At 46.7% G+C, this 144,179-nt stretch overlaps 1 protein-coding gene across 1 annotated transcript; it reads left to right on the plus strand.

The window, feature by feature from the left end:
- The first annotated feature begins 5,080 nt into the window (after positions 1-5,080).
- On the plus strand, positions 5,081-111,583 carry PIERCE1 (piercer of microtubule wall 1). The gene is made up of 3 exons (XM_069609600.1): positions 5,081-5,368; positions 17,575-17,653; positions 111,058-111,583. The coding sequence occupies exons 1-3, from the start codon at positions 5,226-5,228 to the stop codon at positions 111,244-111,246; spliced, it is 411 nt and encodes a 136-aa protein (XP_069465701.1). The 5' UTR covers positions 5,081-5,225; the 3' UTR covers positions 111,247-111,583.
- The last annotated feature ends 32,596 nt before the right edge of the window (positions 111,584-144,179 follow it).

Below are 144,179 nucleotides of genomic sequence, written 5' to 3' on the forward strand. Positions count from 1 at the left end.
GGTGCTGCGGCAACAGGGATGTTCTCCAAGGGTGGGGGCCGCGCTACAGTGCGCTGAGCTCACACCATCTTTACCGGGCAAAGAATGGTTTTTGGGCCTAGCTAAATTTGAGTTGTAATCAATACATGTGGGCATTCGATACGTGTGGGCAATGTCTCCAGTGGGTGAGCCCTCCACCACCTGGGCCCGGGTGGCATGAGGGAACGCCCAATGGGCCATAGCCCTCACCTGGGGAAGAAACGCAGGCGAGAGGGGTCTCCTGGACCAGTCCTCCCCTACAGTCCGGATACAGCGGTCTCCGGTTCAGCTGGTCTCTCTCTGGATACAACACTGCTCTCTGGCAAATGGCAAGAGTTCTTGCAAAGAATTCAAACAGCTCGCCTGGCTGTGATAATGGCAATGATTTGAGGCCTGCTAAAGAGGGATTTAGCTTGTAGTTGACCTCTCTGCTACAAATTCTGAAGTAAAGTCTTGGTCTCTGAAGGTGGATAGATTGAAGTCTCTATGTTGGCTCTCTGGAGGTTGATGGAGGTAAAGTATGGATTTTCCCGGCAGAGCGTCCCGCAGCAGATGGAATAGAATGTCACTATCTGTCCTGACTGTCTGCTTTTATGTGTTTTGAAAGTGGGTGTGTGTGCAGCATCACTGGCCAGCCCCTCTCTCAACTGCCCATTGGCCCAATTCTCCCCTCTCCCATGATTGGGGAAGGAACTGTGAGTCAGAGTGATGCTGTAGGTTTTATGGGTCAGAGGATCCTCCCCTGGTCAGTTTGCCCACAAAATCTATATTTGATCAAAATGCACACTTCATAGATGCACAGTGGTTTGAAATTACATGCATCCATCATGCATTTACTGACGGTAGCCCCTGTTCAAACTCTGCTCTTCCTGGGGGCTTGCATTCAGAAATGGCAATATTTTGTGCTTTTTAGTGGTTTTGCAACATCATACTTTTCTCCAGATTTGTACACATGTACACGGCCTGTCCATACATACTCCAGTAAATTAACATGTCTCTAGCTTAAACACAGAGTCTGTAGTATACATAAATAGCAGGGTTTTGCCCCAGAACATCACACAAATTGGAGTTTGGGCTTGAATTGAAGGTACATTTTTTAAATTAAGGCTCTCAAAGTTATACATTTCTGTCATTTGATTACAAAGAGTTATCAGTGTTTCTGTAAAAAATATATTTTGCCTTCAATTCAGTTCTCAGAGTGTTGGAGTCCGCCTCCAAGACTTGGGTGGGTCAGTCACATGTGTCTTCTGGCAGGCAGACCTTTGTTGACAGGAAACAGTCAAAATCAACATATCCTATTCAATTGCAAGAGCCTGTGGTGTGGTCTCCAGGAGGCTCCCAGCCAGTCTGCCTTCTATCAATCAAGAGGTCATGTGAGATTCTAACTCCTGGTGTGAATCTCTGGAGGTGAGAGGGTTTCCCAGGCTTCAGGCCTCTGGGAACAGCAGGTGGCTAATTTTTAATTAAAATGCAGCCTTTGAAGTCAGCTGAGTCAAATCCCTTTGTCAGCAACTGCACTCAGTTCTCCTGTCAGAGTTTAGACTGCTAGCGCATCATTGAGGATTTTGTTGGTACTGCATGCAATTTTGGGATCTTTCTTGGATTAATGCATTCTAACCAGGAATGGTTCTTACATGGTAGTAAATAATCCTTGCTTAACATTGTTTTACAGTAAGATGGTTATGTGGAACCCCACAAAAGGGTTGAATCTTTAAAGTGGTTCAATGAGCCACGATTTCAGCAACTTTTTGACATCAGTAACAGTGGATTTTGTTAACAAAGATCTTTCTTTACACTGGTGGGTGGCAAGTTAGGTAACCATTTTGGTGTGCGCACAAACTGCGTGGTTCTCTTGGATTCTGGCCCACTTGTGGGCTTTTTGGCCATCTTGGATTTTCTAAGCCCACAGCACCAAATGTTGCAGCATGATAGCTCAAACGTGGGTCAGGACACCCAACATTGTTTAGTTAATTTTCAAATGTTCATGAAAGGCCAACAGATTTTCCCTGATGCCAAGCAGACTCGCTCTGGCCTTAAAAGACTTGCTCAGTCCACCTCACATAGGCTTTTGCCCTTGTGATTGTTCAGTACTTGGCACTTGCAAGTGCCCTTGTCTCTCCTAATCTTAGCAGAAATAGGTCTTATGCACATGGTCCATTCCTTCGACTTCCTTTGTGCCTTGCACCCATCTCTCGAAATAGCCTTCTTGATCCTAGGCCAAGGTACTCCCTTATTCTGCTTGCAAACACATCTTCTCCATCAGTTCTTCAATTTGCAATCCTAGGCTCGTCTTTTGAGGTAACAGGGTTGATTCTTAACAGAGGTCGTCGTCGATTTTCTTCCAATGGCCATCCTAAACATTATATGTATAACTCTTTTTAGCCAGCTACTATGGGCTCTATCAGAGCCTTGGTGGTATCCGAGTGGTAATACCGCTGGGACACCGCCAATGCAAATAGCGTTACTGCTACTTGGTCTGATGCTATTGGCGCTGCATCACGAGTTGCAGTGCAGCAGTAAATTCCCATTCCCCATTGGGTCCATCATTGCTAGATCTCAGGGTTCTATTTGGTCTATAGATGGAGATTATTTCTTGCAGGAATTGCTCTGTGGACGATGCTGAGTGTTTTGAAATAAATCCTTTTCTTGACTGGTAGCCATTGTAGGGATCTTAGTGCTTGTGTGATATGGTCTCTCTTACCGAGTCTGAGGAGTAGTCTTGCTGCTTCATTCTGTATACGTTGCAGTTTTTTTGTGAGGTAGTCTGGCATTACAAGGTATATGCTGTTGGCGTAGTCTATTCTTGAGATGACAAGATAGATGATTGCAAGTATTCCATGTGGGAAGGTGAGAAAGGGTAGTGTCCATTTGATTTTGCGTAGATGGAAGAAGCATTTATTCACTACTGAATTGACTTGGGATCTAGTGTTAGGTCGTTGTCCATTAGGATTCTGCGTTTCTTAAGTACTTTATGATGCTTCCGGTCTATTTCCATTTCGTAGGCCACAGTATGTGTTGTTGAACGAGTGGTTATTGGGCGTGATCATAATCAAAAGGCAGTTGTTAAGGGTTTGGTCTATGTGTCCAGAATGCAACTCTCTAAATGACAATGATAGTCCTACACGCCACTGTAACAGTGACCTTATAGCAGAATAAAATAAGTGATCTCAGAAGGCCCAAAGAAATGTATGTGTATATGTGTGTATTTGTGAAAGCAGCACGTGAATTCTTTTCAACCCCCCAACATGCAGGGCTGAATTGAGCCGGGGGTTACCCTAAGACTTGTCCACAGCCACCCTCAGCAGAGCTTGTATGTTTAACAGGAAAAATAATAGAGAATACAATGGGAAATGTAACTCTTGCTTTGATGCCACCCGCTATATAGCGGTTAGCTCTCAAAACTAGATGAATGCACCAGAACAGCGTTCCTTAATGTTTCTGAGAAAATGGCATTATCGTTCTTTGGTATTAATATACATGGGACCACATTTTATTCTTTTGTGGCAGACTGCAGCTGCCATTAAGCGGTATTCCAGAGAATTCTGCGAAGGTGATGTCATGTTTATTAATTCCTTGCACACTTGCATAGATCTTCTAGAACCAGATAAGATGTTGCCTAATGAGGTTGTGGCAGTGCATTGGTGTGGACGGTTCATGTTGTGGGCAATCAGTTTCATGTGAACTCTATTTGGAGCTTACAACCCTGGGCAGGTGACTCAGCATTAATGTTCTATTTTACTGAAAAGAATGTTCGCAATCCATACAGAAAGTGCTTAGATTCAACTGGTTCCCTCGCTGGCGCTCCTTGGTGGGCCATGGTCTCATTGTTCAGTTTTGTTGTTTGAGACTTATGATTCTTGGAGTCCGGTACCTTTAAATAACCTTAAATAGGGGTTTTGGAGAACAATTAAACTACTGGTTCTCTGTGTTGGTTTATATCTGTGTTCAAAATACGAAATTCTCCTCACCGGGGACACAAAGAAAATGATCATATTTTGCGTTTATTTTTGTTGGTTCAAAAAACAATGATGCTTTTCTTAAATGCAGCCGTGAATTAATCTCTATTATATTTATAGGTCAAGACTGTTACTTATACACCAGTTTCCTGTGGTTGCAGGCACTTTCTAGGATGCTGGGAATGTCTGCAGAGGATAATCCATTCACTCTACGCTTTCCACCACCGAGGACCGAGGTTCGCTGCTACCTGATCTTTGGGGTCATTACATCCTTCTGCTTTTTGTCCAGTGTATATTGGCAAGTCTGGCATGACGATGTAGCCATATCCTGTTTATTAGCCAACAGGTTGCTCACAAATGTTTTCATGTTAATCACATGCCCCCATTCATAGCGTTTTATTCCAACAAGGAGCCTAACGTTCTATAGTGTCCACTTCACCTCCTCTTACATATCCGCTACATTATGTGTGTAATATATATAAATATATACTATATATATATATATATATATATATATGAAGCATTCAATAAATGAAACTAAACTGGACTATCCTACAGACGTGATTAATCAAAACGAACCCCAAATCCGAATACAAATTCTTAAAATAAGACCTACATCCCTTACTCATGCAATACATGAAGCAATAGTAAGAGCTACAACAAACAGTGCTTGTTACAGCTCCATAAGTTTGTTGTTCACTGGGGTAGATAGTTACACATTATAGTAGGAACATACAAAACTTAATATCATGCATGCGTGGTTATTTAAATGCTGTATAGTAACATGCTTGATTCCGTTTATTTAAGGTAATGGGAAATATGATAAAATCCCAAACACGTTTTAAAGAAAAGTTAAAAAAAGTCACACTCTGTGCTCAATATAAAGGGGACAAAATCGCTTCTATTGTCTCTGAAATTCATTTTGCAAACGGCTTTCTCTCTGCCAGTGCAACAGCTAAAGTTTTAATGACTGTTGAACATGATAAAGGATGGTTCTGCACGGAGATGACGTAAACAATGCTTATCCCTTCCTCACTGGCGAACTATACCTCGAAGAAGCTACATTGTTGCATAGTGTGGTTGCCGAGCAACCGTTGCCAGGATTGTTTAGTTCCAACAAACAGACAAACAGGACTCAGGCTGCTGCTGCGGCCGCAGTGCTTGTCGAACATGGGCAGTCTCTGACCCCGCCAACTGGATCTGTGGGCCCTCCAGTCTTCCTTTAGCCACCTTTCCTCCACGGCGCCCGCCATGTGTGATGCGGAGGAGCAGGAGCAGCTCCCAGCCCCGAGCCCCACGGCGCAGCCAGAGCTTCAGAAAACAGCCGATTACTATCGAGTCAGAGAGGATCTGCCGGAAAGGTTCAACTACCCCAGCTGCTTTAAGGGCTACAGGTGAGGCTGATGGAGGGGGAGGGACGGATGCATGGGCTTTTTCTTTAGGAAAGCTCCCACTTGAGCCGACTTTATAGAGTTAAAAGGACATTGCCTGGACTTATAAGGCATCGTGAGATGTATGACACACTGTGTTATATTTGTTTCCATAAGTGCCCCAGTTACCGAAAACTGTTGTTATATTTTTAATGTGCCACAACTCTCGGGTGCATTACAGATTATGGGTCAGCGACCTCAAAGATGAGTATTGCATACTTTTCATACCACGCCTACAACTGCACTAAACCGAATACAAACACAAGCATACTTAAACCGCTTGGACCTTAGTACGGTACACGACAGAGTGCCCGATTCCGAGCTGCGGCAAAAACTGGAGTGGAAAGCCGCATTCTCCCTCCAGGTTCCAGCACCACCGTTCTGAGGTGGCACGAATGGTCGGAGGGGAGCTGCCTTGCTTTCCCATCTGCAAATGGTAATCAAATCTTTAATTAATGGAGCAGAATATAGATTACCCCTGCTATCTGCGCAGGGAGTATTAATTCTATTAAAGACTAGGAGGCGAGCATTATGCTTCATCTTCATTTATTACTACTCTTCAGCAGTTCAACAAAACACTATAAAAAATCGTGAAAAGCGTAAACTTTGCTTTCCTCTTTTCCTTTCCTTCTTTCTTTTTTTTTTTTTTTTTTAACTACAATGTCCATGAGTCTCTGTAGTCCATGCCCTTTCCACCAGTCATAACCCACTTCCTGTGCTCGGGCTCCTCCTCTGCTTTTACTCGCTCTGAAACTGCACAAGTCCATTAACTGATCCTCGCCAACAGAGCGAAGGTTCTTCTGAACTTTAAAACTCCACCGCCGGTGTCCTCCCGGTCTGCTACTTTCAGCTACGGCACGGCCATCAGTTATTCTTCTGATCTTCCCCTATGAAACAGAAATAGAAAGTCTTAGGGTGGTGCGTCTGTAGTGTACTTCACTCATATAATGCAACGACATTTAGTACAGTACATTACTTCGGGAGGGAATTTAATGCTCGCCTCCTAGTCTTTAATAGAATTAATACTCCCTGCGCAGATAGCAGGGGTAATCTATATTCTATGACAAGACTGGAGGCGAGCATTATGCTTGTTCAAAGCTGCCCAACACTGTACTAGCCAGACCCTCTGTTGGCTTAAAGTAAAATTCTTTAAAGGTACGGTCGTTTGACCAGTCCGCTGTTAGCATTATTACATTCAAGGGCACTCCCGCTCTCGCTGCTGACGATGCCATCGCACCCCTCACTGAATGCGCTCCATACATGTCCACATTCACACCCGCTGCATGCATGATCTCCTTTACCCATCTAGCTATAGTAGCTGATGTTACGGCGTGATAGGGTTTCCTGCGCGCTATTAGCAACTGGGTAACCTGCGCTGCTCTGTTCTCTGCTGTTCTACTCTCGTATTCTTTAATACACCGTGCAACGCACCACTTCGAATTGCCCGGAAAATACGGATAATGCACTGTGGAGGTACCTGTCTTGGTTCTCCTAGCAATAGAGAACGTGACTCCTTCCGGTCCGAAAGCTCGTCTGTTAATCTCCAGAGCTTTAACGTCTGACACTCGTTTGCATGAGATTAGACATAATAACATAGCTAGCTTACCGGATAGTTGTTTACGGGTAAGACATTTATCCGTCGGCCAATCCGATAATAGTCTTAATACTGTCGCCACATCCCATGTCGAATTATATCTGGGCACTGGTGGCACTCTGAACTTTGCTCCTCTAACGAGCCTGACTACCGCGGGGTGTTCTCCTGCTGGCCCTCCTTCTATTGGAATGTGTCCCGCTGATATAGCTGATCTGTACACCCCTATCGTACGAAAAGCTTTCCCGTCCTGCAGTAAGTTCGCTAAGAAATTTAGAATTACCACTACAGGTGCTGAAACGGGATGAACACCTCTGTCCTTGCACCAGCTTGTCCATTTTGCCCAAGCTGCGTCATAGCTCCTCCTAGTGGAGGGAGCCCAGGATTCTGCGATAAGCTGAGCTGCTTGCTCCGAAATTCCTGGCAGGGCCCAACGTCTCCTGATATCCTGCACGCGACTAAGGGGAGTGTCCCTCTCACTCTCAGAGGATGACACAACCCAGCTGGGTCCGTGATCAATCGCTCTCCTTCGGGAAGCACTCTGGGTAAGTCTGCTAGTAGCTCCATTAGCGTTGGAAACCACACTTGTGACTTCCACAACGGTGCGACCAACACCAGTTCCGCTCTCTCCCTCCGACACTTCGCTAGAACTCTGTTCAACATTGCGAAGGGGGGAAAAGCGTAATGCGGTCCTCCTGTCCACTCTTGCAGGAACGCATCCGTTCCCTGCGCTTCCGGATCTAGCCTCCAGCTGTAATATAGGCTCGTCTGTGCATTGAGCCGGGATGCGAACAGATCTACCTTCAGTGGACCCCATCTCCTGTCCAGTCTCTGAAACACGACTGGGTCCAGCTTCCAATCGCTGGAGTCTATCAGGTAACGCGAGTTCCAGTCCGCTACTATGTTCTGCTCGCCTGGCAGGTATTCCGCTATCACTGACGTCTCTGACTGTAGACAGAAATGCCAGAAGTCCTTTGCTAGTTCCGCTAGCATCTTGGACCTCGTACCGCCTAGGTGATTTATGTAACGTACTGCGGAGATGTTGTCCATCTTCAGCAGCACACAAGATTTCACTCTTCCTCTTGTGAATGCCTTGATCGCGAACGATCCTGCCAGTAGCTCCAGGCAGTTTATATGTAGCCGGAGCTCCTCTTCGCTCCATTTGCCCCCGGTCTGTAGGGTCCCACATCTGGCCCCCCAGCCCTTCCGGCTGGCGTCCGATTCTATTACCAGATCTGGTTTGTCCCCGAATATGGCTCGCCCATTCCAGGCGTCCATATTCTTCAACCACCACTCTAGTTCGGTAATGGAGTCCTGATCTAGGGGTACTTTCTGGTGATACTTCAGACCCTGTTGTAGGTGTCTTATCTTTAATCTCTGTAGCGCTCGGTAGTGCAGAGGCCCTGGAAATATGGCCTGAATGGATGCTGCTAGTAGCCCCACTACTCTCGCTAGCGTCCTGATAGATATCTGCTTCTTCTCCAGACATAATCTGATCTCCCTCTTTATGTCCTTCATTTTCCGAGCTGGCAGCTCCAGGGTCGCTTTCTTCGTGTCTAGTACGAACCCTAAGAAATCTAGCCTCTGAGCTGGTACGGTATCTGACTTCTCTGTATTCACTAGGAATCCTAGAGATAGTAGGAGGTCTTGTACCCATCCTGTTTGATATACTAGCACTTCTCGGTCTTCTGCTAGGAGCAAAAGGTCGTCCAGATAAATTATCAGTCTGACGCCTTTCTCCCTGATCGCTGCCGCTACTGGTTTCATCAGCTTCGTAAACGCCCAGGGCGCCGAGGCCAGCCCGAACGGCATCGTCTTGAAGTGCCAAAACTGTCCGTGCCATCGGAACGCTAGAAATGGTCTGTACTCTTCGAGCACGGGTACTGTGAGGTACGCGTCCTTTAGATCTAGGCGCGTCAGCCAGTCTGCCTCCCTTAGGGAGTCCCTGAGCTGATGTATGCCCTCCATCTTGAAGTGGCGATATATGATCCAACCGTTCAGCTCTTTGAGATTGATAACTGGGCGTACCTTCTCCTTCCTGTGTACTAGGAACATATTGCTGACAAACTTGGGTGGCGTTTCGCATCTCTCTATCGCTCGCTTGCGCAGTAGCTGCTCTATCTCGCTGTCTAAAAGCGCCTGTTCCGCTAGCGCTAGCCTCTGGCTCCGCGGCCTGTCCTTTTGCACTGGCCTCTCTATGAAATCTAACCTCATACCTCTGACGGTTTGCAGTATCCAGGAATCGCTGGAAAGCTTGCGCCAATTCTCTAAAAACATGCGCGTCCTCCCCCCTACCGGAGGATACTGAATCGCTCTCACCTGGTGTAAACCCTTGACCTCGTCCTGATCCTCTGGACCTGCGGCCTCTTGGGAATCTCCCTCTGGATGGGAAGAAAGTATCCTGACTCTTGTTCTCCCAGTATTGAGCTCTGGGGTTTTGAGGCCTTCTTCCGCCTTGGGTCCGACCGGCCGCCCGGCCTCTGTAGCGTCCGGTCCCTCCAAAAACTCTATTCGGGAATATCTTGCGAATCGATGCTTGGGCTTTCTCGAGCGAAGCGTATGTCCCTACGAATCGGCCCATCTCCTTACCGAAGGTCTCACCGAACAGGAGGCCCTGGGCCCCTTCTCCTGCCTCATACGATGAGAGGTCGCTGAGCTTAGAATCAATCTTGAGCAGGAGGCCTTTCCTTCTCTCCGAAGCGATGGCGCAGTTCGCGTTCCCCAGAAGGCAGACTGCTCTCTGCGCCCATCCTGCGAGAGCTTCGGGGTCAACTTCCTCTCCCGTGTCCCTTGCTCTCTCCGCCAGGTCCATGATTTTAGCGAGAGGGCCTGCTAAGTCCAGAACTTTCTCCTGGCAGCTTTTCCAGGACCTATCGATACCCTTGCGCGGGTCTTTATTTGTTTTTGATACGAATGTCAGCATCTTCGGGTCGAGCTCAGGGGCCTCCGCTACTTTTCCAGGGAGATCTGGGCGCGGGCATTCCGCTCGCAGGCGCTGCCTCACCTCCTTGTCGAGAGGCTTGCGCAACCTAGCTGCCATGTATTGTGCTACCCGGGGGGATGGTTGCCACTCCGAGGATTTCGGGTTCCGTATGCTATCGGGGTCAAACATATCCTCTTGTGGCTCGAGGAGGTGCTTCTCTTTACGAAGTCTTTTGCCCCCGCTGGGTTTGGCCCAGTCCTCCTGCTCTATCTCCTCGTCCTCTAGTGAGGCTTGGAATCCATCCTTCTCGTCTTCCGAGTCAGGGTCTTCCCCTGTATTGTCCTCCCCTGGAGTGGGGGTCATGAGGTGTGGCACTGTCTGGCGTTGCAGATAAGCTTCTTTCAGCTTCGCGAACGCGTCAGGCACCTCTGGGGCCTTATCATCTGCCCCTTCCAAAGAGCCCCGGGGGTCGTCAGAGGCTTTCCTCTTGAGGGCTAGCTTACTCCCCTTACGTCCCTCTATCGCGGGATCCGTGGGCGTGCGTCTCCAGTCTTCGGTGCTGCTGCTAGGCTGTGAAAGCATGGCCTCCAACGTCTCCAGCCTCTCCTGTAGGGGTCTGACGCCCTCTGCCACTGCATCAATGAGGGAGCTTCCTAGCACTTTTTTGAAGCTGGCCGCGAGGTCCTGGGACTGCTCCTCCTCGCTCCACTCAAATTCTGACATTCTCGTGCTTGTGCCTAAAATACCTGAGTCAGGTGTCTTAGCACGCCCACAGCTCCTCTTGATGATTTGGGGTTCGTAAAGTCGTCTTTACTCTTGCGCTCCCCCTTTTCTTTTTTTTTTTTTTTTTTTTTTTTTTTTTTTTTTTCAGTGGCTGCACCTAGACGCGATCACTCGTGGCTCCGAGAAGCCTTCACTTCTGCTGCGCCAATCCTCTGCTACTTGGCAGTGTAAGAGCTCCGTCGGTTTCTACCTTCTGCAGCTCCCAATCCGTGACTTTATCGTCACTCAATGTGCTTCATAGGAAACACGGCGCTTGCGGTCGCTATAACCGCTAAATCAGAGAAACAAGTCGCACGACTGAAAATCATCAGAAATGATTGTACACGAGTGTACTGTAGTCGGTGAACTCTGTAGACAGTGGCGCCATGGAGCGACCTGTCGGCACGTGCGCTTATGCGCCTAACTCCTCCCACACAAGGGTGGGGGCTGCTTGCGGAGCATTTGGCCGCGCACCGAACTTCGCGGGAGCCGGCCCGCCTCCGCGGAGATGGGGCCTGCTCTCGGATGTCGGCGCGGCCTATGCTGCGTCGTTCGCGAGGCTGACTAACCCCAAGTGTGCCGAAATTGCGACACGGGGCCGCCCGCCTCGCGAATAAGCCCCTGCCTGAGATACCCCTTGGGCTACTCCCACGCAAACTCGCGCCGACGCGAGCGCTCGAAAATCTATGTCAACGCGCTTTTACGCAGAATACACTATGAAACCATTATAGTGACTAAAATACCAAGATATTCTTTTTTTTTTTTTTTTTTTTTAACACGCTCTCTCGGCGTTCCTCTCTTACACACTCATATCTAAAGAATTCATAAAGATTAATCTCCCACTCAACCCCCGTCAATACATTCATGCGGAGAGGGAAGAAATTGTACTTATCTGCTTGAAGAGCAGTAAAAGAAGAGGAGGAGCCCGAGCACAGGAAGTGGGTTATGACTGGTGGAAAGGGCATGGACTACAGAGACTCATGGACATTGTAGTTAAAAAAAAAAAAAAAAAAGAAAGAAGGAAAGGAAAAGAGGAAAGCAAAGTTTACGCTTTTCACGATTTTTTATAGTGTTTTGTTGAACTGCTGAAGAGTAGTAATAAATGAAGATGAAGCATAATGCTCGCCTCCAGTCTTGTCATAGAAATTGTGCACCAGTGTCACTATGAGGATTTCCAAAAAATCTGCCACTTTCCTTTTTTAACTAAAGTCTCGTTGAGCCGTCAGTAAATTAGAAAAGTAATATTGCCATCCAGGGAAAAGACTAGCTTTGAAATGAAAACGTAGTAAGAATGTTAACATCACCTCAGAGGAGGCGTATTTTAACTCCTTTTTAGTTTGGGCTATTAGGTGGCCCTTGGGCTACCTATAAGACGAAACTATTGCATTAGAGGACGGTCGGAGAAACGGCACATGAGGCGGGATTCGAAGCTTGTAAGTGTTGTTTGGTTATTTGCCCACCCACTGACTACCCTGGCCATCCTAATCCCTATGCCATTCCCAGGGAATGAATTGGGCAGAAACAAGACAGAGCTGCGCTCCATTAAGCATTGTCTTACTGGAGCGCTGTTCCATGTAGACCCGAGGCTCATTTTACCATCATGGTGACTAGTCTGACAGATAAAATGCGCATTATACAAAGTGTGCATTACATGCTCAGAAGGAATACACATTTGAATTACTATAACAGAAATGTTGAAAAATTGGTGGTCATTCTTATATTGTCAAAATGCACTTTGTTTTCATGCAAAGCAGCCAGCATCATATGTTCAAGACACAAACATTATTTGACCCCTAGCCCCACTCCTCAGTCCCGCCACACCACTGACAATCCCCACCGACTCCCCACTCTCTCTTCACGCATGCGAAGAGGGGGTGGAGGAAGTTACCCCAGGACATTTTGTCTATTTGCAGCACTGGTCATTCCCACCCAGTTTGTGCCCCATTCGCCCAAAACACGGCAATCTAGTGAGAGTTACTGACTTAATTGGAACTGTAAATGCACCTCTGGTGTAATAAAAATGTCTTAACCGGGTCTGGCTTCAGCCACTCGATTTATAAGCACTATGCATGTTCCTCACTGAAGTCCTGTTAAAAACAAGCATTGGCAAGGTGTAAAGATGTGCTCATGGCGAAGAAGACCTGAGAGGCACCAGGTAGGGAAGTGAACTCTTTTACTTAAGTTCCAGTTGACAAGGTAATAACAAGCAGGAAAGTTACAAGGTAAGTATAAAGGAAGTTACAGGCAACATCCACCAGCTCCCACTTTCACAGTGTCTCAGCCACCAACTGACATCCAGGGAACATTCGGAGCACTCGCACCACAACATTCCACTCATCAGCATTGCACCAGGCGTCCCATCAGGGTAGCATGTGCACAGGACCAGGGAAGAAGAGACACAACACACAACACAAAGCCAATAGTTTTGGCTTGTGTATACGTTTTAGGCATTTGCCTGGCACTTCTATTAGATGCCTAGGTACCTGCTACCATCAATGGCCAGTTATTGCATGGTGGGTTTAATTCGGCAGTCCTTAGATAGGTGTCCCATTTTGCTGCATGTCCAGCCTGCTTCTCCGAGTCGAGCTCGCAATCCTCCAAATCCTCCAGCTCTTCCCTTTTGTGAGTTACCCCTTGAACCCCTCCCGTTTCTCGTCGGGTGCTATCTGAAGTGTTTGCCCAGTCTTGCAATGATCCTGACTGTTGTTGCGCATCTGTAGGGTTTGTCACTACTGCTCCCTTCATACTAACTTTCGCTAGTTTCTTCTGCACTAGTTTGGCTACTGCACACAGCGCCTTTTCTTCTGCTGCTCTCATTCTCACGCTTGCGTTTACAAAAATGTGCTATGTGCGCTTGTATCTCACCACATCCTTTCGCTTCTATACCTACTGTTCTATCTAATTCTGCTTGCACTTCAGTGGGAAGACCTTTTTCGTAATACATGATCGCAGAACGTTATGTCTCCTGTCTCTTCTCACCACATTTCTTGAATGGACTGAATATACAATGCAGGGTCCTCCTCATGTTTCATTGTGCATGCCATTATAGCACCTACATCTGGCCTGTCTCGCTACGCCCTTCTCAATGCAACCCACACACAGGCTCGACAGTTATTAAATGGAGCCCCATCATGTGCATCCCTCGATAATTGAACCCCTGGGTACCATGCTCACTCCCAAATTGTGTTCTTCTGATCTTCGATTATGCTGGTTAGTAGGCTTTTCATATCTCCAATTGCTAGAATAGCTCCTGCTGTATGTATTTCTACTGCACAGATCCATTTACCCGCCCCCACATGTTCTTAAGACACACTCAGCTATGACACGGGTACCTATGACATGGGCATCTATGACATGTACACCAACAACATGCGACACATGATCCTATGACACTCACGCCTGCAATACATGGTCCTACGAGACACGGTACAACACACTCTGCTATGACACCCTCTCTTACGACAGGCTCTCCCATGGCACGCTCTCCTACGACACTCTTCTACACCACGCACTCCTATGGCATGTGCTCCTATGGCCTGTGCAGTTACAACAAGAGCACCCATGACAAGTGCACATACGGCACACTCTTTCGGCATACATCGTTACAACACACCCTCCTAAAACACATGTTCCAACAACACACACTAGTACTATGCACGCTCCTAGGGCACATGTTCCTACAGCACGCACACCTATGACAGACACACCTACAAAATGCACAACTATGACACGCGCACCTACGAGGCATATACGTTTCACAGTTCATATATCATGCCATTACATCTCATGAAATATTACATCAAAGCCATGGCTCTTTTTGATGTTAGTTTTCACCAGATGTAATGAATGTACATTTTTAATATGAACCGTACAAATAGGCATACAAGTTTCACAGTTTAGACATTACAGTTTTCAGATGTAATTTATGTGCACAAACTGTGCTCCTAAAACACATTCTCCTATGACACATGCTCCTACGACATGCACTCCCACAGCCCACTCTCCTATGGCACGTGCTCCTACAAAACATGCTCCTAAGGCACATGCTCTTATGACATGTGCTCTTACAACATGCACTCCTAAAACACAACCTCTTTATGACACACTCCAACATGCGTGCCTATAACATACACTCTTATGACAGAAGCTTTTACGACTCAAGCTCCTAGGATTTACGCTCCTATGACAGTCCCTCATATGTCACCCGGTCCTACGGCGTGCTCCTATGACACACACTCCTAGGACACAGGCACCTACAACACAGGCACCTACAACACAGGCACCTATGACACACTCCTAAAACACTCTCTCCTACAACATATGTTCTTAAGATATGCGCACCTACGACAGATGCACCTACAACACACCGTTACGGCAGACTTTGTTACGACATACCCTCCTAAGACACATGCTCTAACAACACATATGGTTCTATGCATGCTACTACAGCATGTGCTCCTACAGCACGCCCACCTATGAAACGCACACCTAATAGGCATAGGAGTTTCACAGCTCATATATTATACCATTGCACCTCCTGAAAACTCACATGAAAGTCAGGGTTGACTTTGATGTCAGTTTTCATGTAGAGTATGTATGTTACATACACTCTGAAATTAATGTACAAAATTGATATGGACAAGTAGAGTATGTACATTATGCATGCATATTATGAATGTACAGCTTCTATACAAAATGTAGAGTATGTATTTTACGCATGCTGAGGATAAATGTACAGTTTCTATCCAAAATGTACACAGACATGCACAGTATGTACATTAGGCACACAGAATGAATATATACGGTTTCTGTACAAAATGTGCATTGGCATGTAGAGTATGCACATTACACACGCACATAATAAATGTACAGCTTCTATACCAAATGTACATGGACAAGTAGAGTATGTACATTAAGGACACTCATAATGAATGTACAGTTTCTATCCAGAATGTACACAGGAATTGAGAGTATGTACATAACGCACGCTTAGCATAAATATACTGTTTCTATACAAAATGTACATTGACATGTCAAGTATGTACATTACACACACACTAAGAATGAATATAATTTTAGTATACAAAATGTGCATGGACATGTAGAGTATGTACATTAGGCATGCTCAGAAATAATGTACAGCTTCTATTCAAAATGAACAGCTTGTGTACAAAAATGTGCATGCAAAAATGAGTATGGACATTACACATGCTCAAGATGAATGCTCACTTCCTATGCACAATGTACATAGTCATGTAAAGTATGTATATTATACAAGCTCAGAACAAATGCACAGATTTGATACAAAATGTACACAAAGAGGTAGAGTATGTACTTTGAAGAGTATGTGCCTTGATGAATCTTGCGATGTTGTCACTCCCTCTCTGGGTAAAGTCTCTTCCCACATGGACAGGGAAAGGCAGCCGCTACCTGATCCTAACATGGGAGGGAGGGAGACTCACTGGCAGAAACATGGTATCCCCCTTAAGGCATGTTCACAGGGTTCCAGCAGGAAGAGAGGGCTCTTCTCTCTACTTGCTTTCCCTATGTCAGGAGGCTTTATCATAATGGGTGAATTGTGGCTCGGCACCACCCATCCACCAATTATGTTACTAGAATTGTATACTAGTCACACCACTGCTGTAATGGTCATACAGTTCTGAGCCTTGTCTGTGTAGAGGCAGATTGTTATCCTTCCCTGGGTGGCAGCCAGATCACGGTCTGTGGGGTGAAAAGGAAACTGGGTCAAGAACACCAGGAAAGGGGAGGAGTGGGAAAAGGCAGGGAGGCAAAATCATACAGACTTAACTCGTATAACATTTGGGGAATTGAAAAGATACGGGTGAATGGTGATGTGTGTGGTTGAGATGAATGTATTCTTTTTAGTCTTTTGTAATCAAAAGAAGGGCTGAGAGTTTCCCTTGTTTGCCTGCAGGACCTTCATGGAGCCATTTACTAGAGTGCCGGTGATATAACGTTAAGCCTTGTTGTGAATGTTTGATGGCCTTGCAATATACTCAAGAGTGCCTAACTGATTGTGGGGGCTACTAACCAAATAATCATGTTGGATTCCCTCCTGCTGATATCCGGCGTGGATCTTTTAAAGGTGAGCCCACTGACGAAGATGTCAGAATGAGGAAGTGACTTTGTGCAGAATGAGTGCTGAGGACAAGAAAAGGAGAGTCTGACACCCTGACCCATACACGATTGGCCCTAGGTGGAGTAGAGAGAAAGAGTGTTGCCTTTGTATGTACTAAATTGCTTTTCATTGTTAAATTGGTTATGTTGCTTTTCAAATCGTAACTGAGCGTGAACCCAATTTACACAGAAATTCCTTCTTAAAGAAAAACAAAATTGTATCACTAGATATGCAATTTTAAAAATTACTATTTCTTTATTGGTTTTGAACTGCAAAGTGTCAAAGCAGAACTTGTGGACTATATGAATACACTGGGCCTCATCACAAGTTGGGTAGTGCAGTTAAAACCTGTCGGTAATGCTATTACCTCTGCATTACCGCTCTGCCCAACTTTGAGTTGCTTGGAAAGTTGGGGATTCACCTCCAGCTCTGAGCTGGGGGTAAATCTGCTGACTTTCCACCAATTTTCAGCGCATTAGCGCTGTGTTAATTGCATCAAAAATGCCCCTTTGGTTTTAATGGACCCAGAATAAATGGGAATTTACCGGGCCGGACCAAGTTGCGGTAAAGCTAATAGCATTGAGCGGATTTACCGCCGGGATAACGCTCACTTGTGGTGAGGCCCACTGTATAGGGAATATAAAGAATCTGGACTGCATCGAAGTAGGTTTGCTCCAGTGCACTGGTAAATCATATTAATCAGACTTGTCTCCAACCATTGATTTGAAAATGTGTATTTCCTTAAACTCTTTCAGCAAAAAGCAAGTTCATCCACTGTACAAGACGACAAACCAGACCTATGGAAGCCGGCCACCAACAGTCCATGAAATGCCAGTAAGTCGCTATTCCATATTCAGTCGCTTAATTACGCTTTGATGTGGAAACACAGGCATTAAATGAGGGGATGCAATATGGTGGTTCAATTGTTGGCGGAGGAACCAGAAGGTCTGAGCTACAATTCTAATTTCCCCATTTGGAAACAATGTGTGATCCTATCTTCCTGAGCTTCTGTTGCGCTACCTGCAGTATTGGGGGTGATTAAGAGAATGTCAACCACCAGTATTAAGGGCATTAGTACATTCATAAAGAAATAAGGATCTCAGAATTATGAATTTAATTATAGAAGGTTTATTATTATTAATTTCCATTTCCAGCTTTATTTGGACATGATTTCCAATGGTGCAGCTATCAATGCTGTGTGGGATTTTTTTTATAGATAATAACTGTTGCTGTGCCCAAGCAAACCTTCAGTACAGGTAGTGCCGATTTCTCTCCTCACACCATTCATTTGATACGGCTCAGTCCTTGTGAACCTTCACTCTAGATTTCAAAAGATACTGCAGAGATATAAAACTGAAGATAAATCATATTGGGCATGTGATGAAGTGTCCTTGCTTGGCACTGAGATCAAGCATTGCAGTGGCCCGATGGGCTGCGGACCCCCCAACGCTTTATGACTGTGGCCCTTGAAGGAGTACACAGGGGATCCTCCGTGGCACTGCACGGTGGTTCCATAACTTAGCAAGTACCAAGTAAAGGGCAAACTACATCTCCAATAATCCTTTTGGTAGTTAACTCTCATAAGCAGCAAAGACAGTCACAGACCCCCATCTCCTGCTAAGAACTCCAAGTCCTTTCCTACTGTAAGGGGAGACAAGGCATAGTAGGGAAAGACTCTCTTTCCAATGGAAATGGGACTCTGGTACTTTAAGAAACATCCTCAGAGCCAGCTAAACGGCGAGGTTAACTCATGGCTTTTTGGCTAAGAAAAGAACTAGGATGCTAAAGGCTGATGGGAGGAGAAAGAGATGTCTGTTGTTTGTGTTGTTTGAGAATTGGGTTACTCTGCAAGCAGACTTTTCCTTAGCATACTTCTTAGGCTACAGGGCTCCCAGTTTAAGATGCAATAGGAGACACTCAGCACTGATTGGCTTGATGTTCTTTGTGAGGTAGTTTGGAATCTTGTTTAGAATTCCAAACTGCCTTTCATTCAACTAGAGTCCAGAGCAGGTCACAGCAAATTGAGATCATCAAGAAATTCAGCCTAAGAAGACTAAAGACGGTATCTAGTCATTGCATTGAATTAAAAAGCGTTGAATGCCTTGCCATCGAAAAAAATGCATTAAAAAAAAGCATTGAATGCATTTTTTTAAGGTAATGGGTTTATTTTAATTATAACGGGTTTTAAAGGTTAAAAAAGGGGGGTTGGGGGGCCCCCCCATTAAAAAAATAAGAATAAAATGCATTTTATGCTTTTTTTAGATGCATTTGTTTCGATGGCAAGGCATTCAACCCTTTTTAATTCGATGCAATGACTATAAACCCTAAAGACTATATTCAGAGGCAGCAGAAAACCAAGAACATCTTTAGAAAAAGTTCAGATAATTGTGTAAACTAATTATTTTCAAAATTGAAGACTGTAAAGTAGAAAGATATCTCTACTCTTTTAGAAACTGTAAATATATTAGCAATTTATCATTATTTGGCAAGTTTTACTAGTAGTTAAGATGTTTTAGTTCCTGTAATTAAATAAACAAAATAAGAAAATTAAAGCTGGAATATTTGAAAGCTTAATACAGTGTTTTCAGCATGCAATCGCTAAGTTTATGTACTAACTGTACGTAAGGTTAACAAGCACTAACAGACTATGGGCCTCATTACACGGTAGGCGGTAACCATGGCGCTATTAGCGCCATGGTTGCTGCCGGTATTTTACCGTGTCCGCCTTGTTGGATGGCGGAATTACTGCCCTACTCCAAGGTGAGCGGGGGCGGTAATTCCCCATTCACCAAGGCACTTCCCCATTCCCATTTTGGCCCCCATAGGGCTCAATGGGAATGGGGAAGGCGCTAATTACGGTACCGCAAATTGCGGTACCATAATTAGCACCAAGGTCCCTTTGCGGCACCCTACTCTAACGGCTGGTAAAACCAGCCATTAAGGTTGGGTCCTGCAAAGGGAACTCGTAGTAAGGCAGTAAGGGTTTACCGGTACCTGTGCCCTTACCGGTACCGGTAAACCCTTACCGTCTACCGTGTAATGAGGCCCCATGTTTGCATTTTTTATTCATTTTGTGAAATGCTGGCAAGCAATGCGTCAAGCGAAATTATTGCGAAGCCTTAGAATAAAGGACCTTGCTGTGCGATCAACGGCACGCGTCTTTCCAGGAAGTCAGGTCCTGTTGGAGAAGCCATCAGCATACGCGTATTTCCTTTTGTTGCGGCGGAGCACGGCAGGTCCTGTGGAGAAGGCAACAGAGTATGCACAGTTCCTTCTGTTGCGGCAGAGCGGCATAGCATTCGCGGTCATCGGAGTTTCAGTGGTGAGTCAGTACTGCATCATCAAGCCGGCGTGCCTTTTTCCTGCGTTCGCATTTGTTGTCTTTTAAAGGAAAGATACAAACTGTGAGACCCTATTTTGTTACAAAAGAGTTTTGTAAAGAAAGGACTTAGTAGTGAGTCTGGCGAAGTAAAAATAACTATTGAAAGAACAGTGAAGTGAAAACAAAAAGTATCCCAACATTTTGAAGAGAAAACATTGTGGATACTACAGCTATACACTTCTAGAAAAGCTTTTCAGCGATCAGGCAAAGGCCAACAGGTACTGGGCATAAATGGTGGGTTTGATATTACGAAATGTATTTAGGGTTAGTAGTCAGATAATTAATTATAACCTGTTTTCATTTTTAGATCAGAATATTAATAGCTCTTCAGAAAGAAACCAGAAGCAGACAAGAGCCACTGAGAGACCTTAGTTTGTTATTTTATCCACTTCCCCTTTCCCATCCGGCTTGCCTACACAGCAGTTGTTTTAATTAAATGTTTGGTGAGCGAGTCTACACAGCAATTGTTTTAATTAAATGTTTGGTGAGCAAGTCTAAGCGGTCTGGTGGGCTAGCATCCACTCCTGCAGGAATAAAGAGCTAGGAAGTCAGAAATGGGAAATGTGGTGTCAAGAGTTTGATTTTTAGAATCCCGGGGGTCAGCTGACCCAAATCTGGGTCCACGGACCACCTCAAAATCCGCAGACTTGGATCCAGAGCTTCCGATCTGTGACAACACCAACGCATCACCAATAACAGAAGGGTGTCATTAGAACAGTCATCCTGCCTGCAGGGGAGGTTTCATGAAGAGGGGAACCTAGGAAAGGCAACTAGAAAGAGAAACTCACCCAACCATTCAAAGAGGAAAGTAATTGGCAGCCAACAAAGAGATGAAGCTCATGCATTGTGATAGAAACCAAGATAGCCGTCCTATAAGATATAGCCTCTGTCCATGTGAGCCTAACTCCTGAGTAGGCACAGGAAGTACTGTGGACCAATAACAAATAATCCTACCACTGCCTACACAGCGGCCTGCTGTTACCCTGAGAGCCAGCCCAAGAGTGAGGTTAGAACAGTATACATGTAGCCCGTGGCCCCACGAGACCCAGCTAGTGCGGCTACATGCTTGTCCTCTGAGGGAATACCTAGAAAGAAAGACGCAGACACCAGGGCAATAAAGGTTTATTTAAAAAGTTTATTGTGTGTTTTATTCATATGTCCTGTATGTGTGTGTGTGTTTGGGAGAAACTATCCAGCTCACCAAGGGGCTGGGTCAAATGAGAGTTAAAAAAAGGAACAACAGAAAAGAACTCCCCTGCCCAAGAATGGGTTGTGCAGGGGAGAGAAATAAGAATCCAGAGGTATTTGATAGAAAAGACAGTTGGAGAAGAGTGGACAAATAGACTTACCCGGTGGGGGGGGGGGATTGGTCACTACCTTGAGCGGCCCCCTAGGTCATTAATAAATCAAGTAGAACAGGGCGGCACCAGGGGAGCGCCCAGGGACTTAATCAAGGGGGCAGAGCTGCATATGGCAAGGGCAGCTCGGTTGCCCCAGGTCCGCGGCCACTGTCGGCCCACCTGGCAGCCAGATGGGTGGGCCCAGTGACATACGTAGCACAGGCAGCATGTCAGCGGCTGCCTGGGTCCACAAAGAACAGCCCAGCCCAGAACGCGTCTGGGGGTCGCGCCAGACTGGGCTGCTCGCCCGTGCCCCCAAAGGCCTGCCTCATGGCCAGTGAGGTGGGCCCTTCAATGAAGTCCCCCCAGGCTGTGTATGCCAGGAGCAGTCTGGGAGGTGTAGAAAGGAAGCTGCTAAAAGTCTGCTCCACCCTACAGGGTGGAGCAGTGAAGATTTAAGTCCTGGGTTGACCTTGAAGGCCAACCCGGGTGAAGAGGAGAAGGAGGTGGGGAAGTCCCAGGCTGCTCCATTGAGCGGGTGAAGAAAGTGCCGGGCCACCCAGCGGAGCAGTCCGGGTGAAGTTAAGTGGCCTGCCACCTGGGTCTCACAACGCATTGCAGAGGGTGTGGGCGTGAAGAGCAGTGAGGCTGAGGAGTGCAGCGGTGAGCATGTCAGCATCCCCTGTTGTCATGAGGACACCGGCCAACCCAACATGGCCGCAGGTGCGGCGGTGAAGTCAGGTGGGCCCCCCAGCCCATAGGGCCCCCCTGAAGCTAAAGAAAGGCACAGGGTGCGGCAGTGATGTGTGGGCAGAGCCCCACTAGCGCAGGGGGATGCCTAACATGCAAATGAGAGAGCATGGAGCGTGCTGGAAAACAGTGGCGTCATGTGGTGGAGGGGGCCGTCCTAAAGAATGAAGCAGGCCACGGGCCCAACCAGGAGCCATAAGGGGACCACATTGAGGAATGAAGAGTCCTCATTACGTGTCATCAAGGAACAGGTCACAGCCTGCTGTCAGCCATCACCCAGCTTTTCATCAGGAGCAGCCCTGCACGCACTCACCCAGAGCCAGCACTGCAAGGCCAGACCTCAAGGTGCTGTAAAGGAGTGACTGCAGCAGTCAGCTCATTGTGACATAGTGCCTTGTATGTTTATGTTGTATGTAAATATATGTGCATAGTTAATTATTGTTAAGTAGATTAAATGTTAAGTAGGGTGTCGGGTGTTAAGGGGAAGCACAAAGCTCCAGTGTCCGTCACAGACATTACCTAACAGCATTTGTTTCTCAAAGTGAGGTGTAAATCTGTGCGCACCTTTTTCACTCCGACACCTGTGACTTTGCTTTGTATGCATTTACAATGTTGTACAATGTATGTCCAATCTGCATGAATTAATGCCTTTTGGGAATTGTCTTCTTTTTTGTTTAAATAATTCTCCCTGTTGAGATAACATTGTAACTATCTGTAACTCTGTAATCCTTGAACCATGGTAAACCTTGCACTGTGATTTGTCAACCTCTTGTTGTCTTTTTTTTTACAATATTCTCAGTCGGTCACGTTTATGTTTATACACAAAAAATATATATATATTGTTGGCAATAAGAAAAACTGACCAACCTTAACTATACTGAGTGTCTAGTTGTATTATACACAGCAGCGCATGGTGTGGTAGCAAAATAGTACACTACCAGTTTGCCATATATGTTTGACTAAATCTGCACCTGAATGAGTTGCAATTGAAAATAATTTTTTACAGGCAGGACCCCTCCCTGTTTTCAGCTTTTGTTAGCCCATAGTCCTGTCCCTGTGCTGGGCTCTCCCTCCCGTTACCTCCTGTGCTGCAACAGTAACACCCGTTCAACGGAAGTTGTTTTTAATGAATTGCTATTTTTTTATTACAGTACGTTCACCATAATAATACTTAACAAAGATGTGTTGTTTAATGATCTATACTAGCATAACCAAACTGCCTGCTGGCCATGGCCCTGTGGGCATTTAACCCGGGGAATGGCCTAAGGCGATGCCCTAGGCACCTCCAACTCACCCATTGTGTCCACTGGCAATGGCTCACAGTCAGACCATGACCCTGGTGCCACCAAACCTTTGCTGTGTGCACTGGGAATGTCGTGTAGCCATAACCAGTGGACACTGCACCCATTGCATGGCATTCAGTCTAGGCGTGAGCTCCTCTAAGAGCTCGAATGAGCTCACAGGTAAATGGCCTCTCGAGTAACCTTACCCACCTTCTACCATGCCCCTGCAACCTCCAACCTACCATTTGTGTCCACTTGTCATGGCTTATGTCGATACCCAATGGACACTCTGCCCACTGCATGGTCTTTAGCCATGCCCCAGAGTCTTTCAAGAACCCTAATGGAGGCACGCCCCACAGCTCCTTCGTCCGGTGCATTACCTTCCAAGACACCCATTTTGCCCACCGGGCCCAATGTTCTAAATACCCAATAGGCCACCGGCACCTCAAAACAACCATGTTGCCTGCAGGTCATGACCTGCTGCCATGACTAATGTGCACTTTTCCTGGGGCCTTCGGTCATGCCCTAGTTAATTCCTAGAAACTCAGTGAACCTCATTATGAGTAGATGGTAATGGTAACCGTACAGTTGAATTAAAAGCAACACAAAATTGGTGCTAATTCCTCCAGTGCTAGTTTTCACTGGAGGAATTACCACTACAAAAAAACAGGTTGCAATTCCTCCTGTGTGCATTAATTACACAGTATTATAAAATACCACCAAAATACAGCCAAACACTAGTGGTAATTCCTCCCAAAAATCTGTTTAGTCCGGGATGCATTGCATCCAGGTGACTAAAATAAAGCACCAGGTGCATTCAAATGCACCCACAGTTTATTTAAGGCACACACCTTCACCAACGCAATATCCAAAGGACCTGCAGCCGCGTAGCAGATGTGGAATGGTAACTTTTTTTTTCATCAGGTACACACTGATGGTCACCCACAGCTCGGATTCCCAAAACCCAGGGCCACCCTCAGCCACAACACCCATGCCTATCCACCACCTACGTCTCCAACGCCCATGTCCACCCACCACCATCATCCCCAAACCAATGTCTATGCCATGGCATTCCCTATTTGTGTGAGGTCTTGCCACATCTCAGTGCGGGTGCATCAATGAGCTACTGCGGAGTGATCCCTCTGTGGTTGTGGCACAGCTGGAGCCTGACAAGTCACCAGTGGGAAACGGGCAATCTTATACTAACCAGGATCAGCTTGGATGCCAGCTCCACAGTCGGCTTAGCCTACACCTTCCAGGCGTGCCATATTGGGGATGCTGCTGACCATCTCTTCCCAGTGGGTCAGTTCCGGGGGCTCTATGGTGCCTCCTCCAGTGGTAGCTCTTTCCTTGTGGTGGAGTGTCAGGTGACTGACAACCCTCGCCTTAAGTTCATTCTAACACTTCATAATGCCCTCCATGACATGGTCCCAACAGTCACCACCTTGTCATGCATCTCTGTCCAGATGACAGATTTCCTCTGTTGTGTGCTTTTCCAATTTATGCCGTCAAATTGCTCTCCCGAATGAGCGTCATCCTCATAAGCTAATATTGTGAATTCAGCTTCACTGAACTTTGGCTTCTTCCGCCTAATTTCGGAGACATTGAATTTAGTTTTGTCCACGCTGTGTTTACTGTGTACTTCTCTCTTGGATGGCACCAGGTGATTTAAAATAGATTCTTTTTATAAATACGGCCGCCAGTCATCTTCCGTTTCTGCTGGAGGAATTACTGAGTAGTAATTCCTCCAATGTTTTAATTGTGTAATGCCTCCAAATACAAATAGATGTAACAGTAAATCGTCAAAAAAATTGGCAGATTTGGCATTCAGTACTTTTTTCATTTGTAATTCCTCCAGTGGGGATTTTCTTTACCACCAGAATGATTGTTGCTCAGCTACAGGCTTATACTATGGCAGTAATTCCGCCAGACACATTGGCGGTAATGAAAGTTCTGTTTGAAGGAACCAGCACCATATTTTCCCCCAGAACTCATTATGAGGCCCATGTGTCCCCTGAGCACCTACATGATTTATTTTAAGTTATTTTTATTGGCATTTTGTTAAATACAACCAAGCAACTCAGTATTACCTCTTCTGTACATATCACTTTTTTATGCCCAATTTTACTTAACTTCTAAACAACTAACAAACATTTCCCACACAAGATTACGATGTGCTGTATAGTTCATCGGGGTAGACCCCCAGGTGCCAGGTGTCCAACCCACACCCCCGCTCTCCAGGTGTCACCAGCGGTCTTTATAATTTAGGCCTGGCTGGGACGGTCGCGCTTTATGCAGCAGACATGTCCCCGTGTGCAACTCCTTCAGGGGGGGTTTGTCATCAGATGGGTGGAACATGTCCCACACCAATGCTTTCCATGCAGCCCATTTGTCATTGCCATCCGGGCCTGTTCTGTTGACCCCATCCATCCACACTTTGGTTTCCGCCTCCGCCCACCTCTCAAATTCCCTGTGCCATTGCACGCATCGTGGCCCCCCAGCCGACACATGTTTATGTTTGCTGTCCCTGGGATAGGTACCGAGCAGGCACTCCTTTGGCGACCATTCAAACCTCACCACACCTGCCACTCTGCAGGCGCTCTCTATGCTCGCCCAGAGGCCCCGCACCTTCCTGCACTCCCAAAACATGTGTATCATGTCTGCTTCATCGCCTCCACACCATGGGCACAGTGACCTGGCATTTCTGTTGTACGCGGCTACCCTTTGCGGAGTCATGTAGGTGCGGTATAGGACATTTAGTTGTATCAGTTGAAGAAGTACTCAATCCAATCTGAATCCACCACTTCCTGTAGCCATCCACAGCAACAGGACACAGGAATCGTGTCCCAGGACAGATCCAAAGCCAAGGTGCCTGAACACAGGCTCAGAAAACCAACATTCAGTGAGGCAGAGCTACAGGTCCTCACTGGTGAGGTTGTTGGCCATGTGGGCTAACTATAATGCACTTGCCACCACAAAACATTGGGGGTAAGGCAGCCATCTGGGTGTCCTATCAGCCAGCAGGTGACAGCTGTCGGCACAGTCCCCCGGGATGGGAAGGACGGGACTGCAGAAAGAGATGAAATGACCTGAAGGTCAGGGTGCTCAGCCTCCTCTCACAACACTGTCCTGCTCCCTCCCCCCCTCCCCTGGCAATGCACTAAGAAAATGACCAACACCTAGGCTCAGATGGGCCAAATGGACTGGGTACGATGCCACCACATGGCCATAGGAAATGCCACCCAAGGTATAGCCAAGCAGAGCCGGGTTCAGGCATGGGCGATCCAGACAATCGCCCAGGGCACCACATCAGCCTCACAGAAATGCCAGGGAGGATTGCGCAAAATATCATTGTTCCCCGTGCGCTGCCAGGTCCAATGCATCACTGCATGCAGGGGTAGGTGGGCAACTGTGTAGTAATCATGCACAGCAGTATGCATGTGCTGAGAAAGGCCAAGTCCCAAAGTGGACCCCCAGCCCAACCGTATGGAAAGGCCACCTTTGCAGCACAAGGGGCAAAAAGCACCTGCCAATGAGGTGTACACACTCAGCAGCCACTGCACCCACCTTGCTGTAGTCATATGCAATAGCCTGCAAACGACCATAACCTTCTGTCCACATGTGTGGGATGTCTCTCCACCATGTACCATGTGTGACTAGCAAGCCAACGTACAAGTATGCATGAGGACTGACAGCATGTCATTTTACACCTAATAGGGTCACAGCTGAGTCAGGCGCTGGAGGGGGAAGGCTCGAAAACATCCCATGGGTGGGCCTCCTTGGCTAAAATATCAGCCACCACCCCTGCACTGCCCAGCAATGTGAGGGGCAGGCGAAAGGGATGGCATGTGTCACCAGGGTCCAGCAGCACATCACCTGCCACTGCCAGTGCCAGCACAGCACCCACTGGCAGTGATGGGGACACCGCCACAGGGACTCCACCCCTGGCACCTCCAACTTCCCCCCAACAGCTGGCCAATGAGGACGTGATGGGGGAGCAAGCTGCTGGCAGGCATGCAGAAGGAATGGTGCGTCCAACTACCCAACAGGCCCATGAAACCCTCATGTCACCCAAGCCGGACAGCCAGCATCATGGGCCGCTTGGTCGGGTGTCAGTGGGTGACTCGGAAATCAGGTCCCATGGGTCACCATGCTTCAGCCCCAGCGCTCCTCATAGCCCTCAACCCATTTCCCATGCCAGACAGGATGAGACACTGTTGAGGAGGCTGGACATGATGGTACAGTGCCAGGTTCACCTGTAAACACTTTCAAACATGCAGGTCCTCCACCTCCAGGCCATCCGGGACTGTGTCCAGGGAGGCACATGCAGGATTGTGAGGGCCATGGAGCATGACTGACATCAGGGGGCTACAACATATGCCACCCTGACTTTCTACGGAGAGAGAGGATGTTGGAATTAACGGAAGGCATCTCAGCTTTTGTCGGGGCTATGCAGGCCACCATGCAGTTGACCATTTAATTTAATTTCATTTTTTGAATTTATAACGTGCCTTTCGCCAAAAGCGATATTACAAAATATTAGAAAACAGTACAATTGACACGATAATGTAAAAAACAACTAAAAACAGAAGGAGGGGGAGAGAAACAGAAATTCAGTAAGTGGAAAGAAGTGAGAGAAGATGAGCTTTCGGGTTAGATCGACAAATACAAAGAAACGAAGAGCAGATAGAGAGAGGGAGGACATTCTAGTGTTTAGGGGCTAAGAGGGCAAAAGATCAGAAATGGGAAGAAGCAAAGGGGGTTTGGGGACAGTGAGAAGAAACAGATTATGTGATCAGAGAGTCCGAGAGGGAGAATAGAACAAGACTAGCGGTCAAAGATAAGGAGGAGCCAAGCCGTGAGTATATTTAAAAACAAGCATTGTCAATGCCAATAGTTTTGGCGTTTATTGCTGTTCTTTGCATTTTGCATTTATAAGCACCAGGGTGCAAGGGGGAGAGTGCAAAGTTTGAAAGGAGGCTGCAATAAGGGGTGTAGGTGTGCAATAGAATGAGAAGGGGAATAGAGCAAAGGAGAAAGCCATTGATACAGTGTCATTATGATGAGCAAGAGGAAATATGAGTGCTAAATGGTGAGAGTGAGAGGGTACAAAATAAAGCAAGTGTGTGAGAGGAAGTATGAGGAAGAAGCGGTAAGATGGGTGGGTGGGGAATAGAGGAGCTAGGATGAGGTTGGGTGGGGGAAAAGGGTGTAGGGTGGTTGGTGGGGGTAAAGAGAGAGGTGGCAGTATTGAGTAAGGAAAGAGGGGATAGAATGTGGGGTGGTAGAGGGGATAAGGAGGGCAGAGATAGAGAGAGGGGGTACCACATGTGTATGTGGTAGTGAGGGTGGGTGGGGGTAGAGAGAACTGTTAGTGTGGGTGCGGAAATAAAGAGTTGGTAGTGTGGGTGGGGGTAGAGAGAGTTGGGTAAGGTGGATGAGTGGGGGTTGGGTTGGTGGGGGTAGAAAGGGTAGGAGTAGGGTGGGTGGGAGTAGAGAGAGTGGTTGGCTGTAGAAAGAGTGGGGATATGGTTAGTGGGTAAAGAGTGGAGCTATGATTGGGGTAAAGAGTGGGAGTATGATTGGGGTAAAGATTGGGGGAATGGTTGGGGTAAAGAGTGGGTGTAGGGTGGGTGGGTTGGGGTAAAGAGTGGGGGTAGGATGGGTGGGTCCGGGTAGAGAGTGGCGGTTGGATGGGTGGGAGGGCGGAGAGAGTGGGGGTAGGATGGGTGGGGGAGAGAGTGGAGGAGGTGGGTAGAGAGTGGGAGTAGGGTGAGTTAGTGGGAGTAGGGTGGGTGAGTGGGAGTAGAAAGAGTGGGGTAGGGTGGGTGGGGGTACAGAGAGTGGGGGAGGGTGGGTGTGTGGGAGTATAGAGAGTGGGGGAGGGTGGGTGTGTGGGAGTATAGAGAGTGGGGGTATGGTGGGTGTGGGGGTAGCTGGTGGGGTGGGGGTACAGGGAGTGGGGGTAGAGAGTGGGGGTTGGGTGGTTGAGGGAAGAGAGAGTGGGTGTAGAGAGAGTGGGGGTAGGGTGGGTGGGGGTAGAGAGAGTGGGTGGGAGGGTAAAGAGTGGGAGTAGGGTGGGTGGGGATAGAGAGATTGTGGGTACGGTGGTTGGGTGGGGGTAGATAGTGCGGGGGTAGGGTGGGTGTAGAGAAAGTGGGAGGTAGGGTGTGGGTAGAGAGTGGGGGTAAGGTTTTAGAGAGAGGGGTATTGGGGTAGAGCAAGTGGGGGTAGAGTGGGTTGGGGTAGAGAGAGGGGGGAGGGTGGGTGTAGGGTGGGTGGTTGGAGGTTTGGTGGGGTAGAAAGAGTGGGCTAGGGTGGGTGGGGTAGAGAGTGGTGGTAGAGTGGGCGGGAGAGGGTGGGTGTAGAGTCGGTCAGGTAGGGTGGGTGCAGTAGATAGTGCTGCATGTGGTTGACAATGTCTCCTTCCACAACAGATAGGTGCTGTGCTTGCCCCTTACCCACATTGCATAGTCGTTTGAAAAATAATGCTACTCTTCATTTTGGAGCTGCCTCCAAAGCCATTCATCTTCCATAAATATCTAGAAAGGCCCTGAAAAGCGGGATTTGTGTTCATTTATTGAGGCTGGGGTGATGGGGTCCATTGGTCAGGGGCTTGCTACCGTGGACACTTCAGGAACGCCACAGGTACTGTTTTCAAGCGTGCCAATAGGCTGCAGATTTCCACAACCACTGAAGGCTGCATTTTGGAGGCAACGGGCAGCAAAGGGTTAAAGAGGCATGCTCTGGCCCTAAAACACCTCTGAGAGGAATTGCAGACTCTCTTGCACATTTTAGCAAAAGGTGGCTGTCCACCCCTGCAAGGGCTCAAACCCCTGCCCTTGGTGTTAGCATGGCCTGCTCCTTCACCGCTAGGCTAGGGAGGCCATCTCAAAGCAGGCATCGTCTCGCACTACAGACCCGTTAGGCGCTTAATTCCCACTCTGCCTTTTCAGACAGGAGGAAGGGGAGCTTGTTTCCTGCAACTCGAGCACCACTAGCAAGGGCTCAAACTCTCAGCTTTGTCAAAAGGCCTTGCTGTCTGATATTGGGGCCAGGGCACTGAGTCACCCTCCCAACACCTACCTGAGCTGCTGTGTGCAGCGCCCACAAGCCTCACAGTGCCTGTGAACAACACCCTTCACACTTCCGCCTGTCGCTCCCTAACTGCTGGTGGCAGAGACGGGTGGGGGTGGGGGGCAGAGTTTAGTGGGGGAGATTGGGGACACGAGAGAGCCTGGGATGGAAAGCTAGCGCTCCAACCAGTGCTTCCAAAACCGACTCTCTTGCCCACTCTCTTGCCCTATTCCTATCTCCCTCTTTCCCAGGCTTCCCCTGCCTCAGGCTTCTGCCTCAGGACGCGACACCAAGGACCAAAGGCTAATTTCTTCTGAAAAGGGGCAGACCGGCAGCAGGAAAGAAAGAGATCAGTCCGCCGCTTAAACATAGTCCGACAGGATTTTAACAAAAAAAAGCATACAAATGAAAAACGGGCATACAGTTAAATACATTCATTTTGCTTTTATTTTGGTAGCGCACATCTCCCCGGCAACAGCAGCAGGCCAGCAGACATGGGAAAGAGGGTTAAGGACCAGCTGGTGCTTTGGCCATTTCATCGCCAAGCGTTGTCATGTTGCTATGCCAACACCATACACTGCTCCCGAACTCCCCTTTACAGTTGATTTACAGTAGACATTTTTTGGCTATATTTTGGTAGTTGCACCACCAAAATTCACCAAAACCATCAATAGAAAGAAAATGGTAGAGAAGACGTGATTCAAAGGGAAACCATGAAATAGACAGCAAAGAAGATGTGATAGAAGACCGAAAAGGTAAAGAGAAGACAAACCGAAGAATTATAAACAGATCGGAGAGAAAGAAGATGAGACGCAGGAAGGCCAAGAAGAAGAGAAGATCAGAAGTTGATACAAGAAAATATCAGGCAGAACAGAAGAAGTTTAGTAACATGGAATTAGAGATAGGGGCTAGCACGACGGATGTTAAAAAGGGCATAGCGACAGGAGCGAGAAATAGAAGAGATGTGCAGTTTATAGGAAAGCCAAGGATCAAAGATAACCCCCAAATTGCGTGCAGAAGAGGAAAAGGGTAGAGAGGAAGGAGGAAAAAAGAGAGACGGAGGAGGAGGAATAGACCGAATAAACAAAGCTGGAAAAAACAGAACCTCAGTTTTAGAAGGATTGAGGTGTACAAAATGAGAAGACATCCAGGTTTGGACAGCAGAAAGGCAAGTTCATACAGTGGAGTGCAGAATAGAGTCAAAGGAAGAAAGAGAGAGAAATATGTGTGTATCATCTGCATACAGATGAAAGGAAATGAAGAAATAAGAGCAGAGAATGGGGCAGTGGAGAGAGAAAAGGAGAGGACCAAGTACAGAACCTTGAGGGACACCGTAGAGAAGAGGAACTGAGGAAGAGGTGTGTCCAGCCCAAGTTACAGAATAGGACCACTGAGAAAGATAGGTGCGGAACCATTCAAAGACAGACCCAGTAATACCCAAAGAGGAAAGGGAGGAAATAAGATGAGTGTGATCAACAGTATCAAATGCTGCAGATAGATTGAGAAGAATAAGTATAGAGGAGAGCTTAGAATGACGAGCAGTGAGAAGAGAGTTAGAGGCATGCAAAAGAACAGTCTCAGTAGAATGAGAAGGACAGAATCCAGATTGGAGAGCTGGTAGAAGAGAATTAAGATGTAGGAAACTAGCAACTGCCCAGCCCGCTGAAGAATTTTAGAGAGAAAGGGAAGAAGTGAAATTGGATGAGAATTAGCATGGTCTAGAGTCATTTTTTTAGAATCAGGAGAATGGAAGCATGCTTAAAGGTATCAGGGAAACATGAGTTAGAAAGAGAATACTTAAAGAGTGAGATAAGATAAGGAAGAAGATGATGATAGACATGTGGAATAAGAGAAGAGGGAAGAGGATCAGAAGGAGACGCCACTGGATGAGCACCGGTAAGAAGGGCAGAAGTATCAGAATCGGTAAGAGGAGAGAATGAGGATAAAGAGTATGACGGTAAACTAGAGGAAGAGGAGTGGGAGAACAAGCAAAAGCAGAATGAAGATTAGCAACTTTAGATGTGAATTAACTAGCAAAGTCAGAGGAATATAGAAATTAAAGATGGACAGGTCAGGAGATTTAGGAGACCGGATGCTGTGAAGAAGTTGTATAAGACGACGAGGGTGGTGAGAAAGAGAAACAGTAAGATCTGAAAAGTACGATTTTTTTGCCGCAAGTAAGGCAGAGTGAAAAGAAGAGTGTACAGATGAAAGTGCAGCAAGATCAGACCGTGATCTAGATTTTCTCCAGTGCCACTCAGCTTTACCCAGACGGCAGTGGAGGGAGATAAGATCAGAAGTAAGCCAAGGCTGAGGAGTTTTACGAGTGGGAGTAAAAGAACAAGGAGGAGAGAGAAAATCAAGTACAGACAGCAAAGTAGAATGGAGGTTACTAGCGGCTACATCAGGAGGTAAAGAAGAGAAAGTAGGAATAGATGGACATGCAACACATTTGGGGGCCAGAGTCTGAGCAATCCAGCTCTGTCACCCCCACAGAGGGTTTGTGGCCCAGCACCGCTAGGTACCGCTCAGGTGCACTCTAGCCCCAAAGCTGCTTGGGGACACTAATAAGGGAAAAAGGGCCACGCAAGTGATTGCACATTTGTAGCTAGGCACAAGGGTGTGGTGGGGATGGTGTTGTGGGGCAGAGGGAGGGTGTTTTGGGGATGGTGTGGGGCGGGGGAGGGTGTGTTGAGGAGGTTGTTGTGGGGAGAGCAGGGTGTGTTGGGGATGGTGTTGTGGGGAGGGTGTGTTGGGGATGGTCTTGTGGGGAGTGGGAGGAAGCAAGGTGTGTTGGGGATGGTGTTGTGGGGAGGGGAGGTTGTGTTGGGGATGGTGTTGTGGGGAGGGTGTGTTGGGTGACTGAATTCTCACATTATGAGTTCACTCGAAGCAATGCTAGGACATTCCCATCTGTGTACTGTGACGAATCCCAGGGTATTGTCACTGCTCCCATGAGGCGAGGCCCTTGAGGCTGCTACCTGATAGTCCCCCTGCGGTGGTACTCAGCGGGAGGATCTCACAGGAAGGGAAACCCCATAGGGGACCAGTGACGACTATTGTGGGAGAATGCAGTATTTCCCGCCTCCACCCCTACCTCCCTCATTCTCCTACCCTACACCCACCTCTGTAGTCCCCCACACTTCTATATGTCTTTGTAGAGTAGAAGACCCCACCCTCGTTAAATATACTGAGATGAGGAAGAGTAGGGACTACCCATATGGAGTGCATAAGAAAACAGGGAAGAGGACAAGTCCATCTAACCTAGTAGGGAGTAATCATGAGAATACTGAGACGAAGAAGAGTTGCGGAGGAATGAGGAACGTACCACGGAACCAAGGGACACTTTAAAGATATAAACTACACATGTAGTCCGATCATCCCTGGAGGAGCCACGAGAGCCAGCACGGTCCAGGAAGGAGGAAAGATGACAGGGACACTGAGGAGGAAGTGGGAAGATCTGACGCAGGTCCAGAGTGGGAGAACCACTCGACAACCCCAGAGAAGGAAGCTCCAGGCGTTCTTAAAACTGGGGACACGTGAGAAGGGAGAGGCGTACTCCACGAAATAAGTTTGCAGCTATGGAGCTACAGTAGCCCGAAGGAAGGCCACGAGAGTTGTGAAAGCCCAACGGCCGGTCATAGGTGCCAAGGAAGAGCCAGGGCGAGCACGGATCGCATGAAAAGGTACGCCTGTTGCTGGGAAGGCGCTGGGGCCCTGAGAAGGTGGTGATATCCCAAGGGGGAGAAGAAAGCTGAGAATATAGGGTCATGGACCCTGACCAAACGGGAGAGATGCTATTATACCTTGGGTTGCACAGTAGTACTTGGGCAGGAAAGTGAACCAAGCCTATCAAAGAGGAAAATTAAGCAAGAAAGGCGAGTCTGGGACCCACAAAAGGAAGAAGGATCAACATAATTCTTCCCAGTCACCACATTACCTGGCAGGGAAGTGAACCAGGTTGCCCGTGCTTAAATGAAAGCTGAGAAAGGTCAGGGGAAGAAGTCACACCCCCTGACACCACAAACTGCCTAGATGCCTGAGAAAGGCCAAAGCATTATGTTATCCGGGAAGCCTGGGAAAGGGCAAAGCATTGTGCTATCTGGGAAGCCTGAGAAAGGCCAAAGCACTGTGTTATCTGGAAAGCCTGAGAAAGGCCAAAGCACTGTGTTATCTGGGAAGTCTGAGGGAAGCCTACACAGTGTGTTATTCAGGAAGCCTGGGAGGGGTCTAGGGCAAGGGAGCCATTCCCCCATCAAGTATTGTAATGTGCGAGAAGTCTGAGTAAGACTAGGGGGAAGGGAGACATTCCCCCTGCAGAGACTTGAGCTACCAAAAACCTGAGAAAGGTTAGGGGAGAGAGACATCCCCCTTACATCGTGAACTAGGGCCAGAGGGGAGGGAGTCATTCCCCTAGTCAGAAAGACTGAGGAAAATTGTATGTCAAGAACACCATAGTGAAAACAACTCTGCCCAACAAGGGATATCTTTTTGTGCACTGAACTTTAAGACCCTGGTGAACCCAGAACTTTGTGTTGCTTCAGAATGTGACTGTGACCTGGGGAAGGGAGGCATTCCCTCAAAACACAGTCTCAGTTTGGAACTGCTCAGTTATTTAGTTTCATTCTCAGTGTAAGGGAAGGAAATAGATTTTAGGCACAGGACGGTGGACACTTTAGTTTGGGTCATCCTGATTCCGTAGTACTTCTTTTGAGGCAGGAAACCCCTCTTAGAAATAGGGCAAGATATTTTCCCTTTTCTTTTCTTTCAGAGCCTAATTAAAGTCTTTACCAACCACCATCCCACCATTGTGTCAGGCTTCTACCTTTGCACCCTTACAGTACAAGTATTTAATTTTTTGCGTGACAATATTGACAGTGGTGCATAGCATGTGGAAAGAAATGTGCTAAAAGAATTGTTCATGACTACTTGACAAACCATACGTCCATTTCTGACCTCCTCCCGCCCACTGCGTGCCAGTGTAACATCCACAGTCAGTCTGTCTGCCTCTTCAGGGTGTGGCATTTCCACATCAGGAGGTAGAGGGACATTCCTCCTGAGGCACACGTTGTGCAGCATGGCACAGGCAAGCATTATTTTCCCAACCTTTTCAGGCCATAAATCAATGCCCCTCAAGTGTGGTCTAGGCAGTGAAAATGAGACTTCAAGAGGCCGAAAGACCGCTCAATGCAGAGCCTGGTCCGGACGTGTGCCTCATTGTAGTTCCACCTCCTGTGGCGTCTGTGGATCCTGCACGGTAGCTCGGGGTATCCAGAGTCACCTGCAAGGACAAAGGTCAAAGTGTCAGTCACAGGGCATTGTTGATGTGTTGCCTTTTACTACAACATGTTGCTGGACATGCTGTGCATGCATACTGAGTATTATTGCACGGCATGTCTCACAATCACAGTACTTACATGGGGATACATTGAGTATTTGCATTGTTGTGTTACAAAATGCACCCAGCTCACTGCCAGCAGATGTCACCTTCAGGGTCTGTGATAGTCAAAGCAGGATGCCATGGTGCCCGTTTTGGGCCTGTGCGTTTCTCTCATGCATGTGCCAATGTTTGGTTAGTTGTACCTCAGCAGGTGTCTGTTGTCTCTGTATATTCCATGATGGCATCATATACCTGAGTACATGGGTCTACTACTGCCAGTGCAACATTTCTTTGGTTCTGTGCTGTACTGTGTGGTTCAATGAACAAGGACGTTTTATGTTGCATTGTGGTACCTGTACTCATGTGTTATTTGAAGTCTGTTGGGGCAATGTGCATTTTCGAATTCATACAGCATTGTCCATCATGTCCTAGTCCTGTGGGTTGTAGTCTGTCATTTGGGCAGTGAGTGGACAGGTCCTGCATGTACAGGGCCTTGATAGGGCATGCATTTTTCTGTTGTGGCTTTGCGCCCTCCCCCACGCTCCTTCACATTGGTTTTCTGTAGTGCAGCACAATGTAATTGTATGATGGCACTTGTACTCACCCACTATCCACGTCCGTTGCCCTTTGTGCCTCTGCATGTATCCAGGCAATTACAGGTGCGCAGTTCCATGGCAGCGTGGGTGGAACCAGGGAAGCGGGCACAGCAGTGTGTAATGTAGGGGTGAGGCCCTGACCCTGGTTATGGCGCTTGCCTTCCATGGCGTCTCCTCCTCCTCCTCTCTGCGTCCTGTGCTGGTCTTCCTGCCTCTGTAGGTGAATGTGCAGCATGAAGGATGCATGTCCCAGTGGAAGTTTCTACCTTATAAATGTATTTTAATCATTTTTACCTCACTCTGGCAATTCATTCGTGCACTCGTTTGCACCGATCCTTTTGAATGAATTGTATATCTCAGTCAAATGACATGATATTATTGAAATAGTTTTTTTAGCTGTAACGTTTAATGTTCTTTAAGTTAAATGTTTTGTAAAGATTCTTTTAGAATCATGTATAAATAAATTCATGAGAATAACTAATGTATATATGTGTATGTATATATATTTATGAGACTTGTGGATCTGCTTAGATCACATGCTATAGATAGGCCGACATCTAGTGGTAGTCGCAGAGCATTACATGATTTGTTTTTGAAACTCGAAAAGGGACGTCGACTCGGCGTGTCAGTAATACTATCCCTAGGGTGACGTCGACTGTACCCATGGTCCTTCATGCATCAAGGTCTGTCAGATTGTGTTTTTCCGCCATCGTGGTCGGTTGCTAGTTGCAGAGTTCCTTTCTGGCTAACGCCTTTGATTAGACAAGTTTAATTATAAAAATGTCTTTCTATCCTTCCTATAACTGCCCGTTGCCCGCTGTACTGCTAACTGCTTCGTCGGCTTTTGACAGACGACTCCATCGTCGACGACGTTCAACTGTCTTGACGGAAGAAGACAGCGACCTAGATGGGCCTCGGCCCTTCACAGTAGGGAGAGAGTGGGGGGAAGCCATGTACTAGATACACATTAAGAGAATGCCTCTTCTGACCCCTTATCGTCCCTTTTGTCACCACGCTACCCTCCCCATTAGTAATGGAGAATGCGCCTTTTAAATGTTGCCCTTCCTGCAACAGGAAATTCCCTTGGAAGGACATGCACAAGGTGTGCGTCCACTGTCTTCCAAGGGACCACGCAGAGAAAAGCTGCAAGTCCAGCAAACTTTTCAACCCAATAATCCCAAAGAACCGCTGAACCAAACACTGGGCTGCACACGCCATGCAGGCGGAGGCCTCAATAGACGTGGCGGGGGAATGCAGCAAGGGAAGCATCAACATCCTTAGTTACACAGAGGGTGACCTGGGTTCGATGGAACCCCATGTGCGGGCCCTTGGCTCTAAGAAACAGGTCAGAGGCCCTGTGACAGACAACACCCGTAAACCCAGTTATGCACACTTCCTGCCACACAAAGCACATTCCCCACGGCTGACCGCCGACTGCTTCATCGACCGGTGAAAGCCACACAGTGTCAAAGGAGAGGTCCTCCAAGTTGTCCCTTTCTTCTGGGCCATCGCGTTTGCCGCACGACAGGCCGCCGAAACAGGCGCAGAATGACGTTTTCAGATACCACGCCCGCTTTGCAGACTTCATGGACAGGCACCCTGAACAACTTAAAAATCTCCAAAAAACTGTGACTGCACCATATTACTGCGCCAGATGAAAATAAGGCCATATCCAGCATTGTTTCTTGTAACCATTACTGAAGATATAATAACTGGGATCCCATTTATTACATCTTCAATAATGGTTACCAGAAACAATAATGGTTAACAGAAGATATGCCCTGATTTGAGAAAGGCACGTTGCCGAAACACTTGTAATCTATAGGGCAATTTAATGAAACCTTCCTATCACATAACCCTACCTGGATTCAGCCTTATTTTCTTCTGGCGCAGTAATATGGTGCAGTCACAGCAGCTTGTTTTTTGAGTTTAACAAACGGAGTCGAGGAAGTCTCTGTTCTATGACACACCAATGCGACAGCGCACATTTTTGCAATTAACCAGGTCGCGGAGGCATAAAGTGATATCGACCCAAAAGTTCCTTCACGTTAGTTAAAAATCTCCAAGACCCTAAATTGCCTAAAGGGGTAGCAAGGGATGAACCATCAGCTAAAAGGCCATGTCTGGAAGTTTCACAGCCCAGCACTTCTACCCAGACCCAGGTCACTTCCAGGTTCCACGATTCATCCCAAGACATCTATTTTATAGAACCATCGGGGTATCAGGACCCTGGATCTCAGGGAGATCAAGGAGACCAAAATGACCAGGACCAGTATTATGATGATGACGACTATGACATCTACGTCATCCAGTCACCAGACCATCAAGGCCAGCCAGTGGATGACTCACCAGTCGACAAACAACTTCAATATAATGAGCTCCTTCTCAAGGAAGCTCTCCATTTTAAAATAGACACCCAGGGGGCCCAAGTTGACAAGGAGTGTGTAGAGGATATTCTGTTTGACAAGAATGTCACCACTCAATTTATCCCCATCTTGCAATCCATCCAGAGGTGTCTCCAGCCTTCTCTCCTCACACCAAACCTTACAAGCGTGGTAAACCCTTGTATCGAAAAATGATTCAGGCCAGCACCTACAGACCCATTGTATATCAGGGATCAGCGTAAACCCGATTCCTTAGTTGTTACCACTACAAGGAAATGGGCAAGCACCCTGCTGGCCTCCCTGGAGGCCCCACCAGATAAAGAGAGTAAAAAGATGTACACCTTTGGCAGGAAGGTGGCTTCCTCGGCTGCCTACCAAACTAGTACCACCCTCCTGGCTAGCTATGGTTGCCATAAGTGGGACGAGCAAGAACAACAGATCAAAGCAGTTCCAGAACCCCTGAAGTCTCAACCTCTACAAACTGTATCTGAGGGCAAGCAAGTATCCAATTGCATCTTGCAGAATATCCTAGATGCCGCAGACAACGCAGGCTGCATCATAGCCGAAGGCACCCATATCAAACATCATGCCTGGTTTAGGCAGTCCGGGTTCAAATTGGAAATGCAGGCCACGTTGCTCAACATGCCCATCACGCCTAATGCCCAGTTCGGCAAGGCAGCGGAAGATGCCCTGAAAAGTGCCAAGGAAGAATATGACACCCTGAAATCTCTTGGTCAACTTACCAACAAGCCATTTCGCCAAAGGGGGTCTTCCAACACAAGAAGGTTTTGTGGGCAGGGCCCTCAACGCTCCTCTGGTTACAGCCAGGGTAACCAATCATCATCCTGGGGCAACTCACAGGGACAATCCTCCTCCTCGAATTTTCAAAGCGGCTATAAAAGGTCCAGGAGCAGAGGCTCAATCCCACAACTCCCGGCCTATGGACACACACCACAGCTCAAAACCACATCAACCTCCTAGAAGCTCTGGCAGTTCTCAAGGCTAGAGTGTTGCCAGAGCAATGCCAGTGGTTAAGATTCATTCTAAACCTTCCAGCCATCACCTCTTTGTTCTTGCTTTGTCACCCCGAGTGGGACGGGTATGCCCGGACTTGGGTGCCGTGCCTGCTGGGCCTAGAGACCCAATTTACTCCTCACTGATGAGGCCCAGAAAGGTTGAAACATGTTTGGGAATGCTTGTGGTCTCGTGCAGAAAGGATGTGACCTAGCAGTTCGGGCTGGACTGTCTCTTTTGGGGTGGTGTGAAGCCTGATTTGCATATGTTCTTTCCCCTTCTATAATGGCTTGGCAGGTGAAGAATGATGGTCTGGAGGGTTGTCCAGAGCAATGCCAGTGGTTAATATACATTCTAAATCTTCCAGCCATCACCTCTTTGTTTTTGAGTTCTCAAGGCTCTACAGGCTTTTCAGCCACATCTAGTAGGTCAGACAGTGTAAGTCCTGAACAGACAGCATCACTGTCATGTTTTATAAAAACAAGGGGGCACACACTCTCTAAGTCTGTCCAGGCTATCCCAAATGATTTGAAAGTGTGCACTCAACCGGAACATGTTCATAGTCTCGCAACACGTTCCAGGGGAACTCAATGCTCTAGCAGACTCACTAAGCTGAAACCCTCTGCCACAGGAACACGAGTGGCAGATCAACAAAGATATTCTAAACACAATCTTTTCCCAGTGGGGTTATCCTCCCTTAGATTTGTTCGCCACGAGTCAAAACGCACAATACCCAGACTTTGCGTCCAGGTTTCCCCAACCAGGAATCAAAAGCGGGACGCCCTGTGGATGAATTGGTCAGGGTAATTTGCTAATGCTTTTCCACCGAAACCACTCCTGAGCACGATAGTGCACAAAATGCACCAGGAACAAGTCACTTTAATCCTGATCGCTCCAATGTGGACAAGACAACCTTGGTTTCCACATCTGTGCAAACCGGTGATATGCAATACAATCCAGCTTCCGTGCACCTCTAACATGCTGTCCCAAAATCAGGGGACAACACTCTACCCACATCCTCAGTATATGTACTTGGCAGTCTAGCTTCTGACATCATAGAGTTTGGTCACTAAATCTTCCTGAAAGGTGTATGGATATTCTAAAGGAGGCACGAAAATCCCACACCAGGCCCTGTTACTTCAGCAAGTGTAAAAGTTGTGTGGTATGGTACAGATCACAGTCTGTAAATCCAATTGAATGTTCACCATCCAACATTCTACATTACATGCTTTATCTTCTAGACCCTGGCCTAGTATTTAACTCCATCAAAGTACACCTAGAGTCCTTGTCCGCAAACACCACTTCGCAGATCAAGGTGTTTGGTGGAAAGTGCCTGTTATCAAGGCCTTCATGGAGGGGAGTAAAGAGATTATACCCTCCAATTTCTAACCGTCCACCAGGTTGGGACCTTAATTTAGTACTGTCAAAACACATGGGCCCACTCTTCGAGCATATGCACAAGGGGAGCCTAAAACTCTTAACATACAAAACCGCCTTTCGGGTAGCCATCACCTCGATAAAATGAGTCAGTGAGCTACAGGCATTGACTGTACAAGACCCATTCTTTATAATCCACAAGGACAAGGTGGGCGGGGCGCAAATGGCACTCAAAATGTTTCATCAGGAGATCCTTGCTGCTACGTCAGCCGATCTCCCGATGAAAAATTAAATGAAATGAAAGAAAAAAAGATGGCCGTCTCCATATGGAAAAGGGACTAAGTCCCTTTTCCAAGTTTATAGCGGCCAGAAGGGAGGAGCACTAGGACCTGAGCGCAATATTCCGGTCCCGCAGTTAAGTGGAGGGGTTGGGGAGGTAACCGGGAGAGGTTCCCTGTTGCCTCCCAGCAATGATAAAAAAAGGGTTCCACGTGTTAATATCCCCGCAAAAATATCGCCATACAAAAATATTGCCATATTTTTGCAGCGATATTAAGGCATGGAACCTGCGGGGGACACCCCTGCATTATTTTAAAAGGAGCGGGGGACACCCCCGCAGCTCCCGCTACCAAAACCCCCCAAAATGATCCCCCCCAAAAATATTGCCTATGGCCGTTCCCAACGACCATATATAGGGCAATATATTTGGTGGGGATAATATGTAGTGATACCAAAAAAAGCACCACCCGGGAAGGCCTCGGGTTTGTGTAGTCTCGCCCGCTGTTCCAGCCACCTGATTGGCTGAGTGCCCTTCCTCGGGTGCAAATGTGCGTTTCTACATACACATGTGCACTACTATGGTATGGATTAGTTTCGGAAGCATATTAAATGTTCAGTGATTTATTACACTGAAAAACTAAGACCAACACCAGAGAAGGCTGCTTGAAGGCTGTGCTCCTGTGCCTTGCTATATATTACACGGCCACAGTAGTGGCAGTGTAGTTATGGTTAAGTTGCTGTTTCCATAGGAAGAGCACTTTTTGGGCGGTGTATAACTTCGCTCCCCCTGGACGAATCCTCACCAAACTTTGCAAAAAAAGTATATGGGCCACTCTGAATTTCTTTGCAAAGTTTGGTGATGTTTGGTCCAGGGGGGAAAGTTATAATGGGGGGTCCTAAAACGTCTTTTTTCCCACAGACTGAATGGGGGAAAAACTTTGCGCACGCCTACAGGCCAAACCGCTGGATGGATTTTCACCAAATTTGCGGTAGGGGCTTGTTCCGAAAAGCATGCTTTTGTAAATTGGTGACAATCGTCCAGAAGTTTTCATTAAAACGACTAAAAAGTAGGTCTAAAAAAATTAGCGATATCTATGTACGCTGCGCGGTCACACTTCGCTCCGCGTACAAGATACCGATTGGCTAAGGGGCTGGCGTCATGACCGCGGACACGCGACGTCTCCGCCGATTGGCTGCAGTTTGCCGTGATGTGCGTCAGATTGTTTGGATGCACCCGACATCTTGGATCCGCTGACAGCGCAGCGGCGACCCGAGGCGAAATGCTGTTTCGGAAACTGTTTTGGTGTGTCAGAGTGCTTGGGGAGGTTCAGAGAGTAAGAGATGGGTGAAATACTGTATTTGTTTAGGCGGCAGGTGTTAATGATGTATTCCATAGGCCCGCTTTGTCTGGGATGTTTGTAAGAACTGAAAATGAGGGGTATCTTAAGGATAGTGCTTCAGTCCATGGTGTGCGCAGGCAACTTGAAACTGCTCCAAGGACACTCGTGGTGTTAGCGAATATTAAAAATGAGTACATGCCGTAGTTACATTTTTTGTTTCTATGGGTGTGCTATTGAATTATTCAGCGCCATGGGTGTGATATGCTGCTGTGGTTGTGGCCACGGCCTAGAGTCTTGGGTGCATGGCCGTAGGCCGTAGGTTGTAGGCCGAAGGCCATGCACCCAAGACCAAAGTTGTAAGCACTGCAGTTATAAGGCACCATGGGTTTTATATAGTGTGGTGGTTGTGGCCAGGACGTAGAGTTTTGGGTGCATGGCTGCAGGCCGTAGGCCATACACCCAAGAGTGTAGACCCTGCCCACAACCACTGCAGCATATCACATTCATACATCAGACCCATACAATCGATTATGTATCTGATAGGTGTGGACAGGGCCTAGAGTCCTGGGTGTAAATTGGGTACATGCTACAGTTAAAATGTTTCATTCTATGGGTGTGCTAATGATTTATAAGCCACCATGGGTGTAATATACTGCGGTGGTTATGGCCAGGACCTAGAGTCTTGGGTGCATGGCCCTAGGCCGTAGGCCATACTCCCAAAACGCTAGGCCCTGGCCACAACCACCGCAGCATATCACAGCTATAGATACACCCGTAGTATCGCATATTGATCAGGTGGTTGTGGGGAGGGCCTAGAGTCTTGGTTGCATGGCCAAAGGCCATGCACCCAAGATCAAATTTATACGTAGAGAAATTATAAGCCACTATGGGTGCGATATGCTTTGGTAGTTGTGGCCAGTACGTCGAGTGCACCCAAGACCAAATTTATACGTAGTGAAGTTTTAAGCCACAATGGGTGTGATATGCTGCAGTGGTTGTGGGCAGGACCTAGAGTCTTGGGTGCATGGCCAAAGGCCATGCACTCAAGACTGAAGTTATAAGCACTGAGGTTATACGTCAGCATGGGTGTGCTGTGGTGCGGTGGTTGTGTGTACGACCTACAGTCTTAGGTGCATGGCCGCAGACCATGCAACCAAGACCAAAGGTATAAGCAGTGAAGTTACAAGCCACCATGGTTTTGATATGCTGCGATGTTTGTGGGTAGGACCTACACGTCTTGGTTGCTTGGCCGCAGGGTGTAGGTGGCAGGTTATACATCGAAGACTCTAGGCCCTGCCTACAGCCACTGCACCATATTACTGCCATAGATCAGATGTATAGATTCAAATATATATGACATGTGTGAAATTATACTTACTGTGTACTTTGTTGAGATTCCATATATTTGTTACATGACTTTAGTGCTTAGCGGAAATATCCTTTTTTAATTTCTGTGATAAAAGAAAAGAGCATGTGAGTGTTTGTATTTTATAAAGACTTATTACATTGTACAATAGATATTTTAGCTTAAGCCTTTACCCTCATATTTACTTTACAAACCAGTGTACTGTGCTTTTTGCTCAGTTTCTGTGTTTGTTTTTCAAATCCTTGGGTCTGGGGGAAAAAATCCTTGTCGGTTTAAAAAAAAACCTTTCTCTGCTAGGCCACAAACTATTTTTTTGTTTCTTTTGAGTGTTTACTTGTTGTTTCTGATTAATGTTATGTATGTTGGCTTGTTGCAGATTTTTTAAACAGTTAGATAGATACCTGTTGGCGTATTTTAACTGTGTATTTTTTGTTATGGATATGTGGTATTCCTTTATCTGTGTGGTTGTTATACACTCTTGGGCAGTTAGATACCTGTTGGCGTATTCTAACTGCTTATAGTCTTTCACTTGAACTTTTTGTTAATGGTGAAGTACACATTAGTTATTACATTTTGGCTTTAAGAAGATTAAATACGCATTTGCAAGATTAGCTGGCAATTTCTGCTTTAGAGTAATGGTACTATCATTACATTCGAACCTTCCACATTTCTTTTTAATATATGCAGTGTAGTGACCTGCACTGGTTGTGGCTCCTGCGTGGTAGATTATACCTATATTTGTAAAGGTTTTCTTACCAAGTGACACTTGACCGTGTGCGAATCCAGTCAGCTTGCAGTTGTTTTTGCATAAGTATTATGTAGTTACTATGTGTTTGTATCAGTAAGGTGGAACGAGTATCTGAATTGCACATAGTACATAATCTGCCATGGTTTGCATTCTGTAGAAGTTGCTGAAATGGAATGGATTCACAATTAGGTATGGAAACATACACACACCGCTCATTTGGGATTTGTTCCTGTGTCACATTGTTACAGAGAGTGCATGTATGTTTCCACATGTATGAAATCTGAAAGATTTCATTTATAGGTATGTTTTTGTTTTCCAGGACTTGTAATTAAGTACATTAGAAATTCTTGTGGATCTTCTTGTGAGTTTATAGTGAATCTCACCATTCCAGCACAGTAGTCTAATTCTTGCCTTATTCCATTAACACTATACTTGTTGTCAGGATTGTGTGTTGCGTTTCTATGAAGGACTAACATTTGCAAACACAATTGGTCTGTACTGTGTAAGTAAATATTGTTAACAATTGGTGGCAATTGAAATAGAATATTCGTTGCTACATTTGCATAGCAACTTACACCAGTTTCATTTGAAAATTTGAATGGACCAGCTAGTTCTGTCTCTGAGTGATTTTCTCAGAGTTTCTGTTCCTTCTTTGCAGAAGTACCTGATTTACTTTCCCTAATAGATTCTTCTTTGCTTGTGGTAATTGATGAAGTTTTAGTTTCTTTTGTTTTCTTTGAAGGATTTGCCGTCAGATTATGTTGCATTTCTGTTTGAATTAGTTTTCTTTTACCACGTTTGCCTTTTTCTGGAACAGGATATGATTTCAGATGGGGGATGTACAGTGAACGCAGTCTATTCTATTCTAAAATGCAAGGAATATCAGCGTCCAGTTTACTTGCATCAAACTGGATTAGAAATAGACCGTCAAGTGTACGCAAGCGTGACAGTGCTACGTAGCTCATGCCTTCTTTAAAGACTGTGGCCTCATTACATGGATGGCAGTGAACCATGGCGCTATTAGCGCCATGGTTCATGCCGGTAAAATACCCGCACCGCCTTGGTGGAAAGGGGAATTACCGCCCTATTCCAAGGTTGGCGGGGCGGTAATTCCCCCTTCCACCATTGCCCTTCCCCATTCCCATTTTTGCCCCATAGGGCTCTATGGGAATGGGGAAGGCGCTAATTACGGTACCGCAAATGGCGGTACCGTAATTAGCTCCCTGATCCCTTTGCGGGTTGGTTTGGTTTTTAACGCCTGCAAAAAGTAGGCGTTAAATTCTCCAACCCGCAAAGAGACCTCGTAGTAAGGCAGTAAGGATTTATCGGTACCGGTAAAATACCGGTACCGGTAAACCCTTACCGCCATCCGTGTAATGAGGCCCTGTGTTTCCTATATCTATCAAGGCTTTGTCTAGGGTACGACCATGGGATTTATGAATGGTGACTGCATATGCAAGAGTTAGAGAAAATAGTTCTCTACGTACATACGTGTCTTTGAAGAGAAGGAATCGAGCAGTTGAGCGCCCTATACTTTTCACTTTTGAAAGTTTGTTACAGCAAATATTGACAAACTGAATGTTGTCACGTGGGTATGTTTGAAAGCCAACAACTGTACCCAGTGCCCTATTAACTAGCCCTTGCTCCACGTCAAGGTTACGTTTAAGCATTACTCCACAATTTAAGGATAATTTTAATATTTTTTCCAACCCAGCTGTGTTGGAGATTGAATTTTCTTAGGTATTTAGTCTTGTTGTGGCTTGCTCACACATGGGTAGTGTCATACCATGTACGTGTAGTTTGTCTGTGGAGCAAATTTCAATTATTGGTTGCATTTATTTTTTTAACATTGTTTAATTGAATTTGAAACAGCTTGCAAGAGTTGGCATTAAGGCCATACAATTGACATTTTTGTGCGCTAATTGTTCCATAACATCAGTAGCACATGCGTTATCGCCATAAAGTGAATGAATGTGCCGGTTTTTCAATATTGCTTGCGCTTCTTGAGATAGTACACCAACTCTAATACTTTTTAAAATGTTGGCGTAACTGAGATCTGCAGATTGACGCATGTTTTGTGTTAATTATCTGTATTGGAAATGTTGCCAAAGGTTCACATTTCCTATGTTGCCAACAGTTTTACGGCAGAGTTTGTGTCCTAAGGTTTTAAAAATTGGTTCACCTTTCACTGGTGTCAATTGTAGAAGATCTCCGAAAACAATAATGTGTTTCCCTGCAAAGAGTTCTTCGTAGTTTGTTTTAAGTACTTCTTGCAATCTGAGGTGAATCAAAGCCAACATTAGGTTGGAGACCATGCTCACTTCATCTATTAGTAGCATTTTCATTTGTTTTAGTACTCTGCGTAGTTCCATTGCAGCTTCTGCAGAAAGTTTGTAATAGTCTAATTTGTTTTGGTGTTCTACTGGAAGGAGTAGTAATCGGTGTAAAGTGACACCGCCTATGTTGTAGGCAGCTAAACCTGTGGGGACAGCTGACAGTTTGTTGTTTGTCAATTGTTGAAGGAACTTGCTGATGATTTTGATTAAGAATGTTTTTCCTGATCTAGCTTCACCACTGACGTACAGCAGCATAGGTTGGTAATTTTGGCAGGTACATTCTTTATTTTCGTGTTGTTTGTACACTATGTGCAATTTCTTTTGTTACTTCTTCAAAAATGGTGCACTGATCTTTAAGTTTTGCTTGTACTACAGTTAAGTCTTCTGTAGCTTCTTCATACTAACACATGGGGCCTCATTACAACCCAGGCGTTAAGGGGTTAACAGCGCCGTAAAAGGTGTCGGCGCCGTTAAACCCTTAACGCCTGATTACGAGGTCCCTTTGCGTGTTGCACTTTAGCGCCTGGGACCTAGGAGCTAATTACGGCACCGTAATTTACAGTGCCGTAATTAGCGCCTTCCCCATTCTCATTGAGCACCATGGGGCAAAAATGGGAATGGGGAAGGGCCATGGCGGCATGGGGAATTACCGCCCCGCCAACCTCGGAAGGGGGTGGTAATTCCCCATTCTGCCATGGCAGAGTCGGTAAGTTACCGGCATGGACCATGGTGCTATTAGCACCATGGTCCAACGCCTGGGTTGTAATGAGGCCCATGGTGTTTTCCACTTCTGTCATAGCTAATTCTGCCTCATTTGCTATTAGTGGTTCTTGACTTTCTGTTACAGAAGGTTGACTACTGTCGGAAGTGTCCTTATCAAGTTGGGCCTGAAGTACTTCTTCGTGTTGCTGTTCATTGTGCAACATTGTTTTGTACTGTGTAAAGTTAACATTGGTGATAGTGCTTTCATTTGCTTTGAAAGCATCTTCATAGCAGTCATAGTTATCTAGTATCCATTCCTCTTTTCTCCATGGTTTAAAAAGTTGTAGCAGGGACATGTAATATAGTTCTTTCTGTTGAGGAGTTTTTAATGACAATTTGACATGATTAATTAAGCTTCGTTTGGTAAGTTACACTAAGCTGCCTTCACAATCTGTCACTCTATATCTACCTTTGCTTTCATCGGGTTTTATATTATTTTTATATGCAAAGTTTTGAGCTATGTGGTATAGACACATGGTTTCCAAAGTGATACTCCTGTTCGGATAGTATGTGTCCAGTAAAGTGTATTTTAAAATGTCTTGGCTGTTGGGATCATTTCTGGCAATTGTTTATATGTCCTCATATGATTTCAGAACTCTTTTTCTAGATTTAGCAGGACCAAGACTTAGCCATACTATGTTTTCTGATTTTCCATACAAAGCAGTACCGGTTAAACGATCTGCCACTTCATAGGCGCAACTTTCTCTATGAGAGATCATTTTTATGCGTAGGCTGTACAATTTCTGAGATAGTGTTTTGTCTGATGATAGGTAATTCCAGAGGTCTTGAAGCTCTGTTTTTCTGCTTTTGTTAAGTAGGCTGTAACATATTGTGCAAATGCAGTGGAATTGTCTGCAATGTATTGCACATCTATGCTTGCATTCCATAAGAGGGCAATGATTGCATTGTAATCATTGATATATTTTGATTCTTCTGTTCTTTGTATGTAATACATGTTCTTAGTGATTTACCTTTAACACTATGTCAAACTGAAGACATGAAGTTGTTCACTTCACCTGTTTCTGTAACTGGTCTAGGGAAACCAAAGCGGCATTTGGTGTAGTATTTCCCTTTGCTTTTGTATTTGCGACGACAATATTTGCCACATTTGTGTCTTTGAAATTGTAAAATCTGCCCATGAAGGTCACTATGTGTCCGTTGTGAAGGGATTTCACAAGTGACATATTTTTGGATGAACTGCAAAACAGTGGCATCACTGTCCTGACCAGATTTAGGTGCACCCTTGATCCATAAAAGCATGTGAATATGTGGTGCTCCTCTGGCTTGGTATTCTTTTCTCCAAAAGAAGTGTTTCACTTCTCTGAGGGGAGGAACAGTGTTATTACAAATAAAGTGTAGCATAGCAATGAAACGATGATGGCAATATCTTGTCATATTAACAGGATCTAGAGAGCAAAGTTCTCCAGGTGTTAGTATATTTATGTTGGTTTTGTTGTTGTTTGATATGCGTAGGAACTCATGTAAATCTTCCCATGCATACTCTGCACAACTTAATGTAACAAACCAAGTGGGTGGTCTAAGGTTTCTGATCATACAACGTACATCTCCGTGCCGTCGGAACCAGTTTTCTTTCGTACCACGCATGTTTGCAAACAGATTTGTTATACTTGATTGTAAAACCTGATCTTTTTCTTGCACTTTTTGTATGCGTAGGCTGTACAATTTCTGAGATAGTGTTTTGTCTGATGATAGGTAATTCCAGAGGTCTTGAAGCTCTGTTTTTCTGCTTTTGTTAAGTAGGCTGTAACATATTGTGCAAATGCAGTGGAATTGTCTGCAATGTATTGCACATCTATGCTTGCATTCCATAAGAGGGCAATGATTGCATTGTAATCATTGATATATTTTGATTCTTCTGTTCTTTGTATGTAATACATGTTCTTAGTGATTTACCTTTAACACTATGTCAAACTGAAGACATGAAGTTGTTCACTTCACCTGTTTCTGTAACTGGTCTAGGGAAACCAAAGCGGCATTTGGTGTAGTATTTCCCTTTGCTTTTGTATTTGCGACGACAATATTTGCCACATTTGTGTCTTTGAAATTGTAAAATCTGCCCATGAAGGTCACTATGTGTCCGTTGTGAAGGGATTTCACAAGTGACATATTTTTGGATGAACTGCAAAACAGTGGCATCACTGTCCTGACCAGATTTAGGTGCACCCTTGATCCATAAAAGCATGTGAATATGTGGTGCTCCTCTGGCTTGGTATTCTTTTCTCCAAAAGAAGTGTTTCACTTCTCTGAGGGGAGGAACAGTGTTATTACAAATAAAGTGTAGCATAGCAATGAAACGATGATGGCAATATCTTGTCATATTAACAGGATCTAGAGAGCAAAGTTCTCCAGGTGTTAGTATATTTATGTTGGTTTTGTTGTTGTTTGATATGCGTAGGAACTCATGTAAATCTTCCCATGCATACTCTGCACAACTTAATGTAACAAACCAAGTGGGTGGTCTAAGGTTTCTGATCATACAACGTACATCTCCGTGCCGTCGGAACCAGTTTTCTTTCGTACCACGCATGTTTGCAAACAGATTTGTTATACTTGATTGTAAAACCTGATCTTTTTCTTGCACTTTTTGTTTTAATTGTGTAGCTGACATATTTTGAAAGTGGTTTCCAGATTTCAATATGTGTGGAACTCCGTAACATAGGGTTGCTAGTTCACTTTCAAAGAGTAGGGGGAATATGTATTCCACATTTTGTCTAAATCTGGGATCTTCAGAATACATTCGTAATGAGCGGTATTCTGATGCCTTAATCTGAGTGGGTCTATCATCGTATCTCCTGCCTTTGCCAGAAGGAAATAGCAGTGGAAAAGCACATGCTTCTATACTTTTTTCCCATATTCTCATTGGTGTCCCTTTGGTTTGTCGCATTTGGTAAGTTTCTAGTGCATCATCTATCCTCTAATTAGAATGCAATGGATGAATTGTGTAATGGTCCGAAAGAGTGGATACTGCAGGAGGATCCAGAAGTTCAAATTTACCAGTTTATGATGTCTCTTGAATTATTTCAGTTGTTTCCCTTAGGCTTTCATCAATATGTATTTCTTTGTAGTATTCGTTATTGTCTTTCAGATATTGCAAGGCTTGCCTAACTTTATGTAAATCCACCAGTTGTTGCCAAGTTTTTTTGTCTTTTGTTGGTACACAATTTACTAAGACAATTAAAGAATGCTCTATTGGATGTTGCACTCCTAGAGTGTGCACATTTTCTGTCAGATCTAATGGCAAATAAACTACTTTGCCACAAATGCCTTTCACCAATTCAGAGGGAGGTAATGTTGCTGTTTTTGGTTGAAGGCGTATTATTGCTTGAAATGGGTGAACTGTTTGAATTATGATACTCTCATACAAATTGAGTTGTTGCAGCAGTTTTGGTAGTGGGAATAATTCCAAATTATTTGTGATAGCACGTGAAGGAGTTTGGTTGTTGTTCAGTTTTGTAGTGCAGTACCTGCAACATATTAGGGGTTGACTTATTTGGTATTTGTTTTCTGCTAAAAGGTAGAGAGCTAATTCAAACCATTTGGAATCTTCATTGTCTTCTATTTTGTATGTTACGTCTATAGTTTTTGTGTTCCTTTTGTAAAACGTTCTGCGGCAACACACACACACATTTCTTTTTTGTATGTGTGCAATAGAAGGTTGCTATGTGCAGAATTGTTGCTAGTCTGTTCTGAAACTATTGCTTTTTGTAAGTGGCTTTCAGTTCTAAAATATTTTCTCTGTATACGGTCGATTTCTTCTTGTAGGTATTTGGCTGTACCATGTAGAAGAGTGTTATTTAAATTGCCGATTTCTAAAGCTCGACTTTTAGCATAGTACAGTTTATACACTAGATTTCTTACACTTGAATGATGTATTGATATTCTTTTGATATCACGGAAGGTGCTTTTCCAAATAGGTCCTGAAATGCAGGCTAATAAATGTCCTTGTAGTCCTGTGTATTTGCGCTCTGGACAGATATCCATATTGCAGCACTTTCATTTTGATTTTGTCTTTACCTTTCACATACTGATTAAGTAACTGACGTAAAGATTTGAAAGATTTGTTAGGAATGTTACACATTGATGTGCACGGCCATTTGTATACTGGACGGTCTGGTTCAGTTGAATGGAGAGGTAATTCTGAGTTTTCAGGGAATACTTCTGTAAGCAGTGTTTCTTGTTCCATGATGGTATAATTGATTTTTTCATACCCTCGTCCACTGCTATGGATGGCGATTGTGTTTGTTTGATTTTGTTTGTATGCTTCTTCATTAAAATATTGTTCTGTGGTTGTTGTGTGACTCCATTCACCTCCACAAGTATTTAAGAAGTTATGTTTGTTGACATTCTGTTTATTGAGAAGTTTCTTTTGTAGTTTAGTACTTAGTTTTGTTAGTGGTTTCATCCTATTTAACACTAAATAAATAACTTCCTTTTGAGAAGGATTGCGCTGTCTACGAGAGCTTGTAGGATTCATTTTCTACGGTAGGTTTTAAGGGTTGAGGATGATTTCGCTCCTCTTATTAGATTCTGAAGGACTCTGTGGTGAAACATTTTTGCTAAAATACATTTTTTACTATGGGTTCTTGTTACTATATCAGGATTCATAGGAGCATTGTTAGCAGTACTGGTAGCTGATATTTTTGTAAAGCGTTTTCTGTTTTGTGCCACATTTTGATAGAGGAGCCAAAGTTTCGGTAGTTGAAGCTTCCTTTGTTTCGCTAAATGACTGTATTAGCTGTTTTGTTCCAACATTCTGTAAAAAACTCTGCTAGAGATGGATGCTTACTTTGGACATTTTTACTTTCATTTGCTCTATTTCTGTGTTCCTTTCTACCGACTTGCTTTTAGGTAGACAATCTTTGGGGTCTGTTGCAAAAAAAAGAAGACATAGTTTGGTCTGTTGTACAATATATGTGTGCAGTGTGCATGCGTGCATGAGTTTGATGGGGAAGCTCTTTGTGGTGGTTTGTGAATGTGCATTGGGCAATTACAATGACTTGGGAAATTACAATGATTTTTCTGTTTGAATATTACTACACTGTGCTTTAGATGAGAGTAGAAAGTGAGCTAGTGGTGAGGAGAAGCATTAATAGTAAACGTAATGGTATAAAATTAAAACAGCTATTTGTTTTGTAGTACTAACATTCTAAGGCTTATGTATGTTATTTGCGTTCCAAAAACACAGGGATTTGTGTGCCATTCTGCCTGTTATTTTTTGTTTAATAAATGGGGATTTGTGGGTAGAGTGGTTGAAATCAATGTTTTTTTGGTGCACAAATTACATAAATAACCCCCAAACCCCTACAGTCTCTTTGAGGAACAGTAAGAATATAAAGGTAGTAAAGTACTTACTTTTTTTTGCAGAATGACCAGGTTTCTTCGGATATGTTGTTTGCAGTGTAGATGCTGTTGATTTTCAGGAGAGTAGTCTTCACTGCAATTGTAAAAGGAAGAATTAGTAACTTTGTGTGTTTAAAGCAGTGATGTTAATGTACACGTTCATTTTGCATCTTTCGTCGGAGTATTCACTTTTGATATCTCAACACAGTGCATGTGTGCATTTCATTTCACTATATGCACCCTTTATATGTTACTTGCAGTATATTAGTTGAACCTGCTTCTCAAATGAGAAAATTTTTCGGTTCATGAAAATTGCTTGTTTTTTTTAAGCTGTGTTGTCCATAGCAGAGAGGTTTGTAAGTTATAGGTCATTATAGTAGATGTGAAAAATTTGACTACTTTCATATTATAAGTACGAATGCGAAAAATCGGGAGAACCTCAGAGGGAGATGTCACCACAGCAATCGGGAACGTTTATTTTTATCATACGATCACATTTTCTAATGGAAAATCGAGTTTCGCGCCTAAATCGGGAAGGTTCTTACGTATGCATAGGTTATGCGGGAAACAGTAGGAAGTAGTGCGGTTTGTCAATGAAAATCGGAAGTCTTGCACTTAAAGGGGGAGCGTTGGTATGTGTTGGCTATGCAGATTTAGTGGCATTAATTTGTTTAAATGAAATCAAAAGGGTTGCACATGTTCTCTGAATAAAATATGCATACCTGTACTTTGTACTCATGCATGTGCGTATGCATGGAGCTGGAAGTAGAAATCCGTGACACTTGCACACTCATTTTTGAAGTAGGTGCTTTGCAATGATATGAGACTTGCATTCAGAGTGATCAACAGTACATTTGAAGTGCGGAACTCTGATGACGGAGTTAGATGTAGAGATCTTGAATGTGATTGGTGGATGGTTGTGTGACTGCTTAGCTGTGTCCAATGAGGGAATGGATTTGCGAGTGATGTGGAAAGGGTAGAAGCACTGGCTAAGAGTTCAGTGCCGCACGTAGACCGCGCTTGTCCGCAGGTAGGGCGTGGCACATACGGGGTTCTACAGCAAATCTAGCATGGAAAGGGGACTGTAGGCATCAGCCAATCAGATGCTCACATTGTTCATTTGTGTCGAAAGACAGTGCATATAGTGAAGATGGCAGAGGTGGAGACAGTCAGGGTTTTGGTGCTCGGAGATATTTTTGCCCATGGTTTACAGCACTATTCCGAAAGTAGGCATGTGGCACACAATTTCGATGTCAGAGGAGTGGAGGTGGTGTGGAGCGCTGCGACTGTTTGCAATGTTGCGGGAATTCTCCAAGTGTGCAGAGATATGCGTAGGGTGACTAGTCCCCATGTGGTAGTTTTGCACTACAGTGCTTGCCATTTGGGCTACGTGACTTCACCTACTTTGTTGGAACATTTGGAACAGTTGGTGCAAGCAGTCATTAATATCTTTCCAACTGCAAAAGTAATTTTTTCTGGCTTACTCCCTAGAGGAAAATGGGACAACAGTTCTGTTGATTGTCCTGATCTAAGTATTGGGAGTTGTACCATCAATCGCGGCATGCGTGCTTTCATGTTACGTGCTGGTATGTTTTTCTGCAGCCACAAGAACATTGTTTCCAGTAATGCAGCTTATTTTGAAGCAGATGGTGTTTCGTTATCTTTTTTGGGAAATGCCACATTCTTTTGGAATGTAAGGCCTGCTTTGGAGAAGGTTCTGTAATGATTGTAGGAGTAAAGTAAGAAGAAAAAAAATCAAAAAAATACAAAATAACAGGTGTCTGTCAGGCATCTGCCCAACAAACTAAAAACAACAGCTCTGTTCAGAGCCCACCTTAAAGGGGAAAAGGGGAATACTATTTAAATGTACAGTCGTCACGCTCAGATACTGAACGTGTCCGCGGACATGGCGGTAGTCTGCAGGCAGCGTGTATTACCAACGGGGTTTCTGTGGAGACACATGCAAATGAGAATGTGCGTGGCTAGGGATTGGTCAGTAACGTTCAGTGGCTGTGTTCTGAACGGAGAGATTTAATGAGAATGTCTTTTTCCTGATAGGAGACCAGACAGCTATGGCTCTGTGTGCTCGAAAACAGATTATCTGGATTTTGGGATACTCATGGATACATTGGTTGAAGGTGCATGCAGAAAGTTGTGGTATATCTGCAGATCTTGGATTTTCTCATGTGGACGTGCACTGGCATGGAGTGCGTGGAATGAAGTGGCTGGACTTGCTACCTCTCTGTGCTACTTTACAGACAGAGCGTCATCTTGATATAATTATAATTAATTGTGGAGGAAACAGTTTAGGGCATGTCTCTGGAATTTCTTTGCAATTTGCAATGAAGGAAGGACTTGCGAAGGTCATGGACATGTTTCCAAATTGCCAAGTAGTTTTTTTCCCGTATTGCACAAAGACACATGTGGCTGCGTTCTTCTGCATTTGGTCCACAAATGGAGAAGGCGAGGCGCAATGTCAATAAGGCTGTTTGTGCCTTTCTAAGAGACGTTGGCATGTCCTCATTCCACAATGAAAACATTTTCGTTTTGCAGCACTTTCATTTTTCGCAGAGATGGAGTCCATCTCACATATGCTGGCAATCAGATTTTTCTTCGAAATGTTCAAACTGCATTGCGATCTTTTTTGGATTCATAGTCACCTATTTGGCAATCTGTTTTTTCGAATGCAGTTTTTGAAACACACAAAACACCACCAAAAGGCTGTTTTCGGAGCCACCACTTACTCTCAGCAAAAAGTGCATTGGATTTGCTCCGCTTGCACCCTCCATTTTTATTGCGTACTACGACTGTCCGAAGACTTTTTGAAAAATGCGCGGGGGCCTACACCAGTCACTTGATAGTTCCATGGTTAAAATGAGAAAGACGGCTCTGAAAAGAGCCTTCTTTGTAATTTTTGTTGTTTTCCATTTTTTTATTTTTTAACACACGATACACTAGGAGAGGAGGGTGAAGGAGGGTAACGAAGGGACACCAACCAGGTGGATAAGAAAGGGCAGGTGGAGAGAGAAAGATGTAGGGTGGGCTTTACTTAGGTAGGGAGAAGTTCTTCTATGCTCTGTGTCCGTAGTCTCAAAAGCACTTCGAAGACTCTCCCCCCTGCAGAGTACTGCGTCGCAGTACATACACAATATTGAGACCCTCGCAAGGTAAGGGTCAACAACATCGCGAATGGCCTGTGAAAAAGCTGGAGGGAATCGCTCTCCGACAGGAGTGCCTCTTGTGGTGAGAGGATCGGACACTGAGGATGCTACGGAGGAACTCAACCTACTACGTTCTTCACATGGTACCACCTTGTGAATGTCCGCACTGTGGAACGAGGTTAGGTGTCGCTTCATGGTTGTCGTACCAAAGCTGTACGCACCAGGTCTCCCGCGACTCAGCACCAAGTTGCACTTGTTACACCTGACCTGGTTCGCACGTGCTTTTGGTACGTTTCCACAAACGGAAAACAACAACCACACCCACGACTCCCGGCGAGTGCTTGTAGTGCAGAGTTCCTCCACCTCATTCTCTTCTTCCTTTTCTTCCTCGCTCTCTACATCCTCATCCCTCTGCAGGCCCTTGGGGAGGTGGTGGCGTTGGAGGGTTTGGGGGTGGTGCTGAGGCTAATGAAGCAACAGCAGCCATGGATGCCATTAGGATTGGTCAGCTAATCTTCGCTACAGCAGTAAAGGCAGCACAACTCAATCTGCTATAGCCAGAAGTACAATGAAGATGAGCTTGGGGGTGTGGCCTTTTATAGGGGTGGAGGGGTGCACCTCGTGACCATATCGAACCCTCAAAAGCGTTGCAAAAATTCTAAACAATACGTTGAAAGGTAGGGCCATTCTATGGGACATGTGAAATGGTGATTTTATACTGTAAAATAATTTCCTGTCATGATGCCCGCTCCCGGGGAGCCGGTTCAAGCCTTGCGTCCCCGAAAGCAGACATCCAGTCCCCAAGGAAGGACCCAGCAACCCCATATAGGGGCCCTTTGGACAGTGTCCTGGCGCCTATGGCGCCAGGCTCATAAAAGACATCAGTCCTGGCGCCATAGACGCCAGGCTCATTATGGAAGTGCTTGGGTGCACTTACCTGATGCAGACCATGCTGCAGGATCCCGGTCTCCTTGAGGCCTGAAAGGAACTACTTTACCTGTGGGACTAATTTACCATCCGGGCGTGGTCGGGGAAGGATACATACCTGATTGGAGGAAGGATACATACCTGGAACTTCTTCCAAGGCTATTTAAACCCCACCCGAACAGCCACACGTGCTTCGCGTTGTTCTGCATCTAGCAGCTGGACGCTCACCGTGTCTGCTCCTGCATCCTGACTTCTGGCACGCCTGCCAGCATCCTGGATCACCTGAAAAGGAAGAGAAGAAGAGAACAGAAGAAGGAAAAGTCCTTACCTGCTAAATCCGCATCCCAGAGACATCTCGCCGACAATCCTGAAAGGGAAGACTTTTATTTAAAAGCTCATCGCGTCGATCGCTGCAGCGCCGCATTCTACTCACCTTTACAGGGCGCCTCCATGTTCAGCCGCGATCATCTGGATTCGCAGTAACGCCCCAGCGCCTAGGGAGAAAAAGACTAGAACAAAAGGTGAGAGAGAGAAGGGAATAAGGAAAGCTAAATCTCCATGTTAAGACTTACCTGTTGATTCATTCCCTCTTCATTTCGGGTCCGCGCCGCATCCTGGCATTTCCGTACCCCGGCCCCTAAGGGGAAAAAGAGACATCAGCGTTAATGAGCGAATGAAAAGACATTACCAAAAAAACGCTCATTAAAGACTTACCTGATTTCTACAAGGATTTCACCTCTCATCTCGGGTCGGTGCATGTTCCCCGGCATTCTGTACCCCGGCCCCTATGGGGAGAAAGACACTAGCATTAGTACATTAATGCATGGACACAAGGGGAACCTCTTATCAAAAAACTTACCTGGAAGCCAAGCAAGTTTGGTTCTCACCAATCCGAAAATCCAGTGAAGTAACTGGATACCAACGTGCCCCTGCATCAGAAGCAGGATGGAGAGCTCGTCCTTCCAGACCCTAAGGTGAGACGCTACGAGGAATCACAGAAGGGTTTCTAGGAGGGTGAGAGGGGAAAGTGGGAGGCTGATTGCATTACCCCGCAGACAGTTAATCCCCTATTTTCGCCTATAGAAGGATACTTCTGCGAGCCAGACAAGCCAGATTTGGGGGCCCGGTCCAGTCCGTCTTCCGAACCCTGCGCATCACCTTAGAAGAGGTCACAGCAGCGCAAACCAGGCCAGCGCCTCTGTGGGAGTCATGTGAGCGTTACAGAACGCGAAGACTTCCTACAAATTCCCACCCCGGCGCTATGGAAAGTTCTGAGACTGATCAGTTGGCCCAATTACTGGGGGAATTACGGGTCGAAGTACATGCCGCTCGTCAAGAGACTAATGCCCTCAGGAGGGAATTAATAATATCAAAGGAAAGAACTGATGACCTGGCCAGACAGCTTTTGCAAGGTCAAGCTGGGCAAACTCCTCTACCCGGTTCCGGAGGGAACCCCGCTCCTGTGGTTTCCAGTAACCCTGTGCAGATTAATCTACCTGGAAACATGCCGCTGGCCTCACCCGAACGCTTTGCTGGGGACCCCAAACGATTCGCCGTATTCATGAATCAGTGTCGTTTGCACTTCCTATGAAGACCTGGGGCCTTCCCTAATGAACAGACCAAGGTAGCCTTTGTATTGTCATCTCAGCGGCTGCGCTGCCGATTGGTCAGTTCCACTGGTTACTCAAGATGACCCGATTCTCCGTGATTTTCAAAGGTTTCAAGCAAGAATGGAAAGGTTATTTGCTCGACACTCTCAGGGGCAGGCTCTGGATGACAAACTTCTATCCCTGCGACAGGGCAATCAGGACCTCCTATCCTATATTGCAACCTTTAATAGACTAATTGTGGAAACGGGATGGCCAGAGGATAAAAGAGTCACGTTGTTTTATCGAGGCCTACGCGGAGAACTTAAAGATGTCTTGGCCCAAGTTGTAAATCCGCCCCAAGAATGCACAGAGTATATAGACTTAGTGGTCCAATTGGATCACAGACTTCAAAACAGAAAAGCAGATCGGTTCAGGTTTGAGACCCGGGTGTTGGTCAAGACCCATGCTAATCCCAAGGGATTTGATGTCTCTGAGCCTATGCAAAGTGGAGGGGTTAAAGGACCCTTAACTCAAAAGGAACGTGAAAGGAGGCGGCAGTTAAAATTATGTCTTTATTGTCGGAATTCTGGACACTTTCTACGAGATTGCCCGGCAAAACCTCCCCAAAAGGCAGTAGGAGCCGCTGATAAAAACCATGAAGACTCTGTTTCGGGAAACGACTCCACCCGACAAGTGTAGGGGTCCGCTTGCCGAGCTTGAAAACTAACTCTCAGACCTCGCATTTCATTGTGCCAATGGTTCTCGTAGATCCAGAACAGCCTAAGCGGTTGCATGCAATAAAGGCATACATCGATAGTGGGGCTATTGGAAACTATGTGGATCGTGAATTGGCCTCTAGGATTAACCTCCCTCTCCGTCCTAAAACCAGCAAAGATGTCATCACCACAGTCGATGGAACTGAAATTGCCTCTGGACCGGTAACACATTCCACTACTGAGGTGACTCTTATTGGTCCCGACGGCCATCGGGAGGGTGTTGTGTTTGATGTAATCAAGGCTCCACAGTTTCAGGTTATTCTTGGAATCCCTTGGTTAGAGACACATAATCCTCGAATTGATTGGCGAGCTAAGAGAATAACCTTCCCGGATTGTACACAAACCTGCTACCCAGAAAACCTGAAGATTAATCTAGCATCTGTAACCTCTGCTTCCATGCAACTACCTCCGGAATACCAAGACTTTCAGGACGTCTTCCAAAAGGAACAGGCCTACATGTTACCTCCTCACAGATCGTACGATTGCCAAATCGATCTGGTGCCTGGTGCACAACCCCCTTGTAGCAGGATTTATGCCCTTACCGAACCTGAGAATCTGCATTTGAGACAATATTTGGATCAATACCTAGCTAATGGTTTTATTCGCCTGTCAAAGTCCCCGGCATCCTCGGCTTTGTTCTTCGTGCGCAAAAAAGAAGGCGACCTTAGAACTTGTATTGATTACCGCGCATTGAACCAGATAACGGTTAAAAACCGTTATCCTCTGCCTCTGATCCCTGAACTCCTCGACCAGGTGAAGGACGCTTGCATATACACCAAGTTAGATCTCCGGGGGGCTTATCATCTGGTACGAGTTAAAGAAGGCGACGAATGGAAAACTGCCTTCTGTACTAAATACAGATTATTCGAGTACCAGGTGATGCCTTTCGGATTGTGTAACGCGCCGGCTGCCTTCCAATACTTCATGAATGATGTCCTTTGGTGTTCTGATTTGAGTGTCGTGTAGACCGTTGATACCTCTGTCCTCAAGTGACGCACAGGGGAACTGAAAGAAACCCGCTGTGCGACCTTTGGGGCCACAGGTAGGAGATGTTACTTCCCGGATCCACGGAACCTCTGGAACACCGATGCTGCTGTTGAAAAGAACAAGGTTAAGTACCAGGCAATTACAATGTATCACATTAACCAAAGGATCTGAATAGTCTTACCTATACGGTGTTAGGAAAACCCAGGAGACCTAGGAGGGAGGTTCGAGACTCAGATGAGGCGGTCCCTAGAACAAGAGGACCGCAGACAAGCGTGAATGCAGGAGAAGCCACCTGTAGGACTGTAGGCGTGACTTGAATCCCAAAAGGGAAATGGCATAGAAGTTCAGCAAGATACCAAGGGATGATCCAAAGGCAAATCAGGGTCGGGTCCAAAATCGGGCAACAGGTTACCAGTTCCGAGCAAAGGTACAAAGGGATAATCCAAAGGAGTCCAAGATAGAGTTCCGAGATCAAGGTAACAGCAAAGCAAAACTTAACGCCAAACAGGGTCTGAAGACAGCTGAGAAGCAATGAGTGTTCCGTGTCTCAAGCCTTATATACTGTGCATTTCTGGGTCATGTGACGTCCACCAAGGTCACGTGAGGAACGCCACTCTGGATCACGTGATCGGCGTGGAGATGTAACGCCGCCCCTTCTGCTGTATGTTCTCCATGGCAACTGCCAGTGCAGGAAGGGTTGCAATCGAGCCGTACACCATACCTGATACGGAGCTTTCGGTCCTTTGGGTAAACCGAATCACATGAGCCTCGAACCCTGGAGGGAGGTGTTGGGGAAATGTGAGCAGGGTTCTGGTGTGCAGTGGATCGGTGTGCAGAGGATTGCCTAACATAGCCCCCCCCCAATGGCCCACGACCCCGTGGGCAGGACGGGTGATCCCTATGCAAGCGAGCTACCAACCAAGGGGCGTCAAGATCAAAGGCGGAAACCCAAGAACGCTCCTCCGGTCCGTAGCCCTTCCAATCCACTAAATACTGGAGCCTGCCCCTAAACCAACGGGAACCCAAAATGGCCGACACTTCAAAAACATCAGGAGAGGCCAGGGACACCGGAGCAACAGGGGACCGGAGGCGGGAAGAATCAGAACAAGGCTTGAGGAGAGAGACATGAAATACAGGATGAATACGCCAAGAACTTGGGAGAACTAGACGAAAAGCCACCGAATTCACAATCTGAGAGATCACATACGGGCCAACGAAACGAGGTAGCAGTTTCCAGCAACCCACTAGGCGAAGGTGACGTGAAGACAACCACACCCTAGAACCCACCACCAGGGGAGGAGCAGCCAGACGCTTGCCGTCAACACGGGCCTTCATAGAAGCCTTTGCTTCAGTAAGATGGACCACAGTACTAGCATGAACAGCAGACAGATCCCTAAGACAAGCCGTGGCCGCAGGATTCAAAGAAACAGAAGCATCAGGGACAGGCAAGACCTTGGGGTGCTGACCGTAGAGGGCATAGAATGGAGAAAAACCTGTAGCAGAATGAGCCGCGTTATTGTATGCGAACTCAGCAAGCCGTAAAGCGGTCAACCAGGAGGTCTGTTGTTGCAATATAAGACAACGAAGATACTGCTCCATAGACTGATTCATCCTTTCGGTCTGCCCATCAGTCTCAGGATGATAGGCCGAAGAATACCTGGTATCGATGCCCAGCAATTTAGTCAATGACCTCCAAAAACGAGAGGTGAATTGTGACCCTCGATCGGATACAATGACCGAAGGGAGTCCAAATAACACGAACACATGCTCAAAAAACAAGTCTGCCAAGACAAGGCCGAAGGAATACCCTTACAAGGAACAAAACGAGCCATTTTTGTGAACGTGTCCACCACCACCCAGATGGTGTCAAAATCTTGTACCTTGGGGAGATCGGTTACGAAATCCATTGTCAGTGTATGCCAAGGTCTTGGAGGCACCGGAAGCGGAAGCAGCAGCCCAACCGGTCGTCCTCTTCGATGTTTAGCCTGAGCACAAACAGCGCATGAATTGACATAGCATTCCACATCGCGCTTCATAGAGGGCCACCAACACCAGCGCTTTAGGAGATCCAAAGTGCGCTCTTGACCGGGATGGGCATTGAAGGGAGCATCATGAGACCACTCAACGGCCAAGTTACGAGTGTCAGGTGTGGGAAGAAACAGACGTTCATGCACGAAAGGCAAACCATCAGAATGAACAGGGTCCCAATCCCACAATTGGTCGGAATGATTGCTAGTCCAAGATCGTACAGAATCTAACAATGACAAAGAGGGAGTGCAGAGACAAATCACATGACTCTTTCCAAGAACAGTGTCAGGGAAGATTGGCAACTCGACCCCACCCGGGGAACGTGACAAGGCGCCGCTTTTCCATGTGAGGTTCCAGGACGATGCGTAATATGGAAATCAAAAGAGGAAAAGAAAAGATGCCACCGGACCTGTCTGCTATTGATGCACTTCAATGAGGCCAGATTCTGTAGATTTCGATGATCTGAGTATACAGTGATTGGATGCTTAGCCCCCAGAAGATGATGGCGCCAGACACGAAAGGCATCCATGACAGCCAGGAGTTCCTTCTCCGTTATGGTATAATGGGTCTCCGTATTGGAGAACTTACGGGAATGGTATGCCACCGGATGCAATTTGCCTGTTGTAGGACATGTCTGAGACAATACCGCACCAAGAGCAAAAGAAGAGGCATCCGCCTAACTATGAACGGAAGATCGGGATTGGGGTGCTGGAGCACCGGTGCGGTAGTGAAAGCGGTTTTCAAAGCGTCAAAAGATTCCTTATGTTCCCTCTGCCATCGATAGGGTACCTGAGGGCTGGTCAGAGCCGTGAGTGGGGCAACAATTGTGGAAAAGGAGGAAATAAAACACCTATAAAAGTTGGCAAAGCCCAAAAAGGCCTGCAAGGACTTGAGTGTTTGAGGAACTGGCCAATCTAGGACTGCCTTAACCTTGGATTCGTTCATGGATAATGCCCCAGGGGTAATGTGGAATCCCAGAAATTCAACAGACGTTTTATGGAACTGACATTTCTCGGGTTTGGCAAATAGGGAATGTTCCCTCAGACGGGATAAGACTTCTCGGACATGCTTTACATGGTCATCAAAATTTCGTGAAAAGATAAATATGTCGTCCAAATAATCAACCTTGTATACATCCAGAATGTCCCTGAATATGTCATTCATAAAACGCTGGAATGTTGCCGGGGCGTTACATAGGCCGAAGGGCATGACCAGATATCCATACAGGCCGTAACGGGTACAAAAAGCAGTTTTCCACTCATCACCTTCTCGAACGCGCACTAGATTGTATGCGCCGCGAAGATCCAGCTTTGTGAAAATAGAAGCATGAGATAAGTGATCCAGCAGGGGTGTGATTAACAGAATTGGATATCTATCCTTTTTCGTGATAGCATTAAGAAGCCGATAATCCACACAAGGACGTAAATCCCCCTCTTTCTTAGGTACAAAAAATATAGGGCTTGCAGCTGGTGAAGTAGAGGAGCAGATGTGTCTTAATCGTAGGGCGTTCTGTGCATACTGTTTCAATGCTTGCTCTTCCGAGGGAGACAAGGAATAAATCCTGCCCGAAGGAATGGTGGAATCAGGGATTAATTCAATTGGGCAATCATATGGTCTATGTGGAGGTAGTACCTCGGAAGAACCGCGATCGAAAACTGATTCGAATGCTTTATACTTAGATGGAATCCCTGACACCACCCCCCCAACAGTATGGTTATTCACAACCTCTGATCCTTCATCATTCAGCGTGAGTTGAGCTAGAGCTCCCAAGGCCCGAGAAGGAGTATCGGTTGCTTGATGGGTTGGGAGACAATAGTTCTGACAAATCTCAGACTCGAAGAGCACTGTGCCTGTTTGCCAATTAATCAAAGGATTGTGTTCACGTAACCACGGTATTCCTAATATGATACCGAATTGAGGTGTGGTAATCAAGTCAAAACTTAACGTCTCTGTGTGAATGTCTTGTATGGTCAACAATAGAGGTGCAGTTTGGTGTCTAACCGGACCAGAGACTAGTGCAGTGCCATCTACGGCCTGAACAGGTTCAGGTCGGGTTTTTACCACTAAAGGTAGATTGAGGGAATGGGCTAACGCAATGTCTATGTAGTTCCCAGTGGCACCTGAGTCAATGATGATCGTGACTGCCTGAGAAATACCTGTGGAGGGACACAGAGTGGCAAGTACAGCGATGGGCTGGACACGAGCAAAGGCAAGATAAGTACCCGGAGATATAGACTGAACACTCGACCTGGTCTCCAGATCTAAGGTCGAGCTGTCCGAAAAACCTGACTCTTCTTGGGACGTCGAGTACATTCCTTCACATAATGTCCCGTGGTGCCACAATAAAAGCATGCATTATCCACCCTTCTACGTTCTCTCTCAGATGTTGTAATAGGGCTACGTAACCCTCCTACTTGCATAGGTTCTTCACTACTGGAAGCAGGGGTACTGACAACTGTAGGGTGGGAAGAAACCCCCAACTCAGCTCTGCGCTCTGAACGCTGTGCATCTACCTGCAGAGTGAGATCCACTAGTTCCTGATACTGAGTGGGCATGGAAGGTATCACTGCTAAAGCATCTTTCATTACGTTATTCAACCCCCTATAAAAGATTACTGTCCGCTTGCTTTCTGGCCATGATGTCTCGGCAACCAATTGATTAAACCGGGTGATGTAATCTATCAAAAGTCCCTCTGCCCTGAGTTAGTTCTAACAACTCCAAATCCCTAGACTGTGCCTTGTGTCTGGTATCAAAGACTCGAGACATTTCTAGGATTAACAAATCAAAATCATAAAGAACCGGGCTGTTATTCTCCAATAAAGAGTTAGCCCAAGCGGCAGCAGTCCCGGCCAAATGTGAAAGGGCAAAGGCGGCTTTAGCAGTGGAATTAGGAAAGGCCAGAGGTCTGCACAAGAAATGTAATTTGCAATGGTTGATGAAGGTCCTGAATTTCTTGGGGTCACCATGATAACGTTCAGGAGCGGCCAGGGGGGAAGGGGTTGGGAGGACCACCGGAGTTGGAGCTGGGGTATTTGCCAAGGGAGGAGGTGTGGTTGAAGTGCTAGCATCCCCGAATTCAGGGTATGCAGGAAGAGAATGCTGAACACTCTGTATGGAATCTAATCTTTGGTGAATCACTGTATTCGCGGCGGCCATATCTGCCCTTAATACTGTAATTGCCTGAACTAAAGCAGCTATGGGTTCTTCCGTGGATCCCTGCATTATCTAACACGACTATACGGTGAAAGCAAGCGTCCCCAAACAGCACGATCCTCCCCGCAATGAGAGACAATGAAGGACTCTCCCAGGATGGGAATAAGGCCAAGACAGAGTGCGGGTGAGCGTAAATGGGAGTTTATCAATCAGAATAGGGCATGCAAAGAACTCTGCAACCTCCGAGAGCGCTCTGTCTGACAATAGCAAAGACAGGCGTATATATTTACAAAAAACGTCATCAAAACCTACATACTATAGGGGGCACAAGTTCATTGGGATTGGGTGGCGACGACTAACTATAGGTGCTGCTGCGGCGTGGTTGGTCTTGGCTGAAGGACGTCATTGGTCACCCTCGTGGGTTGGGCTGGGCCTGGCAGGTCGGCTTGAGTTCATCCGGGCGGTGTTGGTGTGCCAATGCGGCCTGTGGCAGAGATGAATGCCTTTCCTGACTTACTTGCCCTCGGCCATGCACACCGCAGTCATTCAGTCATTTACAGTGTTATTCTCTTTAGTAAATCTTCCAATAGGTTATTTTATAGGTTAATGCAACACAGGAGGAATGCACCTTGTGAGGGGTCTGGAGGTAATATATCGAGGCCTGGCTACCCGTGTCCTGTTGACCGGGGGCCATAGGTCGAGGGGCTAAGCTTCGGGGCCTGGGACGGGCGGTACAGGTCTTTCTGCCTTGTTAGAAGTTGTTATGGATGTTCCGCTGCGTGTTGTCAAAGTGTTGGGTGTCCTGATTGCACAGGGCCATAAGTCTAAGATGGTCCGGTGGGTTGTGGGGTTTACGAGGGGGCGCTTGAGTTTAGACAAGGGTTTACTGCTGTGCTGTAAATAATGCAGGTGGCTGGCCGCGGCCTTGGGTGCTGGAGTGGGGGCTACAAATCTTTGAAGTGGCTCCAGTCTAGTCGGGGGAGGTGGGGTAGCGCAGAGCGGGCCTCTGTTCTCATGTCTTGGCAGCCTTCGCAGGGTGGGAGGGGGAATGGCCTTGTACGTATTCACAAAGGTATCTCCCTCGTGTGTGCCGAATGTAGGTAAAGACATCACAAACATTTGAACACTTTCTATAATACTTAGTCAAAATCACTTTAAAACATGCATTTAACTTTGCTGGATGTGTCTCGATTATACCCAGTCCGAGCACCATATTTGTATATTATGTTCTAGCAGCTACAGTATTTTAGTTACATGCATATACATTCGCAGTAAATGAGGTAGTAGTTGGGTCGGTGGAGTACATAGAAAACGACCCGCCACTGTACGTGACGGTGGTGGCACATAAGGGGCTTAGACATACACACATGATAAGTGCATTCTCGCGCGTCCTTTACATAAGTTCATAGTATAGTTGCATTCGCTTTCTCGTGTACTCTAGCAGCATTAGCTTAGTTATGGCGCAAAACCATGGGAGGTAGGTTGCCCAGTGATCCACGCAACAAACAGATCCCTGGAGCGTCCCTTTATTATTAGCATCCACCTGCAATGGTGTGGGCTCGTCATTGCTTATATCATGGGAGCATGCTCTCTCATTTTAATACATTCTACAGGCGTTTGTAATATACGAGATTTTGTGGAAGAAAGCATACTTTGCAAGTGGTCTTTACATTAATATATACATATGTATAAAGACTATCTGCCATCAAATGACCATTTTACCGTTCTTCTCATTGTTCAGGCCTGCTGGCCGGGTCATGCTGATAGTGATAATACACTGCGGGAGGTGAACTGTTACAATGTCAGCGTATTTCGCTAGCTCATGTCCGTCTTGTTCGTGGGAACGTGCTCGCAGCGGATCTGCCAGGGTGCTGCGGCAACAGGGATGTGACTCTCCAAGGGTGGGGGCCGCGCTACAGTGCGCTGAGCTCACACCATCTTTACCGGGCAAAAAATGGTTTCTGGGCCTAGCTAAATTTGTGTGGCAACCAATACGTGTGGGCACTCGATACGTGTGGGCAATGTCTCCAGCGGGTGAGCCCTCCACCACCTGGGCCCGGGTGGTACGAGGGAACGCCCAATGAGCCATAGCCCTCACCTGGGGAGAAAACGCAGGCGAGAGGGTCTCCTGGACCAGTCCTCCCCTACATTTCCCCCCTTTCGTTACTTAAGTAACTAATTCTTTAGCTCCTCTATCCTCCTACATTCTGCTTCGTCCATAACCGCCTCATCCCATGCAGGAGTTCCCTTGATAGGCATCCATGCTCTGCACACCCCCCTTAAGCTCTCACCTCTCCTGGCGTATTCATCTGGAGTACACGTGAGATATATACACCCACCATCTCCCTCCAAATCTACCCAAACTTCCTCGTACCATTCTAGTATGCGGGGCTCTTTGATGGTGGTGTGCCACAGCTTATCTACAATCTCCTTGTCGTGGTACATGGGCACCAGTTGGTACCTGGGTGTGTTATCTACCCCTGTTTGTACTTGTGCTTCTTGCATCGTTTTTATTGTACTGTGTGAGTTGCCCATTGTCACCATCATCATTGCACCATTTGGTACTGCGTTAGCACAGACCCGAAGACCCACCTGGCACAGGCAGAAAATCAAAAGGAGGAACACCACAGCTGGCATCAAAAATTTCACAGTTGTTCCAAGCCATGAGGGGACCCAGGAAAAGATGTTATCGAACCATGTACTATCTTCTGCTCCGCCTTCCATCTTCATTTTTTCTCCTAGGTTGTGGACTGCTTCGATCACATGGGACAGGGAGCCGTTCTCTGCGTCTTCAGAAGGTACGAAAGTGCAGCAGGCACTTCCTATTTTTCGGCAAACACCGCCGTCCATCGCCGTCAACAGGTCCAGGACATACCTGTTTTGCATGGTCATCAGTCGCAAGGCTCTTAGTTCGACCTTTATTATGTTAAAACCTTCTTCAGTGTCGTTTGCCAGCTGAATTAATTCCCAACGGGTTATCTGGAGCCATTTTGCGTTAGCCCTTGCTTGGACACTTGATACGAGCGAGGCAAAAAATGTTTCTGCTGAGCTGAATAGTCGATATTTGTCTGGGATCTGACCCAATAGTTCTGATGACGCCTTTGATATATAATTTGATGCTCGTCTGTTACGGGTCAGCACCTCTCCCTTGCTTCCAGAAGACAGGACATAAATTTGTGACTCTGAAGTTGGTTGAGCCACACTTTGCTGCATGCGCTCCTGTGTCCTTTTGCTCCCATCGATGTGGCTTTCGGGTATCACCATTAGGGCTGAGTGCAGAGTGGCCATTGAGCAGCTGCCACTCCATGACGGGGGGAGGTGTAGGTATGCCTGGTTGCCGCATACCCAGTATGTGTCCATAAGGGCCGCAGTCCCTTTTCTTAGATCTGGGATGGTGAGGGTCTTGTTACAGCTCTTGTTTGTTCCCATGTGGGTTCTCCCTTCTCCTTTAAAACACAGTTCATAGTCTATTTCACTCTGCAGCTTGAAAGGCTTTTCGATGGGCGTAACCCAAGTTAACTTTGAAATGTGTTCCTTCCATACGGGTGTGCACGTTTCTTCTATCCATTGCAATTTCTCCGGTGCCACACCCCTCAGTGCTTCAGCTTTACACATTACTTCTTCGTTCTTCCACTTGTTATCAGAAAAAAGTGTCCCTTCAATTACAAAAAACGGTTTTTTCAGACATACAACCCCTGACGGTTTTGGGTAGCACGTTTTCTCGTTCTGCAGCATTTGAAAAGTCACTTCATGTGCCTGGAAGGTGTTCTTAATTCTGCATAACGTGAGATGAAGGAGACATTGGGCATCTATAATTGGCAACTCTTTGGGTAACAGTACTTTGGGTGTACCTGATGCGTGAGGGATGAGGGAGCAAACATAACAGCTCTCGTTTGTTGTTTGTTTAGCTGTGGCACTCATATCTGCATACCACTTATTTGTTTGGTGGGGGTGTCGTGGGTCTTCCATCTTATCTAGACCTAGCCCATAGTACTCATCATACTTCCTCCTCCCTGCTTCCCTCTTCCGTCTGTTGTTCTTATTCCTCATATACTTCCCAACTCCCTGGGCAAGGGACAAGCTAGACCCCCCTTTCTCATTCCCGCCCCCCTTGGCCCATGCGTCATATAATATTTCGTGTATGGCTAGCAGCTTTTCCTCTTCCTTCCTGACGTTATCTGGCAGGTTGTTGTTTAGTATGAGGGCAGGCTGGCTGGTGGGGGTGTTATACAACCACGATATGGCAGACGGGTTTCGGTCATTTAAACTGTGGGCATTGTAATTAGATACCCCTGGTGGAGACACTGTGTTGTTCTGCATTCCACCTTGTGGTTTTTTTTTCTTTGTATGATGACAGCACTGGATGGTGTGGTATGATACCCCCATACAAGTTTAGTTCCGTCCCATCTCAAAAAATCACCTTCCCTTGTATTGGCCCTTGTAGTTGTATTGGGCCCAGTAGTGCTGTTAATCCCTCCCCCCTCGTTCATCTCGATAGAGATGAACGCTACAAACCAATATGTAACCAGACCAAACATTAGCATAAAAAACAATGTGATGCATACAGATAATCCACACTCATACGAATATCTGCATCTCTCATGTACTAATTCTCTCATTCTACTAATTCTATCCGTTGCAGGCTGCCCGTTAGATGCCATGGAAGCTCCTGTTTTGAGATATAAAAGTGCATTAAGTGCATGCATGTAAACATTTTGCTAGCACCATCAGTGCCAATATATATTTGACGGGGAATGGAAGCGGGTGGGGATACGGGGATGGGTATCCACAGACAAGGGTTTATACAGGCCATAATTTGGTCATTTCATTAATTATATACAAATCAACAAGATAAAAAGAGAAAACACATTTCTTTTTTTTTTTTATTTTTTAAGTATCCTTATCAGTTATTCTCTTATTCAAGTCCAGTATCAACACATACGCACAAATTCATATTCAGACATTCTGCTCAGTTGCATCGTTTGCTGTTGTGTGTGCCTCCTCATCTACCTCCTCTTGTACGTTGCTATATGCCTTCCGTACGTCGGTCAAGTGCACCCAGTACCTCAAGCCTTTGACCTTTACCGCCGTGGGCGTGCAAAATATTACTTCGTATGGGCCATGGAATCCTGGTGCATTCCACCGACGCACAAAGCTTCTGACATAAATCCAGTCGCCTGGCATTAGCTGTAGCTGTTGCCCTGGTTCCGTGACAGCGCCTGTTACATTTCCCTCTTCTCTAGTGAAGGGTGGGGAGAGTTGCTTTGATATTACGCGCGCTGCCCTTGTCAATTTCCTTAAATAATCTGTGAACTCATCTCCCAATATCGCGGCGCTTCTGTGAGCGTCTGAGTGTTCGCGCAGTGGCGAGTGTGCTGTGTTCATCCGTCTCCCAGTCACGATCTCGTGCGGGGACAAATGGTGGTCTTTGCTTGGCTGATTTCTTAATTCAAATAGCGCAAGGGGTAGGCAGTAAATCCAATTCTTTTTTAATGAGAAGCATAGTTTTGATAACCTGCCCTTCAACAGTCCGTTCATCTTTTCCACTACGCCATTACTTTGAGGATGATAAATTGAACATAATTTATGTTTTATTCCCAATAATGTAGTGACTTCCTTAAAAAGCTCATTCACAAAATGAGTGCCGTTGTCTGAGCGAATCACGTCACAAATTCCCTAGCGTGGGAATACTTCCCTTACTAGGAACTTGGCGGCGCTCTTGGCATCCGGTCGTGCGCAAGGTCCTGCTTCCACGCACCTTGAAAATGGGCACACAACCACGATCATGTACCGTGCGCCATTACACCTTTCCCCCATGTCTGCGTAATCTATATGCAGTTCCTTGAATGGGCCAATGGGTTTAGGAATTGTTCCCCGGAGAGTGCGTAATGTCATTCCTGAATTGTATATTTGGCATGTTGTACATTCCATTGCCAATCGAGACACATGCTCCTGGAGACAGGGCACAAACCATTCTTCCTGTATTTCTGCTGCGATGTGCTGTTTGGTGTTATGCGCAGGGAAGTGTAGCTGTTGAAATGCAATCTCTAATAGCTGTATTGGCATTACCACTTTCCCCGAGTTATTTTGCCGCCACAGCAGGTCTGTTCCTGACTTGCTGCACCCTCGCTTTGTCCACATTAATTTTTCCTCTGCACTGGCTCCTTCCTGCAATTCTATTATTTGTGGTATGGGCATCATATTATATCCCTCTGGGGGTTCTTCGTTCGTCTTGTGCTTAAGCATATATTCACCTGTGTCATTTTTCTGAAAATAGGAAGCCTCCTTGGCGGCGGCGTCCGCTGCCGCGTTTCCTAAAGACACAACATCTGTGTTGGATGTATGTGCTTGGCACTTTACTATTGCTACTGCAGTAGGGTTTTGCAGGGCCTCAATTAACTCTTTCAACAATTCTGCATGCTGTACTGGTGTTCCGTCTGCCCGCCTAAATCCCCTCCGCCCCCATCTTGCTAGGCCTCCATGTACTGTAGTTGTCATGTAAGCTGAGTCTGTGTATATTGTCACTGCACAACCCTTCGCTGCATGTAGTGCTTCTATGAGCGCAATCAGTTCTGCTGCCTGTGCGGAGTAATGTGATGGGAGGCGGTATTGTACCAGTGTTTCATACTCACCGTCTTCTAACCTTACTACTGCCATGCCAACGTGTTTTTCTCCCGTGTCCACGTCAATTGATGCGGACCCATCCACAAAGTACACTTCCCCCTCTCTTAGAGCGTTCTCACACACCACTGTCTCCTCCCCTCTTTCTCCTGTGTAGGTTGCGCAATCGTGGTTCTGCATGTCTTCGAGTGTGCACGCTTCTGTAATGAATGTGGCGGAGTTCACTGTCTTGCATCTCACTATATGGATGTTGGCACTGGACAATATAATCTCGTAGGCGGTCGCCCGCTGTGTGGTCAGTGTGCTTTTTGATCTCTCCAGTATTGCAAATAATGAATGTTCCACAAACAATGTCACAGGGCAACCCATTACTATTGTGGCACTTTTCTCAATCGCGAACGCGGCTGCAGCGAGTGATTGCTCGCACGCGAAATGGCCCTGCATCACGGCATCTAAAGTACCACTATAGTAAGCCAATGGCTTGTGTCCTAAAGACGTTTTTTGTGTCAGCACTGCCGTCATGAGTGTTTCTTTGCAGTGTGAGAATAGGTAAAATTCGCGTCCATAATCAGGGTTTGCGAGTACTGGGGCGCTTGAAATCAAATCTTTTAATGTTTGGAAAGAGGAGCTCATCTCTTCCGTCCATTCCATCTTCCTGTTCTCCTGTTGGGCCACCTTCAATGCTTGTAATAGGGGCCTGGTGTATGCCGCATAATCTAATATCCATGCTCGGCAGTAATTGCACATTCCCAGGAATTTTTGCATGTCTTTTACTGTTGTGGGTTCTCCTACTGATCTTATGGCTTCTACTCTGTCTGGTATTATTCTTTTCCCATCTCTTGAAATCAGCTGTCTTAGGTACAGGACCTCTGTCAGACAGTATTGTAGCTTTCCCTTGTCCACTTTGTACCCCTTGTTGGCCAGCAAAGTCAGTAATGTTATGGAATCTGTTCTGCATTTCTCTTCGTTTTGTGCGCATACTAGTAAATCGTCTACGTACTGAATAATGGTGCTCTCAACTGATAGGTTTCCTAGGTCTTCATGTAATACGCGGTTGAAGATGTTCGGGCTCTCGCAGTATCCCTGTGGTAATCTGCAATGTTCATATCTTTTACCCCCCAGTGTGAAGGCGGTAAGGTATCTACTCTCTTCAGCCAGGGGTATAGAGAAAAATGCGTTCTTCAAATCTACTACTGTGAAATGTGATGCCTCTTTCGGGATGCTGCATAGTATTGATGCAGGGTTCGGGACTAGAGGGAACTGCTTCTGAATTACATCATTGAGGGGGCGTAAGTCCTGTATCATCCTCCAAGACCCCCCTTTTGCTTTTTTGATTGGATAAATACAGGTGTTACATGGGGAGTTTGAAGGCACTATTATCCCTTGTGCTAGTAGGGCATTTATTGTCTCTTTTATCCCTTCTTCAGCTTCACGAGACAAAGGATACTGTTTAACTCGCGGTAAAATTGCTCCTTGCTTTAGTTTTATTACCACAGGCTGTACTCCATGCAACAGTCCCACATCATGGGGGCCTGTTGTCCATAAGTTGTTTGGTACGAGCCTCATGTTGTCATCAAAAAATGACGGTGGTGCTCCTACCACTGTCATCAATTGGACGGGGGTCTCCCTTGCTTGTATTAAAATATCACAGGGCATCGCTATTTCCATTACTATCTCACCATCCCTTTCCGTGTCTGAAAAGAGATCCTCATCTGTTACCTCTCGTAGGGCGATGTTGGCGTTTGTGCACAGCACTGTGCGCCACTCACACCCTTCCTCGTCCACTCCAATCACAGCGATCCTCTTTGCTGACACTTGTACAGCGTGCAAGTCTAATGATACCACTGATCCCGGTGCTGTGTTGGGACACACTATGGGGCGGAAGAGGAACTCTGCCGGAATCCTCCAGTCCTAGCCTCCTAGCTCGGGAATTATGAGGGCCAGAGTCTTTAGCCCTTTGATAAACATTTCCTCGTTTTGTGGCAGCCCTCGTATTTCCTGTGTGGTTGTGTAGGCTTGCACTACCAACATCGCACGCAAGGGGCATATCCCAGGTGTAGAACACACTATTCCTCTCTCGGTAAATGATATGGTCATGTTGAGTTTGCTCAGAAGATCCCTCCCTAGCAAGTTTATTGGGGAATGTTCGTAATACAATAAGGGTGCCTTCACAGTCTTACCCCCCACTGTTACATCCAAAGCTTCTGTGTAAGGAACTTCAATTACAGCCCCAGAGAACCCCTGCGTCTCTAACTTCCTGTTAGATAACGGGAATCGGCCCTCTCTGACACATGATTTCTCCGCTCCCGAATCAACCATGAATATAAACTGCTTGTCTCCTATCTGCGCCCCTACCAATGGTTCCTCTGCTGCATTGTAGGTGGTGGATAGAACTGGACACGCAAGTGTTCTCTGTGGGCTGTCCTATGCGGGGTATCTCATCGCCCCACCCTCATTAAAAACACTCCCTGAAACCACTGACATGCCACTGTAAGGTGCTGGTGCGGGGGCCCCGTTTGCTGTTGTCGCGAAAGGGTTACCTGGTGTGTAGTGCATACTGTCATTGTTTTGTGGGTGGTTCTGTGTCCTATACTGGGGTCCCTGTTGCTGGCCCGTGGTACCCTGGCCGGGGTTTCTTAGTTGCTGCTGTCCCATTGGGAGACCATATGGGCTCCCTGGGTGTGGATGACCATAATTCTCCTCCTCTTGGAACCCATTGTTTTGTCTACTTCTACACTCCCTGGAGTAATGCCCCCATCGTCCACAGTTCCAGCAACTCCCCTGTGGGCCCCTGGGACCCTGCCATCCATTTCCTCCCATTCCCCCGTACCCTTGTCCGCCTCCTCTCCGGCCCCTGTACCCACCTCGTCCCCCTCGAGGGGTCCACTCTTGCCACTGCGGACCTCCACCTTGCTCCTGCTCAGTCCACTGCCGCTGCGCTGTTCCCGCCCAATTAGTTGCCACCCTTCCTTGGAGTGCTATCAGCCCCTCCTCCTCTTCATTTCCCTCCCTACTGTGTGGGAGCGCGGCTACTGCTGCTGCAACCTTCACTAACTTTGTCTGTACTAACTTCGCCTCGTCTGCCAATCTTTTCTGCGCCACCTCCTTCTCCCTCTCCTTAATTCGTTTACAATGGTGTACTATTATGCTCTGAATTTCTGGCCATCCCTTTGCTTCAATACCTGCTATCTTGTCAAGCGCCTTCTGCACTTCCTTTGGGAGCCCTCTCTTTATAATAAAATAAAATAAAGATGTTGATTGATACCAGGGCGTGCCCGTTTCTGCTCTCCACATCTCTTGGACCCGAAAAATGTAATCCATAGCCTCCTCCCCGTCATTCATTGTACACTGCATCACTGACTGTAAGTCCGGTGTGTCTGGGAATGTTTCGCGTAAGGCATCCCACACCCTGGCACGCACTGTGTTAAAGGATGCCCCATCATGGCGGTCACAGTCTAACGTTACTCCCGGGAAACCGGCTTTTACCCATACTCTTTCAGCCTGATCTCCCACTGCTGACACAAGCAGACTTTTCACATCTCCTATAGCTAGGGGTACCCCAGCAGTATGTTTCTCAAAGGCATATATCCACTTACTTGCCCCTCCTGATAACGGGGGCAATAGCTTTAATAAATTGGCTTTATCCATCTGCGCCCATGGGATATAATTGGGCCTCCCTCCTCCCCTGTGTATCAACGGGAGCTGTAGCTTTCCTTTCGTCGTCCCATCCGGGCCCGTTTTGGCTGCTGATGTTCCCAGTGATGCCATTTTCCCCACTCTGTTCCTTAATCGCCCCGTCCATTCATCGTCCAGTGTTCTCATTGAACACGTACCTTCCTCCCCCTCGCTTCCCCCTCCCATCGCCATACTCAACCTGTCGCTTTCTTCTAACTCGTCCCTTATATCACACAGCAATTCCTCTCTAATTCCCCCAAGCCTTTCTTCGTTTACAACATCTCCCTCTCTGGACCCTACTTCTATTATTTGCGTTGGTTCTTCCTCAATTCTGAACAGGATCTCGCCCTTTTTCCACCCCTCTTCGGGCTTTCTATGTTCACCTGGTGCTCTGGACGTACGCCCTGATCTAGTTGCATCTAGTGCTGTTCGTTCGCATATGTCTTTTATCCTTGAGAGCTCATCTTTTGCTATCGACAGTCTTGACTCTAAATCATCTGTGAGCTTCTCTATATCTACCCTTTGTGTGCCTGCCTGGGCTCGCTCCCTCGTGCTTCCATATGGCGGAGGTGCCGTGGGCCGGTGGGGTGTAGTATCTTTTGGGGGAGGTATGTAAGTGGGGTCACTGTACCCCTCTGCGGGCACAGGCTTCTTTATTATCGGGTACAAACTTATTACCTCTACTGGTGGCGCTACATTTGGCAATTCTTTAACATCTTTCTGTATCAGTAGTGGATTGTCTGTGGTGGACGGGAGATCAGGATTTAATGCTGGTGTTTTGGGCGGTGGTATCTCTTCAAATAACCTCCAAAGGTCTACTATTTCTCTCCTATTTTGCAGCTGCTTTCCTTTGTACTTCAAGCAAATGCATGTGGTCACCATATCCAAAACACTCTTATCAAATGACCCTCCCTCTGGCCATATCTGGGGTAACCCCTCTCCTTTCAGCTCAGTTACCCATTGGTCGTGATATTTCTTAATCCGTTCTGCGTACCCTGGGAGATTCTTACAAATATGTGATAAGGGTGTTTCAGCCCCCATCTCTGTGCCCTCCTAGTGCTGGTGTGTCTCTGTGCGTTTGCAACTACAATGTAAATGCAGTATCAATGTTATTCTTTATATTTTACTTCACATTCAATGTTGGCTCCCTTTGGGCTCTCCTCCTCCCTGACTGCACAATACAAAACTGGCCGTACACAATGTCTATTCTGTTCTCTTTGGGGGGCACATACAAGAGCAACCCATCCTTTATTTTGACACTGTCGGCCTGGAAATCAAAAAGGTACTCACTCACTTCACTATAGTGACGTTGTCTTAGAAGGAAAAAAAAAAACTTTTATCCGACCACACTTACCATGACCATTTAATTATTACACATTTATAACCACTTCACACATTCACAACATCAAAATGTCTTCTAGCACATACGAGGTGCACACACCTCTTGGCACCACTCAATTCACCATTCAAGCTGCCCTCCCTTTCCTCCCTAGCCGGCTGTCCCTGTTCGTTTTATTTGAATATCTGGATGCGCATATATATATAGATATTAACCTGCTTTCCCCCCTTTTCTAGTAGGACTCTTCTTCTCTTACTGTCTCCCTAAGTTCGTGCTACTCACAGTTCTTTATTCTCCCCCTACCCTTAAAGAAAAAAAAGGAAAAAAAAAGGTAATAGCGGTCACTAATGTACTCTCAGTGTCCCCTTTTGCTGAACACTTTTATTTTATATTCCACTTCTTCATATATTCCCAGTACTAGTCAAGATAGCACTATGCGGCGCCGCCTTCCACCCCCTTTCGGAGCTAGGTTCCCGTCACTCTTATCTCTTATTCACCTCGTAATCCTAATGGCCATATGCAAAGAAAAAGCAAGGAAAGTTCAAGATGATCCTTAGTAGATCTGCGTACCCCCCTCTTCGTTACCTGTCCTACACTTCTCTCCCCGCTCCCCTTACAATCGCTCGCACTCAGTACTCACGTACCCGTCTTGAACCGATAGTCTCCGAAACTGGGTCCGTCCAGGCAGTGTCGCCGTCAGCTCAACAGTCAGCCCCGGCTCCGGCGAGCGGTACTCAAAGGGGATTTTTCAACCGGGATCCCGTACCCTCTCTCTAGTGTACCGGTCGCCGTTGGCGGGCAGCCTCCCGGAGCCGGTTCACCGTGCGTATCCCTTTTCGACCGGAGATTCTCGTGCCAAAAAGGGGACGGTTATAAGGAGTTAGGAAGAAATAAAAATCACGCTATCGGGGTCACCACTGAAAGCAAGCGTCCCCAAACAGCACGATCCTCCCCGCAATGAGAGACAATGAAGGACTCTCCCAGGATGGGAATAAGGCCAAGACAGAGTGCGGGTGAGCGTAAATGGGAGTTTATCAATCAGAATAGGGCATGCAAAGAACTACTCTGCAACCTCCGAGAGCGCTCTGTCTGACAATAGCAAAGACAGGCGTATATATTTACAAAAAACATCATCAAAACCTACATACTATAGGGGGCACAAGTTCATTGGGTGGCGACGACTAACTATAGGTGCTGCTGCGGCGTGGTTGGTCTTGGCTGAAGGACGTCATTGGTCACCCTCGTGGGTTGGGCTGGGCCTGGCAGGTCGGCTTGAGTTCATCCAGGCGGTGTTGGTGTGCCAATGCGGCCTGTGGCAGAGATGAATGCCTTTCCTGACTTACTTGCCCTCGGCCATGCACACCGCAGTCATTCAGTCATTTACAGTGTTATTCTCTTTAGTAAACCTTCCAATAGGTTATTTTATAGGTTAATGCAACACAGGAGGAATGCACCTTTTGAGGGGTCTGGAGGTAATATATCGAGGCCTGGCTACCCGTGTCCTGTTGACCGGGGCCATAGGTCGAGGGGCTAAGCTTCGGGGCATGGGACGGGCGGTACAGGTCTTTCTGCCTTGTTAGAAGTTGTTATGGATGTTCCGCTGCGTGTTGTCAAAGTGTTGGGTGTCCTGATTGCACAGGGCCATAAGTCTAAGATGGTCCGGTGGGTTGTGGGGTTTACGAGGGGGCGCTTGAGTTTAGACAAGGGTTTTCTGCTGTGCTGTAAATAATGCAGGTGGCTGGCCGCGGCCTTGGGTGCTGCAGTGGGGTCTACAAATCTTTGAAGTGGCTCCAGTCTAGTCGGGGGAGGTGGGGTAGCGCAGAGCGGGCCTCTGTTCTCATGTCTTGGCAGCCTTCGCAGGGTGGGAGGGGGAATGGCCTTGTACGTATTCACAAAGGTATCTCCCTCGTGTGTTGCCGAATGTAGGTAAAGACATCACAAACATTTGAGCACTTTCTATAATACTTAGTCAAAATCACTTTAAAACATGCATTTAACTTTGCTGGATGTGTCTCGATTATACCCAGTCCGAGCACCATATTTGTATAGTATGTTCTAGCAGCTACAGTATTTTAGTTACATGCATATACATTCGCAGTAAATGAGGTAGTAGTTGGGTCGGTGGAGTACATAGAAAACGACCCGCCACTGTACGTGACGGTGGTGGCACATAAGGGGCTTAGACATACACACATGATAAGTGCATTCTCGCGCGTCCTTTACATAAGTTCATAGTATAGTTGCATTCGCTTTCTCGTGAACTCTAGCAGCATTAGCTTAGTTATGGCGCAAAACCATGGGAGGTAGGCTGCCCAGTGATCCACGCAACAAACAGATCCCTGGAGCGTCCCTTTATTATTAGCATCCACCTGCAATGGTGTGGGCTCGTCATTGCTTATATCATGGGAGCATGCTCTCTCATTTTAATACATTCTACAGGCGTTTGTAATATACGAGATTTTGTGGAAGAAAGCATACTTTGCAAGTGGTCTTTACATTAATATATACATATGTATAAAGACTATCTGCCATCAAATGACCATTTTACCGTTCTTCTCATTGTTCAGGCCTGCTGGCCGGGTCATGCTGATAGTGATAATACACTGCGGGAGGTGAACTGTTACAATGTCAGCGTATTTCGCTAGCTCATGTCCGTCTTGTTCGTGGGAACGTGCTCGCAGCGGATCTGCCAGGGTGCTGCGGCAACAGGGATGTGACTCTCCAAGGGTGGGGGCCGCGCTACAGTGCGCTGAGCTCACACCATCTTTACCGGGCAAAAAATGTTTCTGGGCCTAGCTAAATTTGTGTGGCAACCAATACGTGTGGGCACTCGATACGTGTGGGCAATGTCTCCAGCGGGTGAGCCCTCCACCACCTGGGCCCGGGTGGCACGAGGGAACGCCCAATGAGCCATAGACCTCACCTGGGGAGAAAACGCAGGCGAGAGGGTCTCCTGGACCAGTCCTCCCCTACAACGGCTTCTCAGTCTGTTCTGACTTGAGTGTCGTGTAGACCGTTGATACCTCCGTCCTCAAGTGACGCACAGGGGAACTGAAAGAAACCCGCTGTGCGACCTTTGGGGCCACAGGTGGGAGATGTTACTTCCCGGATCCACGGAACCTCTGGATCACCGATTCTGCTGTTGAAAAGAACGAGGATAAGTACCAGGCAATTACAATGTATCACATTAACCAAAGGTTCTGAATAGTCTTACCTATATGGTGTTAGGAAAACCCAGGAGACCTAGGAGGGAGGTTCGAGACTCAGATGAGGCGGTCCCTAGAACAAGAGGACCGCAGACAAGCGTGGATGCAGGAGAAGCCACCTGTAGGACTGTAGGCATGACTTGAATCCCAAAAGGGAAATGGCATAGAAGTTCAGCAAGATACCAAGGGATGATCCAAAGGCAAATCAGGGTCGGGTCCAAAATCCGGCAACAGGTAACCAGTTCCGAGCAAAGGTACAAAGGGATAATCCAAAGGAGTCCAAGATAGAGTTCTGAGATCAAGGTAACAGCAAAGCAAAACGTAACGCCAAACAGGGTCTGAAGACAGCTGAGAAGCATTGAGTGTTCCGTGTCTCAAGCCTTATATACTGTGCATTTCTGGGTCATGTGACGTCCACCAAGGTCACGTGAGGAACGCCACTCTGGATCACGTGATCGGCGTGGAGATGTAACGCCGCCCCTTCTGCTGTATGTTCTCCATGGCAACTGCCAGTGCAGGAAGGGTTGCAATCGAGCCTGTACACCATACCTGATATAGAGCTTTCGGTCCTTTGGGTAAACCGAATCACATGAGCCTCGAACCCTGGAGGGAGGTGTTGGGGAAATGTGAGCAGTGTTCTGGTGTGCAGTGGATCGGTGTGCAGAGGATCGCCTAACATTCGGGAACTCATCAATGTTTGTGTTGTCGTATATATCGATGACATTCTGGTGTACTCCTCTTCGGAATCTGATCACAGAAAACACGTCAGGGCAGTACTTGAAAAACTGCATCAACACAAACTATTTGCTAAATTGGAGAAATGTGTTTTCCATACCACAGAAGTCGAGTTTCTGGGTTTCATCCTGACACCCAAAGGAGTCCGAATGGGCTTAAGAAAAGTGGATGCCATCCTCAAATGGCCATCACCTAGCTCTGTAAAAGGGGTTCAAAGCATGCTCGGCTTTGCCAATTTCTATCGCAGGTTTATCCCGGAATTTTCACACGTGGTACAACCCATTACTGCACTCTTGAGGAAAAATAAACGTTTTGAATGGTCTGAAGAAGCTGAGCAGGCCTTTCAGGATTTAAAAGCTAAGTTTACCTCTGCACCTATATTGAAACACCCGCGTCCAGATCTCCCTTATGTCGTCGAGACTGATGCATCCAGCCTAGCCATGGGAGCTGTCCTGTCCCAAAGAGATCCCGGAACCAACCAACTGCATCCCGTAGCATTTTGGTCCAGAAAATTCTCGGCACCCGAGGTTAATTATGCAATCACGGACAAAGAACTGTTAGCCATTAAGTCCGCTTTTAAAGCCTGGCGGCATTATCTGCTTGGCGCTCGACATACCATCACAGTGATCACCGGAATTTACAGTATTTGAAAACCGCCAAGGCTCAGTCATCACGGCAGCTCCGATGGGCTTTGTTTTTCGCTGAATTTGATTTCGTGATTACCTATCGACCTGGCTGCAAGAATGGCAAAGCAGACACCCCGGTATTGCCAAGACAGAGGAAAAGGTGAAACGACAATTTTGGTGGCCCTCTTGGCGAAAAGATGTTAAATCTTTTGTGATGTCCTGTGGTGTTTGCGCCCAAAATAAAAGTCAAAAGAAAAGACCAGCCGGTCTCCTTCAACCTCTAGACATACCGTCAGCACCCTGGCACACCCTATCAATGGATTTTATTACGGACCTGCCTCCTTGTTCGGGGTACAATACTATTCTGGTAATTGTGGATTTGTTTTCCAAAATGGCCCACTTTATTCCTTTGAAAGGTTTACCTTCAGCTTCTGTCCTAGCCAAAGAATTTCTCGAAAATATTGTTCTGCTACATGGATTCCCATCTATACTAATCTCTGACCGGGGAAGCCAATTCATTTCCCACTTCTGGCGCAAATGTTGTCAAATGGCGCAGATCGACGTAAGATTATCGACCAGTCACCACCCTCAGACCGATGGTCAGACCAAGAGGACAAATCAGACCCTTGAGCAATACTTACAGTGTATGTTGCAGCAATCTGAAAGCAACTGGAAAGACATTCTTCGGATAGCCGAATACGCATATAATAATTCGGTACACTCTGGAACTGGCCACAGTCTTTTTTATACTTTGTTTGGGCATCACCCTCGAACCTCAAACCTTGATTCACCTCAGAACCTCGGAATGCCTGCAGTAGAACATCTGCATTCTACAATTACCCAAGCCTTCAAAGAGGCAACTACGCATTTACAACAAGCCAAGAGAAAATACAAGGAGAATGCTGATCTACATCGGAGTGAAGCACCTCCGTATCAGATTGGGGATCAAGTGTGGTTAGCTACCAGACATTTACCACTCAAAGGGCCTCGAACCTTTAACCCAAAATATCTGGGACCTTATTCTATTACGGCAATATTTAACCCAGTGGCTGTTAAACTTTATTTACCAGCTAGTATGCGAATTCACCCTGTTTTTCATGTGTCACTTCTGAAACCAGTGGTACCCGGAACACGACTACTCAAACCTCCAGAAGCTATTCTAATAGATGGGGAGCCCGAATTCGAAGTGAAGAACATTTTAGACTCAAAAATGTTTAGGTCAAAACTGCTCTACCTAATTGATTGGAAGGGGTACGGACCTCAGGAGAGGTTGTGGGAACCCAGCGACCATGTGCATGCACCTCGATTAGTCAGGAAATTCCACCGACTCTTCCCAGACAAACCAAAACCCCCGGAGGGAACAACCTTGGAAGGGGCCTTGGGGGGGAGTGCTGTCATGATGCCCGCTCCCGGGGAGCCGGTTCAAGCCCTGCGTCCCCGAAAGCGGACATCCAGCCCCCAAGGAAGGACCCGGCAACCCCATATAGGGGCCCTTTGGACAGTGTCCTGGCGCCTATGGCGCCAGGCTCATAAAAGACATCAGTCCTGGCGCCATAGACGCCAGGCTCATTATGGAAGTGCTTGGGTGCACTTACCTGATGCAGACCATGCTGCAGGATCCCGGTCTCCTTGAGGCCTGAAAGGAACTACTTTACCTGTGGGACTAATTTACCATCCGGGCGTGGTCGGGGAAGGATACATACCTGATTGGAGGAAGGATACATACCTGGAACTTCTTCCAAGGCTATTTAAACCCCACCCGAACAGCCACACGTGCTTCGCGTTGTTCTGCATCTAGCAGCTGGACGCTCACCGTGTCTGCTCCTGCATCCTGACTTCTGCCACGCCTGCCAGCATCCTGGATCACCTGCAAAGGAAGATAAGAAGAGAACAGAAGAAGGAAAAGTCCTTACCTGCTAAATCCGCATCCCGGAGACATCTCGCCGACAATCCTGAAAAGGAAGACTTTTATTTAAAATCTCATTGCGTCGATCACTGCAGCGCCGCATTCCACTCACCTTTACAGGGCGCCTCCATGTTCAGCAGCGATCATCCGGATTCGCAGTCACGCCCCAGCGCCTAGGGAGAAAAAGACCAGAACAAAAGGTGAGAGAGAGAAGGGAATAAGGAAAGCTAAATCTGCATGTTAAGACTTACCTGTTGATTCATTCCCTCTTCATTTCGGGTCCGCGCCGCATCCCGGCATTTCCGGACCCCGGCCCCTAAGGGGAAAAAGAGACATCAGCGTTAATGAGCGAATGAAAAGACATTACCAAAAAAACGCTCATTAAAGACTTACCTGATTTCTACAAGGATTTCACCTCTCATCTCGGGTCGGTGCCTGTTCCCCGGCATTCTGTACCCCGGCCCTTATGGGGAAAAAGACACTAGCATTAGTACATTAATGCATGGACACAAGGGGAACCTCTTATCAAAAAACTTACCTGGAAGCCAAGCAAGTTTGGTTCTCACCAATCCGAAAATCCAGTGAAGTAACTGGATACCAACGCGCCCCTGCATCAGAAGCAGGATGGAGAGCTCGTCCTTCCAGACCCTAAGGTGAGACGCTACGAGGACTCACAGAAGGGTTTCTAGGAGGGTGAGAGGGGAAAGTGGGAGGCTGATTGCATTACCCCGCAGACAGTTAATCCCCTATTTTCGCCTACAGAAGGATACTTCTGCGAGCCAGACAAGCCAGATTTGGGGGCCCGGTCCAGTCCATCTTCCGAACCCTGCGCATCACCTTAGAAGAGGTCACAGCAGCGCGAACCAGGCCAGCGCCTCCGTGGGAGTCAGGTGAGCGTTACATTTCCCATGTCTGTATAAATTCTTTTGAAATGTTGTGGAAGCATACAAAGTACGCAAATTAGACCACACACTCAGCGTGGCTGCGGTCACTTGATGACGTTGTGAACACATTCGCATAGGAAATGGGTGCCCGCTGGCCACCAAATGCAGAGTAACGGACGTGCGCATGCTCACGGGTGTTCTACGGACAGTGTTCGGGTCCTGAAACTAATTAAAAGTGCGACACAAGTGAGACGGACAGTTACGGACAGGTGCGATGTTTGCAGTACTTATGGGTGTGGTGCGCATGTGCGTAGATGTTCTGGTGACTGTACGGCTAGGTACGGTGTCCTTAGGACACCTCCATTTTGTTTGACTACGGACATGCCGGCCACTGCGCCTGTTCTACTGACAGTTCCATTTTGGCTGCGGACGGTACGGACAGGTATAGTGTCCTTAGGACGCCCCCATTTTGTTCATTTACGGACAACTTGGACACCTGGTGCGTTGTAAGATTAGTTCCATGTTGGTTGTGAATGGTACGGGTAGGTGTATTGCCCTTAGAGCATCCATATGATATTGATTACGACCAGCCCGAACAGGCGCGCTGTCCGCGGACATTTGAACTCTTTTAAAAAAAAATTAGTAGAACAATAATTGCTGCCTTCATTGTTACTGGCACAGACCTTATACACAAAATGAACATAGTAGCTATGGTGAAATTATTATAAGTAGAGACTAATGTGCACTTTCAAAATGCTTTGCCTGCATCTTCGTCTTTTTTATTTTTCATTGCTCTTGTTATGAATACTTAGTGGTGTGGCAAACAGGCTTCTCATTGAGGGGTTGAGAGAAGTGTGCAGGATAACAATAACAAATGGGGCATTATGATGGTAACAAATGCATTGATGCAGTGAATGTTCAAAAATGGCCTTTCACAATTTCAGCCACTAGGAGATGGTCACTTTTCTCCCTTTTAGTGATTGATTGTCAAGGAAGTCTTAGTTTGTATATTATAAATATTTAGAGCTCTTAATGCTTTGCTATGTGAATGAATAGTTAGAAGGGAGGGGGGGTGATGAGAGAGTCCAGAGTGACAGATACATATCGGTTGTTATTTTGATCACAATAGTTTTGGGGGATGTGTAATAGGGGTGGTACTAATGTGCAAGGAACCCGAAAATGAGTTTCCTGTTGAATTAACATAGGTGGATTTTGAATTACATGTGGTGCTATCCAAGGACGGTGTAAGGTTAAGGTAGGAGATTATGTGAGGGAAGGGGTTGAGCAGTTATATTAATGGGAACTAGGGAGGTACTGATTTGAAAAACTCTATTTCAAGGAAGTGGGTAAGGTAGGGATAGAAGTCAAAATAAATACAAGGCATGGGATTCTGGGGGTATAGTCTGGAATAAGAATTCTTTTGTAAATAATTTTATCTTTAATGAGTCCTATGGTAATTGGACTATTTACACTCGAAATTTATATGTGTTTTGATATTGTTGTGTTTTGTTTGTGTTTGAGGAACGTGAATGATGTATGCTCTAGTTTTACTTTGGATGAAAGCAACAGTATAATATATAAAGGTATCAAAGTTAAATGGGATATGTGGAGTCAGTGGCTTTTCCTGAGCAATGGTTAAGTATAAAGTATAAATCTAGGTGAGAGATGTGGTATTCTAATGGAAAAATAATGTTAGTAGGCAATTTGTAAATGGGGCTTTTGACATTAGCCAGTTGGAATGTTAAAAACTAGAACTGTCCAAAGAAAAGGAAGAAGATACTATCTAGATTGTGTGTCTAGATAGTATGTTTCCAGGAAACACATTTGTTGGATCAATTAGAGAGTTTATTAAGCAATTCTAGATATACTAAAGTTTTACTGAATTGTCATTTGTCTAAGTCAAGGGGAGTGGGAATTATAGTTAGTAAAGGACACGGTATGATTATAGAGAAGGTGATGATGGATGATGAGGGTTGAATTATTTTACTTGATGTAAGTTACAAGGGGAGGCTTATAACCCTGGGCTCTGTGTATGGGCCTTGTCCAGGAGGGGGTTCATTCTTTAAGAAGATAATTAAACTTTTGGGAGCCATTGGGGGTGATTGTATCATTCTGGGGGAAGACTTTAATGGTGTGCTAGATCACAGGATAGATAGATCATCTTCATGCAGATTTACAAGTCAGAGATCTAGCAAAGAGTTTAGAGATTTTGCTGACTCCTTTGACTTGATTGATATTTGGAGGTTTTTTGCATCCTGGGGAAAGATGTTTTTCATTTTTTTCCCCATTGCATGACTCCTACACTACGACTGATTATTTTTTAACATCTGATAGGTTAGTTGAGCAAGTGGTGGAAGCCAACATGATTGAATGCAGTTTATCTGATCATTCAATGGTAATGCTAAAACTTAATCTTGGGGAGTGGTGGCCTAACCTTTGCAGATGGAGGCTCAAAACATTTATACTAAATGATGACGGCATTAGATAGCTTCATTTCTAACTACTTTAGGGAAAATAAGGGGATGGCGGATAGTTTGATTGTTTGGGATTCCTTTAAGCCTTCAGTTCGTGGTGAGTTTAATGAATTGGACCTCGAGAGCAAGGAGAACGGGTGAGGAGAAATGAAAGGAAAATGAGTCAGAACTTGGTGACCTACAAAGAAAATATTCCTTGTCAAAGAATAGAGAGGATAAAATAAAGATGGATAGAGTTAAAGAAGAGCTGAGATGGATCAACAAGCAGAAAAGGGTTTATCTTTCATGAAACAAAGATACTGGGGGGGTCGGGGAGACGGCTTTTAGCAAACAAACTAAAAGGTCTGTCTGAGAGATCGTATATTCAAAGGATAGATGACAGGTCAGGAGGAATGGCAATGAAAAAAGGGCAATGTGTAAGTGTTTTTGTTCTTTCAAGGCCTCCCTCTATTCAGAGGAGACTCTTCCGCAGGCATCAGAGTTGGTTGATTTTTTTGATAAAATTGACATTCCATGTTTATCGGAAGAAGCCAGGAATTTTTGGGATGCTCCGATTTCAATACCTGAAATTTTTATGGCAATAAGTCAATTTAACATTGGGAAATCTCCAGGTATGGATGGATTGCCGGTGGAATTTTATAGATCATATGGTTCTAAATTGGCTCCAAAGCTCTGTGAATTATATAATCGTTTTTTAATAGATGGGACTCTATGTCCCTCTGTGAAGGAAACAATCATTAGTTTAATATCGAAGCCTGGGAGAGACACCACCAGATGTAGCAATTATCATCCGATTTCACTTCTCAATGTTCATGTGAAAATATTTACTAAGATTCTAGCTTCTCGTCTGGAGAAATATATGGGGAAATTAATCAATCAATCGCAGGTGGGTTTTATGAGGATGAGACATGGGTATGACAATATCAGGTTGTTAGATGTTATGAGTTTGCTACAACCTGATATTTAAACAACTTTACTGATATTTCTGGATGCTGAAAAGGCTTTTGATCAAGTGAATTGGATCTTCTTAAATTGTACGCTACTTGAAATGGGGTTTGGGCCACTATTTATAAACACTGTTGTGCATTACAATCTGGTATTAATGCAAGACTACGGGTTAATGATGAACTTTCAATGTCCTTTAAGCTTTTTAGAGGCACAAGGCAAGGTCACATTTTCTTTTTAATTTAGCATTAGAACCATTGTTGGCTTATATTAGGCAAATGCCAGGCCTCCGGGGTGTAAGTGTGGGCAATAGGGAGATTAAAGTGCTTGCCTATGCAGATGACATGACCATAAGTTTAGTGAATCCAGTAGAGGGAGGTACAATTTTGAAGAGTATGATTAAGGAAGTAGGATTAGTGTCAGGGCATAAAATTAACTGGGGGAAAACAATGGTTTTCCCGGTTAAGGAAACCCTGTTATGTAATGAATTAGCTGATTGGAATTGTCAGTAGACAAGACTGAGTGTAAAATATCTGGGGATCTATCTTACTCGGGACATGAAGAAAATGGTACATTTTAATGTTAACACGTTGATAGAGGTGCTTCAAAGAGACATTCATAAATGGGAACAAATTAGTTTAATAGTTTGGGCAAAGGTAAACGCGATCAAAATGATGTTGTTACCTCAAGTGCTATATGTTATGCAGTCACTACCGTTGAAATGTTCAGAAAAAGGAGCTTACGTGTATTGATAGAGTATTTCAGGAATTCTTGTGGGGTATGGAGAAGAAGCCAAATTCTGCATACCATTATGACGCGTAATGTGCAGGGAGGGTTTGGTTATCCCATTATTGAAAATTATCACAGAGTGTTTTTGTTAAAAAAAAAGTCTGCCTATTACTTTGATATGATAGGATATGGCATTTATAACGCCCCTACACACAAGGGTTTCAAGGTGAGACGAGGCAAGGGAGGAGGAACAGAGGGAAGACAGAGACAACGATCTCACTAGGCCAGGTGACATTGATATTGCACAAGTGCAGGGGAAGGGGGAAGGGGAAAAGTGCGGGAGTAAGGATGATGGGGCAGTTCAGGACATGGGATCGACAGTAAAAATGAATAGAATAAGTAAAAGTGCGACAAGCTGGTGGCAAGTGCAAGGGTAAGGGCAGACAGCAGGTGTCAAGTGCTGGTAGAGGGCTGTAGGGATACAGAAACAGTCCCCAAGTGCGAGGGATGCCAGGGAGGCAGTGCAGGTGTGCAACTGGCGGTGGAGGGGACCTGGGCCCGAGATCAGAGGGTAGCCAGGTGACCAGTGCAGTTTCAGCCAGGAATTCAGCAGGGGAGAGGAGGAGAGAAAGCAGAAGCAAAGAGGGGGGTTTTGAGGTGCTTCCGGAACCGGAGATGGTTCTCATCAAGTTTCAGGGAGGCTGTTCCAGAGGGAGGCCCCATCCGAAGAAAGAGATCTACCACCAATTCGTTGCTTGGAGAAGCAACTGATCCTGAGGGAGTTGGAGGCGGATGAGCGAAGAGCTCGAGAAGGAAGATATTTAGGAAGAGAGAGTTGAAGGTATCTCTTGAGGCCCCAGAAGGCCTTGTGGACAATTCAGAGGGTTTTTAACTTAATCCTCGCAGCTAGTAGGAGCCAGTGCAGAGCTTTCACTCCTGGAGAGATACGATCCCTGGGCTTGAAGCCATGGACAAGTCTTGCAGTCCTGTTCTGGATGAGTTGCAGAGGGCGGAGAGTAGAAGCCGGCAGATTTAGAAAGAGGCTGTTGCAGTAGTCCAGCCTAGAGAGAACCAGACCTCTGGAGACAGTGAGCGTCAGGGGGAAGGAGAGGAAAGGAAGAATACCTCTGAGGAGGTGCAGCTGGTAGTGTGACTTCTTAAAAAATGGCAGATATGTGAGGAGAGGAGAGTGTGGAGTCGAAGATGACCCTGAGGTTTTTAGCCTCACAGGTGGGAGCAGGAAGAGGGCCAAGAGAGGCCGGCCAGAAAGTGACAGGAAAGGAGGGAGCAGGTGTGCCGATGAGGAGAATCTCTGTATTACTGGCATTAAGGCAGAGATAATTGGCGGCACGCCACTCTTGGATAGCAGACAGTCAGAGATGAGAGAAGGAGAAGTAGTGGCGGAAGGGAGCCTGAAAATTAGTTGAGACTCATCCGCATAGCACTGAAAGTTGGGGCAGAGAACGGCAATGCAGTGGGCAAGAAGTGACAGCCATTGTTTGAACAGCCAGGGAGAGAGGTTAGACCTTTGGGGAACACCACAGGCAGAAATAGAGATGGAGGCGAGGAAGGATTGAAGTTGGACCTGGGACGGTTGATCAGAGAGGAAAGCGGTCAGCCAAGGCAGTGCCTGATCGGTGATACCAAGGTTATCACGGAGTCGGTTGAGCAGGATGGCATGGTTGACTGTGTCAAAGGCAGAAGATAGATCAAGTAAGAAGAGGACACAGGGGATGTTGGAATCGACGTTGGAGAGCAGGTCTTCACGGATGTTCAGGAGAACAGTTTTCGTGCTTCTGGCCGCTGTGAAGCCAGACTGTCATGGAGACAACCAACAGATTCAGTGTGAAGATTAAGCTGGGAGATGGCCAGCTTTTCCAGGAGTTTGCCTAGGAAAGGAGTGATGGAGATTGGGTGATAGTTAGCCGGGCAGGACAGGACGGCGGAGGGTTTCTTAAGGAGAGTTTGCACACGGTAGTGCTTCAGGGGGGAAGGAAAGACTCCAGTGGTGAAGGAGTTGTTGCAGAAGTCAGCCAGAGCAGGGGCCAGGGTGTCAACGTGGTCCTTGATGGTTTTGGAGGAACAGGGGTGAACCTGTTTTGATGAGACTTTCATAGATCGGACTTGTCTAGAAACCTTGTCTGGGGAGAACAGGGGGAAGGCAGAGAAGGAGGGAGGAGAGGTGGCCGAAGAAGGGCCAGAGGAAGAGCAGGGAGTATAGGGGACAGGGGTAGAAGAAGAAAGAAAGGACAGGATGTCCTGAGTTGTAGAGATGAAATGAGATGCCAGAGACGTGCAGAGGGGACAGGAGAGGTAGAGACTGCAGCAGGATTGGCCAGCTCCTTGCAGATTATCAAGAGTACGGCCGAGTTGTTAGATGCGGCAGAGACGCGGACTTGGATGTGGGCTCTCTTCTTGGTGCGGACCGAGAGCCGGTATTGCCTTTGGAGCAGGCGGCAGGCCAGTTTGTCAGAGGATGTACCAGAATCACGCCATTTCCTCTCAGCCGCCCTGCACTTGCGTTTAAGAGTGCCGAGGTCTGAGTCATACCAGGAGTTGCACTTGGCTTTGGGCTTCAAACGGATCCTCACGACAGCGGCAAGAACATCGAGAGTATCAGATATAGCAGATTGGAGCATGGAGAGGACTCTGTCAGGGTGTCAGTCAGCCAAAGGGGGATGGGGGTGAGAAAGTGGCGGCAAAATCCTCAACTGAATAACGCTTCATGGGTCGGATAACTGAGAAGATAGGTGGCAGTGCTGGAGTTGGCTTGGCCTGGGTGGTGGAGAGCGTGAGCTGGGAGGAAAGGCGAAAGTAATCACTCTAGGAGAGAGGAGTGGTGAGAGAGATAGAGATGCGAAGGTCTGTAGAGATCAAAACATCAAGAGTGTGCCCTGCAGAGTGAGTCGGGACAGAGGGGAGGATAGAGAGTGAGAGAGAGTTGCAGAGGTCGCAAAAGAGTCCAGAGGAAGGACAGGAAGCATCCAGTTGGATGTTAAAGTCTCCAAGAAGGAGGAGTTGAGTGATCGAGACCAGGAGGGAAGAGGAGAGGTCCGCCCACTCAGAGAGGAAGGAGGAGATCTGACCAGGTGACCGATAGATGGTAGCCACAGTAAGGGAATGGCTAGGAGAGAGAGAGAGCTTGCAGACGAAGCATTCGAAGGAGGAATAGCCCTGCACAAGAATGACAGAGGCAGGAATCCACTCAGGGATGATTAAGGCTGCACCCCCTCGGAATAGTTGGACCTGGGCGTGGAGAGGATCTTGTAGCCATCAGGGAGGAGAGTGTCAAAGCTTGTGACAGAGCTGGCCATGAACCATGTCTGGTTGAGACCCAGGACATTAAGGTCAAGTTCTTCAAGGAGGCGGCAGATGTCAGAGAAGTGTTTGACAGCTGAGTGAGAGTTGAGAGTAGCAATATGGAGAAGGTTGCCAACCATGAAAGACTTCCGGGGAGGGGTACAAATCAGAGGTACGCCGTGCAGAGGTGTAGAAGAAGCCAGAGGGGGGGTAGAAGAGGAAGGAGGAGAGGGCAAGGTAGCCAAGGAAGAAACAGCAGGGGGAGGTAAGGAAGCCGTGGAGGAAAGAGAGGGGACAGCAGGAGAGGGAAGGAAATTGACGAGGCACGGGACGCATCTATCAAAGAGGAGAAGATTGGCGTGAGGGCATTGAACATTAATGATGACCTTAGAGGAGTCAAAGGAGGACAGGAGGGCCTCCCACTGGGTATCACCATTAATGGGAGTAGAAGAGAGAGGAGAAAGCACAGAGAGCAAATGAAGAGAGTCCATAGGTCTGGCAAAGGAATGACAAAGAGGATATATCGGTGAGGGTTTGCCTGGAGGAGGCACTGTCAGCGCTGTCAGCGATAACGTAGGCCTGGGTTGGAGACCAGGATGTCCTTTTTAAAAATCTTCCTACCAGATTTAGTGAGGAGAGCAGGATAGTTGATAGAGAAGCAGTTAGAAAATATAGGAGAGACAGAGAGCAGCATAGAGTGAGTAGGTTGGGGAGAGGAGAGAAGACTAAGGGGGGGAGACAGGAGGGAGGGAGGGAGAGGTAGGGGCGGGGAGAACACTAAAGAAGGACTCAGGGAGGGGGTGCAAGCAGATGAGACAAGGAGAGATGAGACAATAGTAGACAATTGTCTTGATACGGGCAAAATCTTCCTCGGGGCCAGCCCTTTGAGAGCAATAATTACCCAATTCAGCCCAAAATACAGGTTCTATTGTGCTGAGCAGTGATCTCATGCTAGTGACAAATGACACCTTCAATAAGTTTTAGTATTTATTCTAAACAGTGAATTTCATATACATTTGGTATTCAAGTTAGAGATACAAAGCACAAAACTTAGAGAAATGCAAAACTTAGATAAACATAGAGAAACATAGAGAAACACAGTCTTACGCCCCTTCAATCAGCACTGGGAGACCCTGGCCCTCATAAGCTAGCTGTAACAAGCCCCGCTCAGAGGACAGCGCTGCTGGGTGCCGTCAGAGCTCCAATTCCGGGCACTTGATTTTGCTCGAACCAAGTCCACAGGACGATCTCCCACCTGAGTCATGTGAGCATGCATATTTTATAATCTCGTGCTGCCCGTCCATGACGCACAGTTCCAGAACTTTCCCTGTGCAAAATATAGGCTGGCTCATGGAAAAAACCCAACTCTGTTAATTTCCACTGTGCTTCTTCTGAGCCCCTCCCTGGCTCCCTGGAGCCCATCTGCGCGAAAGCTCAGGAATGTCTTATCAGTGCCTTCCCAGAGAAAAGGAGATTAGCTTGGGGCCATGCAGGGCTACCGTTAGTGAGGCAGAATATTCTAAGGGAAGCAGGGATGTATTAACCCCATCTGCAAGCTCTAAAAGGCATGCACTCATAGCTTAGTGATCATAGCGCTTAAGACTGGCTATCTAAGCGCTATATAGGTGCCATAATGTTCCAAACACTCCAAAAATGTCTATTAGCTACAGAGCTAGGGCCCTCTCCCTGCCCGTCTATCAACAATGCATAATGTGACCTATCACTCATACTAGACCTGCATATTCCTTGTAGCTCACTACTGCATAATGGAAGTGCTACAACAGACTACTGTCAGCATTTTTGGCACATACTTTGAATACACTATTGGCTTTCAGCGGCTAATGCTGTCATCTAAAGCCCTGATTGGCAAGGTTGCAATTTTGTGTATCACTACATTCCACCCCTATTCAAAGTGTGTGCGACAATGCTGACTAATACACATCAATATAGTATTTAGTGCAGTGATAAAGACCTTGGGGCTTTGCAAGAGGTTTAAGCAAACTATCTTCTAGCGGTTAGTCAGCGTGGCATGCAAGGTAAAACACTACCTAAACAAGAATGTACACAAAGTGAACAGTGACATATACCCTTGCCAAAACCTGGCCTACACAAAAATACCTACACAAAGTGAACATGGGCATTTACTCTAGCCAAAACCTGGCCTACACAACAATACCTAAATAATTATTGTATAACTGATTGTCAGTTAAAAAGCAGCATGCAGTTAGAATGTCAAGGCAATCCAGTGTAGTCTAATCTACAATGCACTATTGCATTTATGTATGGTTACCAACTCTAAACCTGGCAGCCTTTCACTCTAAGGGCCTACCCTCCCCCTGATACCAGGGCATTCAGACGTGACTATGGGCTGCGTGATTAGACACTTCCCCCATGTATGTGGAACCCAACCAGAAACCATCTAATTTCGTGAACAAGGTGAACCCATGGGCACCAGGTTATCTAAATAAAAACAATTCTACTAATTTGCATCAAAGCATGGCATGTGTTATTCATGCAATCAAAAGCAAGCAATTTGATCCATATGTATGCTGGTAACTGTAGCTCTGTGTGCCAGTGTGTGGAGGATGGTCGCCCCCACCCAGTAAAAAGCCAACACCTGCTGATTTAACAATGTTTGCCATACAATGCATCGTGTGTATTTAGCAGTCTTGTTGACCTGCCCTATGGCAGAAAAAATGTCTTCATACCTAAAATTCTGCCATCGTCAGTGGTTGCCAATACTTGTAGCAGTGTTGGGCGTATCAATGGGCCCCACTAGGCCAGAAGTTCTATAGCAGAGCTGGCATCAGAACCCATAGCGGCTAGCTTATTGTGCACAGTTTCTATGTCACAAACATATAAAGCTCCTGCAATTAATGAATCTAGCTCCCTAGCTACGCGCACTCTGGTGATGGGCCATAGAAATGGACTCCATTTGTAGCAGCTTGGTAGTACTAAGGAAACATTGCCTCATGATAAATCTATGTCTAAGTGTATCACTGTAATAATAGAGGTGTGCATTACCAGCCTACAATTTAAATGTTGCCTTACTACTGGAAAATCTAACATGTTCACAGTGTCTACCTATTGTGACTTGGAGAATACCCTTCTTCAAGTGGGATATCTACCATATACAATATTAGTTTTAGCTACAAACACCATACTACCATCCGGCAGTGGCTGTTTCATCACACCATTGTGTAAAATGCATTTAGTCAAATTATAGTCCCTAAAATCTTGGCGAGAACACTCGCTGCAGTTCTTGGTCAGAAAAAACATCACATTAAACAAATTAAACAAATCTTTGTATCCATTCAGTGACAAAAGATGCTCGACAATGTGCCAGGCCAGTACGCTAGCAATTCCATGTGGATACTCATTTGTAGCGCTTTTCCAAAGAATTATTCCAAATGTCTACAATCAAAAAGGTGACTCTTTGCATTAGTGTGCTGGAGACAGCTGTCCCCACAAAAACATGAAACTGGTTGGTTTAACAAAAACCGTGTCACACTCTGTGTCATAAAATCAAATAACTAGTCAGTCATGGTTTCATTTACCCGCCTTAAAGCTGGCTGTAAAAGTATCCACTGTTTCAAAGGTTACCATCTCAAATTAGAGCTCACACACTTGGCAGCATTACTTCAAATTAAGAATCTTAACCTACGCACAGGTGACTTTGATGTGCGCACTCATCTTATCTCAAAATAAATTACACTCCTGCTTGCATAATCCTGCTGCCCCAACAATTCATAAATCATTTTCCTGCCTACGTGCAACGTAGAAGTTTTTTTTTTTTTCAAAAAAGCAAAGCATCTCTGGTTAAAGCAATTCAGTTGGAAGAGCAAAACCATTTCGTTTTTTCAGATTAATCTCAAAAAGTGCATTTAAAAACAATTTTTCAATGTGTTAGCATTCAAGTGCTGTGTCTCACAGCTGTTTGTGGTGCATGATGTCACAGTCCACAACTCATTGTCCACAGTCCTTTAAACAAGAAAGGCAAGACATGTCAATTAAGTTATTTCCAGCAACTGAATCATTTGAATGTGCAGCATCAAATATTTGATAACTAGCCAAGTCTGCACCGTGCCAGTTCAGCAAAAGTTATTACTCTGTTGGACACCTTTCGCAGGTTGCAGAACAAATGTCCTCATACGTCATGCATATTAGCAGCATTGAGTGCGGTGCAGGACACGTTCAATGTTCGCATATTTCATCACGCAGTGACTCGCTTTCTCTGAGAATGCGTCTGCTTGACTGATCAGTGTCACCCACAAATTGCACACATCTACTTCTGTTATGGCACGCAACTGTCTTGCTTTTTTGCCTAGGCAAAATATAAACAGAAATGTTAGGATGCCATCAAAAGTACAATGTCGTTATTCTTCACATTAGGATGTCGTCAAAACTTCAATATCAGCGTTATCCACCCCTTCCCATAACACCACCCCCATCTTCAGAAGTCTCATCAGGTAACTACACACTTTATCATTGCTACTGCAATTATCTGTCACCCTTCTGTATGTTATTGGGGGCTTATTTGTCAGGACTGGCTGGGTTAGGAACAGGAAGAGTTTGTTCATAGGATTAACATTGTGCTTGCCCAAGTCAAGATGGAGCGAAAGAAACTCAATCTGATTGGTTAAAGGAACAATGATATGTTTGGTTTGCCTGATTGGTGGAGAGAACAATGGGTTTGATTCTTGGGAGGTGAGCAAGATTCTAAACTGCCTTTCATCCAGAGAAATTCAGTGGCTGGTTGTGTTTTAGTTAAGCTCCTTAAGTAAGGCCTTTTCAGAGCTCAGAAGATCAACTAAAGAAGTAAGAATTTCGTTTGCTGATCCATTTGAAACAAGAAGTCATCAGGTGGGATTGTTTCTTTAAAGATTTAAAATTGTCACAGTGAACTTTCATTTTTTTAAGAACATTTAAAAAGTTAACCAAATTTCAAAGTCATTTTGAGAAAAGAGACATTTACAGTTGAAGTTATTATTAAGGAAGACAAGTTTGAAGATATGCGTAGGAGTTTAAATGAAATTAACTGCGTGTAATGCTCTTAAAGACTGATAAATGTGTGCGCGAGCTCGCAAGTTGTTGTTTATGTGTTTTTTGAAGACGCGCGGGTATTCGGAGCGATAGAGCGCGTGTCCAAAAGATTGCGCGAGTGAATTTTAGCGCGTGTTCATTTTAACGTAAATGACGTCTCATGGAAAAGCGCGGGTGGGTTTGCGATAGAGCGCAAGTCCATTTGGGTGAAGCGCGAGTGGTTTTAAGCGCGTGAACTGTTTTACGTGAAATCCATTTCGTCTCTCCGCGTGAGTTCGGTAGCGATAGAGCGCGAGTCCATTTTTAACCAGCGCGTGTGATTTTCTATCGCGTGTACGTATTTTTTCATGCGCGTGTGTTTGTTAAGAATCGCGTGTGGATTTTAAAAGTGTGCGTGTGTTTGTTAAGAATCGCGTGTGGATTTTAAAAGCGAGCGCGTGTGTTTGCTAAAAATCGCGTGTGGATTTTTAAACGCGAGCGCGTGTGTTGCTAGAAATCGCGTGTGTATTTTTAACGCGAGGACAATTCTTCACGTCTTCTGATTTTTACGTGTTTATCGCACACGCTATTTAAGGAAGAAACTATACGTTCTTATGTAAATAAAGAAAACTATTCACACGCATAAGGAAGCAATATTCCAGGAAGTTGAAGAATGCTTATTTTCTTAATGTAATTTATGCAAATGGACTTCAATATTTCAGAGAAAGACTGTCACTATGAAAGCATTGAAAATTACATAAGGTTGAAGAAAACTCTGAAGCAAGAGGAAAGTTTAGTCCAGAAATGGTGTTTGCAAAAAACCATCACTTTAGAATTCTAGAGAGACTAAGTGGTTTGAACTGTCTGCACAACACAAGAGACATTTACAAGATATCACACACAGATTAATAGCCTCTAAGTCTTTTACTGAGGTTAAGAGGTAATGAGTTTAGAGTTTATTTAGAATACTTTTAGAAAATAGAATTTTCTTATTACATAAATAACCAGGTGTATTTGTTTACCACAGATACCAGTGCCTACCAGACGGTTGCAGGGCTGCAGTGTCTCCGTTGTTATTTTATCCAAATTCCCCTTTCCCTTTCTTGGGGTTTTCAGCTCAGCTTATAATTAAGGGTTGAGAGGTGAACTCCTAGTGAGGGTCTGTGGGGCCAGCATCAGCTCCTGTGGAATTCAGTCAAGCCGGACCCTGACAGGATGAAAGGCCCACGATAATATTTTCCACCTGAGCTGATATGGATCCCACAGAGGCACTAGCAAGTTCCATAAGGGACATGTTTTCAGAGTTAAGGGAGGAAATGAGGGCTGTGCGAAAAGAAAACCAGGAATTACAAGTTAAGTTTGAAGAGTTAAACTCCAAGGTTACCCCTAAGGGTGAAGGAATTTCTTTGGAGTCAAGAGATTCAGAAAATACTAGTAGGGAATTACCAGTGTTAATCAGAGAGGATTTGGGTGAAGGAACGAGTTCTCAGGGAAGAAGTAGGGGAAGTTTAAATGTACCTATAGGTCCAGTCCCCTTAGCACCTCCAGAGCGTTTTGGGGGAGATGTCAAGAAATGCCAGATTTTCCTTACCCAGTGTGAACTTCATTTCCTTTGTAGACCTGAAGCTTTTAATACAGACGCTTCTAAAATAGCTTTTATACTGTCTTACCTTACTGGTGAGGCGGCAACTTGGTCAGTATTATTAGTTGGTCAAGAGAATCCTATACTAAAGAACTTGTTAGCCTTCAAGTTAGAATTTAAAAAGATGTTTGATAGACGCCAATTATCTCAAGAAGTAGATGGAGAATTATTAGAGTTAAAACAGGGAACCAAAGATTACACAGTTCATATCTTTAGTATTAGAGAGCAATTGGCCAGAAGAGAAGCGATCTTCTTTATTCTATAGAGGCTTGAAGGAGGAATTGAAAGATGCATTATCTACAATTGTTAATAGACCTCCTTCATGTGAGGATTTAATTAATCTTGTCATACAAATTGACTATAGATTAGGGGAACGTAAGGCTGAACGTAGAAGAGGAGGAGTTGAGCAACCCAGAGTTTTCCCTAGAATTGATAAAGGAAGATTAGAATTTGTAAATAAAGAATTGAGAACTGGGAATGTAGAGAGAGTAAATAAGGTGAGAGGTCCTTTAACTAAGGAGGAAAAGGATAAACGAAGACAGAATAATTTATGTTTATATTGTGGGAAATCAGGACACTTTGTTGGAAATTGCCCTTGGTGTCCAAAGACTTCCGCCTCTCCTAACAGTTCCAGAAATCAACAAGTGGCAAATACTATTCAGGCAGCGGTACCACATATTACTTTTAATGTATCCTTATATATTAAAGAGGAATTAAAGGGAAGTGGTCCAGTAGTAATAGATTCAGGAGCCACTGGTAACTTCATGGATTGGAATGTGGTTAAAGATATGAATGTGCCTTATGTGGTAAAAAGTATACCAGAGTATGTGAGAGCGGTGGATGGGTCTCAACTGACATCAGGTTTAATTACACACGAAACAATCCCATTGGAAATGGAAATTGGAGGACAGTGGGAGGAAATTGTGTTTGAATTGATTGACACTCCACAGTTGAAAATCATTTTGGGAATGCCTTGGTTGACGTATCATAACCCTCAGATTGATTGGGGAAAAAGAGTGGTGAAATTGGATTCTACTTTTTGTGTTACAAATTGTTGTAGAGAAATAATTCAGGAAAATGTTTCTAGTGGTAATTGTTCAGAAGTAGTGGAAGGTTTGGTGAATTTGGGAACTATAGTACATTCTATAGGGGCTGTAATGGGAGAATTACCAAAATGTTACCATGATTTCAATGATGTATTTAGTGAAAAGGAAGCTAATGAACTACCTCCTCATAGAGAGTATGATTGTAAAATTGACTTAGAACCAGGGGCCCACATTCCTTGCAGTCGCATCTATGCCTTAACAGAAAAAGAAAATCAACATTTGAAAGATTACATCCAAGAAAATTTGAATAAGGGGTTCATCAGGCACTCTCAGTCGCCAGCAGCTTCTCCATTATTTTTTGTTCCTAAAAAAGAAGGCACCTTACGAACATGCATAGATTATAGGGCATTAAACAAGATAACAATTAAAAACAGATATCCGCTACCTTTAATCTCAGTAATGTTAGACCAAATTCAAGGAGCCTCAGTATTTACCAAACTAGATCTTCGTGGAGCATATCATTTGGTGCGAGTACGTCAAGGTGATGAATGGAAAACAGCATTTAGAACAAAATTTGGTCTTTTTGAATATCAAGTAATGCCATTCGGATTGTGTAACGCTCCTGCGGCTTTTCAATTTTTTATAAATGAGGTATTAAGAGACTTTATTGACATCTTTGTAGTAGTGTACATAGATGACATTCTCATTTATTCTTAGGATATAATGCAACATGAAGAACATGTAAAGAAAGTGTTACAACGACTAAGGGAGAATAAACTATTTGCTAAGTTAGAAAAGAGCCAATTTCACACCAAGGAAGTGGAATTTTTAGGTTTTATGATTTCTCCCAAAGGTTTGGAAATGGATATGAAGAAAATTAAGGCAGTTGAACAGTGGCCAACTCCAACTTGTGTTAAAGATATCCAAAGCTTCCTGGGCTTTGCAAATTTTTACAGGAGATTCATTGAAAATTTCTCTCAAACTGTTGCTCCTATCACAAAATTATTGAAGAAAGGAATGAAATTTGAGTGGAAAGATGAGGCGGATCAAGCTTTCAAAACATTGAAGAACTGTTTTACATCTGGACCGATCTTATTACACCCAGATCCTTCACAACCATTTTTTGTGGAGGCAGATGCTTCTAATGTTGCAATTGGAGCAGTGCTTTCTCAAAGGCACCCTGAAACTGGACAGTTGCATCCTGTGGCCTATCTATCTAAGAAATTGCTTCCAGCAGAAGTGAACTACACAATTACAGACAGAGAACTCCTGGCAATCAAGAAGGCATTTCAGGAATGGAGACATTATCTGTTGGGAGCAAGATTCACAGTAACCGCTTTAACCGATCATAGAAATCTTCTGTTTTTGAAATCTGCTCGAACACTATCACCTCGACAACGTAGGTGGTCACTTTTCTTTTCAGAATACGATTTTGTGATAACATTCAAGCCTGGGCGGTTAAACGGTAAAGCGGATGCTTTATCACGACAAGGATCTTCGGGAGAAGTTGAAAATCAATTATTACCAGAACCAGTGATTGCAGAAGAAAAATTTATCCTAAGTACTACAAAGGAAGAGAATCAGCTTCTTAAAAAGATTCTAAAGGAATTACCAGAAGATGAAATTCAATCTTGGTTAGCGGAGGATTCTGGAAGACATTTAATTGAAAGATTTCCATGTGTCCATTCTAAAATTTACCTTCCAAGCAAGGAACTGCAAAAGGAAATTATACAAGAATGTCATGAATCCAAGTTGGTAGGTCACCCTGGAATTCGTAAGACTATTGAACTGGTTGAGAGAAAATTTTGGTGGAAAGAAATGAAAAAAGATATTGAAGACTATGTGAAAACATGTGAAGTCTGTGCTCGAGTGAAGTCAGGAGGAGGAAAACCATCTGGGTTATTAAATCCATTACCAGTACCCCCTAGTCCTTGGTTTACAATCTCTATGGATTATATTGTAGATCTTCCCAAAGATCAAGGTTACACTACAGTATTAGTAGTTGTGGATTTACTCACTAAAGCTGGGCATTTCATTCCCATGAAAGGAGAGGCTTCTGCAAGGAATCTGGCAAAAAGTTTTTTGCAAGAAGTGGTACGATTACATGGTCTACCAACACAAATTGTATCAGATCGAGGGTCTCAGTTCATTTCTAAGTTTTGGCGAGCTTTCTGTACAGAGTTGGGAATTGAGGTAAAACTTTCTTCAGGTTATCACCCACAGACCAAAGGCCAAACAGAGCGAGTAAATCAGGAATTGGAAAAATATATTAGACCTTTTTGGCAAGAAAGAGGAAGTTGGGTAGATCTTCTTTGGCTAGCAGAGTTTAGTTATAATAATTCTGTCAAGGATTCTACTAAGTATTCTCCATTTTTTAGCAATTATGGTTTTCACCCACAATTTTTGAAAGAAGTGTTGCCATCTGAGTATTCTAATCCAGAGGTTGAGCAGCGATTGACTTGTATTAGAGATGGTTTAGTAAAAGCTAAAGAAACTTTAGAAAAAAGCAAGTTAAGATTCAAGACATTTGCTGATAAGAAACGTCGTAAAGCACCACATTATCAGGTGGGTCAGAAAGTTTGGCTGTCCACAAAAAACCTACGTTTAAAGGGAAGAACTAAATTTAGTCCGAGATTTATTGGTCCATTTGAAATAGAAAGAATAATAAATCCTGTAGCAATCAAATTAAAATTACCCGCAAGTATCAAAAGTCATCCTACATTTCATGTCAGCTTAGTGAAACCTTGTGTGTCAGGAACTAGATTGGGGAAACCACCACCAGCAGTTTACACAGAAGAAAATGAAGAAGAGTTTGAAGTTAAGAAAATCTTAGATTCCAGGATTGTTAGAGGTACCTTGCAGTATCTTATTGACTGGAAGGGATACGGTCCGGAGGAAAGATCTTGGGAGGATCAAGTAAATGTACATGCCCCTCAATTGATAAAAAAGTTTCACAAGAGGTTCCCTACTAAGCCAGGCCCTGGGACAGGGCTTTGAAGAGGGGGGTACTGTCAGGACTGGCTGGGATAGGAACAGGAAGAGTTTGTTCATAGGATTAACATTGTGCTTGCCCAAGTCAAGATGGAGCGAAAGAAACTCAATCTGATTGGTTAAAGGAACAATGATATGTTTGGTTTGCCTGATTGGTGGAGAGAACAATGGGTTTGATTCTTGGGAGGTGAGCAAGATTCTAAACTGCCTTTCATCCAGAGAAATTCAGTGGCTGGTTGTGTTTTAGTTAAGCTCCTTAAGTAAGGCCTTTTCAGAGCTCAGAAGATCAACTAAAGAAGTAAGAATTTCGTTTGCTGATCCATTTGAAACAAGAAGTCATCAGGTGGGATCGTTTCTTTAAAGATTTAAAATTGTCACAGTGAACTTTCATTTTTTTAAGAACATTTAAAAAGTTAACCAAATTTCAAAGTCATTTTGAGAAAAGAGACATTTACAGTTGAAGTTATTATTAAGGAAGACAAGTTTGAAGATATGCGTAGGAGTTTAAATGAAATTAACTGGGTGTAATGCTCTTAAAGACTGTTAAAGGAGTTCTAGAGCTCGCAAGTTGTTGTTTACGTGTTTTTTGAAGACGCGCGGGTATTCGGAGCGATAGAGCGCGTGTCCAAAAGATTGCACGAGTGAATTTTAGCGCGTGTTCATTTTAACGTAAATGACGTCTCATGGAAAAGCGCGGGTGGGTTTGCGATAGAGCGCAAGTCCATTTGGGTGAAGCGCGAGTGGTTTTAAGCGCGTGAACTGTTTTACGTGAAATCCATTTCGTCTCTCCGCGTGAGTTCGGTAGCGATAGAGCGCGAGTCCATTTTTAACCAGCGCGTGTGATTTTTTATCGCGTGTACGTATTTTTTCATGCGCGTGTGTTTGTTAAGAATCGCGTGTGGATTTTAAAAGCGTGCGCGTGTGTTTGTTAAGAATCGCGTGTGGATTTTAAAAGCGAGCGCGTGTGTTTGCTAAAAATCACGTGTGGATTTTTAAACGCGAGCGCGTGTGTTGCTAGAAATCGCGTGTGTATTTTTAACGCGAGGACAATTCTTCACGTCTTCTGATTTTTACGTGTTTATCGCACACGCTATTTAAGGAAGAAACTATACGTTCTTATGTAAATAAAGAAAACTATTCACACGCATAAGGAAGCAATATTCCAGGAAGTTGAAGAATGCTTATTTTCTTAATGTAATTTATGCAAATGGACTTCAATATTTCAGAGAAAGACTGTCACTATGAAAGCATTGAAAATTACATAAGGTTGAAGAAAACTCTGAAGCAAGAGGAAAGTTTAGTCCAGAAATGGTGTTTGCAAAAAACCATCACTTTAGAATTCTAGAGAGACTAAGTGGTTTGAACTGTATGCACAACACAAGAGACATTTACAAGATATCACACAGAGATTAATAGCCTCTAAGTCTTTTACTGAGGTTAAGAGGTAATGAGTTTAGAGTTTATTTAGAATACTTTTAGAAAATAGAATTTTCTTATTACATAAATAACCAGGTGTATTTGTTTACCACAGATACCAGTGCCTACCAGACGGTTGCAGGGCTGCAGTGTCTCCGTTGTTATTTTATCCAAATTCCCCTTTCCCTTTCTTGGGGTTTTCAGCTCAGCTTATAATTAAGGGTTGAGAGGTGAACTCCTAGTGAGGGTCTGTGGGGCCAGCATCAGCTCCTGTGGAATTCAGTCAAGCCGGACCCTGACATTATTTACACTCAACCATACAGGGTGTAACTGCCTAATCACAAACTCATTTGTGCAATGCGATCATAGTTGGTCAATGGTACCTCAGACTGATCTGTGCTTTTACAAAAGCCATATAATAAGTACCCAGGTCGCACAATGCTTTTCTTTTTCACCAAAGCGATCACGAATGCCAGGCGCCAACTTGCTTCCAGTGTCTCATGATCTTGATTTAGTTTGCCCTGCTGGCATCACTCCATATTTCAAAGGTAAAGTCCTTCAGTCCAATACTGCCTGCAGTTTGTACAAGCAGCTTTGTTTATTTTTCTCCATACAGCTAGTGTCTTTCAAGCCTCTGGTTTTTCACTTATCATTTTCTCAAAGGGTGTTTGCTGATTTCTTGGACCACCCCTTTGAGCGCGATAGTCTAAGTCAGTTTCTTTTGTTGCTTACAAATCATTCATTCTTGCACTAAGCCGTGAGGCTTCTGGATCATGGCTAATGTGCAGTGTTCATGTTATACTCCAAAGCCCCGCTCTGCATGTTGTCTCTTGCAAAATGGCTAAGCGCTTTTGTCAGTTTTGCTTCCATTGGGAATGCCATAATGTCTTTGTCAGTTACTCCAGCCCTGGCAATGTAGCTTGCATTTTTAAACAGCTGTGTATTTTCACTTCTCAAAGCGCCTAGAGGTTTCTTCTCCAGTGCACAGCGCTTTACTTCAGTTCACATCACATGGAGCACTGGAATGCAGCTTGCACAGCAATGTCGCTTCACTTCACATCACATCACATGGTGCATGGGAATGCAGCTTGCACGGCAATGTCTCTTGAAATGGGCAGCTGTCTTTTCTTAGCCCATTCACAGATGCACAGGTTCCCCAAATGTTCAGATGTGATGTGCCCATCTGCCATCCTGCATGCAGCGTTTGTTTTCCTTCCAGTGTTGATACTGGGCAAATTCTTTACTTCTGATCAGCTCTGTTATTTGCACCCCCTCTCCTCAGTTTTTTGCTCACACTGACGATGTCTCTCACAGGGGATGGAATGCAGGAATGTCATTGTTTATCTTTCGCGCAGCAAGTTTATCTCTTTGCTCTATAACTCTTAAACTGTGGCGGCTGCAATGGAAGGCACTCGTTTCAGACAGTTCATCCAGATTAACTCTTTCTTGCACTGCTTTTCTCCAGCAACTCAGAAAAGCTCCCATATCTGAAACACCATTTCACTAAACAGGAGTGCAGTATTCTGCTTTTTGTCTGCCTTCCTCCAACAGTTTTTATTTCTTCGCGCACCTCGCCCAAGACAGTGCAAGTTATCTTCAAGGCACAAGCTCTGCACACACAGCAAGACTCTTATTTTCAAAAGAGGCACTTTCTCTTGTCATCAGATTCTACGCCATGTAATTTTGCAAAGTGTCAAAGCGTCTTTTAGCCTGTTTTGAACTGATTAATGTCCCATTTGAAAGGCATACGTTTTTTTTTCTTCTTCCTCGTAACCTTGTAGTTTGGCTTCACAAGCTCACTCCACTGCAATGTGCGATCTTTCAAAAGAACCCGCATCCCACTAAATCTTTGTGCTATCTTATCACACACAGATTTTTTATTCTGTTGTACCATTGCCAGAATATAACCACTTATTTCAGTGCATTTAAAAAATGCCATGTTTAGTGCAGCTCCCTACACGTTTTTTTTTCTGCAAGAGCAACCCACACTCTATATTGCTTGTGGGCTGTTATTGTGTCAACAACATTTTTCACCATGTATCACAGTCAACAGGTCACTATTTCCAAACATGCATCACTTATAAGGCAACAGTACAAATCCATGGCATAGCGTGGGAACACTCAAAAATACTCCAGGGGCAATTTAGAGGCAATTTAGAAAAATATAAATTGTCTTTTCCCCCCAAACCATTGCAAACTGATTCTGTCATTTCAAATCAATACACAAAAATCGAAAATCCAAATAACCTCACTCACTTTCTTTTTTAAGTGAGTCTCTCACCCATTATAAGCATGGCACAGCTTAAAATGCAATATAACCATTTTAGTGTGTTTCCTTTAAACAGAATTCGCCACCAGCACATGGAATTTACAGTTGCCAAAAGAAAAACAAACCCTTTAGGCTCTCAGCACAGATGTTACTCTTTCTCCTACGCACGGCTCATTCCCCACGTTATCTTCAGGAATGTCAACACTTCAAAAGCATACATTAAAAAAGCGAACCTTCGCCTCCGTACATTACAGCCCCCCACTCGCTAGCACACTGGGGCTGAATCAATGGTTAGGTTACTATTCACAATTTGCATGTCAAATCCTTGCAACTATTTTTCCCTGCCCTCATGACAGAATAGAGATGAGAACTCCGTCTCACTTTGCATTTCAAATTAAAACTTTAAACTGGGGAAACCGCATGATAAAATTCTTTCCTAATTGAACATACATCTTTCTTGACCATTCATCAGAGCGCTTTAAACAAAGCCATTTCCCGCTTGTTTATCGCCTTGTACTCCCTGGCTCCATTCCCAAGCAATAAGTCAGCCACGACTGATTTACTGAAGGGAGTCTTACCCACACAAGCTATCGGCCACGGCAAGCCGACACAACGCTGCTGTCTTTTGAAGTCTCAGAGCTGCAGTGAGACCACCAAGGAAATGCGACAGCCTGCTCCTCACTCTGCACTGTGTTCTCTCACACAATTTGTCATTTCACAGCAAGGCACTGCTCTTCACAAATCCCACAAAGCTGCCACCAAATGTCTTGATACGGGCAAAATCTTCCTCGGGGCCAGCCCTTTCAGAGCAATAATTACCCAATTCAGCCCAAAATACAGGTTCTATTGTGCTGAGCAGTGATCTCATGCTAGTGACAAATGACACCTTCAATAAGTTTGCTGCTGGGTGCCGTCAGAGCTCCAATTCCGGGCACTTGATCTTGCTCGAACCAAGTCCACAGGACGATCTCCCACCTGAGTCATGTGAGCATGCATATTTTATAATCTCGTGCTGCCCGTCCATGACGCACAGTTCCAGAACTTTCCCTGTGCAAAATATAGGCTGGCTCATGGAAAAAACCCAACTCTGTTAATTTCCACTGTGCTTCTTCTGAGCCCCTCCCTGGCTCCCTGGAGCCCATCTGCGCGAAAGCTCAGGAATGTCTTATCAGTGCCTTCCCAGAGAAAAGGAGATTAGCTTGGGGCCATGCAGGGCTACCGTTAGTGAGGCAGAATATTCTAAGGGAAGCAGGGATGTATTAACCCCATCTGCAAGCTCTAAAAGGCATGCACTCATAGCTTAGTGTTCATAGCGCTTAAGACTGGCTATCTAAGCGCTATATAGGTGCCATAATGTTCCAAACACTCCAAAAATGTCTATTAGCTACAGAGCTAGGGCCCTCTCCCTGCCTGTCTATCAACAATGCATAATGTGACCTATCACTCATACTAGGCCTGCATATTCCTTGTAGCTCACTACTGCATAATGGAAGTGCTACAACAGACTACTGTCAGCATTTTTGGCACATACTTTGAATACACTATTGGCTTTCAGCGGCTAATGCTGTCATCTAAAGCCCTGATTGGCAAGGTTGCAATTTTGTGTATCACTACAACAATTGACAAGACGACAAGGGCTCAGACAGCAGTAGAACAGTATGCTAGGCTTTGCTAAGAGGGCAAAACCAAAGACAGCACTACTTTCACAATGTAATTAACAATGGAGAGAGCACACCTAGGTCTACAGGTCCTGTATAGTGTGAGAAATGCCTAGGTTTTACAATGCAATTTAAATATTTTCACAATGCAATTAAATAAAAACACACCTAGGTCTAAGAGTCCTGTATAGTGGAAGAAAGGTCTATGTTTCACAATGCAATTTAAATATTTTCACAATGCAATTAAATAAAAACACACCTAGGTCTAAGAGTCCTGCATAGTGGGAGAAAGGCCTAGGTTTCACAAGGCAATTTAAATACCGCAGACGGCACAATTATTCTAGTGTAGATTAGGTTGCCATGTGGCAGGGTTTTCAGGGTAGAGTGATGGCTCTATCCCTCACCCGTACCACTCCTACCTTACTAGTCGCTGCTGGTTGACGGCTGGGCACTGGCTTCCCCTGCTGACTCCTGCAGGCACGAGAATGAGCCGCCTCTGTGGGAGCCGCCCTTTGCCTAGAGGCCCTTAGCCGCAGGGGCTGCACAGGCAAGGGCTGCCCTGGGGAGGTCGATTAAGACCAAGGTCTGACCCAAACAGGAGGGGTGGGCGGGCAGGGAGGCAGGAGGGAGAGGAATGGGATTCACGGGAGGGTTGGGGAAGAAACTCTGCATGCAGGGGCCTGGGGGCTCAACAGCAATGGAAGCAGGGCAAAACCAAAGCCCATGAGGGTCTAGAAGCCCAACACTCACCTGTGCCCGTCAAGGGTGAAAGGAACCGAGCACCAGCAGTGCCGATGGCTAGGTCAGGCAGTAAGGGACACAATAGCCAATCAGGGGAGTCATTTAAGGAGGAGAGGGGATCAGAGCCATTGTGGGTGTTGTTAGAGAGGAATTGTTTTCAGCTTAACCATTTAGGTGGTGTGTATTCTTTTGGGAAAATGCCAAAGTTGACAGCCAAAATGCAGACTGTAGTTAATACAAAGTCTGCATTGACATTGGATTTTGGGGTGTGCGAGGCATCTATCTGATATAGTCCAGGGTTACAAATAGACAATACAATGTTGAACTGGCGCAGCTGGGTCAACAAAGGAATATTAAAAATTGGGGATGTTTGGCAGGATGGGGAAATTATACCCTTATTGGGGTTATTAGATAAATATGGTTTGGGGAGGAGGGAGATTGGAAGGTATAGGGCTCTGGAAGAGCTGTTGGCTAAAATACTACAGATGCTAAATATGTCAATGACGGAAAAGCCTAAGAACTGTGAAAATTGTGATAATCCGCCAGGCATGGTGTCAACTTTTCTAAAAACAATGCCTGTAGTGGGCCCAAATCTGGACTCCTGGGAGACGTTGAGGCAAAACTGGATTAATGAGGTTGGTAGGAATATATTAGTAAAGGAATGGGAGGGGCTATGGAAGGTGCCGGTTAGAGCCAAGATGGATTTAAACTTGCGTTATACACATCAAAGAGTGTTAGGCCGCCTTTATTGGCTTCCCGAAACGGATGAATAAGCTTGGTATGATAGGAACAGATATATGTTGGGGCTGTCAACGAGAGAGAGGCTCGTTACTTCATATGTTGTGGAATTGCATTAGAATGGCAGATTTTTGGAAAAATGTGCTTGATAGATTAGATACCATCTGGGGTGTTTCGTTCCACGTACTTCGACGGTAGTGATTCTGTTGTCACCAAAGGATAGTTGTGATACTATATGTGAGGCATACGGCTGGATTGATAAGGCTCTTCTTGTGGCAACTAAACAAATATTGAGGGTATGGAAAACGAGAAAGAAGCCGTTGGTGGGGGGTTGGTTAACAGACATGCAAACTCTTTCAGCATTTGAAAAATGTATGTATCAAATACTGAATCGGGAAGGAAGTTATTTGGAATTGTGGGGTCCTTTTAATGATGTGTATGGTTAAGTGTGGATTGGAGCATCTTTAGCGGGAATATATATGAGTTTTTCGGTTGGGGGAGGTGGGGAGATGAATGTAGGTCTTGTGGTTTGTCTTTTATCTGTGTGGTTTGTGTATCAAATTGTAATTATTTAAATCTGTTTGGGTTTTGGGGCGATTAATGGGATTTAGTTTTCTGAACTTTTGTGTTCACTTTGGTTTAGAGATAAGTTTGTTAAAATGTGTTATAGCTTACTAGAAATGGTAAAAACAAAAAATCTATGTGTTGATTGTAATGTGATTTTTGTGAAAATTTAAATAAAGTGATAAAAAAAGAAAAGAATCTAAGCCCAACAGAAACATGTAACTGCATTATTTATTAAAATATCAGAATGCTAGCATTGATGCAACAATATTTAAATTCATATTAAAAAATAATCTCTCTTCTTTTTCCACCCAGACGTCATTCAGCAGCAAATCCAACGCGTTTTCAAACCATCTCGCCCAATGCGGAATGTACAGGAACAATGGATTTAATACCCACCTTGAAACAAGTGATGTAACCGGCCCCGACAACTACATCACGTTTTATGACAGACTCAACTTTCACAAAAGTTACAATCTTAGTGGACCTTCTAATTCTGGATAGCACAAACTAGGCGTACAAGTTGTGCATGCTTGAACCAAGGACTGATTTGATCATGAAATACTTTTGAATCGAAAAGAGGTGCACATTCTATTTCTATTGGCCATAAATTGAAAGCATGCAAAGGTACTACAGCTACCAAATATGTTTGATTTAAAGTTTTAAATAGTTCATCCAATTGGTAAAGAGTGTTGATTTTTGGCTCTGACATCAGAATATCTTACAACACAAATACATTGGGAACAAGACCTCAATGTGGTAAATCTGTGAGGGTGTCTGATGAAGACTACCATATGATTGAGCAGCTGGACGGGAAATAAAGAAAGTCTAATGGATTGCATTTTCAGTGCACCTGAAGTTTGTTAAACATAACTTTTAATCACTTTGAGTACTTCAAAAACTACTGTTTAGAAAGGTAATAGGTTGCTTTTGTCTAAATACATCAGTTTCTCCACTATTTTATAGGACTGGTGTGATATGGTGGAACTGCTTCAATAGGCAGTTTAAGATTGGGAGAAGATATAGGAGTTTGCACAAGCACTGAATGATGTGAAAGGGCCGCCCCATAAGAAATAATCCATATCGATTTCCTTTGTGAATGGAAGTACAAATCGTATTTAAACAAGCAATGGCAATGCCAATTGTTTTGGCGTTTACTGCTATTATTTGCATTTATAGGCACCAGGGAGGTGAGTGCAAAGTTTCCAAAGGAGGATGAGATAAGGGGTGCAGATGTGCAATTGAATGAGAAGGGGAATAGAGAAAGGGAGGAAGCCATTGGCAGAGCTTGCCATCGATGATGAGCAAGAGGAAATATGACAATGACAGAGAAAGGTGAGAGGGTAAGAAATAAAGTGTGAGAAGAAGGATGAGGGGATAGGGAGAGGGGATAAGGTGGGGGAATAGAGATGGTAGGGTGGGGTATGGAAAAAAGGGTCTAGGGTGGGTGGGGCTAGAGAGAGAGGGGGTAGAGTGTGTTGTGGGGTAAAGAGAGAGGGGGTAGGGTTGAGTAGAGTGAGAGAGGGTAGGGTGGGTGGGGATAGTGGGGGGGTAGGGCCAGTGGAATGGGTAGAGAGAGGGGTTGGGGTAGAAAGAGGGGGTGTGGTTAGAGAAAAGAGGGTGTGGGTAGAGAGAGGGGGTGGTGGTAGAGAGAGTTGTAAGGGTGGGTGGTGGTAGAGAGAGTTGGAGGGATGGATGGGTGGGGGTAGAGAGAGTTGGTAGACTGGTTGGTTGTGGGTAGAGACAGATGGGGAAGGTGGGTAGATTGGGGTAGAAAGAGTTGGGTTTTTAGAGAGAGTTGGATGGGGTAGAGTAGGAGGGTGCGGGTTGAGATATTAGGGTAGTGCGGGTGGGTGAGGATAGAGTGGGGGCTGGTGGTAGAAAGTGTGGCGATAGGGTGGGTGGGGGTAGAAAGCATGGGGGTAGGGTGTGAGGGGTTAGAGAGAGAGTAGGGGTAGGATGGGTGGGGTTAGAGAGAGAGTAGGGGTAGGGTGGGTGGGGCAAGATAGAGTAGGGGTAGGGTGGGTGGGTGGGGCTAGAGAGAGTAGGGCTAGGGTGGGTGGGTGGGGCTAGAGAGAGTAGGGGTAGGGTGGGTGGGTGGGGCTAGAGAGAGTAGGGGTAGGGTGGGTGGGTGGGGCTAGAGAGAGTAGGGGTAGGGTGGGTGGGTGGAGCTAGAGAGAGTAGGAGTAGGGTGGGTGGGTGGGGCTAGAGAGAGTAGGGGTAGGGTGGGTGGGTGGGGCTAGAGAGAGTAGGGGTAGGGTGGGTGGGTGGGGCTAGAGAGAGTAGGGGTAGGGTGGGTGGGTGGGGCTAGAGAGAGTAGGGGTAGGGTGGGTGGGTGGGGCTAGAGAGAGTAGTGGGTGGGTGGGTGGGGCTAGAGAGAGTAGGGGTAGGGTGGGTGGGTGGGGCTAGAGAGAGTAGGGGTAGGGTGGGTGGGTGGGGCTAGAGAGAGTAGGGGTAGGGTGGGTGGGTGGGGCTAGAGAGAGTAGGGGTAGGGTGGGTGGGTGGGGCTAGAGAGAGTAGTGGGTGGGTGGGTGGGGCTAGAGAGAGTAGGGGTAGGGTGGGTGGGTGTAGCTAGAGAGAGTAGGGGTAGGGTGGGTGGGTGGGGCTAGAGAGAGTAGGGGTAGGGTGGGTGGGTGGGGCTAGAGAGAGTAGGGGTAGGGTGGGTGGGTGGGGCTAGAGAGAGTAGGGGTAGGGTGGGTGGGACTAGAGAGAGTAGGGGTAGGGTGGGTGGGTGGGACTAGAGAGAGTAGGGGTAGGGTGGGTGGGTGGGACTAGAGAGAGTAGGGGTAGGGTGGGTGGGTGGGACTAGAGAGAGTAGGGGTAGGGTGGGTGGGTGGGACTAGAGAGAGTAGGGGTAGGGTGGGTCGGTGGGACTAGAGAAGAAAGAGTTGGGTTTTTAGAGAGAGTTGGATGGGGTAGAGTAGGAGGGTGGGGGTTGAGATATTAGGGTAGTGCGGGTGGGTGAGGATAGAGTGGGGGCTGGTGGTCGAAAGTGTGGCGATAGGGTGGGTGGGGGTAGAAAGCATGGGGGTAGGGTGTGAGGGGTTAGAGAGAGAGTAGGGGTAGGATGGGTGGGGTTAGAGAGAGAGTAGGGGTAGGGTGGGTGGGGCTAGATAGAGTAGGGGTAGGGTGGGTGGGTGGGGCTAGAGAGAGTAGGGGTAGGGTGGGTGGGTGGGGCTAGAGAGAGTAGGGGTAGGGTGGGTGGGTGGGGCTAGATAGAGTAGGGGTAGGGTGGGTGGGTGGGTGGGGCTAGAGAGAGTAGGGGTAGGGTGGGTGGGTGGGGCTAGAGAGAGTAGGGGTAGGGTGGGTGGGTGGGGCTAGATAGAGTAGGGGTAGGGTGGGTGGGTGGGGCTAGAGAGAGTAGGGGTAGGGTGGGTGGGTGGGGCTAGAGAGAGTAGGGGTAGGGTGGGTGGGTGGGGCTAGAGAGAGTAGGGGGTGGGTGGATGGGGCTAGAGAGAGTAGGGGGTGGGTGGGTGGGTGGGGCTAGAGAGAGTAGGGGGTGGGTGGGTGGGGGGTGCTAGAGAGAGTAGGGGGTGGGTGGGTGGGTGGGGCTAGAGAGAGTAGGGGTAGGGTGGGTGGGTGTAGCTAGAGAGAGTAGGGGTAGGGTGGGTGGGGCTAGAGAGAGTAGGGTTAGGGTGGGTGGGGCTAGAGAGAGTAGGGTTAGGGTGGGTGGGTGGGGCTAGAGAGAGTAGGGGTAGGGTGGGTGGGTGGGACTAGAGAGAGTAGGGGTAGGGTGGGTGGGTGGGACTAGAGAGAGTAGGGGTAGGGTGGGTCGGTGGGACTAGAGAAAGTAGGGGTAGGGTGGGTGGGTGGGATTAGAGAGAGAAGGGGTAGGGTGGGTGGGTGTGACTAGAGAGAGTAGGGGTAGGGTGGGTGGGTGGGTGTTACTAGAGAGAGTAAGGGTAGGGTGGGTGGGTGGGTGGGACTAGAGAGAGTAGGGTGGGTGGGACTAGAGAGAGTAGGGGTAGGGTGGGTGGGTGGGACTAGAGAGAGTAGGGGTAGGGTGGGTGGGAGGGACTAGAGAGAGTAGGGGTATCCTAGAGAGAGTAGGGGTATCCTAGAGAGAGTTGCGGTAGGGTGGGTGGGTGGTACTAGAGAGAGTAGGGGTAGGGTGGGTGGGTGGGGTTAGAGAGAGTAGCGGTAGGGTGGGGGATAGGGACAGTGGGGTTATGGATAGAGACAGTGGGGGTAGGGTGGGTGGGGAAATAGAGAGTTGGTAGACGGGGTGGGTGGGGGTAGAGAGAGTTGGGAAAGGTGGGTGGATGGGGGTAGAAAGAGTTTGGTTTTTAGAGAGCGTTGGATGGGGTAGAGTGGGTGGGTGGTGGTAGAGATATTAGGATAGTGTGGGTCGGTGAGGATAGAGAGTGGGGGCTGGTGGTATAAAGTGTGGGGATGGGGTGGGTGGGGGTAGGTGGGTGCATGTAGAGAGAGTGGGGGTAGAGTAGGTGGGGGTAGAGAGTGTGGGTAGGTGGAGTTAGAGGAAGTGGGGGTAGGGCGGGTGGGGCTAGAGAGAGTGGGAGTGGTGGAGACAGTGGGGGAAGGGTGGGTGGAGGTAGAGACAGTGCAGGAAGGGTGGGTGAGGGTAGAGAGAGTGGGGGTAGGATGGGTGGGTGTAGAGAGTGGGGGTAGATGTAGAGAGAGTGGGGGTACGGTGGGTGGGTGTAGAGAGAGTGGGGATAGGGTGGGTGGAGGTAGAGACAGTGCAGGAAGGGTGGGTGAGGGTAGAGAGTGGGGGTAGGGTGGGTGGGTGTAGAGAGTGGGGGTAGATGTAGAGAGAGTGGGGGTACGGTGGGTGGGTGTAGAGAGAGTGGGGATAGGGTGGGTTGGTGTAGAGAGAGTGGGGGTAGGGTGGGTGTATAGAGAGTGGGGGTGGAGTGGGTGGGTTGGTGGATTGGGTTAGAGAGAGTGGGGGTATGTAGAGAGTGGGGTTTGGGTGGGTGGGGGTAGATAGTGACATAGGGTGGGTGGGGGTAGTGAGAGTGGGGGTGGGTGGGGGTAGTGAGAGTGGGTGTAGGGTGGGTGGATGGGGTTTAGAGAGAGTGGGGCTAGGGTGGGTGGATGGGGTTAGAGAGAGTGGGGGTAGGGTGGGTGGTGTAGAGAGAGTGGGGGTAGGGTGGGTGTAGAGAGAGTGGGGGTAGGGTGGGTGGGGTAGAAAGAGTGGGGGTAGGGTGGGGGGTAAAGAGAATGGGGGTAGGGTGGGTGGGCTTAGAGAGTGTGGGGTTGGGATGGGTGGGGCTAGAGTGAGTGGTGGGTTGGGGGTAGAGAGAATGGGGGTGGAAAACCAGATGACATAAGGAACCGGCCGCAGCGTAGAGGACAGGGGCAGCCTCCACGATTATAGACAAAGGGGTTTCTATAGCAAATCCATCAGGTGTTCATGGTGCAAATAAAGTGCAGCACCCGGCTGAAGCAGGGGAAAGCAGGAACAAATTTGTACGCTCCCAATAAGGGACAAGATGGATTCTTAAGAGAGGCACTTTCACAACTGGAGTGTTTTGCGAAAGGGGATATAATACTAGTAGGCGCCTTTAATATGGCATGGGTCCCTCAGATAGACAGGAGCTCAGGAGCCGCTCATTATATAAAAGCGCCATCTAAAGCGCTGAAGCATAACATCAATACATTAGCCCTGCATGATACATGGCAAGAGCTTAAAGGACAAGATAAGGGTTATTATTATTATTATTTTTGCATTTGTATAGCGCACATACAGCCCAAAGGCATCGTGGCACTGTTACTTGTGGCATGCTTAGTTACATAAAGGTTACATACATGTAATGGAGGCAGGTTACAGATAATCCGATAGCGGGTACATAAAGAGTCAACAATCGTTCAGAAGTGAGCTATGTTTAGAGCGGGTTAATGCGTTCCAGGGTGATTAGTTGAAGAGAATGGTTTTAATCGCTTTTCGGAATGCTAGGTGAGAGACTTCAGCTTGCAGGTGTGGAGGTAGGGCATTCCAGTGTAGTGCAGCTAGGTATGGGAAGCTTGCCCCACCTGCTCTGGCTCTCTTGACTCTAGAGGTTGTGAGCAGGTTTGTGTATGGAGTTCCTTTGGGCCTGGTGGTTCTGGTGGGGTGCATCCCATCGGAGAGATAGGGTGGAGCAGTGAGATGGATGCATTTGTGTGTGATGGCAAGTGCTTTAAATACAACTCTTTCTCTTACTGGGAGACAATGTGCCTGTTTTCTAGCCTCCGTGATGTGCTCTTTCTTGGGTATTCCAGTGGCTGCTCTAAGAGCGCTGTTTTGTATCTTTTGTAGTTTAGTTTTTGGAAGAAGTGCCCAGGAACAGAGCATTACAATAGTCAGGTCTTGGCCCTGATATGGCTCTGGCAATTGTGATGCAGTTATCCTTTGATAGAATGGGTCTGGCTGCTGTGAGGAGTTTGGCATGATAGGCTTCTGTTGAGGCAATGGTGTTTACTTGTCTGGTTATTGTGAGATTTGAGTCTAGATAGACACCTAGTGTCTTTACTGCGTTTGCCACTGGTATTTTTATACTGTCAATTGCAAAATGAGTGAATTGGGAGTCAAGGTTCTTGAGTGTCTCTTTAGAGCCCACTATAAGAAGTTCAGTTTTGTCTGAATTGAGGCATAGGCCGTTGGCTGCCATCCAAGCTTGAATTGTGTTATAGATGTAGTTGAGAGTTTTTGAGTCAGTGTCATAGTCTCCTGTTAGGGTGATGAGGATCTGGGTATCGTCAGCGTAATTTCTGTATGAGATGCCTAGTGAGTCGAGGATGAGGAATAAAGGTTGATTGAAAATGTTGTAGAGGGTGTGCGAGATGCATGATCCTTGCGGAACAGCGCATAAGATAATGGTGGGTGAGGCTGAGGCAAGGTTGGGAAGACTTGCATGCTCCTCCCTTGTAGGAATGAGGCGATCCATGCTGTGGCCTTAGGGGGGAGGTTGGCAGTAGTGGGGAGGTGATGGCATAGGACTTGGTGGTCGGGGAGGTCGAAAGCCGCCGATAGATCTAGGAGGACGAGGAGGAGGGCAGGTTTCCCTTTGTCCCTTGCGTCGTCCATTTGGTTTTTTAGGTAAAGTAATGCTGACTCAGTCCCGTGACCTGGGCGGGAACCTGATTGGCGTAGTCCAAGAAGTCTGTTTTCCTCAATGAATTGTTGTACCTCTATGTATGCAGCCTTGTCCAGTATTTTAAGAAGGAAAGGGACCGTGGTAATGGGACGGTAGTTATTAGGTATGCATGGGTCAAGGGAGGGTTTCTTTATGAGAAGGCGGACCCAGGCTTCCTTCAGGCAGTATGGGATTTTTTTTGTGGCAAAGGAGGTGTTTACAAAGGCTGTGAGGACGGGGGCGAGATGGCTGGTGCAGTCCTTGATGAGTGTGGCTGGGCATATGTCTCCTTTGCAGTTAGATGGGTTGATGGTTTTCATAATGCTGATTAGATCAGATTCTTTGATTTCCTTAAAGGAGAAGGAGTTAGATGCGGTTGGTGGGGGTGGCGGTGTGATGTTGGAGGTCGGGATGTTGAGTGTTTGCCTGGTTGTTTGAATTTTTGCTTGGAGGGTATTGAGCTTACCGTTCATGGCTGATTGGATTTCATCGCACCAGGTTTTATCCTTGGTGAGTTCCTGTGGGGGTCTCTAGGTCTCTGAAGATCGAGAAGATTTCTTTAGTATTAGCTTGTGCCTCTAGGATTCTAGCTTCGAAGGAAATGCCCTTGGCCCTAATTGTAGCTTTTTTATACTCTTTTGTTTTCGATTTGAAATTGAGTTTTGCTTCATCTGTGCGCGTGGTTTGCCAGAGGGTCAATGCAGCCCGCTTTTCTGAGCGGAGTACGAGGAGGTCTGGGGTGAACCAAGCGTTGGTGTGGCTTGCGGGTTTTGCCTTGCATGGTTTAACTGGTGCAATGGCTTCGACAGCTGCCTTGATGGCTGTGTTATAGGATCTAGCTGGGACCTCAGGGTCAGCTGAGAAGGGGGGTCTGAAAGCCGGCCCAGCTAGGAATGGGATAAGGTTATCCTTGGTGAGCGGCCTAGAGCTTCAGGTGAATGCTTTGGGCAGGGGTGGCTCATGTGTTTCGTTGTTCCTGGTAGTGGGAATGTTGAAGTGAATGGCATGGTGGTCTGACCATGGGATGGGGGTGTTGGCGGTGATGGCGATAGGACAGTTATGCTGAGGTATCCAGTCTAGGGAGCGACCTTGTATGTGCGTGGGTGTGGTGATGGTGTTTGTAAACCCAAGAGTTTCGAGTGCTGTGTTGAGTGTTTTGGCTGCATAATCGTTGTCATCATAGAGACCTAGGTTGAGGTCGCCTAGTAGTATGGCTTTGGTGGGGTGTTTCAGTTTATCAGAGAGGAGGTCAGTGAGAGTGGTCTGGAAATCACCAATGGGACCAGGTGGTCAGTAGACGAGGTGCAATGTGATGGTACAGTGGTCTGATAGTTTAATTTTGGTAAGCAGGTAGTCACTGTGTTCGACGTTGCCTTTGTCTATTTTCCTGATTGCAAGGGTGTTTTTGGCTATGATGGCTACTCCACTGCCTAGGGTGGTGCGATCTTGTCTGATGATGGTGTATCCTGGTGGTAGGGATAGAGATAGTGCAGGGCCTGAGGCTTCATGAAGCCAGGATTCAGTTATCATGAGGATATCAAGGTCTTGTGTAGATATGAGGTCGTGGATGTCTAGGGCATGGGCATTGATGGAGCGCTCGTTATTGAGTGAGCATTTAAGGTGAGCGCTATTGGGAGGATTCTTGGTTTTGGAGGTTGAAGAAGGGATCTGCGCGGCTTTGGTAATGTTGGAGTCTTGGTGTTTCCTGGCTGCAGTGCATGCTTTATTACTGAGTTGCTGTATGGTGTGTGGTTATATGTTCTACTCCCATGTACACTTGTCCCAGGACAAACTCGATTATATATGGGTAGCCACACCCTTGTTGTGGAGGGTCAAATAGATGGAATGGGGAGTTATCTCTTTGTCACATCACGCTCCATTGCTAATGAAGATAGAGATGGGGGACATAGCGGGGGCCCTATGGAGGTGGACATTTCCAACAGACATTATACAAGATCCAGTTTTAGCGGGAATATTAAAGAATAAAATTGAGACATATTTCGATGAGAATGAGACCCGGGTATGGCTCAGGAAGGGGTGTGAGGCGCCTTCAAAACGAACCCCAAACCCTTTTGTCGGATCCCCCAAACCCTTCAATTTGCAGTGAAATGCTATGGCGGCCAGGTGGCCACTGGCCCAGCTCCTGCTCTTACCGTTACCATGAGCCCACACCACAAATGCCTGTACAAGTTCCTTCAAAGAACCTCCCGTTATGTCCTTGTTCTCAATCATGTTGACAAACTTACCATAGCCCTGTCGGTACCGGGATCTGACGCCTGGTGTGAGCGATCGCTCCCCCAATTTCCAGAGCGCCTGGCCCACGTCACTAGCTGCCACCACTCATTCTTGAATGCCATCCGCTCAGGTTTTGCTTTTCGGTGTGCCGCCCGGAACTTGCGCCACTGAAAACGAGAAAGAGAGTCAGCCGCAACATTTATCACACCTTGTACATGTCGTGCCCTGAACTCAATCTTCCCTCTCAAGCATACTTCAATCAGTCTTATGAGTAGGCTCAACACTGCGGGACAGGAGGCTGATTGTAGATTGATGGCCTGAACCACAGCCTTGTTGTCACACCAGAAATGCACCATCCTGTTGCCCAACTCATCGGGCCATAGTGTGAGTGCCAGTAGAATGGGGAATATCTCCAAAGCCATGATATTCTTGGTCCTGCCATTTTTGTGCACACCACTCCCGGCCAAGCATAACCCCAAAGCCTTCACTCCCTGAGGCGTCAGAGTATAACTGCAGCTCTTCATTGGTCTGCCAAGGACCCCTCCATAACAGGGCCCCATTGAAATCCTTGAGAAACATCTGCCACATGTGCACATCTTCCTTCAAATCGGCCCCCAAGCGGATGTGATGGTGGGTCATCGTCACTCCCGCTGTTGCCCTGGCTAACCTGCGGGTAAATACCCTCTGCGCAGGGATGACCTTTGCTGCAAAATTTAGCTTTCCCAGTAGTTGCTGAACCCTCTCCAACGTGGTCCTGTCTTTTGACAATGTAGCATCAATTTCCTCAATCAATTCAGTCACCTTCTCCCGGGGAAGCCCACATGTCCCTTTTATGGTGTCTATCTCAATGCCTAGGAAAGTCAACACCTCCGTCGGCCCCTGTGTCTTTTCAGGCGCCAAAGGGACACCCATCCTGGCCATCAATGCTTCAAATGAGGACAGTGCCCGCTTACATTCATCTGAACCTTCTCGCCACATAAACATAAAGTCATCCAGATAATGGATCATGTCCCCACTCCCTTCAACTCTGCATGCAACCCACTCAAGAAATGTACTGAAAGCCTCAAAATATGCACAAGAGACAGAGCAACCCATTGGCATGCATTTATCTACATAAAACAGGCCCTCCCAATGGAAACCTAACAGATTAAAACTTTCTGGGTGTACCGGGAGGAGTCTAAATGCAGATTCAATGTCCACTTTGGCCAAGAGGGCCCACCGGCCTGTGGCGGCAACCATCATCATGGCTTGATCAAATGAGGCATAATGCACTGAACACCGGCCCTGGTCCAGCCAGTCATTCACTGAATCCCCTTTTGGATAGGGCAGGTGGTGTATTAACCTAAACTTGCCCTTCTCCTTCTTGGGCACAATGCCCAGTGGGGAGACAATGCAGTTTGAGAGCGGGGCGGTGGAAAAAGGGCCAGCCACCTTGCCCAGTTCCGCTTCCTTAGCAATCTTCTGCGTTACCACCAGAGGTTGTTGAAGTGCAGAGGGGAGGTTTTTTGCCATCCGTCCAGTCAAGGGACCCTCGTAAGGGATCTTGAATCCCTCTGAGAACCCTCCCCACAGCAATTTCCTATCCCCCACACTTGGGTACTGCAGACATTCAAGGAGTACCCCTCTGTCCACCAGGGATGGCCCCATCGACCATGCCCCCTCATTGTCTGCACCCAGCCCTGGGTCCACCCTCAGTCTTGAAGAAGGCAATGCTCGAGTGGCTGCCCCCACACCTAAAACATTGATGGGCAAAAGGGCACCTGTTTCCCCAGGTGCAAGGCCCTTTATTAAATGACCTGCATTGCTTACCATCCATGAACCCCTTGTTTGCCTGCTCCCTCCCATCTTGTTTTGGTTTCACATCCAAGGGTCCCCTGCTGACTTGATCCCCCCTCCCTGTCTGGGGTGGCTGAAAGGGCCGCCATTCCTTATTAGTTTCTTCCTTATTGACCCATGGCCTCCTTGCTCCCTTGCTCCCCTCGTTATTCGGCAGGCTGGTCCTCGCCTTACCTCCCATGAACTCCATCCATGCCTCCATATCCTTCTGATCCCACTTCATATCTGGTTCTTGGGCCATCCTCCTTCTAAAGGCTCTATCATAGTCAATCCAACCCGTGGTACCATATTTTCTATACTCAGTCATGATCCCCTTTTTATATGTAATTAAAGCTTGACCATCGTTAGGAAATTTCTCCAACTAGACCGCCGCAAAAAGATCAAAAGCCAACTCCCAATTCTGTATATTCTCCTCGGGCCTCAACCTCTTCTGCCTTTTCCTGTCCTCTTCCCTGCTAATGTTAAAATCTGGGCCCGCGCTTTTGGTGTCAAGTATGCAAAATATGTCAAATTGTTCCCTTGCCCAGATCCTTTCCTTAAATTCCTTAGGCACGTGCCAAGCTGCCTCACAACTCAAAGTTAATAAGGGTGCGTTTGCAACCCGCTGGACGGTGGCCCCCACTCCCTCAATGACCGGCGTGACAGCTGTTTTGGTCGCACTGGCTATTCCCTCCAGCTGCTGGGCGGCCACTGGTGTGGGTGTTACCATTGTGGGTACTGGGACCATCCCACCTATCCCTAGAGAAGTACTACTTGCAGAGTTCCCCCCGGAATGACCCCCAACTGTTGCACCAAGTCTGACCCAGAAGAGACATTACTTTTTTCTGCTAGGACTTGTAACCCAGTCCCCCCCAATACAGTCTGGCTCTGTACTGCCTGTGGTCCTGGTAGTGTTCTCCCCAAAACTGTCCCCAAGGACCCAGTTACAGTCGCTAGCTCTGCTGAGGCTCCCCACACTTCTCTCATGACATAGCTGGGAGTGCTTGCAAAAGGCGGAGTGGATCCCCGCAATATCTTCAACATTTCCCCCAATGTGTTATTCAATTTAGCGCTCATCCCAGCCATTACCGCCGGCAGAGAACTCAATAGCTCGTTACTGGGTGATGTAAGGAGAGGTAAAGTACCTGTTGGTGTGTTCCCTTCAGGAACTGGTTCTCGTGGGGGTTGTGGGATGTTCACCACCGGGATGGGTGTTGGATGCGGGGGAGCCTCAAAAGGGGTGACCACAGGCTGTGCCGCCCTGTACTTTCTAACCGCCTGTTTCTTTTGGGTTTGTGCACTTTAGACCCCCAGCCCTGATCCCACCAGCTCACTTACAGGCGCCACAACCACTGCCTTACCTCGCTTGGTCTAGATGCCCTCTTAGGAGTTGGGCCATTGACTGGAGGTACATCACTAAGTGGAGGGGTGTCTGGAACTGCACACACTTGTGCTACCACGGTCTGCTGACCTTGTCCCTCATTCAGTACTTTTTCTGCCCAGTCCTTCCCTTTGGTCCGCATCTGTTCTTGGAACCGTGCAAACAATCTGGCCTCCTCGTCAAATTTATCGCCAGAAGTGTTCAAGACGATGTCAACCCCTGAAAACATGTCCGGTGACCCAAACTGAGACATCTATAGCAACCTGCGGCTGGGCAAAAAAGGGGGTAAGTTAAATACCAATCATCTATCTTCACAGTTTAGACCTCTTATCCTGGTTGGTCCTGAACTTCACTCCCTCCCCTCGTTACTGAACCACCCTCCCTTGTTGAACAATGACAAAGCTCCTTTAGTTTGTTCTGTATCTTGGCCAGCCTTTCTTGTTTCAGTTCCTTTTACAGGAGTGCATTTCCAAACACCCAGGATACCTTACGGATGAGTGCGTGCTGACCACAGTACCTCCTTCACCTCCAAAGGTAGGCCTTCCAGATGGCCCAAAACCTGTTTTTTGATATATAAATTAAAATTGTTATTTCCACATATGTTATACACCAATTTTTTCCCCATCGCTCTTTAACCACGTGCCACCTTTACCGCCTGGTCTGGCCCAACTTGCACATTTCTTAATAATTACCATTGCAAAACGAATTACCAATGTTCTGGTTCTAGCTACAGCACCGGAACAAATGACTTAATTACAGGCTGCCTCTTAATTCGTCACGCAGGGTTGACGACATAGGAACTGCCGCCTAGTGTACAATAGATTAAACGAATTTTGGAAGATGTATTCGCACCCATAGTCACGTTAAAAACACATTTAAAACTTAATCATTGCACCAAGGTTTGAACCATTATTTTACAACACAAACCCCACGGTTTTTCCAATCCAATATTGAAAACCACTCCCTGCACCGTCTAAAAGTAAGCCCCTTCACTCCTGCTGCCATGACCTGCGGCTGCAAAGTGCACCTGTACAAACAAAGATGCCCTGCAGCCCAGCGACAGTCACCTCATTCCATATTGCCATCTGAACATAGTAGTCAGTCCCCCGCTGCATGGCGGCTGTCCCCTCTCCCCCTCCCACCTTCAGCCATGGTAGGTGGAACATTAAACCCAGGTACATGTTAAGTGCATGCCCAATTGTGGCCCAGCATAAACCCGGCAATTTATACATAAACCGGTAAGTTAAATGTTACATACTATTCGTGGAACAACATCAAATCCAAGTAAATTTTAAGTGCATGCCCAATTGTGGCACAGCATAAACCAGCAATTTATACAAACACTGATAAGTTACATGTTACATACTGTTCGTGCTGGAAGCTGACCCAAAACATGTTAAACACGGAATGAACAAAGATGCATAATGGAGGCACAGCCTAAATCAGCCAGTATATCTTATTTGAATTAAGCGTTGCAATCTATGCAGCTGCAGGAAGGAAAGCGATCCCCAGCCTTTAAGTAAAAGCGTGCACCTTGCAAGACGTGTGTATAGGCGCGTTATAAATTCCATATCATATCAAAAAATGCGTGGGAAATTCGCCCAACTGCAATCGTGGGAACGAGGACTTATGAAAGAAACAATACCTATCCATGTTACAATGCGAACATATGCCTCGGCTTGAATCATAGCCCTTTATGCCGGTCGCCATTAGCCAACCAGGTTTGCAAACGGTCTGTAACAACTTTCACCTTTACTAAATCCGCCTCTACAATAAGCCCCCATAGTACCCAAACAAAACCCAGCGGCACAAGGAACTGTTTTTCAAAGCTAACCAAGCCCCAGGGCCAGAAAGCAACAAAAACAGATTGTAAATGCACACGACATGCAAAAACACTGTATAGCTCCAATGAAGCGGCGCCAAAACCAAAACTGACCCGCGTCACGGAGTCCGTTAATGGGCCAATAAAGTCTACCAAACCCCACACACCCTGTTGGCACAGACAGCAGCCCATGAGTCCAGTAGCCAGCTTAACTGCGCACTTGGACCATACAAGAAAAGTGGGCTCAGCGCCTGATTCCCCAGCGACCACACCGCACGGGATGTGTGCTGCTGCAGGAATGACAAGGGGCTGGAGTAAATGCTTCTAAACACAAAGTGTGTCACAAAATCTAGCCCCATGGCCGCCCCGGCATCGTGGCACGATAGTACACAGTTGCACATCCAGCCATGCGGCACGGCGGCCGTCCATGGGTAAATAAATACTGTAATGTAGAACAGCAGCACCTAAGCATTCATTGTGGGCCCGCTGTGCCCCCTTTCCCTCTCTCGCCCCCAGGCCGGCAAAGGACATAGCACGTACCACTTCTAACAGCACACCCAGGTGCTCTCAGCATGCTTAACTCCTACACTTCAACAATAGGCATTGAAATAAATAATGCTTTCTCTCCCTATAATCACAACCCAAACAAGCCTAAACTAGCACCTGAATGAGGAATGTTTCGCTGGGCATCCAATATATTGACTTGCACCATACACCAGCGCAAAAACACACCCTAACTTCATGGCATCAAATAAACCCCCTACTTGCCACGGACGGAATCAGATGCAGTCCATGGACCTCGCACACATGCTGCCATATGCCCTGCTCCATGTGAAACTCTTGCTGCTGCTATTGAACATTTTAAGAAAAATCGCCACACACACAGAGCGCCACCAACCCTACACATCACTCAATGCATTGACCCACATTTTCTTTTCCCACTCCGAGGTGCGCGGCCAGTGCCTTACCCATTATACTGGCCGCCATTAACCACAAGGCTTGCAGCCAGAACGAGTTGCTTCTCATATGCCCATGTTGCCTACCATGCGCGCTGCAGCCCTCTGTTCGGTTCTAATGTAAAGTAGCATGGCGCGCAGCAAATGTAGCCATGCATGTAATCTACCTATTCTCTATGTCAAAACCTAAAAACTAAAATCCACTGTGTGCCACGGCACCCCAGAACATGTGCTTTCTTCTTTAACTCTAAAATCAATTGATGCGCCCTGTGAGTGCTCGCTGGCAGGTAATTAGTATCCTATCCCCATTCAATAAATGGCCCCTCTGCTGACCTGCCCCCGTAGGAAATGCGGTCGAGCAGGGGAGAGTGGAGGCTGCCACATCCGATGGCTAAGGCACTGTGCATATGCATAGACTATCACCCAACCTGTGCTGTTGCTCTTTTTTCCCAGAGGCCCTGCGCCCAAATGCTGCGCCAACGCGAATTCATAACAGCCAAAAAACATTACTTCATTTATCCTGCTTAAACTCCAAGTTTCTCGCGCCATATACCTAATTCGGACCGCATTGCCCATAATGTACAGCAGAATATCTTCTGCTTGCACTAACTAAGTGACTTGATTACCATTATTAACTGGCCTAGTCATCCATGTAGCCACATCGCATTCCCTTTATAGTTTGCCGGCCCACCCTAGACAACGTTACTTGCAGACACAAAAAAAAGCATAGCTAACCCTGAACAGCCCTTGCAGCAGCTGTGCATCACGTTGACCTTCATTAGTTCAACCTTGAAAAATTAAACAATACTATTTTGCCCCTGCCGCACGGCGGCCATACTCAGGCAAATCACTGGATGTACATACAAAAGGGTTGAAAAACTTAAAACAGCAATTCATTCCCCTGCCACATCAGTTCTTTGAAGGATACAACAAAGAAACCCCTCGTTTCCGAACCTCTTACAAACTTGTTAAACTATCCTGCAATCCTCAAGCAAAGCGATCAACGCTGACAAATTGCCACCATAAATCCGGTGGGTGGGGACTGGCAAGAGGCTGTGGTCCAGTCCCCCTCGCCTTATAAGCAGGCCCAGGGCGGGCCGGAAGTGCACGCCCTGGGGATGGCCAGCCCCCGCCTCCTGGAGGGGTCGTGAGGGATGTGCCGTGGGGGGAGGAAAGGGAGAGAGAGGGGGGCAGCCGGAGGGGTGTCCTGCTATGTGTCACGTCCCTTGAGCGCACCCTGCAGGGGCTGTGACCTCCTCTGACTCATGAACGTCATGCACTTGCCGGCTGCAGGGCCAGGCTGCAACAAGAGTTGAAGTGCCAAAAGGCATTGCTGCGAGATTCCAAAATGGTGGCCATTGGAGCAGGACGTGAGTGAGCTGCTCCGTCCACTCTGGGCCACATAATAAAGCGGTTGAACAAAACTGGTGCGTCCACGATCGAGGGGATCGAGCCAGGAGGGCTAGGAGAGGCGACTGCATAACAGGCTTCACACCAGGAGGCACACGACCCATGCTGTTAATAAATGTAAGAGCCAACTGCTACACGGGAAAACACAACACTGTTTACAACGCGCCTCCATCCCCGAAGCAGAATACAAGACACCGGGACATATGGCGATACATTTCGCTCTCCTCAGAATGCCCAAGGAAAACCAGATGACAGAAGGAACCGGGCGCAGCGTAGAGGACAGTCGCTTCCTCCACGATTATAGACAAAGGGATTTCCATAGCAAATCCCTCAGGCGTGCATGGTGCAAATAAGTGCAGCACCCGGCTGAAGCAGGGGAACGCAGGAACCGGTTAAAAAGGAAGAGGTGAGTGCCCGCTATAGGGCACTGCCTACAAACAAACCCCACCCAGCATTGCAACTGAGAGATGGAAGAAGTAGGGGGGGGGGCTTGACTTAAGGAGCTGATCAAGGACTGCAGAGGTGACAATACCCTTAGCAGCACTGTAAGATGTAAGGAGACTGCCCAGCGGAAAGCAGCCAGACAGACCACCTCGCCCCCGGCCAATACCAGCTAGAGATGGGCGGGGCCTTGTGAACGCAGGGGTGGGGAAACAATAAGCATGCAGGCGTGCCCTTGAGATAGCGGGACATCATTCCTGCACTGACATAAAATGAAAAAACGTCCCAAGGGGAAGAATCTCTTTTAAAGTGCGGTTATCGGAGTGGAAACACAGAACAGTAAAACTCTGCACCCTTTGTGAACCGAACTGTGTGACCCAGGAGACACACTAATTCTAAAGCAGCGTAGTGACGAGGAGAGGTTAAACAAGCACATGGGAGCAGTGACTGATTAGTTCACGCCAGATTCAGCTATTGGGAGCTTCTAAAAAGGGTGTAACCTGGCAGGTGACACTGTGGAAAGAGCACTAGCCCAATGTCCAGAAGCAAAGGAAAGACTCCAACGGTGGGCCAGAGAAGCTAAAAAAGAAATACGGACAATAGCATTAAAAAAGATGTGGTCCCCAGGAACGCCATCACAACCCTCAGAAGGAGAAGAAATTCCAAACAAGCAACAAGGAGCTAGCAGTGAGATCTCAAACATGGCCATGCAAAAGGAAGACTTCCAAATTTGCTTTAAGGAGTTCCAGGATCAATTCATGGTGACATTTCAGATGCAATTCTTGTTAAAGTCAGAATTGAAGCAATCGCTGCAAGAAGTGAAGATCAGCGTTGCGAAATTGGAAGAAAGGGTGGACACAGCAGAAAAAGCGTTGCAAGATATGTCTGACAACACTAATTTATTTCACTGAAAAACGAAATTAACTTTTAACTTTTTCTACTTTCTTTTTTTATATATAATGCAGGGGGAGAGCCCCGCAGCCCCCCTCTACTCTGCCTACCCTAACTTATACCCTTATCCCACACCCCATCTATTATGCACTGTACATATACCAATTTACCTACCATTTTCGGTGAAATAAATTTGGTCACTTCTTCTTAGGTAAAATCGCATTTGAACAAATACGGAAACGAAAAGGACGAGGCTCTGGAACAGCTCTCAAGATTATCGCAAAACCAGAGATCGAATGTGAAGACCTGGAGAACCTACTCCCGAAGATCCAATATATGGATCAAAAACCTGGCAGAATCGGTGGTAGATAAAGACCTGATAACAACAGCACAGTAAGTACTTTCAGACCTTCTTTCGGGGGAGGAGGAAGAAACAGTAAACTTAGATCAGATCCATAGAGTTGGCCTCAACGAGGAGAACCGGGTGGTAGACCGAGAGATGTTTTGGTGGCAATCACCTCTTACAATCAAAAAGAGTCAATATGGAAAGCAGCGAGGACATCAGGCCCGATAAATATTAATGGTTCAGAAGTACAATTGTATCAGGACTTGGCTTTGTCAACATTACAGAAAAGAAGTGCCATGGGTCCGGTAGTACGCTTTCTTGCACAAAAACAAGTAAGGTACAAATGGACATTTCCATTTGGCCTTCTAGTCAAATGGGAGGACCAGCATTACCGAATTACAACTTGTGAAGAAGGAATGCATATTTTGCAGATTCCAGAGGAGGAGAATGAATCTTCTAGCAATATATGAACGTTGAAATGGCTGAACAGGAAAGACCGGACACCATGGGAATGGAGGTCGACGACGAGAGGCGACAAGAAGAAGTGAATAATCTCCAATCTATACACCCTGGAATCTAAATATGGATTAACCAAGGGACTTCAACAGAGAGTGAGTACTGCATGGGGTGAAAGATGCTTCACAAGGGGACACTGAAGTGGACACGAAACTCCAAGTAGGAAAGTGGCCCATGGGGACCACAAAGTAGTGGGCGGTCACTTGGAATCACAAAGTGGGGTTTAGGACTCCTCACAAGGTCTCTCTCGGTTGGATTGGGGGCCAATGTGTTGGGAACTTTGCCCAGGCGATCTTAGGAACTTTGGCCCGCCCCAGGGAATGGGGTCAAGTTGAGGAAAAGGTGGGGGGACGGGAGTTGGGGAATGTTTGGTGTGGGGGTTTTCAGGGGAGGTATTGGTTGTTGGGGTGGGTGGGTTTGTTTAGGGGAGACGATAAGAGGGGGAAAGGGAGAGAGGGGAGGGATCTGCCGGGAGGAGGTGGTGGAGAAGACTCTTTGTGCAACTAAATGGGATATGTATACTGCTAAACTAAAATGGCAATGATTAAAGTTTTGTCTTATAATGTGAGAGGCATGACCACACCAATGAAGAGGAAGAAATCAGAGAGATATGCAAACCGGGAGAATCCCGATACCCTAATGTATCAAGAGACATATATTCGGAAAATGGATTAAGGGAATCTCAATCTTTAAGGTTACTGTAATAATTTATCAGGCTAATGCAACAGATAAGACGGCAGGGATGTTAATAGCTATTAGTGATAGATTAAGGGTACAAGTCTGGGACATTAGGAGGATGCGGAAGGGAAATCAGTATTTCTCAATATAACACTTGGGCCCTTGACCTACACATTGGCAAATTTGTACGCTCCCAATAAGGGACAAGATGGATTCTTAAGAGAGACACTTTCACAACTGGAGTGTTTTGCGAAAGGGTATATAATACTAGCAGGAGACTTTAATATGGCATGGGTCCCTCAGATAGACAGGAGCTCAGGAGCCGCTCATTATATAAAAGCGCCATCTAAAGTGCTGAAGCATAACATCAATACATTAGCCCCGCATGATACATGGCGAGAGCTTAAAGGACAAGATAAGGGTTATACGTTCTACTTCCATGTATACTTATCCCAGTCCAGACTAGATTATATATGGGTATCCACACGCTTGTTGGGGAGGGTCAAAAAGATGGAACGGGGAGTTATCTCTTTGTCAGATCACGCTCCATTACTAATGAAGATAGAGATGGGGAACATAGCGCGGGCCCTATGGAGGTGGACATTTCCAACAGACATTATACAAGATCCAGTTTTAGCGGAAATATTAAAGAATAAAATTGAGACATATTTCGATGAGAATGAGGCCCAGGGTATGGCTCAGGAAGTGGTGTGAGATGTCTTCAAGGCGATAACGAGAGAGAATCTTATAGCGATGAAAGCGGCAAGGGTTAAACAAAGAAGGTTACAAGAAGCAGAGCTAATGAACAAAGTGAAAGAGATATAGGTGGAAATGGAGATGGGCTCGAATAGGACGTTGCAGAGGGCATTGAAATATGTGCAGGGCCACTTGTGATTGAACGAAACAGGCTGAAAAAGCTTTAGTGTTCACGAGGCAATATTATTATATAAACGCGAATAAAGCAGATAACCTATTAGCTAGACAGCTTAAGGGGGATATACGCAACCATACAATCTTGAAGTTAAAAAGGAAAGATGTGGGAATAGCGGCAACTAACAAGTCCATCCTGGGAATTTTCCAGGACTATTATGGGTCCCTATACACATCAGATAACCCAGAGGGGGAGAGACAATAAACATATTTGAATAAGGTCCTATTGCCAAGAATCAACCAGGAAGATAGAGAGAGATTGGCGGAGGATATACAGGAGGAGGTGAGGAAGGTCATTCGAAATCTCATGAGAAATAAGGCACCAGGGCTGGATGGTTACCCAGTGACTTTCTATAAAACATTCCTTGATACGCTAGCTCCACGACTTAGAAATATTTTCAATTCATTTAGACAAAAGAGTAAGATCACAGACTTAATGATTGAGGCCAGGATGAAAACCAGGTAAAGACCCGACACTTCCGGCGTCATACAGGCCTACAGCGTTGATCAATATGGATGCCAAGATTTATACTAAAATATTGGCAAATCGATTGATGGATCTCCTACCTAAGCTAGACTAATCAGGATTCATACCGCGGAGACAGACAAGTGGTAATATTTGCAGGGTTTGCAACCTGATAGAAAAGATGGGCTTTATTGATTTCGCTAGATGCAGAAAAAGCGTTTGATAGAGTCGAGTGGTCACTATTATTTCGAACAATGGAAAATATGGGTTTGAGGCAGGGTTCTTGAGAATGGTTCGAGCTAATTATCAGGCTCCTCTGATCTGAGTGGCAATAAATGGTTTTTTAACTGGCGAGGTAGCGGTGTCCCAAGGAACGAAATAAGGTTGCCCCGTCTCCCCTTTTATATGCTATCTATTTGGAACCTCTGCTAGCAAGGATTTGAGGTACAGAATCGATTAAAGGTATAGGTATGGCCAGGGAAGAGCACAAGGTGATGGCATTTGCTGACGATATGCTAATTGCAATAGAGGACCCAGAAAAGTAATTGCCATCATTGTGTGCGGAACTAAAGGAATATGGTGGAGTATCAGGTTTAAAAATTAACATGCAGTAATCTGAAATATTGAACTTATCAGTAAACTCGGCCGACATGGAGAGGATGAGGGCTCCTTCTCAAATGAAAGTGGCGGAAGGGTATTACCTATTTTGGAGTAGTTCTGACGAAATCATTGGAACATATATATAGAGAAAACTATCCCCAATTGCTTATAAAAGTTACAAATGATTTGCAAAGATGGAAGCATTTATCAGTTTCATGGTTAGGGAGGATAACAGGGATACACATAATGACCCTTCTGAGAATATTGTATTATTTTCAGGCTCTCCCTTGTGCCAAAAACATTTTTAAATCCCTTACTAAACTAATTTCAGCATATATTTGGCAAAATAAACCCCCAAGGATAGCGGTGAGTACCTTGACGACTCCAAAACAAAGGGGAGGGCAGGCGTTACCACATTTTTATAGATATTATGAGGCTGCTCAATTAAGAGCAGTAAGGGAATGGTTTGCGGGGTATGGACGGAAGGTGTTGGCAAGACCGGAGAGAGCGGTAGCTGGGATGCCCCTGGCTGGGCTATCATGGCTTAAGGGGAAACACTGATCACCCAATGTACGTATCAGCAAGATAGTGGGCTTAGTGACAGAAGTGTGGTAAGAAGGGGGCCCTATCCCAGAGGCCATCTTGTTTCTTCCCGATGTTTCATAATCCTGAATTCCCCCGAGGTATGGAAAGAGGGGCCTATATGAAATGGAAGGAAGCGGGCTGTGTAAAGATAAGAGCTATGTTCCAAGGCCAGACAATTAGATCATTTGAGGATTGTAGAATTAATATTGGTATAACAGAGGAAGATAGGATGCAATATGTCCTATTGAAACATTGGCTAACTAGTGCAGGAATTAAATCTGTGTCCGAGAGACAGTTGACATCTTTTAAAATATATATCACGACTCATACGGGTTCAAGTAAACTAATTTTGGTACTATACAGATTTTTAAATATTGATACTACCCAGGTTCAATGGAAATTTATGAAGAGGTGGGAGAACACAATAGGTAAGGTCGTGTTAAGAGAACAATGGGAACACCTTTGGGGTATCATACCAAAATTAACACGCTCCATTCAAGTAAGGGAAATGTGATATAAGGTGATATATCAATGCACTACACTCCCAAAGGGCTGAACCCTATGTAACCGAACTCATCGATTTTCTGCTGCAGGGGTTGTAAGACTAAGGGGGTTTGGAGACATATATGGTGGGATTGCCCAGTTTTGCAAGCATTTTGGGTCGGGATTAGGGTCCATATGGAGGGTATGTTTCTGGATTTGAATCCCTCAGAAACGGAGGTAGGGCTATGTGGTCTTTGGGATCCCAAAATCAAGTCCTATACTAAAAGGCAGAAATGCTCTTTCATGGTTCTGCTCATAGCAGCGTAGTTAGAGATGGCACAAAGGTGGAAAAAGCACAAAGACCAACAGAGCAGGATTGGCTTCGGAAAATATGGGACTTTTTATCGATGGAATGGGTCTTGTCTGTAATTCAGGAAGAATAAGCCACCTTCAAGCAGGACGGGGATGATGTGTTCACTTAGCTCCAGAAAGACTACATGAAACAATGGTGTCTGCACAATATACGGATCATGGACATTTTATGAGTGCAAAGAGGGGCTATACATGGAATAAAAACAAAGGGATCTTCAGGCAGAAGGAGGAGGGGCGTAGTTTTGGGGGTTGGCTTTGATTTTGTTGTAAGAATAAAACAAAAATATATTTTAAAAAAGGAATTGATGCATACAAATAAATACATGACTGGCATATAGTTAAGTGCAGTCATTTTGCTCCTATTTTGGAGCTTGCACAGCTTCCACAACAACAGCAGCAGGTTGCCAGACGTGAGCGAGAGGGTGAAGGCCCAGCTGATGTTTCGGCCATTTCATTGCTGAGCGTCAACGTTGCCATGACAACCCCATACACAGTTCTGAACTCCTGTTTCTCCTTTCTTTTCTTTACAGTAACAATGTTTTGATATATTTGTGGCTTACCCCACAAAGCGTCAAAACAAAAAAAAAGCATGTAGTAAAAACTCCCAAGGATTTTATAGGTTCCTAGTCATTGCATCGAATTCCTACCATCGACATACCATTCCATCTAAAAAAAATGCACCGAAAGAAATTGCATCAAATGCATTTTTTAAAACATTTTTTTTAATGGGGAGGTCCCCCCCCCGAAACTCCCTTTTTTAACCTTTAAAACCCATTATAATTAAACTAAACCCGTTCCCTTTAAAAGAAAAATGCATTCAATGCTTTTTTTCCGATGGTAAGGCATTCCATTGTATTGCATTCGATTCAATGACTAGATACCATTTTATATGCTACCTTTAAGCATGACACTAAGCATATTCTTGTTTTTTGTTGTAAGAGTGCAGGTTTACCATTTCATGACACTGTAAATAATTGGGATTACTATTAACCAATTGAATGATACTCTGTGCATAGACTTTAGAAAGTTGAGAGGTTGAGAAATTGATCTTCTTGGAAACATGTGACCCGTAGGCGTTCAGATATCTTAGCAGTAAGTTATTTTTTTCTATAAAAGCGTTTACTTTGAACCATAAGATTCTACAAAAGTATTACAAATCTGAGTAAACTATGAGACTGTGTAAATATAACCACAGTTTCAAATGAGGTTGCAGGTATGTATAAACCACTGCAAATAACACAGAAGTAGAATTGCATTCTAAAAACAAAGAGTTTGCTCACCCCTGCATGTTGACGGCAAACAACAATGGTAAGATCAGTGAGAATGGCGTGAGACGTGACCTACCTGTAGACAATTGGTATGCGGTGGACACTGTGAAGAGAGAGGAAGAAGCAGAGGAAGGTGAACAGGGTATATAATGAGGAATACAGAGGACAGTCAAAGCCAGTGGGAGTTAGCATAGCAAGATAGATAATACACATTTAGCCATACAGATATTTTCTAAAACACTTCAGGCTTTTCTTGAATCTTGCAGGTATTTTTAGTGCTGGCTATTATGTGGCGCTAAAGTGGCACTGATAAGCCAAAACTATTGCATTAGAGTACAGCATATGAGGAAGAACACAAGGCTTGTAGGTGTTGTGCTTATTTACCCCCCCATTGACTGCTGAAGGTCATGCTAAGCCCTATGGATATTCCCACCCACTTTCTGCCCCTCTGTAAAGACTGGTAGTGGGTGTCTGTACTTCCGCTCTCTATATGGTAGAGGAGAGGCACAGAGGACCCCAGCCAAGATTCTCTATTATTGGTAACGTAGTCGAGCAATCAAGGCCTAGCTTCTCAGGAGGTGATGCAGGCTGGTTCTTAAGTACAGTGTAGTCCCCGAACCCCCACAAAGGAATGTCTACACACTGTATTACTGAAAACACAGGGCCTCATTACACGGATGGCGGACAACCATGGCGCTTTTAGCGCCATGGTTCATGCCGGTAAAATACCGGCACCGCCTTGAAGGAAAGGGGAATTACTGCCCCATTCCAAGGTTGGCGGGGGGGTAATTCCCCCTTCCACCATTGCCCTTCCCCATTCCCATTTTTTCCCCATAGGGCTCAATGGGAATGGGGAAGGTGCTAATTACGGTACCGCAAATTCTCCAGCATGGCGTCTGGCATGGATTCACATGCTCATGAATATTCCCCGTCGTCAGGCTGGGAATCCTCGGTACAGAAAAAACCAGTATCAGTTTTGTTTCTGATCTGTCTTTCGTAGTAGTAACCAATCACTGATCTCTGCGTCATACTGACCACAGCCAATGACTGCCCTCTACCTAAGCCCCGCCTCTGGCAGCCATCTTCAGATTTTTACCGCACGTTCAAGTGTTGGGATCCTCGTGCTATTGCTCTCGAGCGTTAGTCCTATTTTTTCACGTTTTTTCTCAAAAACTTTGATTTTTCGGTCAAAAGAGCCTCAAGCTCCACCGTTTCTTCATCCGATCAACGGGGACCTGTGTCGGATTCGTCTACGCCCTTCAAGGGTGAAGATTTCGTCGAGCCACGCTTTTGGAGGACTCCAGAAGTTTCTCAGGCCCATCTCGGACATGGCCCAGGAGAAGGGAAGCTCGACGCCCGGAAAGCTGTTCAGGGTCTGCCCTGGATGCCAGCTTCAGAATGTCTTTAAGGAGGACGAACACTCCTTTTGTCTTTACTGCCTACATGAGGACAAGACGCACGTGGAGAAGGACTGTGCGTTTTGCGGCAATATGTCGGAGCGGACCATGAAGGACCGCCATCAACGTCTCGCCAACTGGCTGGAAGGGAAGAGCCCGTCAGGTGAGAAGAAGAAGAAGAAATCCGAGCGGTCTTCTAAGACCTTTGAGGACGCCCCGGCGACGGGGGTCCAACACAAGGCCAAGCACCGCGAGTCCGCTGGCACCGGGAGCGCCAAACGGTCGGGCTCTACGGGCGCCAGGCAGGGCACATCCTCCCCGGCACCATCAACCACGAGCCAACGCTCTGGCTCGGGTAAGAGGAAGGCCGAGCACCCGGCGAAGCTCCTGGAGAGGCCCCGGTCGAGCCCGAAGGCCCCATCGGAGGGAGAGAGAGGCAGTGACCCTCCCCCCAAGGAGAAGGCGGTGAGCGCACCTAAGGTGGTGAAAGCCTTAATCCATCCGGCCAAGGCCTCTATCGAGACAGTCGCGGCGGCCCTGGCTCAGCCTGTGGAGGCTACACCAGTGGTGGCGACCTCGGGTCTCAGAGTCTCCCTGCCACCGTGGAGGGAGTCCTCTTTTATGCCCATCGACAGGACCCCCGTGAAACCTCCGACAGAGAAGAAAAAGGGGGGGCAGGAGGTCGTCGTGGATTCGGCCTCAACCTCTGAGGAAGAGCTGATCGAAGTCTTAAGCCACGGCGCTGGCGTGGAAGAAGACCAGCCTGTCGGGAGGGATCCCGACGTAGGAGACGACGATAACGTCGAGGGTGCCGACAGGGCCCCTGATCGCCCGTCGGACTCCCCTCAACCAGCGCCGCAAGACAACTCGGCGGCCATTTTGTTGGCTATACAGTCCTTATGCTCGGAGATAAGGACGAGACTGCCGTTACCACCAGCGGAGGAACCGCTCCCGACGGGGGACCCGGAGCCAGGCCCTTCTGGGAGCCCTCCCCCTAAGAGAAGAAGGATTCATCCTCCACCTCCTTTTCAGCCACCGCGCCCTGTTCAGCCCTCCTCCCCGTCCACGACTCGTGGGGATGATACGGGGACTGACACGGCCGCGACGGGTACGGACGACGAGGTTTACGACGAGGATCTGCCGTCGTCATCTCCCACCCGGGCTTCCCCGCCCGACGAGATTGGATCGTTTCACTCCATGATCGCCAGGGCATCCGAGCTTTTCCAGCTCTGCCCGGAAGAGAAGAAGAAGGAAGGTTTCCTTTATCAACGGCGCGAGGCCAAGAGGAAGACAGTCCTCTCCGTGCCTCTACTGGACGATATTTGGGATGAGGGCCTCGCCCTCCTCAAGAATCCTTCCACGACGCCGGCTAGAAGGGATCGGTACGAGAAGAAGTACCGGGTCCCGGACGCGGCCCCCTTGTGCCTTCGGGCACAGCCGACCCCGGACTCGGTCCTCTCCGCGGCAGCCAGGAAGAAAGCGGGGGGCGCGGCCTCTACGTCGACCTCCCCGCTGGACGGCGAGGGAAAGAAATTGGATACGATGGGACGCAGGGTCATCTCGTCTGCAGCGACGACGATTAAGGCGGCCAACGCCTTGGCTATCGTAGCCCGCTACGACAGGGAGTTGTGGTACAAACTGGCCCCCCTGCTGGACTTCCTACCGGACGACAAGAGGGCGGATGCCCTAGAGATCTTGCAGGAAGGAGAGGTGGCGTCGGACCACGCCATTACGATTGCGATGGACATCGCTGACACTGGATTTCGCCAGTTGGGCAAACACGTGTGCCTTAGGCGGCGTGGATGGCTCAAGGCTACTGACTTCCGTCAGGACGTGCAGACCAGAGTCTTGGACATGCCGTTCGACGGAAATAACCTGTTTGGGAAAACAGTGGACGATTCCCTTCAAGCCATCAAGGCAGACACGGAGACAGCCCGGGCTCTTGGGGTTCTCCAGCAACGGCGGCCGCCCTTTCGGAGCGGCGGAGGCAAACAGGGTGCCTCCAAAGGTTCCGGCGGCGGATTTTCCACCTACCATCAAGCGGCCCGTTCGTCGTCGCAGGAAGCTTACAGGGGACGAGGCAAGTCAGGCGGACCCCGCCGTCGTCGCCAAGGAGGTCAAGGCGGCAAAGCCTCGTCGAAGCAGGACTGAACCGGCCGTGGGGTCGGGCCCCCACCGAAGCACCCCGGTGGGAGGCCGGCTGGCGAGCTTCATCAGCGTGTGGGAGTCCATCTCCACTGACCGTTGGGTGCTGGACGCCCTAGCCCAGGGTCACGTGCTCGAGTTTCTAAAGAGGTGCCCGCGCGTCCCCCCTGTGGCCAGGAAAGAACATCACGTCCCTCAACTTCTCTTGGAGGTAAAGGCGATGCTCAAGGAGGGCGCCATCGAGCTCGTCCCAAAGAGGCTTCGGGGCTCCGGAGTTTACTCAAGATACTTCCTCGTGAAGAAGAAGACGGACCTGGGATTCTCCATAAACTACGCCAAGTCCCACCTGGTGCCCGCGCAAGACGCACTGTTTCTGGGAGCGAAGCTCGACACAGTGGCGCTTCTGGCCTCTCCGTCGGAGGAAAGGACGAGGGCCATTTTGGGCAAGGTGCAGCGGATGCTGGTTGCGGACGCGGCCAATGTGAGGTCCATCAAGTCCCTCCTCGGAATGATGTCCCTCCATATCAACGTCCTGGAGCTCCGTGCACTGTTTTGGGCCCTCAGGTCCTTCCTTCCGTCCCTCAAGGGCAAGGTGGTGAGGATCTTCACCGACAACACCACCACCATGTTCCACATCAGGAAACAGGGCGGAACCAGGTCCCCAGCCCTGTCCAGGGAGGCGCAGGATCTGTGGCATTGGGCTGTCGCCCAAGGGATGTTTCTGGTGCCGTTTCATCTGGCAGGGATAAAAAACACCATCGCCGACTCACTCAGCAGGGAGCTGTGCTCGTGCCACGAGTGGGAACTACGACAGGATCTAGTGGACCGCCTCTTCCGATGGTGGGGCACACCCCAGATCGATCGGTTCGCGACGGCGACGAACTCCAAGTGCCGGAGGTTCGCCAGCAGGTTTCCCCAGCCGAGGAGCATGGGCGATGCTTTCTCGTTCCCCTGGGAGGGCCTGTTTCTATACACGTTCCCTCCATTGCCATTGCTGATCCGGCTCATCAACCAGCTCAAGAGGTCACGGTGCAGGATGATCCTCGTCGCACCTGCGTGGCCGAGGCAGATATGGTTCCCGGACCTTCTGGACTTGTCAGCGTCCCCGTCAATCAAGCTGCCAGTGGACGCGGATCTTTTCTCCAGGGAAGGAGGCGCCATCCTCCATCACGACCCGAAGTCGCTGAACTTGCAGGCCTGGCTCCTGCAACGTTAGAGTTTGGAGGATACGACATACCGGCCGACTGCAGAGAGGTTCTTGCAAAGGCCAGGGCGTCCTCAACTCTTAAATGCTACAGACACAAATGGAAGAGGTTCTCTGTCTGGTGCCACGCACAGAAGATTAACCCTCTACGGATTACGGCTCCCCAAGTACTGCCGTACCTACTGACGCTGGCCAAAGCTGGACTGGCGCACGCGCCCATCAAGATTCATCTTGCTGCGATCTCCCGATTCACCAGAACCACGGGGCGGACGTCTTTGTGGTCTCATCGTCTGGTGAAAGAGTTCCTGAAGGGACTGTTCAGATCGTTCCCGCCGGTGAAGGCTCCGGCCCCGGGGTGGGAGCTCAACGTGGTGCTGACCAAGCTCATGGGACCTCCGTTCGAGCCTCTGCACTCGGCTCCGTTGAAGTTCTTGTCGTGGAAAACAGTTTTTTGTGGCCATCACCTCCGCACGACGGGTGGGAGAGATCCAGGCCCTTTCCTGCAAGGCCCCGTACTTGACTTTTCACGACACAAGGGTAGTGCTCAGGACGCACCCCTCCTTCATGCCCAAGGTGCCGTCGGACTTCCACCGGCTCTATCGAAGGCTTCCATTTCCAGATGGCTCTCCGGCTGTATCATGTACTGTCATCGGTTGGCAAACCGACCGCTGCCTGGCCGTCCGAGAGCCCATTCCACCAGAGCGATCGCAGCTACCACGGTGTTCCTATCTGGTGTGCCCTTGCTGGACATCTGCAGGGCTGCTACGTGGAGGTCGACGCACACCTTCACGAAATTCTACTGCGTCGACCGGGATTCCAGTCCAGGGTCGGCCAAGCAGTGCTGCGCAACCTGTTCGCCTAAGGTGAGCCTGGTGAGGAGGTAAGATTTGCTTAATGTTGAGTTTGATGTAATGCTTAATGTTGAGCCTTTGCCACCTCCCGTGGTTGTGCATGTGTGTACTGCTATGTATTCTTTATTCATGAGCATGTGAATCCATGCCAGACCCCATGCTGGAGAAGGAACAAGTTACTTACCTGTAACTGTTGTTCTCCAGCATGGGTCTGGCATGGATTCACATGCGAACCCTCCCGCCTACCCCTCTGCGGCTCTTCACTTGGTCATACTGCCACATCACGTGCTACCAAATCTGAAGATGGCTGCCAGAGGCGGGGCTTAGGTAGAGGGCAGTCATTTGCTGTGGTCAGTATGACGCAGAGATCAGTGATTGGTTACTACTACGAAAGACAGATCAGAAACAAAACTGATACTGGTTTTTTCTTTACCGAGGATTCCCAGCCTGACGACGGGGAATATTCATGAGCATGTGAATCCATGCCAGACCCATGCTGGAGAACAACAGTTACAGGTAAGTAACTTGTTTCTTGCGGTACCGTAATTAGCTCCCTGGGTCCCTTTGCGGGTTGGTTTTTGACGCCTGCAAAAAGCAGGCGTTAAATCCCCCAACCCGCAAACGGACCTCGTAGTAAGGCAGTAAGGATTTACCGGTACCGGTATTTTACCGGTACCGGTAAATCCTTACCGCCATCCGTGTAATGAGGCCCACAGTCTTTATATAATTAATATTCAAAGGTATGTACACGATCACACTAACGCACTTTGTACTCGGAAGTCAATAATGATAAATATATACAATTCTAAAGTGGTACGACCAATGTTATCAAATCTCATTAAAGTGCATCAACTGTACGGTTAAAATATCACACAGATCAATAACGAGGAAACCAGCAATAGAGATAGGCAGGAATGTAAGATGGTTGAAACAATAGGCAGAATGCTGACCCCTACCAATAGGCACAGTTCTGTGTGGAGATCCCCCCGCAAGGGCAACCTGTAAATAAAGATATATAGCACAAGCCCAGTCCATGTAATGTTCAATAGTCTTATTTCCTACTACTAAGGTTTTACTCCCCCAATCTACCTGGTGGAGTAGAGTTCTCCGAAGATGCGTCGACCGATCCTTCTTGAGTGACTCCCTTTAAAGCAGGAGCCACGGATCGTCAAGAGGTGTCGAGGAACTCAGCGTTCGGTGTCGGGGAATCGATGGCCCTTCTTGAGTGCCTTCCCTTTAAAGCAGGAGTCACGGGTCTTCGAACATCCGACGGTGAACAGGTGGAACTACGGCAGGGAAGTGGCAGCTTCGTTCCTAGCGGTGCTCGTCGACGACAGAGTGTTGGCGTCCTGCAAGGAAGAGGCGTGCGGGACACCTCGGTGACGATATTTCGGGACTGCAAAGAGATGATGAAGAACTGTGGCCCAGCAAGGGCGTCGAGTCATCGGCGTCTCTGTGGTCCTTAGGTGGCAGGAAACCCACCGGCGGATGCTCCTCGGCGTGTCGACGGTCGGGCCTTCTCCAGCGGGATAAAGCGGGCGACGATGCAGACAAGAGTGTCCGATGATCAAATTAAGTTCTTAGGCAAACGGGAGCACGGTGGCTCGGGTCCGAGTGCTTCTCTTTGAGATTCCGCGGCAGTCCCCGTCTCGGGTCGGCAGCCTGTCGAAGGTCTGTCTACCAGGAAGCTTGGGCAAAGATCAGCTGTGCACGATGGTCCCTCGTAGCTCGGGAAGAGGGCACCTTTCCAGGTCCTCTCTGGGTCAGTCCTTGGAGACACAGCAGCTTTCAGATTGTGAAGGAGAGCAACAGCAATTCTTCTCGTCCAGCAGGGCTTCAAGGTCAAGCTTCAATTACTCCAGTTACTCGTCGTAGTGGACTTCAGCTTCTGAACACGATTCCTAGCAGCGAGAGGTCCCCAGATATACTGTTGATCTCCCATTCATTCCGCTGGGTCACACTCAAGCATCCAATCATGACTAAGGGGATTCAGGCAGGCAGGCAGCCAATCAGGCACACGAGGTATTCAGGCCATTCACTTCTCTCCAGACACTCACAACAAGTTATGTGTACTCGGACAAGTACAGAGCCATTCAACACTCCAAGCTGCATTCATACCGGTTTCGGGCAGGGCTGTCTCAGTCATTGTGTCAACCACCAGATACTAGACATCCACAACACAGAAGGAACAAGTTACTTACCTGTAACTGTTGTTCTCCAGCATGGGTCTGGCATGGATTCACATGCTCATGAATATTCCCCGTCGTCAGGCTGGGAATCCTCGGTAAAGAAAAAACCAGTATCAGTTTCGTTTCTGATCTGTCTTTCGTAGTAATAACCAATCACTGGTCTCTGCGTCATACTGACCACAGCCAATGACTGCCCTCTACCTAAGCACCGCCTCTGGCAGCCATCTTCAGATTTGGAAGCACGTGAAGTGGCAGTATGACCAAGTGAAGAGCCGCAGAGGGGTAGGCGGGAGGGTTCGCATGTGAATCCATGCCAGACCCATGCTGGAGAACAACAGTTACAGGTAAGTAACTTGTTCCTTCTCCAGCATGGGGTCTGGCATGGATTCACATGCTCATGAATAAAGAATACATAGCAGTACACACATGCACAACCACGGGAGGTGGCAAAGGCTCAACATTAAGCATCACATCAACTCAACATTAAGCATCTTACCTCCTCACCAGGCTCACCTCAGGCGAACAGGTTGCGCAGCACTGCTTGGCCGACCCTGGACTCCTCCCTGGAATCCCGGTCGACGCAGTAGAATTTCGTGAAGGTGTGCGTCGACCTCCACGTAGCAGCCCTGCATATGTCCAGCAGGGGCACACCAGATAGGAACGCCGTGGTAGCTGCGATCGCTCTGGTGGAATGGGCTCTCGGACGGCCAGGCAGCGGTCGGTTTGCCAACCGGTGACAGTACATGATACAGCCGGAGAGCCATCTGGAGATGGAAGCCTTCGAGAGAGCCTTCCCCTGATTGACAGGTCCAAAGTTCACAAAGAGTTGTGACGTCTTCCGAAAACCTTTCGTGCGGTCCACGTAGAACTTCAGCGCTCTAGCTACATCCAGCGAGTGCAAAGTCCTCTCAGCCGGCGACGAAGGCGACGGGAAGAACACAGGTAACACCAAGGGTTCGTTGAGATGAAAGTCCGACGGTACCTTGGGCATGAAGGAGGGGTGCGTCCTGAGCACTACCCTCGTGTCGTGGAAAGTCAAGTACGGGGCCTTGCAGGAAAGGGCCTGGATCTCTCCCACTCGTCGTGCGGAGGTGATGGCCACGAGAAAAGCTGTTTTCCACGATAGAAACTTCAACGGGGCCGAGTGCAGAGGCTCGAACGGAGGTCCCATGAGTTTGGTCAGCACCACGTTGAGCTCCCACGCCGGGGCCGGAGCCTTCACCGGCGGGAACGATCTGAACAGTCCCTTCATGAACTCTTTCACCAGACGATGAGACCACAAGGACGTCCGGCCCGTGGTTCTGGTGTATCGGGAGATCGCAGCAAGATGAATCTTGATGGACGCGTGTGCCAGACCAGCTTTGGCCAGCGTCAGCA

Source organism: Ambystoma mexicanum, chromosome 8, assembly GCF_040938575.1.
Source record: "Ambystoma mexicanum isolate Mex_15411 chromosome 8, UKY_AmexF1_1, whole genome shotgun sequence".
Taxonomy (NCBI): domain Eukaryota; kingdom Metazoa; phylum Chordata; class Amphibia; order Caudata; family Ambystomatidae; genus Ambystoma; species Ambystoma mexicanum.

Bases quoted from the DNA above. Each gene is read 5' to 3' on its own strand.
- PIERCE1 (XM_069609600.1), top strand. From the start codon at position 5,226: ATGTGTGATGCGGAGGAGCAGGAGCAGCTCCCAGCCCCGAGCCCCACG. The intron at 5,369-17,574 runs GTGAGGCTGATG...AAACTCTTTCAG, and splicing joins AGCTGCTTTAAGGGCTACAG to CAAAAAGCAAGTTCATCCAC. The intron at 17,654-111,057 runs GTAAGTCGCTAT...TTTTCCACCCAG, and splicing joins CAACAGTCCATGAAATGCCA to ACGTCATTCAGCAGCAAATC.